This window comes from Megalops cyprinoides, chromosome 1 (genome assembly GCF_013368585.1).
Source record: "Megalops cyprinoides isolate fMegCyp1 chromosome 1, fMegCyp1.pri, whole genome shotgun sequence".
NCBI lineage: Eukaryota > Metazoa > Chordata > Actinopteri > Elopiformes > Megalopidae > Megalops > Megalops cyprinoides.
The window spans coordinates 67538169-67663910 of NC_050583.1; the positions used below are offsets into that span (position 1 = coordinate 67538169).

General features: G+C 43.1%; 5 protein-coding genes across 9 annotated transcripts in view; 2 read left to right on the forward strand and 3 right to left on the reverse strand.

Moving 5' to 3' along the window:
* The first annotated feature begins 12863 nt into the window (after positions 1–12863).
* Positions 12864–98653, forward strand: mark1 (MAP/microtubule affinity-regulating kinase 1). Of its 4 annotated transcripts, XM_036524033.1 has the most exons (19): positions 12864–13319; positions 38879–39082; positions 43621–43674; positions 63783–63806; positions 78294–78342; positions 80827–80892; positions 81847–81917; positions 83665–83721; positions 84389–84625; positions 85463–85582; positions 85938–86037; positions 86354–86466; positions 88782–88935; positions 89633–89811; positions 90767–90864; positions 91139–91300; positions 91751–92008; positions 94954–94998; positions 98020–98653. In XM_036524033.1, exons 1-19 carry the CDS (start codon positions 13269–13271, stop codon positions 98369–98371), a joined length of 2394 nt encoding a protein of 797 aa, XP_036379926.1. In that variant the 5' UTR covers positions 12864–13268; the 3' UTR covers positions 98372–98653. The 4 variants fall into 4 exon arrangements, with proteins under 4 accessions (XP_036379926.1, XP_036379942.1, XP_036379934.1 ...); XM_036524049.1 differs by lacking the exon at positions 94954–94998; XM_036524041.1 differs by lacking the exon at positions 63783–63806.
* A 2278-nt stretch (positions 98654–100931) lies between these two features.
* Positions 100932–102398, forward strand: mrpl57 (mitochondrial ribosomal protein L57). Its single transcript, XM_036549784.1, has 2 exons — positions 100932–101049; positions 101841–102398. The coding sequence occupies exon 2, from the start codon at positions 101865–101867 to the stop codon at positions 102174–102176; it is 312 nt and encodes a 103-aa protein (XP_036405677.1). The 5' UTR covers positions 100932–101049; positions 101841–101864; the 3' UTR covers positions 102177–102398.
* A 679-nt stretch (positions 102399–103077) lies between these two features.
* Positions 103078–110099, reverse strand: LOC118769868 (creatine kinase M-type-like). The gene is made up of 9 exons (XM_036517287.1): positions 110010–110099; positions 109700–109746; positions 108777–108975; positions 106516–106670; positions 105709–105841; positions 105332–105488; positions 104997–105120; positions 103968–104157; positions 103078–103241 (listed from the first exon to the last, which is right to left on the reverse strand). The coding sequence occupies exons 1-9, from the start codon at positions 110023–110025 to the stop codon at positions 103078–103080; spliced, it is 1185 nt and encodes a 394-aa protein (XP_036373180.1). The 5' UTR covers positions 110026–110099.
* A 1434-nt stretch (positions 110100–111533) lies between these two features.
* traf5 (Tnf receptor-associated factor 5) lies at positions 111534–120778 on the reverse strand. Its single transcript, XM_036540839.1, has 11 exons — positions 120687–120778; positions 118213–118450; positions 117561–117618; positions 117178–117279; positions 116671–116835; positions 115979–116056; positions 115599–115673; positions 114870–114962; positions 114548–114679; positions 114017–114188; positions 111534–112681 (listed from the first exon to the last, which is right to left on the reverse strand). Exons 1-11 carry the CDS (start codon positions 120700–120702, stop codon positions 112113–112115), a joined length of 1698 nt encoding a protein of 565 aa, XP_036396732.1. The 5' UTR covers positions 120703–120778; the 3' UTR covers positions 111534–112112.
* A 1678-nt stretch (positions 120779–122456) lies between these two features.
* Positions 122457–125742, reverse strand: part of rcor3 (REST corepressor 3) — a 9877-nt gene continuing 6591 nt past the window's right edge. The window contains exons 11-12 of one of the 2 annotated variants that reach the window (XM_036541464.1): positions 125618–125685; positions 122457–124745 (exon numbers count right to left, since the gene is read on the reverse strand). In XM_036541464.1, coding sequence (XP_036397357.1) covers positions 124407–124745; positions 125618–125685 — 407 coding nt within the window. In that variant the 3' untranslated portion in view covers positions 122457–124406. Of the gene's footprint in view, positions 124746–125440; positions 125686–125742 lie in introns of both variants that reach the window. The other variant, XM_036541455.1, reaches the window with a different exon arrangement.

Below are 125742 nucleotides of genomic sequence, written 5' to 3' on the forward strand. Positions count from 1 at the left end.
AATAATACTGTAATTATCTTCAGCAGCATGAGAAGAAAAGCTCATGCTTATTGAGAAACTCCAACAGCGAAAGCAGAAAGAGCTGCAATATTCCATTTTGGTTTCCCCTGTCAAATGGTATTTTATGTTAAAGGGGCTTAGGTTCTCACACTGTTCCTATATTGTGCAGAATTAATGCTGCCGAATGTGGGGACTGGTGTTGTATAGGACCCTACCACAGCAGCACTAGTTGGCAGGGAAGGGGTGTCAGTGAGGCAGAAATAGGCCACACTGTGAAAGGGGTTGTTCAGCCTCCTTGTCAGCAAATAAATTTCGGTTGAAATAACATCTATGCCCATTTTCGTCTATGTACATACACAAGGACGTTTGGATAGTTAGCATTTGTAAGACTTGGAAAAAAAAATTGTGCTATCTAATATTAGGATGTTTCCCCCATTTGTATTTTTTGAAAAACATACAAATCATCCATATGAAACACTGAGGATGAGGTGGAAATTGAGGATGTCGCATTGTTGGGACTGGATTACTTTCCCGGTAAATATGCCAAGCAACACATAAACATGGTCGCAGTCCGGCTGGACCGTGGGACTATTGCAGCTAAGAAGACACCCAAGTGAAACTTGACTGTGTTTGAGAAGACCACCTCAAGGAAGGGTTTATTTACTTCAATGCGGCAGAGGCTGGTTAATATGGAGTTACTGTCCGGTGCTGTTGCCATGGCTACGCTGGCCTGTTTGTGCTCTGAAGTTTTCCAGCATGTTCATAACTCCCCGGCCAAGTTTTTCAAAAGCAATGGAGCAGCTGCAGCAAGGGCCGATGTTCCCTTGGTGACGGTACTGATTGCCGAGTGGGGTATCTGTGCTCCAGTTACGTCTCCAGCCACAACGAGCTTTTCTACGGCATCGTGGATGGTTAGATCGTTTGCACGAAAAGGGCAGCCCCTGGGAAACAAACAAACAAACAAAAAAAAACCATCCAGTCTCATCCGCAGTGCAGGTTCTCAGCTGTGAGAGTTTGTTGTCTTCAGGGAGTTAACAATTTGCAGAATGCAGTGTTTAGTCCAATGGCACACGTTGTCCTTTTTCCACCATTTGGTTTGCCGTGCAAAAATGTGCGATTACCATAGAACATTCTTTGATTTAATATGATAACTGCACCACACAACTACAGTTTTAATAAATAACATGCTCAAATACAAACAAGAGTTGTCTCATGGGTGAAGGAAACCATGGGTACAATGTTGAGTGGATGTCAAAAGGATCTGTGCGTCTGCTTTTTGAAGGCCATTGATTCAAGTTTGGGTTCAAGCAACATTTGTCCTTAACTTTTAATAACAAATAAATGCAGAAAATTTCTTCACAAGCAGATTGGTGGGTTCAGCAATCATTAAAATGAATGAAAAGGTGCGACTTTATTGAAAAAAGTAATGCTCGCATTTATATGTAAATCAAAGTTGACTGATGTTACTCAAACCTCAAGGTCAGCATACTTTCCCTGGGGTTTGTTAACTAATTCCACTGGACCTTTCCCAGAAAGTTTTTTTATCAAAATGGCACTGTTGATTCGGGTACAATATTGGTCACATGTCAAAAACAGCCCAATGTGCCCTTTAAGATTCCACTAATATACAAATTTCACAGAACCGTTTAGGAAGAGTTTGTTTTTCAGCAGGGCTTTTTGTAAAATAAATAAATAAATAAATAAAAGACTGGCTTAGTATGTTTTATTGAAAGGAAAATGAAAAAGGTGAGAAAATGTAGGCTGGCTGCTTAACTGGCATTTGTTGCAGGAAAATCATGCCCAGATGAAGTAACATATTGCCATTGGCAAATACAAACAAAGTGTTGCCCACCTCACAAAAGATATTTCTTCAACTTGCAAAAGCAAAGGTTATCTTTTTTTTTTTTTTACAATGGAGGACTTAGGTGCTACGTGAGAAGTGTCTTGAGCCATTGCACATACACATATTATTTAGTAATGTCAAATAACCCTGGACTGAAGTCTGTGATCAAAGCCGGTGTAACTTAACATAATATACTTAAACTGTGCACCTTGAAAATGATCCAAACCTGTCATGATCCAAATGATTGTCCTGTACATATATTTATGACTTAACTGCAGTAAAATGTTTTACACACAGAGCATATCAAATAATTATGCAGGTAATACTATGGAGCACACACTGCCCCTCCTTAAAGGAGCTAAGAATTCTGGGTAGAGTGACCTAATAGGTGTTTCAAGTGAGCCAAGCCAGCAGGTCTCTGAGAGGTGGAGGGAAACTCTTTGAGAAAGAGCCAAAAGGAACATGAGGTCGCCATGCCCACACAATCCCAGAATGCTACGGCTGTGGCGCAGCAGAAATAACAACCAAGCCACCATTCCATCTGTTCTATGTTTCCAGTGTTGTACAGCTGCCTGAAATAAGCTGGTCAAGAATCAATCAGTCTTTCTGACAGAAAGAAGTAAACAGTGATTTGCCCTGGTAAAGTCATACTCACATTATTCATTTGCGATGTTTGATTTACAGATGATCTATAAATATAAACATATGTTTACAGAAGTCATCAGGGTCAAGATCTTTGCACAAGGGTGCAACAGAATGTACATGATTCGAATCTTACAAGTTTTAAGTGCAGTGGTAGAATAGTAGAATGCCACCAGAGCCTCTGGTATTGTTCTCCATACCCCATTTCATAGGAAGGGAAAAGTGCCAACAACTTATAGAATGAGAGACATCATCAAATTATTCACCACACAGACCAGAGCCCCGGAAGACAAAGGTAACAAACTTCTGCTGTATTACGTGTGTCCTGTGGAGCCTAGGTGTAGCTAGGGTGAAATGGAAATAGTGCTCTCAATGCAGCAAGGATGTCTGTCAGTCAGTCTACCAACCTGCTTCTAGTAAAACCTTGAATAGCTAAGTGTTACATGTCTTGGGGGTGCTATTCGCATCTCTCCTGCCTCAGGTAGGCACAGAGTTATTTGGTGTAACCGTGCAATGAAAAAACCTTGAGGGCTAATAGGCAAGGCAAACACTGTCAGGCCTATCATATTGAACGCCTCCCCAGCAGTGCGGTAGTGAAACACAAGGGGTAATAGATCCTTCATTGCTTCCGCAGACACATCATTCCCCATAGCATCTGTTCTGTCCTTCCTCAGTTCCCATCAGGCTGAAATCTGGGGATGGATGAGCTGCTTTTCATTTTTTCCAGCTTCTTCAAATCCTGATTCCAGACTAGCTCTTTCTGGAATGGCATGCTGCCCAGGCTAGAGGTTTAGCAGTGTTTTAAGCATTAATTATTTAAGTAGAGGAATGCTGGATAGCTCAGTAATCCAGGGCTTGCTCCTCCCTTATTAAATTCCATTCTTGTCTTGTATATCTTGTCTGAAATATGTTCAGTGTACCAGCCCCCCCCCCCCCCCCCCTTTAAGAAAAGAGGGCAAGCTCTGCCATGTGAGGTATTACAAAGAAAGAGGACAAAACCATACAAAGCAGAGGGGGTGCATCTCTTTGAGGAACAGGTAGCCCAAGATCCTCCTAAGAGGTAAACACCCATTTGCAGAGAGAGAGCAGCAAAAACATGGAAATAATTAATGGTTGGGTTAAAGACATTCCAAGCGTGATTACTGTTTGGGACGAGGAGCACGGCAGAGGAAGAGTGCATGGACGTGCCTTAATTCCTGGCTCGCTTCTGAGCGCTGAAAACACGCTTGTGGCGCCACTGGCAGACTGGGTTCAGCCATTGGTCTGTGTCTGAGTGTGTACCCTGCGGATGTGTTGGAGTGGCTTGCTAGGATGGCACAGAATGTTGGGACAGACCGATGGGCCCGTCTAGCACGGGCAGTGTATTGAACCCGGGGACATACAGAGCTGGCACGGCTCCCAGGAGGGGAAAGGAAGGAGAATCACATCACCTTAGCCGCCCGCTTCCCACCCCTGTCTTCATCTGCCGGCTCCTCATGAGTACCAGAAAACATGCCTGTTCACCAGGAATTACTGGGTGCCACAGAGAAACATGGTATAATATTTAACAGTTTGTCTGCTTTCAACAGTTGAGAAATAAGCTCCACCTCAAATCACATTACGTCACATTATGGCATGCGAACTACATAGTTTGCTACATGTTTTTCAGGACACATGACCAAAAGATGCCAGTTCTCACAGAGTAAGTTGATGTGTATGTTGATGCTGAAATGAAGAAAAGAAAAGAAAAGAAAAGAAAAAAAAATGACATTCCCTTTGCTGCATAGGTGATAGAAGTCTGGCTGAAAATCATCCACCATCAACATACTTGTGTTCTGACGGTGCCATCACGATTTAATGTATGCATTTTGAATTAGTGCCAAGTTTCGCTAAGAGTCTGATATCTGAAACAAAACAATCTCAGTTGCCACTATCCCTATGCAGAACCACTGGACAGTGGAAGATAAGGGCTGTACACTTACAAAGCACAACTGATCTTAGATATAACTCAATGCTAAAAGCTTTTTGTAGGTTTCCTAAGAGAAGGTGCAGGATGTAGATTAATGTCACATGAAGCCCTAATGGTGCAATATGAAAAAAAATCCCCCAAATTTCTTTATACTTCCCTATTTATTATGGAATATGACATTTTTATTGTTTCAGCTTTCACCCATTTCCTTCACAAAGAATGAAATATAAAATATGCACCAGGACATTTTGAAATGAAGGAATCAAATAACAGGAAACTAAACTGAAACTTAGGGGTCTTTTTTTCCCTTAACAGTGAAAACGGGATATTGTGTTATAAGATATTTTTTTTATCAAACATTAGTATTTATATTTTTATTTGAGTGAACAACCTCATCTCCTAACATTTCTATATGTATTGAATGCCTCAAAGCATGAAACATTTAGAGGAACAAGATATAGATATAGATAGATAGATCATTTTTGTTGTATTTTAAATGACAAAATACAATGAAATAAACCCCTCACAGAGGACAATACAGAAATGCCAAAATTTGTTTCACTGTCAAACCGTACCAGTTCATACACAGAACTCCAACAATGCCCTACCCCTTGCCAAAATTCAGAGCAATGTATTTCTTCTTATCAGGCAAATATTTTCTGCACTTATTTCTTTTTTCACTTTCATCAGTGGGTTTCATGGTCTAATCCTGATTAATGAGTTGCTAAAAAACTATTAAAAGTTTCTTCAAAACATTAAACCTGAATAGTGAGACCCAGTTTACTGTGTACTTCTTGTCATGTCCTTGTCATTATGAATTTTCATCATGTATTGTGAAATGAATTTGCCCTGCCAAGCTCTTTGTTATGGACACTGCTGTGAGCACAAACCAAGAGATGTTAAGAGAGAGTTGACAAAGAAAGACATTTATTGAAAGGCAGGGAAGAGGTCATTGTTACATTTCCAATTTCTTTTGTCAGATTCTTAATGATTTAAACCACCTGGAACTAATGTTTCTCATAATTTGATGATGATTTCACCATATATATGAACTGATCAAATGACATTCTCAAATACAGGCTCCTCAAAAATTGGGTGGATATGGCAGAAAACAGCAGACATGTTGTGATACTGCCACCTAGTGTACAATCTTCCACAACAACATCTCCAGTGTTTATTTCTCTCATTCTTTACATGTGCGGTGGTCAGAGTAGGACCAAACGTAAATCATACTATAAACGGCAGTGTTCCTCACTCACACACACTGACTATCTGAGAGAGTACCCCTAGATAATGAGAAAACTAATCAAAGGTTCGAACACCCTCATAACAATGACTGTTCTGTCCTTGCAAACACCATATATAAAAATGGATTGGTGCACTTCTTTAACTTTACATATATTTTTATTGTAACGGACAATTCTATGTGAAGAATGTCATCATTGAGGTGAACATTTCACTTGTCATTGCCTATTGCCCTGCAAAATCTGATTGAAAATCAGTGTACTCTGACACTATATGCATGTCAAAGAAGAATGCACAGCTCAACTTCCCAAGTTACAGATGGTGGTGTACATCCCATAACCACAAAGAACTAAGAGTTGGGCCCTTTTTGAGGTGTCTTGCAGGAATAGCCACATTGAACATGAGGTCTTGCTCATTATAAGCATTAACTTATGTGCCATCTAACCGACTAGTGATAATACTAATGAGCTAACTGCCTTAAAATAAAACTCAATCCAGCCAGCAGCCATGCCACCCTGTATCTCTTTCCTCTCTGATTGCTAAACCTAAGCAGCGTTGAGCTTAATTTGTACTTGGATGGGAGACGTCCCAGGGAAACCCAGGTTGCTGCTAGACGTGGTGTTTATGGTCCAATAAGAGATCGAGCTGAATGCTGACTCTCATGGCATTTGTTGCAAGGACTAAGGGTTTTTAGTACCCTGGCCAATTTTTCAAAGATGCCATCTAATAAGCCCTCAGGTTCATTGACTACATACTTCCCACCCGCAGGGCATTGTAAAAGAGAATTACAAAGACTGTAACAAAGATTAATTAAATAAATAAATAATCAAACGTGACCAGCAAATTGACTGCCAACATGCCGATGATGCACCCGCACATAAGTGTCTAATCTACATCGAGAGTGTTAAGGCTTCTTTGCAGTGAGTTGACAAAATGCCATTGTTATATCAAAAATTACAGAGTGTGTAATTGTTGCCAGTAGAGGTCATACCGCTATCTTACCATTATTGTTACTTGTTTTAATTTAGCACTTCTTAGCTCATGGTCTAAGTGACTCATGGATGGGCCATTTAGAGATCTAGCTAGGTAATAAGGATCTAGCTAGCTAGGTATTGGAAAATCACATTTGCTTGTTTGCTAGCAAGTCAGAGCAAGTCAGTCAGCTACCTTAGCAATGACTTAGCCAGTGACCCCACTGACTGAACACAGAATTAGCGAGATAGCTAGCAAGGTAGATGACCCAGGACTTGGACAGATAGCTAGCTGACTCCAAAATTTCCAATAGGTTTAAATTAGACAAGTTTAACTTATTAGATTTTCTGACAATTTGCACACTGTCATAGTTCCAACTATTAATGTCACTAAGTCATTAAGTCTTCACAAGCTTTGCTTGATTTAAAATGGTTTTTAATTTGATTGCACTCACTCAACCAAATGTACTGCCTCACTATTCATTTCTTCTGATTACACCTTCCTAAGGATCTATATGTTAATAACTACCAAATGTAATTTATGTTTCATCTTCTACCTGGGATGGCCATACATACTTAGATGGCTGCCGGAATGTTACAATGCCATTCATAACAAATGATACTGGGAAGCCACAGAAGGAATTTTTCATTTAAAGAATTAATTCAATTTTTCATTTAGTTTTTAAAAGCAAGAGCTTTATTCTAAATAGCTTCTTGTGATTTTTTTTTAGTAAATATAACATTTTAATTGTTGAAAAATGTAACACAGTGCATCAAAATGTAAAGAACTTTCATTCTCAAAATTTCCCTAAGTCAGGTAAACATGTTTAGCATTATTATACACATATTAATCACATTTTATGGGGCTGGTGGTGTTCCTGCTGCCAGGGGGAGCTGAGGGGAGTGGAGTATTATAGTGTTTCTGGTAGATGAAAGAAGAGCAGAGCAAAGGAGGGGTTTATGGCAGAGGAGGGCCTGTTGCCCTCTGCTCTGACTTGCCTCTAGTCTGTTTGGCTCTCCCTGCTTTCTCCTTGGCTAGGAAGAAGCCATGCCTAAACCAAGGGATGAGGAGGTATGGAGGAGGCAGTGGTGTGGCCTCCAGCAGGCAGAGTAACTGGTGCTGTTGTGGTCAACAAAGCAACAGTTTTAGTCATGCTAGGTCACTGTAAGGACAAGGGCAGTCACCCCACCCAGCCTCGAACCCAGGTCTACAGGGTACCAATCCTGCAGCTTGACCGCAACACCAAAGAGCCAGGCTCATTGATATGGCAGTCAGAGCGCATACTCAACCATAGTGACAGCACTCTGTCACAGTCACACAGTGCTCAACGAGCAGTGGGTGCTTTGCAGGTCCCATAGACCTGCATACCGTACCTCTAGTGTGAAATGGTAGAATACGTTGAGGAACTCCATCTTGGAGACCAACAGGGAGTTCTTGAGGGCACAGAGGTTGCCAGTCATCCTGATAAAGTCAGCTTTTAGAAGCCCACAGAATTCTGAATCCAGAGGCTTCAGGACATGCTAACAATGTTCCCCAGTACATGCCCACTTATGGAGTTGTCTAGCATCATGTACAGCATTCCAAATGTACAGTATCCCTGACATTCATTCCCTCTGTGCATGCCTACAGAGGCTATAAGCTCCTCTTGTCATTTCTTTAACATCTGGGGCGCCTCAGGAGTTGCCATTAACCCTTTCGCGCGTACAGTCACACCGGTGTGATTAGCCGTTTAGCGCATATGCTAAAACTGGTGCGATTAGAACACTAGACTGGAGAAATTCTAGCTAATTTTAGCTTTGAGGAAACAGCGATTTAACTCTAAAAATATATAGCGAATGCTAACTGGAATCTATAAGAAACTTAATAACGCAAATGAAAACATAACGAACCATATAAGGTAACACTGGCGCTACATACCATAACAAATAAGTTACATGCGAAAGGGTTAAAACCAAACCTGCGTTTGCCACGCCTTTCAGTAATTCAGCCAGGTAAATATCCACACTGGTCAAACCTGATAATATGATTAATTTGCCTTAAAACATTAAGGCCTTAAAGTTTCCAGATTAATTGCGAACGAGCGTTAACGCGTTAACCTTGAAAATAAATAAATAATTGCGGTGATGCGGTAATGAGCTCAACCCCGCGGTAGGTATCTCATGACCGCGGTATTGCGGTGATGCGGTTATCGTCACAGCCCTATTGTCCTCTAGGTACCCACAACCTGATGATCCATTACGCACGTGTTGGTTTGCTCATTACTTTGTGTTTGCATACATGACAGTGTTTCCCACAGGCATGAAATATACTTGTGATGGTAGCCGGTGGAAAGGGCCGGCATTATCTGCCCGCACAAAAATGGTCTACTACATGTGACAAACAACAAATACGTGTCACCGTTAACACAATATTTTGATTTATTGAATATTTCTATGAATTTCACATAATATATTTCACAGATCCAACCCCCCAAACCTCCCCTCCATCTACCCACATAGAAAGACTAAGACAAAGTAAAATAATAATAATAATAATAATAATAATAATAAAGAATAAAACACTCTTTAGCGTGTACAAAGATGGCACTGTTTGTCACAGCACTTAATCTTAATCTTTCTTATATTCAGCCAGGACAACTTTGCTGCATGTTGCACAATGGTCAAATTACGTGTGCTGAATACGCTCTTGAGTCTTGTAGCTACCAACGCAGCATAGTTGCTACTTTCTTTCACAGAATTCGAAGCTACTACCGAAGTCAAAGCACAATTAACCTACTTACACATGACTATCGTTTGGGCGTCAGCGCAACGCTCAGCACAGGCTTGACGTGCCGCGTCCTAAATGTAATCACGGAAGCGCTATTTTAAAAAGTAGGGAGCGGGAGAAATAAGGCAAAGACATAACCCCAAGTACTTACTATCTCAACAACTTTGCTGAACATATATTTCAGCAAACAACAGGAAAAAAAACCCTGGCAATTGCTCTGATAGTTCGCCGAAGGAGGAAAAGAGCCCGTAGAACGTGGGTTCACGAAACGTTGCTGTCTCGGGATCTTTGATGTTTAAAATGTTTCGGATGTTTTGCTTTTACCCATAATTTGTTGTTAAACCGTAGACATTCAAATTTGATGACTGAGAGACGCCTTCCAATTGAGCAAACGCTCTTATAAATACATCTTCCAGATCTATCGGCATACATCGCATAGACGTCTCGGGGACGTAGCCTATGTGTGCTTACAGGGATATTAATACAGTAGGTAGTTATCGAGTTTTTTGTAGCACTGTAACGTTAATACTATAAACTCACATTTGGATTTGGCACTTTGACAGAACAACTAAGCTAGCTAGCAGCTAGCTGGCTAGCTAATAAACAGGGGCGTAGCAAGCTTCTGAGTATGCCGGCGATGTCGCTAATAACTATAAATTATTACAGCCGAAACTACAAACCTGGTAGCCCCATCTCGATGATAACTTTGCGCCATGCATCGTTTTTTTTTTTTTTTTTTTTTTTTGGCGAGGTCGTGATACCACTTCGAAGTGCTGTCATACCAGCCTCACAGACACAGTATAGGCTTCTCCAGTTTGTCCTCCATTTTGACTTAGATTGGATCTTTAAATTCAATGTTTAGATTTCGCGCCGCCCATGTTCCAGTACGTTACACTGTAGAATAATTGGTTACACTCGGAAAGGTCAGCGCAGAGCGGTAGAAAATAATCTATCGCAGATGGCGTCGTTCTCTCGGACTGATAAAAAAAAATGCTAATATACCTGGGCGGCCCGCCCAAGTAAAGTCTATGTGTGGGAAACACTGCATGAATTTCTTCGTTATTGTCATTTTGCTGCTATACCAGCTTTCAAGTCTCAGTAATTTTCAAATGCTGAGACAGCAGATTCTATCCAAAGCTGCCTCCACACAATAAATGCTAAATGAAGACCATTTTAATTTTCTTCCTTTGACCTCTGCTTTTCCTTCTTAATGTTCCCACTCCATTACATCACCACAAATGGTCTGACCCCTCTTTTATACATCCACTAATATTTTTCTTAATATTCAGCCAATAGACAAATATTGATTGTGCATGGAAGAGGGTTAGCTTATTAGTACAGCTTCTAACCCTTCAAATCAAAAGATTAATAATACAAATTATGCAGCAATATAACAGGCTCCAAAACATTTTTGAAGTTAAACTTCCTATCGTTTCCGATTTAATAGCATGCCTTGTAACCCATGATTGGTGTCAAGGTGAAGGGAGACCATAACACTCCCGATTTAGGTACATAAGTACATTTTAGGTAGGTAGGTAAGTAAATAGTTGTCCAACTTGTGGGCCGCCTTGACTGATAGCTAGCCAGCCTATTCTATTTTCAGCCAACTGGTTCACTAGCAAATTCATAGGCTATCCATTAGGCTATCCAACAGGCTATTGCTAGCTAATGAAGTTATTTGGTTTGTCTGTCTTCCTTGACACGTTTAAAATAACAAATTAAACTATACATATGACCCATCCAATTACTACACTTAAAGGAAATACCTTTTCAGATGGTAAGATAAAAAGCACATGGCTGAGTTGGGTAGGGTTGCTCTGAAATAGTTCTTATTCACTGTGTACGAGGCAAGGTAATATGTCTCTAATTGTTCAGTGTCACATAACCTGTTTTAGATAACAATCATTTTAATTTATTTTTAAATGTTTCGTGTGTTTGCTGGTACATTACCAACCATTACATTTGAGTACAAAACTGAAATAAAATGAAATAAAATTTAACATTACTTTAGCTACTTTTTCTTCATAAACTAACATTACAGGACAATTGTAGTTACTCATTGATGTTAGAAAAATAACATACAAGAAAATAATTTTACAGGATTGTTCATGTATAACATAATCAATACTAATACTCCTGGCATTGATATTCTGCATAAAAAGCATTCATATGCAGACTGAAATCTGTTAACAAATATTGCCCATATAGTTTTGGTTGATTTCACTCGATATGACACTCCATCATTGTAAACGTTGGAGTCCCCAGTGCATCTGGAGAAGTCCCAGGCACTTTACAAAGCACACCCCAACAGTAAAAACCAGCCCAAAAGTGAGCAGCAAAATAAGGCTGAAACAATGGGTTGAGTTTGATCATTTTATCAACTTTTTTGTTTTGTCCTTGTAAAATGTCCTGTTGTTGATCACTTAATATTTTGACGTTTCTGAAAATATATTAATGAAAAACACTTCTGGTACAATTCATGTTCTGTGCTCAAAACCTCACAAATCCATCATGAGTGACATTTTGTCACTTTTTGAAATGTTACAATCATTCAAATAATAATAATAATAATAATAAAGTTTAAGTTGACATACAAAATGTATGATCGATCGTCATTTCTTGTTGCATCAAGAATAGAAAATAATATGAAAACAATTCTTGTAACTGGTACACAGTTCTGGTTTGAAGGGGTTAACTTAGGCTGACATGTGAAAGAAGCCACAGAGAAAATCGCGAATCGTTTACAATAAGTAGTTCATTATCATTAGTTCATATGTGCGAATTTTAAAAGCCCTTATTACAACAAAACAAAACCCTATTTCAGTCACTAGATGGGGCACTTGACACACGACACATTATTGCGAGGATTAGGACTTAAACGTCTAGCCAGCTAACTATAGCTAGTGCTGTTGGCATAAATCAGATTTCGCAACCAATATCGTAAAACGACAAAAAGAAAAAAAAACGGCGGTAACATGCCTGATTTCTTTGGATGCACCTTACCCAATATTTTAGCTCACTCATTACACATACGCTACAGCTAATAGTACAAACACTAAATATGTGTTTATCTAATCAAACCACCTATCACGTATAGTTAGCAACTATTTGATACATTATCTGACAGAACAGAGGAAAGGATATTTTCACGTTAATGGAAAAGTTTGCTTCCAATCAAACGACGGACGCTCAACACGTTTTTTTGCCATACAATTATTTAGCCAGCTAACTAAGCATACATAAAGTATTCATGAATTGTCAGCTAACGATTAACGTTATGGTAATCGGAAACCCGTTTTCACAAAACGAAAAGTTTAACTATTTGTGTGGGTTTTGTCACAATGTCGGAAGTTCCGACCAGCTGGCAAAAACTGCAGATTCAGTAAATTATATGTAATTAAACACGCCTGACAGGAGAGGGCAAATGGTTCTCTGGAGTGAATCGAGGTTAACTGGCTAGGGGGATGGAGGTAGCTAGTGCTAGCTAACGTCAGCCAGCCAGCTGAGCTCCTGCTGGAAGATGTGACTCCCCCTCTCTCCTGCTCGTTTGCTGTGTGTCCATCAGGGTGGATCAATGCTAGTCTCCCGTTTCATACAAACTCACATTCTCTCTCTGTCCGCCTGCGCTCTCTTTCTGTATACCTAGGGGGCACATCCAGAAGAAAGACCCTCTCACCTGGCTCCTGGGGAGCCTGGAGCTGGATATGCTGTAGTGGGAAAGACTGGCGTTTGGACGGCCGGGCTGAAAATGCCGTTGGAAGTGTAAAAGGTTGATTATTCACATCCTTTCTAGCTGCTCCCTTTCTACGCTGCCAAGCTTGTTGCCTTGCTAAGCGGCCTAAAACACACAAAATGTCGACCAGAACGCCATTGCCCACTGTGAATGAGCGCGACACCGAGAATGTAAGTATTGCAGTTATTTTTATTCTTCCGAAACAAGTCTGTTCTGTTGTTCGCTAATTGTGTCATTCTTGCTAGCTAGCGAGCTAGCTACGTTCGTTGAAAGTGCTGATGTCGACGTTGCAATAATACTGGGAATAGGCATACTTTCAGAATTACACAGCAAGCTAACTAGCTAGCCAACACAAGGAAGGTATCGGATAGTAGCTGCCTAATATTAATATGACCAAGCTAGGTGCAGTACGTTAGCCGTTTCATTGTGGGCTTACAAGCTAACCAGCCAGTTTAGTTCAGAAAATGGGAAATTTACAAAATGATGTTCCTAAAACCTGAATGCCAACTTGCCGGGCAGCTAGCTGGCTAGCAGTATTTAACTAAAGAACTAGCTAGCTAGAAAAGGCAATGCAACTAGTTAGATTGTGCACTGCCATGGTCAGGCAGTGTTCGGTGTCGCTAACGTTAGCTAGCTGATAGTACATCATATCAGATTTGTTGATGCTGTTTTCTTTGGATGCGGTTTAGTCTCGTTAATTAGCTTGCTAGGTAGCCGTATCTCAGAGCTATTTTTACATGGAATATTTAAATGATTGAATTTATAAACGTTTCTTAATTTAGGCACTTGAATTGGCCACCTAATGTGCTAGGTTATAAAGACATTAACGTTAATTAGCTAGCCAGCTATCTCAGTAGCTTGCCTTCCCTCAAGCGGATGACAAGTATGAGTCAACAGTGAGCTGGTTAAAATTATACCGTTAGCCAGCTGGAGCGATATTAGCTAGGTTTGATAAACTTTCTGCCCATTTAGTTTTATTTTTCATTCAGAAGCTAAAATCAACGCCTGATATTGGAGATTAAATTTCTAGGATGGGACGTGTGAAGGAATTCGGCCTGTGCGCGACTGGGCATGATGTCTGTCGCGGTTGGCTTTGTCCTTGCCAGGTTTTCTGGCGTTAACGTTAACATGAAATAACGTTACTCGAGATTATTTATCGTTGGCGTTATGTTGCCAGCATTGAATAATGGCAACACATGAAATCTGGCTTTCAGAATTGTTGTCTGCACGAACGGGCGCTTTAATTAGTATTTTTACTTTAGTTTACAGTGCTTGCGGGGAAATCAGAAATTTAAGTTGGCTAACGTTAGCAGTTGAGCCTGCTAGCGAGCTGCTCCTGAGACCGGTGATGCGTTCACAGCTAGCTAGCCAGTGTTAGCAGAACACTAGCGTCTCTTCGTTATTTTACATTTTCTGTTGTTAAGATATGAAAGTTCCATAATATCGCTGTTGGCATTTGATCAAACAGCACGGCGCTCTGTGTAGCTATGGCATTGATTCAGAGGAGCATGGAAGATGACAATGCACAATATTGAGCCGCCGCAGTTGTACTTCGGCGTGAGACGCAGTGTCCAGATTGTGCTAGGCTGAACACTTAGTCATGCCATTCAGTTTGAAGTGAGAACGCGAGCTTGCGCCTTTTTGGTTAGCTAACTGTAATCACCGAAAATTATATTTTATTTTATTGCTATGATGTAATTCACAGCAATATGACTTGTCACGGCGTCTTCAAACCTGGAGACAGAACAGTTTCACAGATATTCTGTTAACCTAAGAAGAGCAGCACAGTGCATTTAAATGCTCCTCATCAGCACTATAAGGTGTACTGTGTACTTAAGTCATTGTATTTAGCCCGACGTTTTGCAAGTGTTCACACAATACAGATGATTGGCCGTGGAAAATGTTAAAAATTGTGGATCAACTGAAATGTTGCAGGGTACAGAAAATGAAACTTATTACAGGCTGAAATATGAATGGTGTGCTGTATAGTGCATGCCCTAGGTTACCCATAATGTACCTGTGGTGAAATTTGCTGCCTGGAGTTTGATACAGGAATGCATAGAGAAATTCAGCAGAGAACTGAATTGTTACAGGCCTAGTTGGAGGCTCCCTTGGCTGCGTGAGCCGCTGTGACAATATAGTGGTGTTGGAAGTGATGTAAGGTAAGGGTTACATCCCCAAGTGCTGTAACATTTCAAAATGGCCTTTTATCTGCTCTCTGTAAGGTAGTGCATTGCTAACATCAAGGGTTTCACTAATATCACTGACACCAAAATGAAATTTCTGCTGCGTGTGTGTGAAGTTATTGCCCTTTGAAGTCTTGATCAAGCCAAATGACAGGAAAAGAGAGCCATCCTCCCCCCCCCCCCCCCCCCCCCCCCCGTTATTGATAATATATTGTAGTGTTTTACCGAATTGTTCTTTGTCCTTTTGAATAGTTATTTTCCTCTTTTCGTGTCTACAAAGCCATTTTTTTTTGGGGGGGGGTAAATGAAAATGTATTGTTGGTCTCTCATTATTATTATTATTATTATTATTATTATTAATATTAACAGCCTCTACATGGTCTTGGCACCATTGTGATGGTGGAATGTGTCTCATCAGTTTAATCTGGCTGCAGCTTTGGATAATGACGTAACGGTGACCTTTCAGTAATGCCTCCTCGCCTCCTATGTATGCACACTTTAGGCCTACATACAGTCAAGTTTTCCCTGCCACGGCAGTGCAAGATGTGCTTCCAGGTCCGGTGAGGGAGATGTAACTGTGTTCAGGTGTACCATCATTCCTCGGACTAGAGAAAAGCCCATGGCTACACTGTCCATATAATGGCCAGTAATGCCTAACCTAGTATGTCAAGTTCTTCTGTAACAAATGCACTGGAATGTATTGAAGACATGGAAGTCGACAGGCATTGACATAACTAGGTCCCTTCTCTTCTTATCGCTGAGGAAGGAGGGCAAGCTCCCCCCACGATTACTAGTTTACGGCCTCATTACCATATTTAAATGTAGCAAAGTGAATTGTAGGTCAGTGTTTGTACTGCAGAGGCAAATTACTGGAACAGGCATTTAGTATCATCTGTCAAAATCCACAGAATGATTGCTTTGCGGAGTAAATCGGAGAGGGTAGACTTTTTAGTATAACCTGATTAGATTTGAACTAGGATGAAGGCTATGATTCTGTAGGTTGAGCATAGTGCTGAGAAGTGAAAAAATGCACCCATATACATGTTGCATTCTTCGCACAAAAACATAGCCTAATCGTTTTAGCATTAGCGTTCAGGAAAGGTAATTTGAGACAAGAGGAAAAGGTCAGGTGGATACAGAAAAACAGAAAAAAACCCCCAAAACTTCAGGCACCCACATAGCCTTAACTAATCATTGATTTATAGGATATTTATGGCGTGCAGCTTGCCCGTGTGCTCAAAAAGGCTGGTTTAGGGGGACAGTTGGAGTTCTCCTGACCCAGGTTGAAGACCACTGATCCGCACCCTTGTTTTGGACCAATACAGTTACTGGATTTGGTCCTTTTTGAGCAACTGAACTCCGACAGCAGTATGAAAGGACTGTGAAGGGAATGGGACTAGGCAGGCTGGGGGCACAGGCGCACCTGAAACTGAAGACCAGTGCAGACTGCGCCAGCTGCGGGCAACCAGATGGTTAGCTTAGAAAACCGGCCTGGTGTGGCATGCCAGTTGGTGATGAAGGGTTATAGTCCAGAGCCATGTCTTTGTTTCTACATATTGAATCTTGATCTGCCATCAACAACCTTTTTCTTACTTCTGAGCCAATCGGAGAGGAGGAGGGTGTGGCTCCACGACCATTTCTACTTCACTGTAAAGTCAGAATTGTGTTAGATAAGCGCTTTTAGCTTTTACTATGAAAATGAATGGAGGCAACGGCGAGCTGGTGTAAAAATCAGTCCCAAATTTTAAACAGGAGCAAATGATTGGGTTTGTATGTTAAATTCTGTGGTTAATATTTTATTAAATTTGTAATTAACTGTAATTCATGTAAATTTGTAATAACTGTAATAACATCCTGAACCACAATAGCCGTATCCGCTATTCTCATTACATCAGTTGTCTGTAGTGAGTGAAATATTTATTTACTCTGCATTGCCTGCCGTCTCCTGAACTCTAAAGAAAGGTAGTTAGTCTGAGAGAATCACTAGTTTTGGCTGCGTTGGGCCATCAGATTGATGCATTTGAGTGTAGTAAACAGTCTGAGCCTCTTGACCTTGGTAATATGATGCTCAGCCAGTGTCAGTTGGTCTGTGAATGCTATAGGCCGTGTATTGGGTTTTTTTTTTTATCCAGACCTGGGTTAAAGAAATCATTTGAGTGGATTTAAAATGACATTTTTAGATGTATGACATTTTTAGATGGATTTTTGTCTGGCTCTCATATGACTGTAAATTTGAGGAAAAGGTTGTGTTATGTTTTCCATATACCAAATTATGCTCAAGTTGTGTTTGATAGTTTTCCATATAAAGGAGTAACGTTTGAGTATATTTTAAGTGCGTCCTTGAAATCAAATAGACCCAAAAATACTGCCTGTCAGACAGGTCTACTTTTTTATGTACCATAATTTATTTTCAAACATTCCCAGTATTTTCTAAATGTATTTTCAGATACACCCCGGAATTCATACACCGCTTATGTACTAGTGTTTGAAAATACTGCCTTTCAGATACATTTATGATAAGTATAAAAATGATAAGTATGTGACCCAGGTCAGTCTGGAGCACTTGGTGCGAGAAGGACCCATAGGCCTCAGGGAACAGTGGCTATTGGAAAGAAAGAGAAAATGAGCAGGAGGGGTACACTGTAGCTTAGTGTATCTGCGCCCGGGCTTTCACTGATAAAATAATTGCATAACTGCATCCAGGCTGAGAAACTGGAGGCTTTTAAAAGGAAGGGGGGGGAAAAAAAAGAATGTACCTTTCTGGAATGTTGTGTCCTCAGGCGTTGTGTTCATTCTCATGCTTACGAAAGAATGCTCGCTGCCGCTCATAAAAGCGGAGAAGCCGCCCCTGGTTTGCATGTGCATGTCTAGGAATGGAGCTGAACCCACGACGTCATTGAGTAAAGTTCTTAGACGACTGACTTTGCCTGCCTGTGCCATACAGTTTTATTTGTTTAATCGGTTATCTGTTTTAAGGTTTGTGGTCTAAAGTGGCGCACCCCGTTTCAGAGACTTAAACGAATTCTACACTTAATTCAAGCAATAACAGTTCAAAAGTGTATAAAATAATCACTCGTACAAAATCTCAGCAACTGCGTTGTTAGAAGTTGTCTCTTCTTAGCATTTGATCGTTGACCACTTAAGCAGTTTTGACTGAGATGGAAAATTAATGGTGAGAAAGTGCATTTTGCATGGGGCTGCTCTAAAGGCGAAGATAAATGATCCTCATAGTTTTGTGAGCATTGGGAAAGTGTCCCAGGGAGATGCTAAAAAGCTCTTGGGTCTCTTTCGAAAGTTAGGTCATGTATCGGAATTACATAGGTTCTATTTACCTGTTTGGGGAAATACATTCTCTAAATGAATGCAGTATTCATAGCCTGACAGCCCTGTTAAAAATCACTGCTCTTTAGGCAAGTTGCAGCTCATCGTTGATTTAGCGGGGATGATACCAGGTGGTGCTTGTGTGTGTCCGGCTAACAGGCCTGTGCCCAGAGCCAGTTTAAGTTTAAGATGTCCGCTATTGTTTTGGGTCTTAGAGCGTAACAGCCACAGCTGACAAGATTCTGTGTCCTTAGTGCCTTTTCCTTTCCGTTTATTGGTTAGATCACTTGACAGAGGGTAACTCATTTGTTACTGATTAATTTTTGAGTCCCAGGCAACCACCCACCCAGTCAAACAGTTTTCCTGTCCTGTGGTTATAGGTGCAGATGCCTAAGCTTTGGTTGGGTAAGATAGAGACAGTGGCTGGGAGAGTGTACCGACAGGAGCCTGTGGTCCTGTGGGCCCGGGCTGCTGGCACAGTGCACACCCTGAAAAGGCCCAGGCCTGCTGGGCTTCCCTGCCAGAGAGGCAGCCTCAAGGGGAACTACATCATCACCCTGCGACGTGCCTCAGCAACTGTGCTCCACCGCGTGCTTCATTGTTACCAGAGCTCCATGGTAACGCGATGTAAAGCACCCACAGCGAGAGCCAAGGCCAGGCTGTCGCCTCCTGTCAGGGAGAGAGAGGCAAAATCCGAGGTTGGGATAGCCCACACATTGTCTGGAGCAGTTGTGGGAATGTTGCTCTGGATTGACTTAAGCCTGTGAGTCATCGCTTAATGAGCACAGTGAGAGCTGAGTGGAGCAAATCGTTATTCCCCCTTTCCCCGTCTCCCAAGCGTCGTGTCGTGACTGACGGGCCCCGCGACCTGGTATACCACCGCACTGTGACTGTGGGGTTTCAGCTTTACTTAGGGACTGTCTCAAAGCGGAAGGACTGGAGGTATACCAGGTGAAAGATATTTACCCAGTTTCTGTAGCAGCCAAGAGAGTGTTTTGCCCACTTCAGAGAAAATAAACCACTCTCGCATGTCTGTCATTGTCATTTGCTTAAACTGATGTCTGATTTACTGTAATTTACTGAAAAATGGATAGGGTTTCTGCCACAGAGGCTGCCATCATAATTCCATAATTCCGCATAAATGGAAATACAATATGTACATATGTAGACCTCCACACACAAAACCCTGCTTAACATTGAGTCCATCAGAATGATTACCCAGAAATTGTCAAACGTTTTATTTCATTTCAGCATATTCAGATTTTTATTAAATCACATTTACCTTTTAGTCTAGATTCAAAACACTGAAACAAACAATAGAGGAGAGGCTGTACAATTGAATTATTAAATAGATTTCCCTTTTGTTTGTTGTTGTGATTACAGTGAAGACACCAGGAAAGACCTGTTATTAATCAGTGTTTTTGGTTGTGGGGTTGTGATGCAGTGTCTCTAATTTCTAATTCAACCAGTTTGTTATTAACCATCTAGTTTGCAGTTTCTTGATAGAGAGCTGTTGCATGTCACCTTATTGAAGCATGTGGCAGAAGTACATTATTTTGCGAATTTACACTGCTCTTAATAATCTCCTGCCAAGGTAGTCGATTTGGAGATTGCTTATTACTAGCAGGATCACATGTGGGCAGTTTATGTGTAACTGTTCCCCCGCAGAAAGAATGACAGTCAATTCCTAATCTATGTTTTTAATAAGTGCTGATCATAGAGCTGGTAGGAACCGTTTGCCATGCTTTGGCTGGCAAAAGCACTGGCAGCCTTCAGCTGTTAGGACAGATGCGTGGATTACAAAGCCCTTGAAGTGATTTTCCTCAGGACTGGCTCCTGATGCTTCAGTGAGGAGAATCTCAGGTATAACATCAGCAAGCATTGGATCGTGGATTAAGGCCTGCCTTTTTAAGACCTTGGACTCTCTCCGCTTCTTGCACAGGTTCTTAATAGAAGAGATTAAAGTGTAAATTCACTCATTTTTAAACCAAGGTTTAAATGATTGAATGTGTTGGAAAATACCGTGGATGTTGTTTTGATGTCACATCCACAAATGAGCTTGCTGGTGTCTTTTTGCAGGGACCTCTGGAAGACAGGCACATGATAGACCCCAGTGCCTTAACCGTTACTGGGAGAAAGCAGGAGTGCAGGCTAGAGATTTGGCTTTCTTGGTAGCCACTAGATAGCAGCTAGATGGACTACTCTGAATGGGATGTATGATTCATCAGTAGTTGGGTGTCTCCTTTCTTCTCAGAGGATTTCACTTTTTGTTAACTGTCATCTAGCTGTGCTTGCCCCCTGTGGGTTAACCCTGTGCTTTGTCAAAAGTAAGGTTGTATGGTTGTTTCAGGTCTAAAGGATATTTGCGTGCTTTTATCCCTTTGGAGAAGTGCACTGGCTGAATTGCCAGGCAGCTTGGAATACAGCAGCCCCTTGCTCTGTTCGTCCAGCTGTGCTCTTCATATTGTGTTACCATCTCCTAGTATGGTTTACACTTAATGATTCACTCGGATTCACTGAAATAAATCAATAAAGATGAATGTTTTAGGGAACACCAGTAATGTGTCTGGTGGAATCAATTTCTTCGAGCACTGAAATCTGAGTTGGCATTACGGGTTCAGTTCTTGTGACTAAGGTTTGCATTTTCCGTGTTACGGACTGCAGTGGAAATTCTGTTTGTTAATTAGCTCTCCAAAGCAGTAATTGGCAGTTCTGAAGTGGGCAGGATACTCCGCGAGTCTCACTTGCTTCACTGGGTCTTGGAGTGGTGACACACGTGCTTGCAGAGTTGAAACAGAATCGATAAATGCTAACGATTTATATTAAAAAATATCGTCTACCAGCATATTAGTGAAGCTAGATAGTTCAACTTACGCCCGTGTGGGGAATCTGTTGTACAGCTTTCTGTAGGCTACTTCTTACATAAAAATGAGCTCTTTGGGAGCTATGTATGCTGTAGTTAAATTAAACTCAAGTAACAATTCTTAATTTTATGGAGCCATCATCTTGTAACTTTCGCTATCTTCCATGACCATGTTGAATGCCATTCAGCAGGGGGCAGCAGAGGGAATATGGCTCCATGAACAGATAGTGGTACTTGGAAACATACGCCCACATAGAAGTATTTGTTGCATTGTATTTCTGCTTGTGAGTTGGGTCGGGGGTATTAGACTGACTGCAGGGGGCATTAGTTGGGGTGGGTTTTCCTGATAACTTTCTGCTTGGAAAGTGCGTAGGCCTCGCAGAGCCGTCTGGATAAGCTAATTCACACACCCGTCTGTAACGCGCAGTTCTGTTCCTCATTACCACCGCGGAGCGCTCGTCCTGTCCTGTCTCCCGTCTTGCCCCTCCCCGCATGCAGCTCTCCTGGGCTCTCAGTGCCAGCAGCGATGCCAACAGGCCTCAGAGGCTGTGTACCTGCAGCATGTGACTCCTCTGGTTTAGTTGTGGCGTTCTCTAAGACACAATGCCAGAACAACCTACTGTTCACACAGCAGTTCTCGTTTTGCTGACAGACAGTAGGTGCGGGGCATGCGCAGCCGGTCTCGGACCACTGTGCTGAAAATGTTGCTTGGATGCTGTGTGTCCATGCCTGTGTTTTTCCGCTCTCAGCCCGTTTTGAAAGGATTCCACTGGTTTATACGGTCTTCCTGTCAAAATACGCCGTTTCGTGACACAGGACACCAGCGCCTGCCCAGTCCAAAGTGGGGTGTCTAGTATTATGTCTGTGTGTCAGAGCAACGTTATGCCAGCGATACTGCCACACTGGAAAATTTCCAGAGAACAGGAGTGGTATAATCCAAACAGTGCAAGGTAAGTAATACAGCGTGAGGTTAATCGGATTGTGTATGTAAAGCTTGGAAAAGAGTATTCGTGCCTCTGAAATTGGAATTGGGAACCCTGGAGAGGAGTCTTTTTTTCCCTTTTCCATACAGGTACTAGAGTAAATGCCCTATTTCTATTGTTTTTTTTTTTTAATTGGCATTCTCACACATTCTAGCTTTAGTTTTTCTGTTGAAAAATTTCCATTGTTGTATGTACAAAATTATGCAGATTTGCCTGTTTGAGTTGTGCAAAGGCCCAAGGGTGAAATTAAGTTAGTTTGAACATAAGAAGTGGCTAGATTAGCTTTCCTACCTCACAGAGACAGCTTGTTTTAAAATCGTAACTTCCGTTCACAAAGTTACACCAACCAAATCGCCTGAGATTGCTCAGTTTTATGGATTTCACGTCTTCCCGTGCGCATACGGTGCAGAGTAAAACCCCACAGGCCCACGGCTTCTCATTGCCTTTGGTATTAAAAGGGAGCTGTGCATTCTTGCTGGCTGAAGTCATTTTGTGTCTTGACTGAGTGGCAGGTGCTGTACACGACACTCTGGGGGTCATTATCCCGGTGTAACGTGAGCGTTTGGACATTGGTAACCCGACGAGGGCTTTGTGCTCAGGGCGCGGCAGATCGGGCCCGGACTGGAAAAAAGCAGCAGGGGATCGTGGGTAATTGGCAGGAGTGGCAGGGGCGGGCAGCTGCTGCAGCCATTTGTGGGAGGTGGGAACGCGCGTATCCCGGCGTCTGTTCGGCCGCGGCCTGGCCGCCCCCGCCGCAGCGTCAGAGATGCGTTTCAGCAGCGCTGCCGTAGCGCCGAACCGGTTCTGCTTGAAAACGGGAGGAATCCGTTTGCAAGACATGATGGGATTCATTCAGCTTCTGTCTTCCTTGTGGCAGGGAGAGAGGCGAAGACGTAGTTACAACCAAATATTAAGTCATTTGTGTGGGAGGCCTCTGGGGACTGTCAGATAAATAAAGGCGCATGTATTAATTCCACATATTAAAGGGGCAGTGGTGTATCCGTTTTCCTTTTCACTGTGATTTAGCTTCATAAACACTGAACACTTAGTCCAGCCCCTAGGAAGGAAGTGATGCCAAATGGAAGATATTGTTACATCATTATTCAACTCAAGTCCAAGGTTTTTTTTTCTTTTTTCTTGGGTTGGCCAGCTGCGACAAGAGTGGCATCTTTTTCTCTGCGTGATATAAGTGTTTCCATCGCCTTTAGTGGCTGTCAGTTGTCCTGTACTACAAGAAACGACAGCAGCAGTCTTTGTAGTTATAATTTCATCGTTTGAATCTGTTCTACTGCTTTTCAGCTGGCATCGGACAAACTGTCTAATGATGTCCGTCTGAAAGCAGGTTTGATGGATTCTGCTTTTTGGATAGCGCTGAGCTGACCTCAGCCCACTGTAACTCGACACCGGCTATAAACCCCTGCTTACCGTACTCCAATCTCCATTTCCTATTTGTGATAAAAATAGCTCCACATCTACCTTCTTACAGCTACAATGATTGTCTCCTGTGAGTGGACTCGGAGGTCATTTAAAGAAAATGACAATGCATCATGTAATGCAGTGAGATGCATGGTTGAAGCGAACTGTGGTTTTTGATCACAATAGTCAAAACACATATGAAAACTGTTGAAGCTCCATCCGAAGCAAAGGTGCATATGAACGCATCCTTTGATTAGGAGTCAGATTTCACAAAAAGCTGGATTAAGATAGGATGCTTCTGGGAATTAATAACAGCGTGAAATTTAAAGCATTGTTTTGCTCCACAAAAGGCCATGTTACTTGAGTAAAGAACTGAAATGATTAAGCAAAGGTGAATGGTCATTTTTGCAAGTTTTTAAGGAACATATGTAATGTGTATATACAGCCTCTTCCAGTGTCATTGATGTTGTCCGTTTTTGAACTATCAGATGCAGATTAATAATAATATGAACATAACTTTTACAGTGTAAACCTACCTTCTGTTGTGCCTTTGTACAGGTCTCAAGAATACTTTTGGAAAGATATTATTCATCAGTCACTGTATTTTACCACTGTAAAGCTTTGCTACCTTTCTCAGCAGTAATTTGTTACCCCCAAAGTACCAGCATGGGATTTTTGATAACAAATCAAAAACTGGCTTCTCTGTCAGATCCTGTTGGTTTTTTTTTATTCATTTTGCAAATTTTGCCAGCCTATTTATTCTGTCCTGCTCAGCCCATGGTGAGTTCATATGCAGAAGCATTTTGTTTTGCCGGACTAATAAATAGGTGTGGGAGAGAGCCACTTGGAAGACATCCATCACAAAAGCAAACCTAGGGAAAGCAGTTAGTTTATAAATCAGCTCAGCGAGGGCCATTGGTTTGGTGTGTGTGTTTCTTTCAACCAGATACATTTAGCCCTAACCCTGTGGTCATCTTTAAAGTCTTCTGGAATTCTTACATAGCAGGCATAAAACTAGCTAAAAATGAAATACGCATGCTAAGTGATAATTTAAGGTGAACAGCTGATGATATTTCAGATAATAGATGAAGTGGCCTCTTAAGCGGAGATAACAGGGAGCGTTTGTGGAAAGCACTGGCAAACTCAGTAAACAGAGATGCAGGTAAAAGGGGAGAATACTGCACGTCTGGAAACCAGCGGAGTGCAAAGCGTCGGCCGGTGTCTCTCTCGGCCGTTGTTTGCTCCCTTCAGTCCATTAGGGCCCCCTGATTAATGAAACGAAAGACCCGAGCTCACGCCGCGTTAATGCACCTGCGAGAGCAGAGAGCACCGTCCACTCTCACCGTGGCGTTTTGACAGAGAATCTGACTGTCTGCAGGTCCATGAAACCCATCCTCTTGCTTGAGGTTTTTTCAGAGGCTGAACCAAAGGTTTGCTCGAGTCACTTCTCTACAGCCTTGAACCCACAGAAAGTTGCAATTCACCTGAATTGATTGGTAAGTGAAAAGGAAAAAGAAAAGCTCCCAATAAGTTAAGTGCGACGGTAAGAATATTGACTATGTCATAAATGTGAATATGAAGTCAGGATATTGTCACTTTGATTAACTTAAGGTAAATCTTAGGGAAGAAATCTATTACAGATGTGTATTACTGCTGTTATAGCAAGGATCAAAAAAAACTTTAACGTCTTTACACCCGTTGATGAAAACGTTCACGTGAGGGACACCCAAAGCCCGAGGCTCGGCCTGTGCGTGTTGCCCTGTGTGTTGATCAAACTGAAAAGTGAAGGACATGCCAAGATCTCGGTGTCCTCCTAATCACTCTGCTACAAGCTAAATGAGCTGAAATGAGCTAGAATGAGAGAGTGTAAATTGAAGGACAACCTGCTCTTTGACCAGTAGGAGCTATTTGTCTCTCTCTAACTCTCTCTTTCGCTTTCTCCTTTTCTGTCTCTCTGTCTCACCCACACACACACACAAATCTTAGGTTTGAGAACCTGCTGCTTGCAGATCTTTCAACATATTCCTCCTTGTGCTTTTTATTACATTCTTCTCTCACTCGAGTGCCATACTGTTAGGCTCTGAAAAAGCCTGTGCTCACATGGACATGCAAGGATGTTCCATCAGCCCAGAGGTTATTTGGTGCCATTTCACTGGGACTGAGGCTGTAGGTGGAGCTGACAAAGGGCATTCTCCACAGCTGGAACGACTCGATGACTTGATGATCATATACAGTCACCGAGTACGCGGTGCAGTTGTAAATTCCCACACCCACTAAACAAAATGTGATGGCACAAAAGAAAACCAAACCCTGCGTTCTCACTTCTGTGGTGCCTAAGATCAGTGTATTGTGACATACTGTTTAGCTAACATTTATGTGGGGATTACCTGCCATAAGACAAGTTGCAGGTTGCTTGTGCCATAGAATTTTTTTTTTTTTTTTCTCCCATTTCCTTATGCGACACTGTGGCAGTGGTGTTTTTGCAATTTGGGTTAGGAAAGCAAGTGCTTTCAACCTTTGTGGAACGCCGGTGTTCCGGTGAAGCATGGTAGGCAGGCATTTCTGTGTCATTTGGATAGCCCTTCGCCCTCTCAGGTCCTTGGTTCTCGGTCCTATGGTAGAGTCACTCACGTTTAAATTGTCCAGATATGCACGCTAACAGAATGAGGGGTATTACAGACCCTCTGCATAACAAATTGGCCTGAATCTTCTACTTAGATGTGTGGAGTGTGTTACATATTTCAATTTATGCATCTGCCAGAGGGTGTTGCCCCTAAAGTTGTAGGTTTTATGCACATGCACCTGCTGAGCAGGCATTCTTATCCAGAGCAACTTGCACAGTTTATAGTTTATACCACTGGATATTTACTGAGGCAGTTCAGGTTAAGTGCTTTGCCCAAGGGTGCAGCAGCGGTGGCCTACTTGAGAATCACACCAGCAAACTTTCAAGCTTTGGTCTTTATGGCTACACTGCTGCCCTAGTGAATTCTGACTTCTGAGGCCTAGTTTTGAGTATTTTCAATGTTGGCACGGGTCCCTCCTGTAGTCTTTAATACACAACAGCTCAAAATTACAAATAAGTCATGCAAACCCTGTTAAATGAGAAAAGCTGTAAATATTATTTAATATGTGCACAGTCAGCACAAAGGTTGTATAAAAAGTAATCTAAATTCATTTTACATGTAATGTTTTAAATTTAATGATTAGTTTTACTGATGCGTCGTGTTTGTGTTTTTCTTAGCAGAGCGGATGACCTCTGTAGAGGTAGCAAATTGGCTGTATGTCAGCTGTCCAACAGAAATGCCTCATCTTTTAAACAAAGGCGACAGTGTCGCCCTCATGAATTGAAGTCAGGCACACACAGGAAGCTGGAAAATACCATGCCACTGTTCTCATCTTGATTGTTGTCATGTCATGGTAATTACATTCACGTTTGTAAGAGTGGAATCCAGTCCTTGCATTTAGAAAGACTCAGCAAGAGTCTCTCTCTGTTTGTGTTTATAAGCATTTGTCTGCAGGTTCGGAATACAGACGTATTCAAGATTCAACTTAAAAAGCAGCAGTCGTCTACTAGCCTACTTAAGCTTTTCATAGCAAATTTCACAGGGCTTGGGTCTGCAGAGTTTGGAAATACTTGGTTTCTAGTCAATTCATGCAACACCTTGTTTGCCTTGTAAGGACTTTGGTTGTCCAGAAAAGGGGATGTGGAGAGCTAATGGGTGACAAGAGGTAGGTTGCAGGCTTCAGTCCAGCTTTACCTTAAGCTTTTGTCTTTCAGAGGATGTGGTTCCATTATAAGACCTCCAAAAAAGAGCTGTATAACAGGTGTACTTTTGGTGTTCATCAGCTTTGTAAGTGTTTTGATGAATTGTTGAAATTGCATTTGCTGAGTCTTGCTACTACAAAGTGTTTGGATGTGAGGGTCTGTCAACAAAATCTGCCCGACTTTTGAAAATCAACAACTGTTAAGTTGGTTAGGTAACATTATTCTTGCCTTCCACTTCAGGTAATGTTGAAAAATTAGGAAAATTTCAGATTGTAAACATCTTCAAATAAAAATTACCAAGTTGAACTAAGCAACCTAAGATGAATATCTTTGCACTATGGTTTAACCAGATATGATTTTGTGGCTTCAAGGTAGCAGTTAAAGTGGTTTGGTAGAAGAATACAAAAGGACAAGATAACTAGGTAGGTAACCACATCTTAAGCCATTTTCACATATGAACTTTGGGCAATGTCCGGAGAATCAGGTCCGCACATTGTCCAGAGCTGCCCATTCACGTATGTAGTACACAACAGGAAATGGTCTCTGTCAGATGCATTCTCACCTATTGGAAATACTCTGGTTTGGTTTAGGCGGGTGGTGGGGGGGGGGGGTGGCCTCGGTAGAGCGTGCAGGAGGCAGGACATGACGCAAAAAGTACGCTGCAGAAATCGCAGTGGCTGTATTCGAAACCGCCTACTGCATACTGTGTACTGCGTACTACACAAGTATATACTGTATACTGCCTGCTATTTTTCAGTGTAGTACCCAGTATGCAACCATTAATGATTACATTTGTCGTATGTTTCATTGTCGCGTGAAATCACTGTGAATTTCCTTGTGGTATTTTCCAGTTAGACGCCACTTGCATTCTCACGAGTGAAAAGTATTGATGAGTTCACGAAAAGTACTCGCGATTTGAAGTATTTTCAGGTTTTTTCTTTTCAATGTCTTACCTTTCGGTGGTACAGGCACATAATGTGACACGGAGGAGGAGAAGGCGAACATAGCTATTGTACTTTTGGGTAGCCTATAAAAAAATATCACACGTAGCCATCCAAATGGTGCTACCGGTACACATAATTTATTATTAATTATACATTTATTATAACAGGAAGGTAAGTTTTTGTTGTTAGGTGAACTGGTGATCTAACATTACATAGCTATCTCACTATACCTATCACTATTACTTAGCTACAGCTTAGCTAGCTACTAACCAGATAATAAACTACCAACCAACGTGACTAATCTTCGTAAGAGACAAGTTTTGGCAGTGTAGCTATAGCTAACTATCTCTTTAACGATCGTTGGACTCAAAATAGCATGTATTTAGATGTATCCACAATGTCAACGAAAGAGTGGAAAGCAATATACAGGCATGCAGAAAAGGGTACGAAGCATATGTTTGTATTCTTCTGGTTTCACGCATGATAGAAAGATTGAAACGTCATCAACACACCCACACCCACTGTGTACAAAATCATAGCTTTACTTTCTGATACCATAATGCAAAGGTTTCAGGTTTGCCTGACCTGGGGTGAGACTCGTTTGGGAATATGGAACTATGACCCATCTCAATACTGCCAGGTCACTACCCCGCAGCAGTAACGTCATAAAGAATCCCCGCAGATAGATGCACCTGCACATGACTGCATCACGGCATGGCCTGGCTGTCCAGAACGCGGTAAATCAGCAATGACAGAGTGTCGGGAATGGCGCAGGTAAAGGTGGTGTGGCACAGCAAGCATGGCTGCAATCTGAGGGAGCAAAAGAGTGCTGAAAGCACTGTGATCATGAATGGAGGAAGGCTATTGGTGCTAAGATTATTGCTTCTATCCTCCTTCCCTCTCATCGCTGTCATCTATACAGTAGCTACTGTGTTTTTAGCTCCCACGTTTGACTCCCCCAAACTGCCACAGCCTGGACTTGAACCTGTAGACCTCTTGAGTCTAGATGTTTGTTCTGGAGCGAATTTTATAATGGCTCACTGCAATTCTGCAGTGGCCACACACCCGTAACAGGAATTGTAATTGGTCACTGCATGACGGTTGTGTGCTTCTGTGAAGTATTTGCTTTTGTATTTCTCTCCCAGCGCCAGCAAGTAGGTTTATCTACCTCCCATATTTTGCAAACTCATCATTACATGCAGTAATGTACCTAAATCACAACCCAAATTTCACTGGGGATTTTGGGTTTGCTCAAGCATTAGTTTGTTCCCGAAGAAATAACAAAAAAAAAAAACCTAACCATGCTTTTATTGTCAGATCCCTTAATAAATTTCAGCTTTAGGTATTTAGGTATTTGTATGTACATTTGTATATTTGTACATTTAGGTGCATGCAACTACAAATTCTGGATAGGTGTATATTAAATGGTAATTTCTCTTGGAAGTTTTCAGGAGAATAGCTCTCTCTGCAAAGAAAGTGGAGTCTTTCGGCAGCTCCAGTGGCCAGACCAAATCCAAGATCGCCATTGCTGATTGTGGCCAGCTCTAAATGGGCATATCCCCCACCTGTCAAATAAACATTCCTGATCTGAAATTTTGTCTTAACCTTCCCTATCTGTCCTCCCCCCTTCCTTAATTTGGTTTGTTCCTTGTCTGAGCTTGCTGCATTTGTGGCTTGCCATGTTGTTTCCTGTCTCAGTGGATGAGAAGTAGCTCTTTTTCCTTACAGCCCTGCGGTAAAATGGAACTTCACCAGCATCCACTGCCACTGCCACTGCCACTTCCCCTCTACTGTCCATGCGCTCAATGTGGGGGGGGGGCTGCTGCTCCCCAACTGGAAGCGCTCCCAGTGAGAGGGAGGACAGGCGAGGCCTTCAGGGGTTAACCGAGCAGAAGCCAAGCGCGTCACTCTGAAAAGTGTTGCGATATGTGCAACAGCCATTCAGAGACCCCCATGGGTAGAGACGGATTACCGGCCCTCTTTTGTACTGGCAGGATCAGGGGGTGCTGAAAAACGGTTGTGTGAGCGGCCAGAGGTAGCTCACGATCGCAAACCCTTTACAGTTTCCTGCTGTCTTTGCAATGGCCAATTGACAGCAGCGCTCGTGCGACCATGATCCTTGGCCCGTTTTATTACGCTATATGTTTTTTGTTTGTGTATGTGTGTGTGTGAGTGTGTCTGAGAGAGAGAGAGAGATAAATAAAATGTTTGCTTTACTGTTGCCACGGAGTGTAGGCCCCACTTCCCAGTCAGAGGGAGATTTCAAAGCCTTTCGCTTTCTCTGTTCTCCGAAGGTAACCACTGTGCACAAAAGATTTGAATCTTGACTGGAACATATGGGAAATTAAGGCCGTGTCTATATTTGCCTTTGCCAGGGACACAGCTAAGAGATAAATTCACATTGTGCTTGTGACTGGGTGAGTTCACAAAGGTTTTCCCACTTCTGTGTTGTTGCAGTTTTCGAGTGCACATATTTAGTTTATCAGGTTAGTAATTCTGTCTTCACAGAATGTCTCATTTCCAGTGCTCTCTTATTAATATATTCAAGTGTGTATTTTTTTTTAATGACGGTACAGGTTCTTGTATTTTTTATTTTATTTTATTTTTTTGCTCAAAAGAGAGATTTAAACCTGTATAAGATGAGATATTTATCCCACACAATTTGAATTTGAAGTGCTACTCGTGTAACAGGAAGTACCACAGAGATTGTGCTTTAAGTTACAAAGCAAAAAACTTCTCTCGGCAAGGCAGCTACGGGGACGTCCTTAAAGTCAAATCACAGCGAGAGGCGCGGCTATGTGTGTTTTTAGGTTGTGTGAACGGCCCGGGGCCCGCCGGCGCTGCGAGAGCGCTGCATATTTAATGCAGCGGAGCTCTGCTGTCCTTCATTCCAGCCTTGTGAGAACTGGGTCACCTCCACGGGCCCCTGCAAGCTGGAGCACCATTACATGTGCAGTGTAGTAATTTATTCACACACATCTGAGCACCACTGCACTGCACTCTTTTCGATAACACTCGAACTCCCGCTTCCCCCAACTTGCCCAAGGAGAGGGAGGGAAATCAGCCGGCCTCCACCTTGGTGGTGATTAGAGGCCTTAAAAGACTGTGTTGTTTGGCATATGTTGCTCTTAGTGATTGTCTTCAGTTTGTCCTTATGCATGCACCGAGTTTGTGAGTGAAACGGTGTGAAGAATTGTTGGGGGAGGAAAAACTGGGTTTTCATTCAGTTATGCTGTCCTTCGTAAGTCAGTCTCTTGTACAGTAGGTGTCGACGGGGCCTCCAGCAGTCATTGTGGGAAAATTCCAGAAGAGCGGGAACTCTGTGTTGAGTTTGCTTCTGAAACGCTGCACAAACAATGTGTTCGTGTAGTAGCGTGTGGAGAAAGTTAAGAACACAGGTGACTTACATGGTCGAATAAACCAACGTCACCCCTGCGAAACTGCTGGACCATTTAATTATATCACATCCTCATGTTTTCGTAATGTTGTGAGTGGTAGAATTGGATATCCTCGAGCTATATTTTTCTCCATGTTACATTCTTAAAGGTCTGAGAACTACCCGAGTGAATGTGATGCAAGTAAGGTGCAAGCCAAGGGGGTCAAAATTACATCACTGATGACATCATTTGATTTTTTTTTTATCTGAGGTGATGCCTCTGAATTAGGCAAGTGGCGCAGTCCAAAACAGCACACTGCTGCAATTATTTAATGTTGATGAATGCGGTAAATAAATCCAAGTCTTGAGAAAGTAAATCAACATGAAGAAATCAAAGTGGGGGTGGGGCGGGGGGGGGGGGGGGGGGGGGGGGGTACCAGGCATGAGTTTTTGGAGACATTGTTTCCAAATGTGTATTGTTTTCTCTGTGTGAAATAAAGGGATATAGGGGTGCCAAAAGGAACAAATTCAGTCGGGATGAAATTTAGACACAAGAGTCCTCCTTAGACACTCTGCACGTGTTGTGATAAGAAAACGGTTAAAACCAAGAATGGAAGGTGGGCGGCCTGAAAGTGGGAGAGACGTGCCAAAAGCTTAATCCAACACTTTTAAAAAGTGTTTAAAAAGAAAACGACACTTTCTTTTCTGAGAACATGCTGGACCTGGAACGGGACCAGAAGGAAGCTTCGTTCTCTGACAGCCAGACTTTCCCTTGTATGGAACCCTCTATTGCTCCATTAAATCAAATATATTCAAAGCACGTCTGTTTCCATCATCGTACCTATGGAGTCTAGCACAGGTAACGTCTGAGTTTAATTTTACATGGCGAGATGTTTGCCGAGTTAAATATCGATGAAAATTCCTCAGATCGCCAAACTGTATTGCGTACCACTTTCCAGTTGTGTCGTACTGATGTCTGAGTCGTTCTTCCTTTTTCTTCTGCTTCCTTTTCTTATTCATTTTCTTATTATACTTTTATTCCCTTAAAGGGCTGGACTGTTTACCCAGAATTACCGTTTATTTACTGAATTTTGGAAGCCTTGAAGAAAGAAGCGGTAGCCATCCGTCATTTGAACAGACGAAGAAATGCATTGCGGATTGTAGATCATTATTACAAAGAGCGCTGCATCGCTCAGTGTAACCACTACTGCAATAATCGTGTAATTCAGTCTGATATTCATAGATGGCTGCCTTCCTGCTCACACTGACTTACCAGCCCCGCCCATTTCTGGCGTGCACCCTCTCTGCCTTTGGCTTGTGCATTCAAAGCAGACTGTGCACTGAACTAAAAATGTACAGAGCTACAATTTGTACAGTAAGTACAATGTACTCGACAGAAGTATGTTACTAAAATTTCTCCCCAGTAAATGCTAGCTGATCACTTTAAAAATGGCAACAAGGGAGCACGGGGGGAGATGCAAACTGGATGAATTTGACATTGCAACTCCGTGTCAGCATTCAGAAACATAGATCGTACCACTTAAAAGTCGTAATGTTAACACTTAAGAGTCAGTAGCAGTACGTTTTCTTTGGGTTCCATTGGTTTTTTTTTCTTATTTTAGATTGATGGTTCATAAATGAGTTTCAGTTATTAAAGTCTGGTCTGTAATACTTTAATGTAAGTCCATAACATTCATTTACAATTATACCAAAATGTTACATTTTATGTCTTAACGTTTGCATTATTTTAAGAGAAATGGCTGGCTCAGATCAATTCACGTCTTATATTTTGTTGAAATTCTATATTTGTATCCTACTTCAAAAGGAAAGAACCCTGTTTCTGTTATTTTTGTTCGAGGATGAAACAAGAGTGCCCCTCCCCGGGATGTGCGCTGACAGCTCAGAGAGCATGTGCTGAGGTAGCACACCGCATCACCACCCTGCTGCCCCATTGTGGATGAATTAAAGCCTACTGAGTTACGACTGTAAATCTGCTCTGAGTCTGTCATCTCACAAGTAAATTATCAGTGTTCTGTTGACCTCTGCTCACTAGCAACTAATGTGTTAGTAGTCTAGCTTGATCCTCCTTTGGCTCAAAGCCATGGTGTCTCTCTCTCTCTCTCTCTCTCTCTCTCACTTTTTTTTCTGTCTCTGTTTCTCTCCCTCTCCCATTGTTTCCAAATGCAAGCTGTATTTCATCCAGTGAGAGTGTTTACAACAGGAGTTTGTAGGCTCCCGTGTTTGTTTTATCATTACACTGATTTACGTCTGTGCCCCTTTCATGATTATACGACCTTCCTGTTTGAACAGGAGGTTTATTTTCTTCATGGGGCATTTCCATTTCTGTAAATCGCGGAGTAACAGCCCACATCTGGCAGTGTACTAAGGGCAAACAAGCAGGGGGGGTCTTAATGCCGTGACCAGCAGCCACTTCCAGTATCGGATTTTCATTTTAATTCGCAAACGCTCTGGTTTTCAGTCTGGAAGCAGTGCGCTTTTCTTTAACCACTTAGCTTTTTAATCGCTGATTTGCCAATTAAGATGACACCGCATCAGAGTAACGGCACACCACTCGAACTCAGTGCTTTGTAAATTATTCCTAGCATTGGCCTCTCCTCTGTCTAAAATGAGAAGAAATCTACTTATTTTGATAACCATTCATTGTCGTTCTGCACCCGCTTCCCCATGAGAAACAGAAGAAATTTGTTCAGTCACCATACGAAGCATCTCACTGATTAGTCTTACTCGGCAGCGACCTTCAGAAGTATTTTCTTTAACTGCCGAAGGAAAGCTGTTATAACAGTAAACAAGCCTATGCTTTGTTTCTTGCAGCTGCGGTAAAGGTATGGAAAGGTTGTACGTTTGTACGTTGTAAGGTTGTAAGTTCAGGGAACTGCTGGTTGGCAGTTAAAGCATTCAGGATGACTTCTGATGATTCCGTGAACAGTCGCCCCCTGTTAATTTAATTGTGCTTTATGTACAGTGAAAATTAGTCATTTGTGTTCTATCTAGCAGTATGTTTTAGTTACAGCTCAAACTTAGTGGCCCGGTCCACTATCCATAATTAATGCGGCAGTGTAGCATAGTGGTTAAGGAGCAGGACTTGTAACCGAAAGGTTACCAGGTCGATCCCCGCTGGGACACTGCTGCTGTACCCTTGGGCAAGGTACTTAACCCACAGTTGCCTCAGTAAATATCCAGCTGTATAAATGGATAACATTGTAAAGAACTGTAACCTATGTAAGTCGCTTTGGATAAAAGCGTCTGCCAAATGAATAAATGTAAATGTAAATGTAATGCCTTCTCGCCCTTATTGTCAGCCTGTCTGTGGACATCTAGCACACATTATTTTACCTTTCCTTGAACATGTGCATAGGGGGCAAGTATCCTGCCCTTGGTGCTACACGCCATGCAGAGGTTTAAGCGCACAAGGGCCCACGTTCTGTGACTGGCCAGCATTGAAGGTCTGCTTCAGGACGCTTCGCTAGCTGGGACAGGACAACCACTCTGTCTGGCTTTACAGCTGCGCGCCTGGAAGTGGCTGTAACAGTAGGGCACGTTTTCTGTAGCTCATCCTGGCTTTGTACTGCTTGTCCATCAACCCTCAGTCAGTGAACGTTAAATTAAAGCATAAATCTTCTCCGAGAGGATCGGAGAAGCTGCTTAAATGGCCGGCCTCTGAAGCCGTGCCACCTCCCCTGGGAGACCGCTAGCTACGTGCTGCTGCTGCCGAAGCCACCTCTTAAAGGAGGAGTACCCCTCTCTGCCTCTCCATTTTGCTTTCCCTCTCTGTCTCTCTTTCTCTCTGTCATGTTTGGTCTCCCCCTTTGACATAGGCAAGGTGTGAATTGCAGCTGTTAGCTTGCCGTCACATGTCCTGTGATTTTCTTCGGATAACATTAAAGGCCTTTTGTGTGTCATGATGAGTCAGAGCCACGTGGTTGTGTTCAGATGTAGCCATCCATGTGCATAAGGGACACAAATAATCAAAAACTGCACCATTTACTCAATTTTAAAGTTCAAATCCTGTGCATTTAATACACAAAATTCATAGTAATTTGAATTCAGTTCAAAATGTAATTGTCCCGTAACTGTTTTGCTATAATAATAATAATAATAATGAATATTATTCATTTCCTCAGGAGCTCTTACTTCCTTTTACTTTCTTACCTTGACATTCATGTTTTTTTTCTTCACTCAGTGAAGATATTTAGTGGATATGGGAATGGATATTTTGTGTGTGTGTGTGTGTGTGTGTGTGTGTGTGTGTGTGTGTGTAAAAGAATGTAATCTTGTGTTATATGTAATTCCCCATTGGTGGAAATGCAGGTAGTTGCTGCAGGTAGTTTCATGCCATTTATTTTGATGTGAAAAATATATTCTGTTTTTGATGTCGTGGTTTACATTTACATTTACATTTATTCATTTAGCAGACGCTTTTATCCAAAGCCACTTACATAGGTTACAGTTCAGTTTGACTACAGTACGGTTTGATCTCATTGTCGTAAAGGTTAGAACATGACATGTCATTGCGTGTTCTTTCTTACCTTGACATTCATGTTTTTTCCTGAAAAATTAATTTAGTAAAAGGAACCACGTTTTGCACATCTTTTTTTTTAATTAATTATTATTATTTATTATTAACAAAAACAAAGTCCCATAATGATCCCTTACTACGATCACCTCAGTTGCATGGTCCGTCACGCCAAATGATTCGTCCTTTGAAGAATTACCTTGTAAATGCTTTAAAGGATTGATGCCCGAAACAGCCATTACTACAGTAAAAGATAATGCTGTTCTGCAATTCTGTAACATGTTGCTGCTTCCTTGTGGGGCTGTTATGTCCTTCAGAAACCAACCTTATGTTTTAGTCAGTAGCAGCTGAAGTGAAAGGGATCAGAAATTGGTGTCTTTTTTTGAGGTATCAGTTTGAGTGAGAGCACAGTGCTTTGCACCGCAGTAGCTTTCTTGTCCGTAACAGTTATGCATGTTGTAGCAATTTAGTTTTTGCAGAGAATTGAGGTTTGGTCAAACTGATGTGAATGCTCGTAAAATTGATCCGACACAGACATGAAGGGAGGAAGCCGGAAGACCGGCCATTGATCTGGGTGCGGTTTTCCAAGTATTTTATTTTTGTGGGTGTAATCTGTTCTTAAATGTGTACCATTTTCTTTTTAACAAGGTTATATTAGTACCTCCTCTTACCAGAGCCCCTAAGAATTCATCAATTCTTAGGCAAAGAATTAGTTCCAAAAAACAATACCAGCACAAGTGTAGGTATTGTTTTTTTGGAACTAAGATGAATAGCACTGCCTACAGGGATATTTGACAAATGGAAATCTGTGTGAAAGTTTTTGTAAGGTACTGGATGAAAGAAGTTGATTACAGTGTAGAAGGTGATTATTATAGATTGGCAACACTCATAAAGCTAACGAAAAGAAAGCTAGCATAGCCACACCTGTGATTTTGCTGGGTGATGCTGCACTTACTTGCCAGTGACTCAGTGTCATGAAGCAAAGTTCTCAAAAAAAAAAACAGGAGTCTGTCAGGACATGTTGTCAGGGTACTGTGGTTCACCAGCTGAGTAGAGTAGTGTCATAAATAGCGTTTTCTGTCCCCCTGTGAAATGTATTGCCGATATATGGTAAAATATTAACTGTGAAATTTAGAGAAATGCCTCAGTGTGTCCCGAACAAGGCTGAAGTCACTGTATCGCTGAACATCATTAAATAGCTTTACTCTTGACTTAAGTTTCAAAAATTTTAGTCCAAGAACAGTATAGCAATGTGCTCAGTTCATGTCCAGTTAAGTTAACAAAAAATGTTTCTTTTGTCTCATGTTTTAAAAAATTTCTTAGTATTATCAAAAGTGTTTAAGAGTAAAGTGACTCAGTGAAGATATTTAGTGGATATGGAAATGGATATTTTAATATATTCTGTTTTTGATGTCGTGGTTTACATTTACATTTACATTTATTCATTTAGCAGACGCTTTTATCCAAAGCGACTTACATAGGTTACAGTTCAGTTTGACTACAGTACGGTTTGATCTCATTGTCGTAAAGGTTAGAACATGACATGTCATCAGGAAGCAGCCCCCAAGCATGATGCAGTAGTCCTGTTCATCTCTACTTGGCTCATCCCAGCATTAGCATCAGGTGACCTTTCCCCAAAGCTGCTGCTGTTAATGGGATCATACAAACCTTAAGCCGCCGCCTCCTCCATCTTAGCATGTCTGGACGTGCTTGTTTAAAAAGGGCTTTTCCTGGACAGCAGACAGGCAGTACTGCAGGATAAGAGTTCACCAGGGGCGAAAGTAGAGCCCTAGACAGACGAAGTCCTTGCTTGAGAGCACCGGAGAGTTAGGGTACGTCTTGACGTCTTCCTCGCAGTCAGTTTGAGACCAAGTCGCAGATTATCATGACCTAAGCATCATTACAGTGTCAGATAACGGAACCCGATTCTCATTTACATTTATTCATTTGGCAGACACTTTTATCCAAAGCGACTTACATAGGTTACAGTTCTTTACAATGTTATCCATTTATACAGCTGGATATTTACTGAGGCAACTGTGGGTTAAGTACCTTGCCCAAGGGTACAGCAGCAGTGTCCCAGTGGGGATTGAACCGGCAACCTTTCGGTTACGAGTCCTGCTCCTTAACCACTATGCTACACTGCCGTATCAGTGGTGTTGCAAACAGTGTGTGTGTTAACTCCGCCGCTCGCTGCTCATCGCAGTCGCGGGATTGTGTTTCCGGGGTTTTCGTGTAGTTAGGTTTCAGGCTGCGGCGTCGCTCGCGGCCCGCTGGCGTCACCCGCCACGGCGCGAGAGAACGTTGCCCCCCCTCACCCCCCGTGTCACTCTCTTGCAGCACACGTCCCTCGACGGCTACCACGAGCCCCATGTCCCGCCGTCCAAATCCAGCAGCCGGCAGAGCCTGCCGCGCTGCCGCAACTCGGTGGCCTCCACCACGGACGAGTCTCCGCACGTTGGGAACTACCGCCTCCTCAAGACCATCGGCAAGGGCAACTTCGCCAAAGTCAAGCTGGCCCGGCACGTGCTCACGGGGCGAGAGGTGAGAGCTCCGGGCCTTCCCACCCTGCACTTGCACCGCCGCGCTTCACACGCCTGCGTTACTGCCGACATGATACATGCTCGAAAAAGCATCCAGACACTTGCACTCAAAACGGAAACGGTGATCAGAGCTGTCTACTGTGGCACATACAAGATCCCTCAATAAACACTGAACCACCATCCCGATTATAGAGCACGCTTGGCATCGGTTGTGCTTCTCAGTAAATTCTAGGACGAAAACATTTTTTTGTGATTTGTTTCCGAAGTTGGTGTATGTCTGTTTAGAGGCATGTTATGCTATGCGTTACATGCCGCTAAATGCATGTTATGCGTTTTCGTCATCATTAGCATAGACAGACTAGAAACGTATTCTGCGTTGGATTTGCAAGAGCGCAGCAGAGACAGTCAGGGGGACCTGACGCTGGACCTGGAGGATAGCTGGCTAACGTTTTTTCAAAGCTCTCTGTGAATGGCTGACTCTCAGATTCGGGAAGAGGGATTATATTGGTTTCATCCTGGACAACAGCAGTTGAATCAGGTGATGGCGCGCATAGGCAGAACAAAAACCTGCTGAACTGCGAAATTCCGCCGCTTGGATTATGATCTGCACAGTACTCTAAACCCGCATTTTCACCCACACGCCAGTTACCAAAACCCTACAAGTAGTAGCAGGTCAGATGGCGGTGCCTGCTTCCATTGCTCTTCCACTGAGTGTAATTTTGCAATGAGCCCAAGTGTCATTGTTTTGTTTTGTTCTTTTTCCCCTTTCTGCCTGTGGAGAGGTGATCTCTGTTGTGACTTTGTCACAAGGCCTCCATTTCGTGGGAGAGAGGAGCTCTAAGGCGCTGGTACTGGGCTCACTGTCAGTGCCCCGTTTCACACCATAGGATATGAACAGTCTTAACTGCCCCCAACAGAAACTGCCCCAACAGAAACAAAAACTGGCATAAACCGTATGTATTTCACACATTTGCCAGACTTTTTTTTGCACTGTTTGTCGCTCTGGACGATTTTACAGTGCCGTTCCCTTAATGCTCTGGTCCAGCCCGCCGCTCTCTCATGCGGACCCTGGTGAAATGAGTCTGAATGAGTGCGTTTCCTTTTTTGCAACAAATCAATCGGAAGCGTTCACGAGACCGTGACGGAGGTTGGATGCTGTACAGGGAGAAAGGACAGTCCTTTATTTTTTCCTGTGAGCGTTTCAGAGCCTTCGCTAGCTCCTGAGACTCCCTGTCGGCCCAGATTATGTCAGGGTTTCAAAGGATGCCACACAGTTGTGGCGAATCACTCTCTCTGTTGTTCTTTAAGTAAAAGACTGCTGGCCTCAAGGGGACGTGGTCTGGCTACAGATCGGAATTTACGATTGGTCCCAGTTAACCTAAATGGTCGGCTGTTTGTGCTTTCTCGTCAGAACGCCCAAACAGCACTTCATACACTCAGAATACTCTTGTTTTCAGAATGTTGTCAGGCTCTTTTTTGGTTTTGGCGTGCTGGCATTTAACAGTAAGAGTGAGATTGCCAGTGATGTATTATGAGTAGGACCGTGGTGTTCCGTATTATTTACAATAACGCCAACGCGCCATAACGGGCGACCGAGCCGAAGAGTGGCGGGACCCCAAGTGGAGCACAGGGACAAAAGCCTGTATTAGCGTTTGGCTCTTTCGTTCCAAATGCGAGGAAAAGCGGAGCCGGCTTCGTCGCGAATGGTGCAGGCTGCTGAAGGCTCAGTCCCCGGCCCGTGTGACCGCGCCGGGGCATGGAGAGATGCGGGCCTGATTCAGAGCCAGCCAGCCGGAACGGGATAGGCTTCCTTACAGCGGGGGGGCCGAGCCTCTAGCTCTACAACACCACCCCTGAGAGTCGGCAAGTCCCCCACATTAAGGCTCCACCTCTAAGAGCCGCATCACTCTCCCGTGGATGTTTGCCTCGGGATAGCTTCTCAGCAGTGAGAAGACGGCTGTGATGCACGCGTGCTGTGGGGCACGGTCGTGAGAGCAGCAGCGTGACGCTAGAATGTTCTCCCGCTCCCAGAGAGCTTCTCAATTATTTACACTGATGCACGCGCTGATGCACCTAGCCCAACATCTGCCAAATGGCCATTATGTAACATAACAGGCTGGCTCTCTGGTGCTGCATGGAGATTTTGGTGGGATTCAAATGCGGGAGCAGCAATTTAGACGCAGAGCGGTGAGGTTTGAACCGTCCTCCTACCCTCCGCTTCGTGTCCAGCGGACACACGCTGCTTACAGCGTGACGTGGAGGTGCCCGTGTGGACAGGGAGATTCCAGCAACCGCCGGCGGTGACCACTGCGCTGTAACAGACCACAGTGCGAGAACTTGTCGGAAGGTTCAGGAGTGTTCTTTAACTCCGGCAGGCTGCCAGCGTGCAGATAATGGTGCGAAAACCCCCTGTGCTGCATCAGGCGGCACTTTGGTGCTGAAGCTCCAGCGGCAGCCCAGACCTGGGCTGAAATTCAGCATAACCGCATCATAATTTGTTTAAATTCTTTATTTTTAACTGCATAACTTTCTTTGCCACTAAATGCATACTAAATGCAATAAATGCATTTCGAGAGCAAGGGCAGATGCAGCATGGTCAGACTGAATTCCGGGCTTTTGTGGCGTATGGTCTGTTGTACCTTTGCTCTTCAGTAACGGCCGTCACCTACAGCAGTGCAGTTGGTCCCTTCGGTGATGTACAGCGTCATGCTGCTTGCAGGGATTCACGGCATGCGCGGGAGGCTTACATAACGAATCACAAAGAGGCCGCTCCAGCAGTAAGCACTCGTCAAATTCAATAAATTCTGATCAGACGCAAGTGAGCCACCTCCTCTTCACACGAGTGGAAGAAGGAAAAAAGGCCTATCGCTACTTCCTCTCTGAGCACATCTCTCTCTCTCTCTCTCTCTTTCCTTCACTCCCTCTCTCTCTCTCTCTCTCTCTAGCTGTCCATCTTGCTGTGTCTATCCCTCTTTCTGTCTTTACCTCTCTTTTTTCTCTCTCCCCCTCTTCAAATACACTCCCTTCCTCTCCCTCTCTCTCCTTCTCTCTCCCTCTCTCTCCTTCTCACTCCCTCTCTCTCTCTCTCTCTCTCTCTCTCACTCCCTCTCTCTACCTGTCCATCTTGCTCTCTCTATCTCTCTCTCTCTGTCTTTACCTCTCTTTTTTTTCTCTCTCTCCCTCTTCAAATACACTCCCTTCCTCTCTCTCTCTCTCTCTCTCTCTCTCTCTCTCTCTCTCTCTCTCTCTCTCTCTCTCTCTGTCTCTCTCTCTCTCTCTCTCTCTCTCTCTCTCGGAAGGTCAATCTCAAAAGCTGTGGGCTGACACACAAGACGCTTCTTGCGTGGCCGCGCAACACTGTGGAAAAACCCAATAAAGGGCACCGCGCTCCATCCATTACCCCTCACCCCCCCCCCCCACACTCCTCCAGCCACCATTTTCATTCAACGATACGAAATGAACGGAACGAGCGCAGGCCAGGCCTCCCTCTCCCTCACGTTTCTCTGGTGAAGACGATCTCTGATTGGACAGCTGTCAGAGGGAAGGCGGTAAAGGACAGCGCGCCTGTCTGCGCTGGGTGCGCTTGGGACGGCGCAGATCGAAATCCGCTGAGAATCTTTCCCTTGAATCTTCGCCTTGGCGTTGTTCCGCACATCTCTTGAATACAAAAAAAAACTAGTAGATCTTTAAACCGTTTCTAATAGGATCTTGTCCAAGCTTGCAACGCGTTAGTTCTCTGCAAAAAAAAAGTATTTGAAAATCAAGTATATAAAAACTGTACTGAAACTAGAAGCGTTCGTAAATTGTTGGATTACCTCCAGTCGCGAATGTTCAGTGCTAATGACATTGATCAAGGTGCGGAAAGACTCTTTTGACGGGGGAAAAAGTGGCATTTAAAGTGCAGCCTCAGCCATTAGCAGCTGCTGCATCTTTAATATCACTACGCCAGCTCTTCTTACCGCTCAGCAGATCATTACCCCTCCCGGATGTGTCCGTAGCAAAAGCACTTTGTTTACCGGACTGGATTCTGTGCTTCGTCGTTCGTCTTGTCGAACGCTCTGTTGTTGTTTTTGCTCATTCTGTATGAGACGTGTAATAATCTGTAACAGCGTTCTGCTCCTGTACGGCGTATACAGAAGTGATGTTCGTTCAGCATTATTAGAAAAACTGCTTGGTCAGACCCTGAGCTTGGATAGATTTACCTCAGATGGATAGATTTACGGTCAGATTTGTCCGGTCTCGAATTACTAACGCAGTTCTGCCAGCCCTTATTGGGCCAGTGGTTTTGTGCATCCCTGCAGTGACAGACCGATCCCCAAGAACTGTTTGTGCTTGCATGGAATTTATCATCCCATCTCGGTCTTCCCATTATTTTTAATCACCATCTCTTTCCTCAGGCTTACGCCAGCATAAATGAAGATTTAATTCATACTATGACATGTTTGAGGTCACCATTCGAGAAACTTGAGAAAGCAGGGCTCTGTTATCTTGATTTGATTGGTCAGACGCCTTTATTTGTGATTTTTCTCTACCTTCTAGGTCGCCGTGAAGATAATTGACAAAACACAGCTGAACCCTACTAGTTTACAAAAGGTAAGGACTCACTCTCTCACCCTGCTTTTTCCGATGTGCAGCACGGTCCTGCTATATTGGGACTGGTGTTTTGCAGCACTCGGCTTTTATTAAAACGATCTTTTGTTTGAATGAAAAATCGGCGTTAGTTGTGAGCAGCACCGCTGTGGCTCCCTGACACGAGAGCTCCTTCCACTTGGTGGTTCGCAGAGGTACCAGCAGCTTTGTCTGTGTCTGATATGAATCTTAACTGCTACCTCAACCTCCAAGCCCACGGTACTACACCACAGAGTCTTCATACTAAGTACACCTACAGCAGGTCAATTTCTGTGCCTTCCTGTAGTAATTGTAGTTACATGTATAGTAGTTACAATTTAATTATTGTTTAAGCCCCCCCCCCCCCCCCCCCCAAAAGGCCAACTTTTGTCTTCACGTGATTCTCACAAAAGGAAAAGCCTAAGACTGTGATAAGCGTGTTTACCGTCTAGAAACAGCGTGTATTTTATTTCCCTATCATTTTAATAATTTTTCCAGTATCGTCCGTGTCTAAAGTAAAAATATGTTCGTCTTTGTCGTTCTTCATTTTGTGCTTTGGTTTTGTTTGTCATCACTAAAGTCTTATCAAAGAAAAAAAAGAAGATAATCTTCATCAGAACCAGCCTCCTGAGAAGAATACTGTGCCAGAATTATTTCCCATTAAGTTATACTTGTGTTGCAAATCAATTCAGAAGTGCATTGTAAGTTACACTTCCCAGCTCACATTTCTAAAATTGTCTTAGTACGTAGTTACATAAGCTCACTCATCTCATTGATATTCTCCCTGCCATCAGTACAGGTGACAGTTCTCTGAAAACCAGCCTAAAGATTTTCACTGAATACGAGCATTTTCTCACAGACAGTTGACCGCTTGCTGTATACAGAATAGCTTGTTCTACGGGGTAAGTGAGGTTATTTTGGGACAAGCCTGCCTCCTAGCAGTTTAGGGACTTCACATGTGCAATGAACAGCAGACGTGTACAGTTACTGTCATTTTCTGTAATGCAATACAGTAAGTGGCTATTAATGATGACCTCATAATGAGTGAGGGAGATCACTTGAGGCTTGAATCCCCCTTACGCATCTGACCTCCGTGATGATAGGAAAAAAATCATATTTATTCATATTCATATTCATATTTTATGTGGTTTACATATGTTTTAGCTGCCAAGCAGGCAGTTTCTATGAAGGATCTTTGCCAGCCTTTATTATAATCACCGTATTTGCAGCAGTACTTAGGTCATTACAGCTCCCTGTGTTGTTAGGCCTTTTGATATTAAATGTGATAAGCCCTAACCAGACTCTTTCCAGTCTAGATGATTTCAGCTCCTCTCAGCCTAGATGGCAGACATTTCCTAGACGTTGTAAGTGTAGCGCTCTCTTGCCCTTCGATACCTGCAAAGAGCAGCGTCCTGGGTTCGTGCATTCAGACTAGCGACCAACCCGTAGCTGTGTAATGCACTTATTTGCCTTACCGACAGTTGTGGGGGACCTCCCAGTTGCGCAGTAGATAATGCCCTTAAAACTGCTTGAAAAGGATGAACATCATTCACACATCACACATTTCTAGTACGCACCATAACCGATTTAGTAAAGCCCAACGATTGGTATTGATATCACGCAATAAGAGATGGGGGGGGGGAAACATAACTACACTCAGTTTGCAAAGAGGCAATCCCTCAATAAAATGGGGCGGTACTTGGAACTTATGCTAACAATTCTTTCGACACGTCCCGGGTTAATTTTTCATGCAATGGAGCAACCAATGGGCTGGCCAGCTAGCTAGTAAACTGAAGTAATTCATGGTTTCGATTCAACTCACCAATAAACCTGATACATCAACTGTGTGCATACACAATCAATTAGTTCCCCTTAACACAAACATTATACTACATAATGGGCCCATATTATAAGAAAATAACATACAAATGCCAGCCATCGAATAAATGAAAATAAAAATTAACCCAAGTTGCAGGCCTGGAAGTTCTTTACCTTTCAGTGCACTTTGGTTGGTCCTCCTGCTCACACGAAATGAATCCATCGCTCTAGTGAGACGCAAGTGTAGTTTATTTACCCACAATCCTTGGATACCTCCATCTCTGGTGCACGGTGACCGCATTCCACTCACGTAGCGACACGCTGCTCCCTGGTAGCGGGAGGAACTGCGAGCGTTGTCCTGGTAGCTCGTGACGATATCCGGGGATGTCTCTTCCCGTGTGCGGCGCTTGCGGCTCTGCAGCGCTAACCTGCAGCGCTAACTCTCTCACACAGCGCTCGCCTGCAAGCCACTCTTCCACTTCCCGAGTGCGTTTCTACAACACGCTCTAGTATAACAACCCCCGGAATCACCTTTTCGTTTTAAACACGCGCAAGTAGTCGGGTGGACTACTAGCCACTACAAGAAAACAAAAAACTTAACACAAAACCGCAAGCTTCTCCCTCGTGTCTCGCTCCCTCCTCTTTCAGCTACCCCCCCCCCCAGATACAATCGAGCACCCAGTAAGGAGCAAACCTTAAAAACCAATTATAAGCGAGACAATTTTAATCAAGGTTGCGTGGCTCTGCCTCTTGGCAATGATGTAGCTTTCACACAAACTATCCCACATAGCCTTCTACCCCCCCCCCCCCCCCCCCCCCTTTCACTTCTCTCTTAATGGAGCAAGGTGACAAATATGCTGAAACTATATTTACATATATGTTTCCCCCATTACTCCTATACTATCCCGCTAAGCAGCTAAGTGGGGCTCTAAAGACCAACGTGTGACTATGGCAAATTGCCTTATCCTATTGTTAACCCAGGTTACATAAGGATTATGATAATTGAACCTATTTCTCGTCTTACGTATGATCTACAGCTATGTATTTAATTGGACATTTATAACACTGCATTGGCTTGTGGCTCCCTGTTAAGAACACCATTAGTGACGCATTAGGTGCCCAGGAGACCGATAGCAAAATTGGTAGCAGAGTTCCGAGAGGTGCCCACCCAGCTCATTTTCAGTATGGCGCTCTGTTCACTCAACGTGGAGAGTTTGATTGCCTTTCTCTCTAAAACAGTGGGGAACACGCTCCCAAGTCCTCGGTGGCGCAGCGCAATCGAGTATAATCACACGTTAGAAAAAGCGCTTCAGTTCTGTGCGGCAGTTGCAGGGGGGGGGGGGGGCGGTTCCTCGGCCTCCCCGCCGGCCGTTTCACGGAGGCCGCGTCGCTCGTGCCATCCGTCGTCCCGAGCAGCGTTCCGGCTCTTCCCGTGCCGCGGTGTTCCATCACCAGTGGTTGCAGCATTTTTAGCTTTGAACTTTGAATGTGGCCTGTTATATTGTAAAACGAAACAGGACCGGGAAACCACAGGGCACATTTCGTTTCTAGTTTTTCACTTACGGTTTTTGTGGTCGGAAAAGCCAGAAATATCCCAGCTAGCCCATCAATTACTAGGCCTGCTCGTCATAGTGCATTTGAGGGAAGGAATTTCGCTTGTTGCACAATTAATCATACGGTCGGTTCTCCGGCTGAACTGCACGCTTCCCGTAGCACAGTGGACTTGGGTTTGGAGGCTGGAATGAAGTTACTCTTGCAGCACTGCCATTGCATGTCTGTTTGCAGTTTATTTTTCTCTTCTCAACATACAGAAAGCCCTCTTCGGCATTGCAGCGTTACAGATTTATGTAAATGGCGTTTGTATGATTGAAATGGTTGACTGTCGTACATCCTGGTGGCTGTTTAGCGAGGACATGTGGTTCCATGAGAGTACATTTTGTGAAAGGATTGAGCCATACAAACCCATGGTATTCCTCATGTCAAATATAATGACATTATTACATTATTATTATTATTGTCATTTAAGAGATGCTTTTATCCAGAGTGACTTACATACAGTATGTTACAATTTTTACATGTTATCCATTTATACAGCTGGTTATTTACTGAGGCAGTTGTATTCAAGATTCAAGATTCTTTATTGCCATGTGTAACAAGTACAATGGAATGCTTACTCACTCCTGCAGTATCACTCCTAAACATAAATTCTAAACTTCTAAACATAAATTCTAAATTCTGAAAATGTCAATGTAGGTTAGGGAGCTTGCTCAAGGGTACAGCCGCAATACCCCAGCGGGGAATCAAACCAATCGAACATTTTGGTTACAAACACTGCACCTTACAACTATGCTACACCGTCGCCCCCAACATAGCTTGTTTTCCTGATGTTTAATTTCTTAGTATTTTGACGTTGATGTTGATATTTGGAGAGATTGTGTTTGGAAGGATTGAATTAAATCGGCCAGAGAACATTTGCTCTTGACAGACTGCTGGAATCTTTCTTCTTTTGTTAAATGCGCAACATTGAAATCGATTGAGGATGGAGAGCTACAGTACAGAGTACGATAGGTTGAATGTATTTCTGATTATTTCCCCAAAAGATTTACGAGGCTTTTTATGGGGATTCATTCCCTTTTTAAATGGAGAAAAAAAAAACACCTCTGGACAAAAAGGAAGTGTGGCACGGAACTACCAGCGCTGACAAGCTCCATCCAGCCAGTGGTCAGCACTAATAAAGAAATTTCAGTGTTTTCATAGTGCAGCACATCTCAGATGTGGAGCGTGTAGAGTGTTCACTTTTGGGATACTTTTATATGAAACTTAATTGGATTGTTAATTACTAGAAGAGCAAGGCTGCCAGTGGTTATGGATTGCACAGCACCTTTAGGGACTGCAGAGACACCCCTGCCTCATTACCTTCATCTTTCTTAAGCTCCAACAATTCGGTGTTCACGTGCAGCAAGTTGTTACGTGTCATCACCCGCTGCTTCTGTGAAAAGCTTCAGAGAAGTGAAATTGTGCCTCTGCCGAGTAATATCGAGCAGAATCTGCCCAGAGGTCCCCTTGTGAAGTGCCACCACCAGGTTGTGTACCAAGAGTCAACAGTGCGTGTTTGTGTAGCTGTGTAGCCGTGCGATTTCACAGCCTGAACAGCTGATGCACACGTGCACGCACGCACGCACACTCACTCCCTTGCGCATGCACGATCGCGGTCGCACTCTCACACCCACGCATCTCCATTCTCAGATTCACTCGCTTGCAAGCGCGAAGACACCCTCACGCACGGTCACACACACTCGCCCTGCGCTGCCTTCACATATCCGCGTACCCACGCACGCACACACACACACACACACACACACACACACACACACGCACAATCTCTGTCTCTCTCCTGTACTGCTGTTCCCAAACTTGCTGCTACACGAACACACACACATCCGCTTCTGCGGTGTCCTCATGCTCACACTGGTGGGGCGGCCTGCTTATGAAGCCTGCCCTTGAAACCGGAGCTCAGCATGTGCTCCGGGCTCCGGGCTCCGGGCTCCGGGCTCCGGGCTCCAGAAAAGAAAGCACTTAGGGGTGTGAACGGCTCCACATGGACTCTGCACCAGCTTGTTTCTGTTTGCCGTATATGGCCCTCTGTTGGCCCTGGCCACACGGTTTCCCTGAGTTATCTTCTCAGATTTTATTAATCTCCCATCCCTCATGCCATCAAATGCTTAAGAGGTGTAGGAGTTCTGCTTTTCTGACCACGGTCAGTTAATGTCCACCCTTACTTTCGAGTGACAGCTCTCTTTTAAAAGGCTCCCAGATTTATTGCATCATTGCTTGCGGCAAACGGCGGAGAATTCACAATATTACGTTCCCGGAGGAGACATCCCTCGAGCAAATGAGCTTTGGCACATTGGTCCCCCGAATCTGTAGATAGGCCGAACTTATAACACCAGGAAGCCTACGCCGTGCTGTACTGCTTCCTTATTTCTGTGCCCGGTCTTTTGGGGAGAAGCACCGTCACTGAAACTCCCAGCATCTCCTCATCCTCTGCTTCTGGTTGAGTGTCAGGTGCCTACAGTTCTGAGGATGATGTGTGGGAGGGAGGCCCCAGGAATCTGCTGAAGGCACTCAACATGGCTCTGTTAAAAATGTCAGGTAAAAAGTGTTTAGTAGGACATCCCAGTGATGTAAAAATCCCTATAGGACTTGTTGTCTTGCCATGTTCTAACTTCACGCTTTCCCTTTTGTTCTGGAAAACCAAAAACATATTTCAAGATGTGATGAAATGTATGCATTGGATTATAAATGTAAGATGAACGTTTTTTATAAAAACATCCATGTTCCTTGTGTTAAAATCTGTAGTCTGCCTTTACATGTCTCATATCACATTTCCATTCACCGTCTTGTGAACTCTACTCTGCAGCGTATGAGTAGAGTGTGCACCAACCAGCAAGTACTGATCTTTGAAGTTTAAATTGTTATGCTTTTGGTTTCTTAGCATTTATCTGAATTTTTAAAGTTAGGAGCGGGCAGTCAGAAAACCCATGCAGACAGTACTTCTCATGTAGGACACAGTGCATGTCTCTTACATTTAACACATTCAGTCCCTGCTATGCCTCCTCCATAACCAGGGAAATGAGCAGTTTGTGGTGGGCTTCCAAAGCCTTTGGCTCCAGTTACTTGAAATGAAGGAATAATAATAACATTATGTGTTCTGTTACAGTAATAACAATCACATTACATTACTGGTAATCCATGTACAGACAAGGCTACCAGAACTTCTGTGCCTATAGTGAATCAATGGGAGTTAATTTCAGGCTTTTGGTTCAGAAATGGCGCATTTAACTGGGCAAAAAGTGCACTTCAGTCAGGCTTATTTGTCCGAAATTGATTTCAGGTTTACAATAAGTATAAAGTGCAATCATGTGAGATGCTCACCACATGTATTTTCCACTGTCATTTACAGCAGAGTTGTATTTGCCCAAGCAGGCTTCAAGGGAGTATGTGCTTTCCATGTGATCCAAGCGTGAATTCACATCATGTTTATCCATCGTGTAAAAAGTAAAAAGTGACCTTTTGCTTTTGTCGCTGTCGTTTACAATGTTCCCAGGATGGATTCCGGAATGCCGTGGAATTTAAAAAAGTGAATTCCAGTCATGGAAAATCGGGGAGTTCACCATGCAAAGCATTACTATAACATTACCAAGAATTTTGCTGTGACCCTTTTTATACAGCCTTGAATTTAAACGGTAGTTTTAAAACTTGTCCAGTTGTGATGAGTTCCAACTTGTATTACCTGTAAAAAGGAGGACTGAGATAAGGGAACCAGCCCAATCAATCCTGACCTCATCTCTCGAGGAAAAAAAAAAAAAAAAGCCACGGATCAGGCAGCCAAAATATTGGAGCTGGTGGCAATGAGGGCCTGGAGTCTCCACTGAGAGAACAGGGTGGAAATGCGGATAAAGGCTTAAAAAAAAAATGTTCATTTCCCGATGCCAACTCCCTGGTGTACTTCACGGATGCAGCTCCCATAACATCCTAATGGGATTAGCATTGCGGCAAGTTGTAGTTATAATACTAAATTTAAACCCAACATCAGTAATTTCACCCACAGTTTTCGTGCCTATTTGTAATGGGGAAACCCATCAGTCTGACTGACTTAAAATACAGTTGTGGGATTTATTTGGCTAATGCTTTTGATATTCACAGGAACCCATTTTGTTGTTATGGGCTGGTAGGTTTTTAAAGAGGCAGTCTAGGCAAAGCCCTTTGCTCAAGCGTACCGCGGCTGTGAGCTGCCTGGGATATGATCGCAGGGTTAACAGGTCAGATACTCCTGCCAGCTGCTGCCTGTCCAGAGCACAGTTCCCCTCTCCCGTGGCTGTTATCATAGGTTTCTCAGCAGGAGGAGTGATGGAGCGGGACAGTGTGCTGCATGCAGGCAAAGGCTAGGGCGGCAGTGTAGCATAGTGGTTAAGGAGCAGGACTCGTAAACGAAAGGTTGCCGGTTCGATCCCCAATGGGACACTGCTGCTGTACCCTTGGGCAAGGTACTTAACCCACAATTGCCTCCGTAAACATCCAGCTGTATAAATGGATAACATTGTAAAGAACTGTAACCTATGTAAGTCGCTTTGGATAAAAGCGTCTGCTAAATGAATAAATGAATAAATGTAAATGTAAAGGCCTCTCTGTGGTGGGGGGGGGGGGGGGGGGGGGGGGACCTTGCCCGTGTGTCGCTGTCCTGCCAAGAGGCCACCCCCTAGGAGACTGGCTGCTGCAGCTCACCATGACCTGCTCCCCCACACTGCCCCATCCCTGCTGCGGGGGGGTCGCGGAAAGCCCGTTAGACCACAGTGCTGCCAGCTCTGTGCACAGCAGTATGGATGCTTTTACTCCCTCAGAACCTTCCCTGTCTTTAGCTTTCGGTAAAGAAGAGCCGCTGTCACACCAGCCACACCTCTGTTTGCATCATTCAAGGCCCCCCAATTCTGTGTGCAACGTAGTGGTTAAGGAGTGTTGGTTGCCCCTCACCTTGGTGAATTCCAGGCCGTCCTAAACCTCAGCGGTGCCGCAGACAGCCCTGCGTTCGTAGGTGAGCTGAGCTCTGGTGTCGCTCCCCTCCTTTACCCTCTCTGACAAGGTGATTGATGACATAACTCTCCATCAGCCCAACGAGCCAGAGCATCCGATCCCGCGACCCTCCCCCCAACCCCATTACCTCCTCTCCAAATTGCTCAACCCTCCGCGAGGGAAAATCCCTGGCAGTTTTCCTCTAACAGCCACATCATTTCATTGTGAGGTCTCGGGGCAATTCTGCAAGCCCCGCTTCGAAAAACAATTCCCGTCCTCGCACTCTCAGAGTAATCATGAAAGATTAAAGGCAACAATTTGGTTTTTAACTTTGTTTTGAGAAATTACTGTCAGGGTGAAATGCTATATTGCAGCGCAGGCAAGATCTCTGTTTTAGACCTCACTTTAATACTGTAGATGGCTTACTAATGTGTTGAACATTTTCTCTCCAACATGAGGTGAAAAGGTAATGAAAACTTCCACGATTCGGTCAGAGCAAGCCCGCATGGGAACATGATAATTGAGGCAGCGCTGAACGTGAGAAAGCGAGATAGATTGAGAACTGTGGGGTGCTGTGAAGCCCCTTTCATGTCTAGAAAGCCACCTTATAGCAAGTGCCGATGCCCCATATTCATCCTGTGGACACTGTTTTCAGGAGACTCTACCAGTAAGCCAGCCCTGTGCTCGAGTGGCACCTTTCACATGGCATTGTGCCAAACTGCCCTGCACTGTGACAGGAATAGGACATGGCATAACGTTATGTGCATATTCGGTACTTTCTACACGACTGTTTTCCCACTGTAGCCAGACAACATCGGAGCTGTTCATTTCCTACATCAGTGTCAAAAGGTGACAGGGTCAGCACAGATGATAAACGGCCTCTCACTGCCTTAAATTCCCTCTTTGTCCCTGCGTCCTTTCGTTTTTCCTCACGAGGCAGAGATGCTGTGGGGGAGAACCTTATGGAAACTGTTCAGTAAGGCACCCGAGTAACACAACACACTGAGTAAGACTTTGGGCCCAAACAAAGAGAGAGGGGGGGGCGGGGGCTCACTTGCGCCATCTGCTATTAGATTAGATATATTTACATTTGCCGATTAGCAGATGATCTTATCTAGGGCTACTTAGCTTGCCATTTTTACTGTTATCCATTTATACAGCTGGATATTTGTTGAGGCAACTTGGATTAAATATCTTGCCCAAGAGTACAGCACTGGTCCATCTGGGAATCAAACCAGCCGTCTTCTGGGTTGAGCACTCCAAACCACTACACCACACTTCCACTGGGAAATAGAAAATGCTCCAAAGCGTTATACCAGCATATTCCTATTGTTGCGTGAGTGGCTACAGACACAGATGAGAGGAATCATGGAAGTTACGAAACATTGGTGTCATTTCTGATGTGCCCCTCCGTTTTAGCACATTATTGCCGTGTCGATTGCCTGCAAGAGCTGGCTGGGTTGCAGCAGCTGACATAACATGACAACGTTTCTCTTTAGAAATAAACGTCCTCCTGCTCCGCACTGCAAACTGCAGCACCGTCATCTTTCATAACCGCCATTCCCAGGCTTGTGACTAATTCGGCAGCAGACGTGTTCAGAGAGTTGCCACCGGGTGAAGACCGCTGTGAGACAAATGCAGCACTTTTGGCTACAGCGGCTGTTCATACCGAAAGGCTATACCAGCCGCACGCTAGCATTATCTGTGAAGAGACTGGATAGACAGCGCCAGTCAGTCTTTCCCCAGTTATTCTGCTTATTCAAGGGAAGATTCATTTCAGCATAGTCTGAACTATGAGCGGCGAGCCCACCGCGGATACTCTTTGTAGAAAAACACAAACACTGGAGCCAGTACACATTCTGAAGTGACTCATTTGTGAAATGTACTTGATTATGTCATTTTGGAAATATTTAAACTGGTGATAGCCCAACTGCGCAATCAAATTCTTTTTTTTTTTTTTTTTTTTTTTTTACTAGACCTGTCCCCCCACATTCAAATATTGAAGTGCAGACTCATTGTTAAACATTTTTAAACGATGTATATTACACCAGAACCATTGTCTCTTTGAAAGTACTGCACTTACGTATAAATACATATTAAAGGAGGTTCGAAGAGCCCAGGGAAGCTAGAACTTTGAAGTAGACACATTATGAAAAAGAGCTTTATGACAGATTAATATTTGCCAGCTTTCATTTGTGTAGCAATATATTAAACCAAATGCAGCTACCCAGATCATAGCTCAACATGACTGTCTTTGGAGAGAGTAAGCACATTTTCCAAGTTATTGTGGAGCGACAGCATCATGCTTGAATGCCCAGTGCAAAAGAGCAGAGGGGATGCAGGTCATTTCCCAAATCACATGGCTTTATAGTATATTTACATCTGTTTAGTGTAACAGCACTTGCATACTATAAGGAAGTATACTCTGGAAGTTGAGGATATAAGGAAGTAGACAGTCCACATTGTTAGGAACTTACATCCTGGCCTCTGTCTAAGACCTGCACACTGTATAAAAAGGGTCACTTTTTCATATTATACACCAACTGTGTGTCTTATTGTTCTATCAGGGATCAATGAATCTATCTTGATACATAACATTAGAATCTCATCTGAACAAGTAATTTTTTTTTAAATGGCAGTTTCACGGATGAAACGTCACTGAGTGTGGTTCTTGTAGAATGGATGACATGAGATGGCCCTGGGTCACTCTGATTTCCTGGAGCATTGTGGGAAGGCTTCCTTGGCGACTAAGCGTTACCCATATGAGCGCGCCTTTCTGGCCAGTGATAATGCAGGAGCTTGTGGGGGTTACCATGGCAGCCAACCCCTCAAACGTGAATTTTAACTATTTCAGTCAGTGCCAGAGTCTGCTCTTCTGTGTTGTGGCTGGTTATCATGTTACAGTTAAGTCTTAACAAATAAAATAATGAATTACCGATTTAAAAAACCATGTGTAATATACACACATTCCGTTCAGTATTTTCAAAATTTCATCACAGATGAGTCTTGAGTGATATTTCTCATATTTGTTGGTGGACTCTGTTGTTATGATGAAATTGCCCAGTGTAATTGGTATGTATTGATTAATGAGCATATAACAGAACCAGACAGAACACATTATTAATAATAGAACCAATTTGCTCATTAAAGAGAAGTTGAATGGCTTTAACTCATAGCAAGGCAGCAGGCCCTGTGACTGCTGTAATCTCTTTGGTAATCAATACTGCTAAACCCATTTACCAGCTCAGTGTTGTTCCTGATGGTCTCTGGGCGGTTTAAGCAGAGCAGTTATTTAGGGGAGCTTGCACTCACGCTGATAGTCATTTTATGGTGCATTTATTTAGCATGCACACAAGTTAATTACAAATTTGCAGGGAGTAGAATCAATGTACTAAGCAGTATGTTATGACTATTAGAAATCAGTTGTATTTGACTTGTTTGAAATCTGTTCTTGAAAACGGGGGCACGTTCATTATCTCAAATGCTTTTTTTTGGGAATGGCATTTCACAGGATCTGGTCCTGTGTTCAAGGCACCATTTCTTTTTATGACCTGCCATTTTTAACTGACTAAAATGTATATCTATGACATTCAGTATGCAGAAGAGCTAGGCGAAGGAGGAGGGCAAGATGGCCGATCAGTACAGAACAAAAAGAAGCTTAGCAGTCTAATAAACAGGCAGTCAGCTTCCGTCTTCTGCTGTATAGTCAGCGCAGATGGACCTGAAACCAAGATGGATGAATTCAGTCAGTACTACATGTGGCAACCCTGTGAGACCTTACCCTCGAATTCCTTGTATATACCGCTCTTTTTGCCAAAAATGCAAAGTAGCTGGCTAGCTACGGTCAATGTCTGTGCCTCCACAATTATTAAAAGAATGTGTCACATATGTTTGTAATGGTAAATACTGTAGTTTATAATGCTTAGCTGTGTCTCCCCCTCAGACTGACTTGCTTGTGCCTGTAATTGCATTAGTCGGGTTCCAGCAGTGGAAGTCTTGCACTCACAGATCAACATGACTCCTCCGCCACTCCGGAACGGTAATTAAAGCTAATCCCGTTCAGCTGTCTCAGTTGTATTGGCAACGGTTAGCACGAGAAAAACCTTGTTCCTCATTAGAGTGTATTTGGGAAAACGTGGTCAAGGAGCCCCCGAAGGTTTTGGACAGATTGCAGGAGCCAGCGCATGTGAGAAAGTGGTCACCGGTCACAAAGGGGGTGGTCAAGAGGGAAGTGTGCCTCGCCTTCGGTGGAGTTGATCATAAAACGTAAATGCGATTGGCTCAGTGGCAGTGCTATTGAATGCTCCACTGATAATTGCTGTTCATTTATTTATGTGCCCATTCACTTGGATAAAACTGTCAGCATGCCCTGACATTGATGTGATGAGAAGACATGAATAAAGCTATCTGCAGTCCACTGAATCAATACCAATCTTGTATTGTGTGCCCCCGTCTCAGTATTTCAAAATTCATCCCGCATTCCTACATTTAAACCCAAGCCAGAAGTTCAGCTTAGTTCCACGTTTTTTCCCCCCTCTTGTACTGAAGCCACTGTGGACAGGATCCAGATTTTGATTTAAGTTCTTCGAATAAGATTTAGTCTGCAGCACATTGACCAGGCCATTCCTAAAAGCAGCAGTCATTTCCTGCAGTCGCTGTCCTATCGTGATCCATAAAAAAGCAGGCACCAACAGCCATCCAACAGTAGTTCTTGGTCCACAGAGACCAGGACACATATACTGCTAATGGCACAGTGCCGCTTTGTAGCTGCTATAGTGTTGAAGTTGTGGTGTTCTTGAAGATTCACGCACAGCCTGAATTTTTCCAGCGTAGGCTGTGCTTACAATCACTCCCCTAAAAAATGCTTTTAGATTCCTTCCTTCCTTCACCCTCCCTGTGTCTAGGTTTGGATATTAATTGTTGGAATATCAGCTTGGTTGCTTTGTCTGCCTGTTGCTAGGAAAAGGATTGCTGTGGGGGTTGAAAGTAAAAAGTGGAAGTTTTTCCCCACTCGAAATTACAGTTATGAGGTCACACGATTTTTTTTTTTTTTATCGGTAAGAATTTTATCTGTCATCTGTGGCATGTCTACACAAAGACACCACCTGATTAAGTCAAATGTTATCAAAGCTTTCTGTACAGCAGCTCTGATTGCTCAGAAGAAACTGCTTTCATCCATTATGGAAGCTCTCATTACAATTCTTCCTTTTCAACAGTTAGTTACAGATGTCTTAAGGTAGGAGCCTTTGTATGACATTGCATCAGTATCAGTGGCATTTTTGTGATATCTTCTATCATTACAAATGTGGTTTAAAATCGGTGCTGCTCTGTTTCAGCCTCGGGGTTTCGAGTCTTGATTCAGTTAATTGCATCAGAGTCTGGATCACATTTCACGAACTCGGTATCGTCACCCGGCTGGATTGATAGCTGTCTACTATCTGTTTCACAGCAAAGGGTACACGTAATAAAGGTCTGTCATGTTCAGTGGCAGTTGGTGAAACCGTGTGAAACCACAATCCCTTAGTCCTTCCATTTTGCTGAGAGGGAAAGACAAACATAAAATGATGAGGAATCTTTATCTAACGTGAGCACTTATGGGAGATAGTATTACATTGGGTAGAGCTTCAGTGAGGTAATGTCACGTATGGAGCAACGCAGTTTCTTGAGCCTGTACTCGATGCGCATGCGACAGGCTTCTGTAGGCCTCAGAGATGAATCTTGGTGAGTGAGCTGCCATTCAGTGCTCTAGAGCATTACTGTGACGATCAGTGCAAGTTACAGCACTGTCGACGTGGCATGATATTTTGCTTTGCAAATGCTGTTATCCAGAGTGACTTGCATAGCTCATATGTTTACATGTTATCCATTTACACAGCTAGGTATTTTGTGAGGAAATTCAGGTTAAGTACCTTGCCCAAGGGTACAACTGCAGTACCCAAGGTAGGAATCAAGCGCGCAAACTCAGGGTTACGAGCCCTGCTATATAACCACTAACCACATGCTGCTGCTCTCTCTCCTGTTGCTTTAACTTTATTCTGTATTAGCAGTGATGGTTGATGCTGCTACCCAGTTGAAGTCAGTCACAGAACAGCAGCATATTCCATAACATGCTATCGATTTACCCATAGTCAGTTGAAGCCTTTGTCCATCTGACACTCTGATACGCCAGAGGCAATCCAAAAAACAATATCTAGTTCATGGGTTGTCACGCCTCATTGCTTCATATTGGCTGATGTCATAGGGACACCGTTGAGGAAAAAAAGGGATAACAGGCTTAAAGGTCGGGGGGGGGGCTTCGGTGAGCAGGGTTTACGCTGACAGAGATGTGAATTCTAAAGACAATAATGGGATATCTTGGAACGCCCACTTCGATAACAGACTCTGAGCAAACAGCAGAACAAACCAAGAGCTGTCCCAGAGCTGTTCCTTTTTGAAAGCGGAAACACTTGCGCAAGAATGAGATTTATTTGTGTCCCTGGTAAAAGCATTTGCACAGAGCCTGACTGGAAGATTAATTGAAAGTTTCTCTATGACCATATTCTCCTCATTCTTAAATGAGCAGAACCAATATGAGAATGCCTGTACCAGCCAAAGAGAGAAGTCGGGAGCTCTTTTCCAACATTCGTTTTGGACAAATACTTCTATGGAGCTGTCATTTGTCACAACAAACACTGTAACTATGGTCGCTGCAGACAGAATGTATTATGTATCTTATACCAAAAGCTTTGGGGGAGAGACGTATTGCTCTCCCAACAGGGAAAAGAATACTTTCTTTCCCTGTCCTGGAATTTAAACTGCGTACTGTCTCATGCTTTGTGATTTTTTTTAAGAAGTTTTAATGATGCCATCAGGATTCTCCATTACAGGAAACAAAACGTTGGAGAGAGAGGGTTCAGGCATTTAATTTTTTTTTATGGAGTTCAGCTTCTCTGATGCTATGTTCTAGACTGATTGGTGGAAAGTAGTTGTTTGAAACTGTAAGCATTGTCCTTGACAACAGTGTTTTTTAAACAGTGAACATAATAATAAAACATAATAATGTTGATTATTATTTTGTCACCCTGGATTTGCCCCAGGTAAGACTGGCATTGGTTTCTCGGCTTCCGGTGGCACAGATCTGTTGCATATTTGGAAGAGCTGTTCGCTTGAATGACGTTGATTATTTGCCAGATGTTGGCTTTAAAGTACATTTGAATATTGTTGATTTGTCTGTCAGTCAGCACATCATATGAATGCGGATGCTATCAGTCTTAGCTGTACAGTCAACCCAGTGACTGGTGTCCGTTTTTTTTCTGTGATATTTTGTAGCCACGTGCCAGGTAATTCTGAGATTGGCTGCTGTGTCCATCTCGCATATTACAGAATGGAGTAATTGAAGAGGGTTTGTGAGTAGTGGGATGCTGACCAATCGGAGCCTTTGAGATGACCGCGCAACCTGTTCAGTCATCACTTAACCTAAAGTTGCTTGTCTTTGGTGTGTGTGTTTCACAGCCATTCCAGCTCACAATACAGTTAGATTTCCCTAGTTTCTCTCACGATCAATACAATGCCTCTGATCTCTCCATGTTGATACACTGATGAGGCAGCAAAGCAAATCCATTGAGCTTACCACTGTGCCTGCTCGCGCTTACATTGTGCCGATTAATGAATAATTTGCTGTCTGTAAATATATCACTGAATTAAACTTTGATGAATTCTGAACAAGGAAGGAGTGGTCAAATAATATTATCATTGTATATAGTGGCACAGTAGTCCACCATTTTGTAAAATGTGTCTTTCACTCAGTCGTCATACAGTTCTTATGGTTGTTTGTAATGACAGTGTTAATTTATGAATGGCTGTTTTGAGACTGGGACAGTAGGGGCAGTGAGCCCTTGCAGGGCAGCGTTGCATGTCGAATGTGGCCACATATTGAAGCAATTAAACCCCAGGCCCCCGAATCCAACAAAACGTACGTTAACAGAGAGCTTGCAGCCCCGAGGCTGACGCTTTACCTCATGCGTTGCCGCTGCCCTTGTTGTTGTTGCTGCTGTTGGAGCTCGGGGCTGGCTCTCAGGATGAATGACGTCGAGGTCTTGGACGGGAGGCGGAGCCTGGATGGAAGGGGGGGGCGGTGGGGAGCCGGGGGTCTGACAGAAGGATAGGTCGCGTCTCCAGAACACCACCTGAGAATCTACCACAGGAAGTGCAACACTTGTCAGTGTCAGCCAGGAATGCTGTTGTGGTCGATTTTAGAAATATCTTGCTAAAAATAGATGCCAGCTCCCTCCCGTTCCCTGCTCGGTGCGTGACTCCAGAGTGCCGAGCCAAAAAGACTTTTTTTTTTTTTTTTTTTTCCCCAGGAAAAATTCTGTCCTGGTCTCAGACTTCATTCCTTCGTCTCACATGCAGCTAGACTCGCTAAGAAAGAAGTGGCAGAGATTGGAAGAGGAAAGCGTGATGTTCCGCGTTCACTAAGAGCCTCCTCACCATGCGTGAACGCTGTGTGAGCATCCAGTGAGCCTGGCAAGGATTTGGAACAATATCTGTGGGAGTATGGCTCACATATATAATGAAATGTCTCCCCCAGCAATGAATTTCTTTAAGGTGTGAGCTTGAACCACGGTTTGATGAGAATTCCAGTCTGCCATGATGGAATTCAATCTCTCGCATTTGACACAATGGGGTATTTTGTAGTGGTAAAAAGCACTTTCTCATCTGTTTATTAGGCAGTTTAACCTACAGCGGTAGGTTACAGTATTCATGTTTTGCTTATTACTGGAACCATTACAGCTGGCTTTTTTATTGGAACAGTTTAGGTGAAATACCATCCACTTTCGTTACAAGTTCTCAAGCCCACCTGGGATTTAGGACCAGGTCAGGTGTCCATTGATCTTCCTCCTCATGCTCAGAGCACAAACCAAAGTCCTTGTGTTACAAACCTATAGAAATGGTAACTGTCTAAAGAAAGTGTATATTCATTCCAGAATGTTTCTGCACATCATTCTGGTGTGTTTGAATTGTCTGTAATTCTTTGATTTTTCACCTGGTCTTAAAGACATTTTGTCATGACCATATGCATGTAGTCCTCAAATTCAGCTCTGGAAAAGTTAATATCAGGATTAAATTCACGCATCGTAATTGTAATCCCAGACTGGAGTCACAGACCAGTTCAGCCATGTGTTTAATGTGAAGGGAAGGCTGTTGAGTAGAGATGGGACAATAAATCGATATTCAGTATATCGCGATCCAAAGATATTACGATCCATTTTGTAAGTCAGAAAATGATATCGCGATATTTGCTACTTCTTTCGCACGTAACTTATTTTATGCTATGTAGCGCGCGTGTTACGTTACATGATTCGTTATTTTTTCATTAGCGTTATTAAGCTTCTCATAGTTTTCATGCTATATTTTTTAATGTTAAATCGCTGTTTCCTCAAAACTAGAATTGGCTAGAATTTTTCCAATCTCGTGTCCTAATCGCACCGGTTTTAGCATACGCGCTAAACGGCTAATCACACCGGTGTGACTGTACGCGTGAGGAGGAGGCTGGTGGAGAGGGAGAGCCAACGAGAGGTCCCGATTCAGACACAACTGATAATGAGAGTGCAGATGTAGGCAGGGAGAGACCGACTGAGCCAGTGAAGGAGAAAAAGTACTACTTTCAACCACAATGGCTAACGCAGTACCCGTGGTTGCGGTACGAGGGGAATTCGCAGTTTTAACTGGCTGAACAGTATTTATACAGATCAGAGAAAAGATAGTTGGAGAGATAGCAGTGCACAGGAGTTTTAGAAAGAGTGGTTTGAGAGGGGGAAGAAGGTAATGTGGAGTAAAGAAAAGTGGAGATCTGGAGATCGGTGCGCAAAAGAACGAGATAAAACGGAGGGGACCGGCCAGTCTGCAATAGACCGTTGGACCGGCTCCACTATCCTACCCAAACAACAAAACAAAACTAGAAAATAAACTCGACAAAAAATGCACCACCGTCCCACGAACTTTACACATAAAGCTGCACTTGTACACTTAGTGAGAAAACAACTCAGTTCGCACAATATACCACGCTGCTACTCACTCAAATTCCCCGACGACTGTGCTTGCCGCCATAGACGTTTAAATTACCTGAGGTGCACACCTTTGTGCACCCGTGACCCTGACGTCACGTGACCCATAACCCCCTACTTCCGTGCACCCTTTACCTGACGTCACGTGGCGTACCCGTAACAGTGTGGAGTAGGCCGGTGTGATCTGGCACCGGCAGGATGGGGGAGGAGATGAATCATCACTTCTGATGCTTCAGCGTGAGCACAAAGAGCGCTGTTGTGTGAAATCAAGCGCCATTATTACTGGCATCAGGCCCGCCAGCACACACTTCACAGAAATGTAAGGTTCCCTGTGTTTTTTCACCACATACTCGACTGTAAATCTGTATTGGAGAAAGGCACACACACATGCTGAATTTAACACGGCAGGACATAATGTTCTCTGACAATGAGTTCTCAAAACAAACAGCTCTCAGATGGGAATCTGTTGGGACTGAATTAACAATTTTGCGGAATTAAGTCGTACTTAAATGTTGATGTGAAAACGACATGATGAAATATTTGCGTCACCCAGACATGCCTTAAAGTTAGCGGGCTTGTGTTTCTTACGCACAGCCTGTACTGTGAGGGACTGTGTTTATGTTGGAAAGGACTTGCTTTTTTTTTTTAGAGGGAAATGTCATATATATATATATATATATATATATCATAAATGAGCAAAAGAAAATAAAAACAAAGTATCCCCCATCGTAATGTAACAATTTAATTTGTACAGTTTGGCCCTGACTGTAGCGGCATGCATTTTTGTTTTACTGTTACCGCTGCTATATAATCAGTAATCTGCAGCATGTGTGCCATCAAATGTTTCATGAATACAATTCCCCCTCATTGATCAGACTCTTAACCAGACCCATCTTGTCTTAATTAGACCTTGGGAAACCCAAAGGGTTAGCTGTGATAACTCGCCCTCATGCTATACAAATGAGCGTTTAACAGCAGTACCTCATTGGAAGATCAGGCGGGAGATTGCACTATTACGCACGTCGCAGCCGCCAGTGTCTGCGGGGTCCCGTTCCAGCCGGGCCCTTAATCACCCGACTCAGTTCAGCCAAGCGCTGCCTTGGTTGAACCAGTTCAGCTGACCTCCCCGGGTCTCGTGCCGCTGGATCTAAAAAAACGAGAAGGAAAGGAAAGGAGCACGCCGGAGAGGCTGATGGCCCCTGCAGATCCGGAGCCGAGCGGCTCTGATTCAGGCCGCGCGGAGTGCTCCGGCCCTGTGAGAGCGCCCTCCGCGCTGACCTTTTATGGCACATTTGATGCTCTGCTGCCCTTCCATTTTTAATCAGTCTTTTCAAGCTGCACCCCTATCCCATTTTTGAAAGCGCAATGCCGTGACCCACATTATATTAAAAAGAAAGAAAAAGAAAAAAAACAGATATGGTTAGATTTTCTTGAAATGCAATCGTTTTGAAATGCAAAACACGGTGTAGGTCCGTTAATTTTCAAAATCCAAAGGACTGTCAGTCTGGTTCACTAGGAGATTCAGAGATGGCTCTGTAATGTAAGAAACTGCTCTGCCCTTTTGCCTTGTTTCATATTGTGGTGGATGCTGTTGCAGGAGTGTTTGCCTGTATTTAGTGTTACTTTTTTCCTCTCTCTCTACTCTCTCTGTTCCTTTAGTTTCACATCTTGCATTCTAAGCAGGTAGGTGACCTTTCACCCTTTTTTAAAGTAGTAAATATCATCTTTTCTTTACCTCATCTGAAAGAGATGGTGTGTGTCTAGACATTCTGTTCATTTTTGGATGTCTATATATTGTGTGTGTGTGACGGAGGACCACTGGGCAATTCTAAGCATGGGCATTTGGCTGTTCTCTTCCATTCATGTATTATGTTAGATACAAATAGCAGAGGTTCTTTATGTTATGGTTTGTGGATATATATGTAAAATACCAGGCAAGGAGATGATTTCACTCTTTGTATTAATTTTTGTTTCCATAAATAATCATGGGCTCATAATTACACTCCATTGCAGTGTAGAAGGACCCCTTATGAAATGACATTTGACTGGAAACCATTATTTCAAATTCACTGCCATGTAATTGCAGTTATTACACGGTTATTTAAATACTGCAAAAGGAACATATCTTTAACAGCGTTCAGAGCCATGGGAGGAGCTCTCCCACTGGTGGCAAAGAGATGAGTCTTTTGAAATCTGTTGTGTTTGCGTGGATAGGTGTACAGTTATGAGGTAAGTTAAGGCTTCTCACCCCTTATATCCCTGTAGTGTCATACATTTGGGCTACACTGGCCTCAGAACCACAGAGAGTTTGGGTCACAACATGGGGAGACCTGACACATACCATCCACCAAGACAAAGCATTCAACCTGCATTTTTTTAATCAGTGCAGCATATCCCTAAATTTGCTAGAGACTCCTTCTATAGCACAGGGATATCTCTGGAAATCCATACTCTCCCTCGCCAAACTCCACATTGATAGTGAGAAATTGTTAGCTGCCGGTCACTGAGGGGGAAAGTGGATTGGACAGGATCCCTGTCCTCTGGACAGACGCCACAGAGGTGACACAGTGAGGTGCTACACCCTTCATGGCAGCAATCACAGAATTCGTTTCATACAGCACCTCCTACAGCACATGCTTGGAATTACCTTGTCAGTTATTGAGGGCGGCAAGGGCCCTCAATAAAGCCGATCGTGTTTTTTTACAACTCATATTAAAAAAAAAAGCCTGACTTAATGGTTCCATTTGTGGATTTTTATTATTATTCTTTTCGTGGAATTTTTTTGTGGGGTTTTGGTGTTATTCTATTCTATTTTGTGGGGTTTTGGTGTTATCCCCCCCCCCCCCCCCCCCCAGTTTCAGCTTGATATCTGTATCAGCGCCTTTGGCTAATGACAGCGGCTACAACAAGAGAGGAAGCGCACTGAGCCTCTTTGCAGGACCCCAGACTGGAGCCGGACGGGCAGATCTGGCAGCTCCTAAAGTGTGACCTGCCTGGGCTTTCCGAGCTTTAATTCTATGAATGACAGAATGCCTCACAGGCGACAGCAGTTCTAATGGCAGCAGTTCTGCCTCTCTTGTGCCTGTCACTTCATGTCAGCCAGCCGGGCATCAGACTAGCCAGAGGCCGCCGGGAGCCCAGTTCAGAAGAGAGGAGGGGACCAGCTGCTTACTGTACACGGCCGAGCTCATTGAGAAAGTCCGCCTGCCTGTGTGTTTCGGGGCCGCCGCTACCATAAAGGGAGTCTTGTGGAAACGTCCTCTGTTGAAGACCTTACTGTGAGCGAGTGCTGTGAACCAGCATGTGACATCATAGCTTACGCTGACATGTTTTACCATCTCTGGGACAGTTTTGCCTTTGTGAAGAGGCTCCAGTGGAAAGTGCTAAAGTGTGTGTGTGTGTGTGTGTGTGTGTGTGTGTGTGTGTGTGTGTGTGGTGTTGTTGTTGTTGTGTGTGAGTCTGTTTTTCTTGTATGTGTTTGCCATAGTGATCAGGTGACCAGCAACAGCCAGTGTGACCGTGCACACGCACGCACGCACACGCACACACACACACACACACACACACACTCCTGCCTCACAACCAATCAGCGCTGACACGCCAGCAAGATCTCCCAGCTGTCAGACAATGACGCGTGTCCCCGCCACGGGCCGCCCCGTTCACAGGCGTGGGTGGTGGGGGGGGGGGCCGGGGGGGGCTGTTATTTATAGCAGGGATCTGAGACGGCAGTGCAGCAGGAGAGTGTCAGTTCATTTCTCCTAAGAATAGCGCTGGTGTTCCATCAGCACAGGGATGCAGCGCGACACCCTGCATCACGCCCTCCTGCTGGGGTTTCCTGCACCCCGAGCAGGACAGACTGGAGGGAGAGGAGGAGAGTCTGCACTCTCCAGACACCCCAGATCTGCCTCATCATGTTGAGCATTAGGGCTTTTGGATCATCCTTCTCAACCTTACAAATAGAGAACAAATAGTCAACCAGGCAAAATAAGTGCATCATTTACCCTTGTGATATATGAAGGAGCCTTCCATTAACAGTCAGTCAGCACAGGTCACATTATTCGCTTTGAAGGATTTCGTATTTTTCGTCTAAAAGACATTGAGGGTACAGTGCTATCACATCCGGCGTTGCAGTGGATGACGTTGCTTATGTTTTAAGGCTTAAAGACGCCTCCCGCGATGACCCAGAGATAATTTAACGCCACACTTTAATGGGGTCCCCTCTCTGTGATCCTCACGCTTTAATATGTTACCCTCTCTGCGATGGCGTAGCAAATAATTGAGAGCAATCCATAAGGAGGCATTGAGGTTTCATTCCTGGAGTGGAGCTGGGACTTGATGTATGTGGTGTGATGAAAGCAATGCGAAAAAGATCCTTTGATTCATTTGTGCCACAAAAGAAGAGGAATGAATGCTATGCTAAATGCACATTTCATTTTGAATATTAGCACATTTGATAATATACCCTGCTGGATCGATGCATTAATGTCACCAAACCCATAGTGCACTGTGCCTCAGCTAGTTCCCTGTTTCTGTATGGAAATTACTGCCTGCCATGTGTGCTTGCAAATGAGTATTTTGTGGAATATGCTGTAATATTACGTATATTTTAAAATTCACTCTGCAGTGTCAGGAAAAAAAAAAATCACATGTAAGAGCCCTTGAAATTCATTATGTATATTAAGTATATTTTCACATATTCAAATACATATTAAATACATTTTTCTCAGTTTACCATATATTCACGCACATATACATTGTCAGGTTGTATGTAAGTCACACTCCACTGTAGTGTACGTAACATGACATGTTCACTTAAGCACAGACCATAGCATATACTGTAATTATTAAGCTGATTAAAAATTAAACACACGTTTAAGAGAGCTTTACATTTTGACATATGACAAGGTTTATAGGTTAAGACATTCAAGAGTGATATTGGCCAGATGCACATTTACTAAAAGGAATTAAATGCTGCTGACATTTAAAAAATGTACAAGCTGCTTAATAATTTAATTAAGTGGCCGTTACAATTAACCACAAAGACTGAAATTTTAATAGATCTGAAAAGCCTTTACAATAAAGATAAACTGAATTAAATTTGCTGTGTGCCTTATATGCGATAAATGAAAGCCTCCTTGGCTGCTGTAACCTAGTGCATCAAACGCTTGCAAGCTGAAAGACAGCACAGCATTGCGCCGGGAATCGCAAGACTAAGCCGCAGCTCGGACTGCACAGACAGTGTTATTTGATAGGCTTGGATCAAAGTAAGGAGACTGCAGGTCTGTGAAGTATCGCCTTAAACAATAGTTACGTAATGCAACCGTTTTGTCTGAAAATGGCTGAGTTACGTAAACGGGGGTCGGATATTGCCCAGCATATTAAGTGACAGAGCCAAACGGGCGTACTTGCAGGCAGTTTGCGGTCGATTCGGTTTGAGCGACCTTTAGTACACCTAGGCATAAAAGAGAGTGCAGTGGGTGCAGTCGTGTCGCATTTGCCGGGGTATACAGGCTTTATCTGTTGTCTTTATTCTCGCCTCAGTTTCATGCGAGCAGATGCTAGCACGGGTTCAGGGGTGGCTGGTGGAAGGCACCGGGTTTTATCTAACAGCTTACGCTAGGACTCAACAGAACACCCTCTGCAGTTTGAACGAGCTACATCCACCTGTTTCACCCACACTCAGAACAAATAAACAGGTGAACAGGTAAACAGATGTGTGATTTTTTTTTTTTTTTTTTATGCCCAACTGACCAAAAGCTCTTTGGACGCTTACCGTACCTCTCAGTGGGCAAAGAAACGCACGTCCTCGGCGCAGCCGCAACGTCGTCTCCCCAGAAACCGAAAATATAAGCTAATCGACCTGCCAGTTGGAGCTCCCCGTCAAACCAAGGCTCTGTACAATTAAGACGTCAGGGTGAGCTAGGGAGTGGACATCCTCGGCGGGCCTGCGTGGTGGCAGGGATTCATCAGGCGCAGCCGATTCTTAAGATGTATTTTGCAAGGCTCCTCAAGGATATCTCACAATCTTAATGATCCTCATAAATCATTCTGTTCCGCTGCGGCATCTTCTACTGCACTTTGTATGTGGCGGTTAAGGTTTTTCGTTCCCAGACTGTTCCTTGCACTGGAATGATTTTGACAGGTATCGTCACGTTTAATCTAGTATAATCTGTTGTTATGCGCTTTCTCATTCCCAAGAGGTTACACTGATCATCTTTGTTGGCTGTGTACAAGTGTGGCTTGCATTAAGGGTGCACCAATCACTGGAATCCGAATCGGCCGATACCGATCACAGGGTGGGTGGGGGGTGACGGGGATCTTCCATTGAAAGTGTTCTATTTATTGTTTAAAGAATCGTCCTCAGTGTCCTTTAAGAGGGCCTGCTTAGTGAGAGAATCAAACAGGAGCGGCACCGATTCAGCACAGAAAGGGATATAAGTGTTATGGGAATGTGATAAAAAAAAATAAGTTAGTATGACAAGAGACCAGAAAGATCCAGAAGCATCTTCCAACTACCATTTTCTTCCTCATAAAGTACCTTTTGGGAAACCTCAGTGTAAATTACCCTCACACCTTTCTGAATAAGTAGTCCCATGCCGTGTGTCAGCTTTGCCAGTCTGTAATTCTGGTAACATTGATCATTCCCCCCTCCTCTGAAAGTGCTGAACTGCCTCCCGCCAGTAGTCTCCCAGGGCAATGAAATGGCAGACTCCTCAGCCAGCCCGGCTGCTTTATTTATGTTGGTGCCCTCATGTACCTGTCTGCAAGGGGACATGAACATCTTGAGAATCAGCTGCTCGCAGTTCCATCTTATTTCCTTTTTTGTTCTACCCTTGTTATTGATACTGTACAGCTTCATCAGGAGAACCAGGATAAAAATTAAGCCGTTTGCACATGTGGCATACGCCCCATCGTGAGTTTTTCATAATATAGAAGCACTAGACACTGTTACTGCATGAACTTCATATGTCTTATCATAAGCATCAGTCTTACCAGAAAATCATATATCGTAGACCTTTATTTCATTCTGGTTTCTTTTTCATACATGCTGGACTTTGGCCTGTCTTGTATGGCTGCGTGGCTGGCTCATTAGAGAGAGCGTGCGCTCTCCGACGGGTGTCAGGCCTGGTCTGAGGCAGTGACTAGGTGTGAGAGTAACCTGCAGAGAGGCCATCTGCCAACTGGTGTGCAGAATACATCAGCTCGCACAGAGACCAGGAGGGCACCGCCTGCAGCTTGTTAGCTCTCTCGTCAGAACCAGACAGGCCCAGCTTCATAATGCAGAAAACGACAAGTCCGGTGTGAGGCAGGAACGGCAACAGTCTTCTCCATTTCTACATTACAATGTCAAATCAAGACATTATTAGACAAGATTTCTGTCACAGATTCAACCGGAACCTCCCCTAACCCCCCCCCCCATTGGTGATCTGGTCTCGCTGATGCCATCACACGTCATTAGGCTGATCTGAATCATTCTCAGTTTTTTTGACTTGTGAATTTCATGTCAGTTCAGTTCTTGTATAACTCATCAAGTGCTTTTCATTTATATGCACGTAGATGAAGTTTAAAATGAGTATTAAAACATTGTGATTTACATTTGTCACGTTTTAAAAAATTATATAGTCTTATATACAGTAAATGTTAATGAGTCTAAACTAAGGAAAATGGGATATTGAATAGAACTGTCAGTAGTCATAAGGCAGTTTTGAAGGGAATTGTGGGTGCATAGGAAAGCCTACACCATAACGGGGGTATGTGTTTGATTTGAAAGTAGGGGGACACTTTTGGAAGAATAAACAAACCTCAAGGAATCATTTGTCACTGTGTAGTGTTTTTGAAATTTTATGCCACCTTGAGAAGACATTTTAAAAGCATACACATGGATTTCACCTGTAGACCTCCTACTTTCTCTTAGCCCCAACTCTTCTTTCTCTCTCTCTCTCTCTCTCTCTCTCTCAACCTTGCCTCTTTCTCCTCTCCCTCCTCCTCCAGAGTTGACTCGTGGTGATGAGTTGTGATGACTGACATTAATGGCAAATTTAAATAAAGATGGAGGCAATGATGGAGGGTAACAAAAATAAGGGAGAGCAATAGTAATACTAATTTTGGTGATCAAGGCTATGTGCTAAATGAAGACCTTTTTCCATTTGTAATATTGGGACAAAGTGAAGTGTGGAAGACGGGCAGAGCCAGCTAAAGCCCTCCTGTCTGGGGTTGAACCCAGCCATGTCATTAGCTGACGATGGCCAGTGGCCCACAGCACTGAAACCCTCTGCGGTTAGGGGTGGGTATGTCAGCAGGGTTCCCCTGTCTGTTTGCTGTGGTGCCCTGTGACGGCTTGTGAGGTGCTTCTGAAGGCCTTCAGTGACATCAGCAGAGATCTTCCAATCAGTATGTGCCCAGAGGTGCACTGTGGTATTTGCAGTGTGAAAAATGCATTCGTAGCACTATCGATGGCAGTTGCCTCACTTCAGCACTCCTATGCAAGTGTGGTCCTATTGTAACTCCCTCTTTGCTTATCTTCCTGCTTGTGCCATCAGACTCCTACAACTAATCCAGAATGGAGCTGCATGACTTGTCTACAATCTCCGTAAACATAATCAACACCCCTCCTAACCTCAGTGTCCTGTTACGCTTGCATCAAGTTCAAAACCTTGGTGTTGGCATAGAGGACATTGAATGGGACAGCCCTCTTATACCTACAGTTTGTCTTCAAACCGTATGTGTTACCCAGACCCATATACCCTCCATGCAACCATGGGGCAACTGAGTCCCATCCCAGAGGGGTCGCTCTTCTCGGACGTAATGCCTGTCCGTCTTGGTCCCTCAGTGGAGGAATGAACTTCCAATGGGGGTCAGGACAGCGGAATCACTGGCCATCTTCCAGTGCAGAGTGAAGACTCACCTCTTCAGACTGCATCTCGGTTCTGCCTCAGTCCCCACTCCCTAACACCAGCTTCTTGTATCAATAGTATTACTTGCTCTTTATTTTATGTGTAGTAGTATAGCAAAGTGTTTTGGATTCTGAGATTTAGTGACTGTGATGTATAGTAGTGTGTGTACTTTGCCTCCCTTACTTTCTAGGCTTTCTAGTCAGGTTAGCACTAGGGCTCAACCGATTATCGGCCTGGCCGATTGTCAGATCCGATATTCAGCATTTTTACGATTATCAGCATCGTGATTTCCGATTGCCGATAAAATTAACTAATTTAAAAATGTGCTACTTTGGCTGTGATGCAGCCGGCTCTCTCTGTCTCTGTGGTCTCGAGCAATGTCCCGCCTTCAGCACTGTCTGATTGGTTACACGTCACGAGTAATAGTCTGTCAACACTGAAGGCTACTGTGCCACAGACGGGCACAGAGGAACGCATTTGCAGACTGGAGCAGCTGCAGTGAGCCCGTGGAGCTGTGTTTCGAAGGTAACGCAGTAGATATTGCCGAAGTTGCAATAAACATCACAATCCTCTACGCTGAGGTTGCAAAAAACACCACAATCTTATGATCTATTTCTATGATGACAAGCATGCCCAGTTTCCCAGTTACACTGAAAATGCCTGAATAATGCACTTTGTTGCAGTGATATACAGTTAACTATAACAAGATAATAGAGTTTATTTATGAAGCGATAGCCATATCTTTGAGTAACGCTGGTGCCAGTGCAACTGGAATTTATTTTAGCTGCCATTTTGCGAACGTCACATTACTCACCCGTATGAGTTGGTGTGTTTACATGTTATAGGTAGCCGATGGTCATAATAACGTAAGCTAATGTTGAGTCTCGTAGAGCTAACTGGAATGCGATAGAGAACGTCAACAAGTTCATTTGTTGATCCATAATTTAGCCAGCTGACTAGCAAAAAAATTGATTGGCTGTAACGTTATTTCTTGCACGTCACTTACCAGGGCCGGTCATACTCTCTTTTTTTATATACCAAATACCATCCAGTTAGTAGAAAATGTGAAAGTTTTCTTGTTTCTGACAGTTGACGGGCTGTACAGCACTTGTGTAAAGCTGCTTATTGTGCAGAAAAGTAATTAAATCAGATTTACTCCACTTGGTCTGAACACCAAGTAATTTTAGGTGACTTTGCAAAATTAAAAGTGCATGAAGACTCATCAGGACTGTGTTTGTTGTTGCCAGATTTCAACCTAATCTTAGCGTTATGCCGTTTGGCTTTTGGGCAAGTGGGGCTTACATAAGGAAAGGAAATTGTTGTTGATAAAGAGATTGGATTATAGTGTGTGCAGATAACTCTGTAATCGTAATACTGGGTGAGCCATGATTTTACCAAACCCCCCCTCACCCACCCCCCTCCATTAGAGATCAGTGTGGCTCAACTCATACCATTATTTCCCCAGGTAAACCTAAACCTTTTGGCAATCGTAGTAAAATAAATTGCTTCCACATCTTGCAGAGTAACTACTGTGCATGCTCATGTTGGGGTCAGAGATCATTCTTGTCATTTATTACTGGCATGGGTTCGATATATAGAACTGTTGTGGTGTGAGGGTGTGGTATTTTTTCAGTAGCAAGTATTAATGTATTTCTAATTGTAATCATTGTCCTAAGCATAAAACCACAGGGAAACGAATATAGGAAAAAAGATAATTGTGCGGTCTGCATATATTGAATTTCACTTCACTTTCATGATGCAAAATATGGTTAGTTCATCACAACAACATGACAGGCTGTACAAATGCATTATTTTTAAAGAGTCCACTCCCACAGATACCGTTGTAATAACAAAGGCCTATTAAAATAGCTGTGTGCCTTGTTACCCATAAAAGAGGCAGTATGTCCAGTCATTAAGGTGTGTGTCTGTGTGACCATTTCACAGCAGATGATTATGTGCGTTAGGCCTAGATGAAGAGTTGAATGAGTTAGGCCTAGATGAAGAGTTGAATGAGCCAGAGGAGTGAACTTGCAGTTTCACCTCATATCTCATATCTAGCTGAACTGCAACATATCCATGTACCTTGAAAATCCCACCTCTCAATTGTTACATTATGCGCTTCTTTTTTATGCTGCTCAGTGTTAGCTTTAGAACTTCAGAATGTTCACTTTTTGACCAAAAAAAAAAAAAAAAGGTTTTGTACGTTAGGCTCATTGAATTATTGGGAGGAAAACTAATGGGAAGTAAAAATAAATGTTTAAAAATCACTTGGAGATTGGTAACTTTAATGGCAGATATAGTCAAATTAATGTCATCCTAATCAATGTTTGAACGCATATCATAAATAGTGCTACTATGAAATTACGAACAAAATGAAAATGAACTATGAAAATGAACAAAAAGGTTAAAGCTGAATCCGTGCACTGGATTGCTCAAAAGTGTGTGACAGTAGATGCTCAGGAATGGGCTCCATCGGTCTGTCAGTTTTATCCTTTATGATTTACACAAAAAACCACGCCTCCCAATTCAGCCTACTAGAAGCCATAATTATGCATTTGTATGCACTAATCCTGTGATTTAGATGTGCATTTGCTTCAAATAGCCACAGGTATGATGCCAGAAACTGCATATGGGACAAAGTGGAATTTGTTTGATTTTCATGTTTTTTTTGTTTTACACAATGACATTCAATTTTTAAACGGTCCATTTCCCATATAATCCTCTGTGAAGCAGGATGATCCAGTCAATTATAAATTGGTCCCTTAAACCAATCGCATGCCATCATTAGCTTGGACGTCCAGTTCTGGGCCGCACACATTAGAGTCCAGTTGTCTGGTTATTAAAGTGAGCTCCCAAGTGTCTCTGCTGCGGTTGATCATAAATGCCGGTCAGTGACGGAGGTGCAAGAAGGGCACACTGAATCAGAAGCTGCGACTAGAAGCAGGAGGACTTGAGGGAAGCTCTCTGTGTGGTTCACAAAGCCTGTACAAGACACACCTTTTCACTTTTCTCATATTGCTTCATAGAACTAGCTGTGCAGATCAGCAATTCACAACTGACAGAGTTCCTTTAAGAAGAATTTGCTATACCGTACGGTGCGTCTACAGTGTCACATACCAAGAGCATTGTTGTGTGACGCAAGTGAAAATAGCAGCTCAGGTGACACTGTTACAGGTCTGTGGAGTAATGCAGAGGCCACCCGTGGTACCCTCACGACCCGCAAAATGTAACGGATAGCGCTATAAAACCTAACACTTGGCTCAGTAGTTCTGGGGCAGTTTATATAACAGAAACTGTTTTAACTTTGTAATATTGTTAAATGCTCTGCTATCTCACAGACAGAATACCAGTAAGGACAATTGCCATTTCAGAACAGGTTGTCAGACAAACTCAGTCAGCCTATCGTAACGGAAGTTCTGATATTGCGCGTTATAACAGGGTCCCAACTCCTTCAAATATTTAATTTTTTTTCTTAACTTTGATAATTGAATGGAAGTTGTCAAAAAATCAAAAACTTCAAAATTAGCCTCTGTAGGATTATTATTATTAGTAGTAGTAGTAGTAGTAGTGGTAGTAGTATCAATTCAATTGGTCTCAACGACAGTCAGAGCTAACATTGTTCTGAAGCAAGAGGTTTGGAATATAATGTATGTTAAACACTTGCTTTTTAGGAAGTTAGCTAGTTAGTTTATTCAAGGGGTGTATTCAGTGGCTGCCATATTTCAATTTATTTAGGTAGTTTTCTAATATCTAGGATTAACTGATGTAATGAACATCAAATGTGTTTCTGTGATTATTTACTGTATATTTTTTACTTTACCATGATCATTTCTGATCATTTTCATATTTGTTGATATTTTCCAGGGAATGTTAGCTAGCTAGCTAAATTAATTTTTCTCTAATTCTTACATTTGCTAGCTTGCCAAATCATATCAGTAAGACTGCTGAATCTAGCCTTGATTAGCCACTTAGCTACCTTGATGTTTTTCACCCTACTCATTCTGTTTCTGACAATAGACTAGAAACATCAAATTATGTTCAAAGTATTTTCTGTTTCTATATAAATAATGACCAACAAAGTTATTTGTGTATATTTGTGTTTATTTATGTTCTGTTTATATCTAAAGAATCAACAGTTGTCTTTCATATGTTTTGTGTTTGTTTGTTTGAATTTTTAAACCCTGTTCCCTTCTTTTTAAATGTATTTAGCAACATAGCCATATCTGGTCCACTAACTATATAGCCTCATACGCTAGCCAACATTTACCTTGCCCCACTTAGGCTTGTTTATATCATGATACATTTAGTGACAGACTCAGGCAGCTGCACATGGGAGACTGAGTTTAGGTAGGATAGGATGGTTGAGTTAAGAAAGCATAACAGCATTACAATGAACATATGCTTCTACAGTACTGATTTTTGAAATACCCTATTCCTAACTTGAGAGGATGGCTTCAGAAGATGGAATTTTACTGTGATAAGAATTCAGTTGTATTTCTTTGGAGAGGACTGCATCTCCTGTTATGAAATTTGATTGATTTCCATAACATTCAGAGCTGAAATCCTTATGAATGACTCACTGTGGCTATTTTTATTGGATTTTAATTAAATTAAAGTCTGTTTATCAAACTGGTATTGCTTTGGTTTTGTGCTGCTTGCTTAACACTCCAAAGTCCTACTGCTCTAGTCCAAGCAGTGTACATTTCAAGTATTGTGCTACTACTGCTACTTAAAATTCACACCTCCTACACATATTGTGAAGGCTGAAGTGAACTGATTTTTTTTTTTTAAGTCAGGATGCCTTACTAAGTAAATGCAAAGGCAGAAGATGTTGTAGTTTTGTTTAAATTAACAACAACAGATGTCTTATAGAAGAAATTTAATATGAATATGTGTTATTATTATTGCTCTGTTGCAAGGATTCATATGCATGTTTTTGTAGTTTATTTTTCACCTTGCATTGTCATATTAGGAATGTGCATCATAGGATTTTTCATAGCTGATATTTCATAGTCAGAATAATTAATCAACAACATATACTACACTACAAGTATTCATCTTGGCAAATAGCAGATGCAAGAAATAACCCATCCTGCTTTCCTGCCTTCCTGCCAATCTTTACTGATTCAGCATGGGGTCAAGGCAGCCAGATAGGGTTTTTATGGTGAAAGAAACATTTGAATATTAGCTACCTGAACAGTCAATCAAAGTTGCATTCTTCATGTTTGAATCATCGAATAATCAGCTAATCAGTCTCACCCTTTGTTCTGATTTGGACTGTAATTTACAAGGAGTTGTAGGCCAACTCTACTGTAATAATTTCATGAATGGTTGACAGCTGAAATGAGTGGTAGTATTAGTATTCAGATACTCCTGACAAGATCATAGAAGGCATTGCAGTACAGCAAGCACATTCTGTGTTTTAAGGCCCTCTACTTCTGAATAATTCACCACTCCACTGATTAATAATCTTGTCGTGGAAATAATCCTCATGTTTACATGCAAAAAAGGGAGGCAGTTTATCAGTATTTTCTCTCATCCCCGGATTTGAGGGCAGTACTACAAGTGTTTCTTTCTGGTGTCAGAAACTTTACCTGGTCTTAAAAGCATTAAAGTTAAAACTCCCATAGAGATTAAAGTCTGGAGGGGTTCCAGATGAGCCTCTCCTGAATTACAATCCCCTGGTGTACTGTACGAATCGGAGCATCATGCTGTTGTAAGCTCTTGCAACAACACTTTGCAACACTCATTAAATGAAGTCCCCAGCAGCCTGGCTTTGCTCCAGCAGTGTTATTTTGGTTGAAGATCTGCACTGAATACCTGCATAAATTAAACATCACAGCTGCTGTATCTTCTGCAAGAGTACGATACCATGGTCACACTTCAGTTCATTGAAGGATTAATAATGAGACACAAGTCACAATCTAATATGTCTAATTTCTTGGCTTTTTCTGAACTGGAACTTTTGGTTCAGTATTTCTTAATGGCTATACACACATAATGTATGTGTATAAAATCTACCTGAGTTCAGTATTTTAAAAGCATGGATGTATATGTATACCTAATGCTACTTTGCCTTGCGCATGCTTCAAAATCTGTTTTGTTTTTTGTAGCTGTGCTAATTGCTGAGACAGAAGGACAGGCAAGCCAAGGCTTGAAAAAGCAAGGAGCAAAGGGCATATATGTTGTTACGCTGGTTGTTTGCATTTTAAGTCACACCTTTTCTTCTGTCCGCCGAGGACAGGAGAAGAGGTGTTGTTTCCCCCCTCTGTCCCTTTTTGAAAAGTGAGAAGTGCTAAGAGCAGGAAGGTGTGTCGGGAGGAAACCTCGGAGGCGGGCGATGTCCCCGGTGCCTGAGGGGTGCCAAAACGCCAGGAGCCTTGTAACACTGCCCCTTATCTGTGTGCTGCAGGAGTTAGAGCCTGGGTCCGTGGAGACGGCAATCCGTCGGAGAGATTCAAGCCACCCCATCACCCCCCCTTTTGGGCTAGCGCTAATCCCGATGCGCCCGATTCAAATGTCACCGGAGCGTTTCCTCTTTGTTGCTGCCCTGTCCCCCGCTCTTTTCAGCTGACTCGGCTGCAGCGTGAGTTGGGCACGCAGCCGGCGCGGTGGCACAAAGAGCCCGTGGCCCAGTCTTGTAGTGTCACGCCGTGAAAGAGGTCATCGGCTGCCATGGCAAGCAGGCAGGTTCCTTTTCTGGGAGCCTTGAGGGGCTAAGGCACAATTTTACATTTACATTTACATTTATTCATTTAGCAGACGCTTTTATCCAAAGCCACTTACATAGGTTACAGTTCTTTACAATGTTATCCATTTATACAGCTGGATATTTACTGAGGCAACTGTGGGTTAAGTACCTTGCCCAAGGGTACAGCCGCAGTGTCCTAGCGGGGATCGAACCGGCAACCTTTCGGTTACGAGTCCTGCTCCTTAACCACTATTCTACACTGCCGCCACAATGGACCAGCAACAGCTTGCAATTTGATGGCCTTTTCGCTGCTTGGTGAAGGAAAACGGGAAAGCATAGCGGAACGCCCTGCTTTGCGGTTGCCGTTTCTTTAGCCAGGTGGGCACTGTACATCTTTGAGAAGTGCATCAGATCTCAGTGTGTGCAAAATGAAAAATTGCGTTCCTGTCCCATCTGAGCCCATTACAGACAGGAGAAGTAATACCAAGGCACACAACGTAAAAGCCTCTCTGATGCACTGACCTGATTTCTTCAGTGAGTGTTTTTGCATCATTAACGATGTCTTATCTTTTCTTATCTCAACAGCTCTTCCGCGAAGTCAGGATAATGAAGATCTTGAATCACCCGAATATCGGTAGGCCCAAGACAATTATCTCTCCGTATCTTCCCAATTTAGTGTCCCTGTTTTTATTTATTTATTTATTTTAAGGTTTTCCCATTCCCGGTGCTGCTTTAGAAGAAAAAGTTGAAGGTTTATCGAAGGAATCAGATTGCCTCTCTCGCTCTGTCACGCACGGCCCGTGCGCAGTGCAACAAAGTGCCTTCATTACAGAAATGATCTGGGTGCTGGAATTTAGCAGATGTGTGAAGGAGCTTCAGTCCCCGGTCCCAAGTCCCAGCCTTTGCTTGCTTTCCGCAATATAAGGCCGGCTCTGTCCCTCCAGCGTTGAAATGCAGCTCTGTTGCGAGGCCCATCCCGCATGCGGGGACTGAAGTACCCTTATAAACCATCATGGGGAAAAAGCTGCAGGATGATGGCACCATTAAGAGCAAGGAGGAAAAGATTTTTAACCTCACTCCTGATTTATTCCCCCCCCCCCATCAACTGAAGCGGAACCTGTCCCGCCCGCCAGGTCTGTGGGGCACTTTCTGTGGCGGCCTCCTCTGTTTTCAGTTCCTCACGCAAACCTTTCATTTTTGGGGTTGGATCAGCTATTAGGGGGAAATTAGTGCAGGTGCCCGTGAGCTCATGTTGCTCTGGGGTTTTTTTTTTAATCACTTCCAGAAACCTAGTCATCGTCAGGATTGTGTCACTCACTCAGAGCGCAGTGCCCCCTACCTCTGTCCAACTTCCCATTAAGAGTCTGTTTACACCCTGAAAGTCACATCTCATTTTGAGCAATTTCAGTTTAGCCCTTAAGAATGAAAAGCAACTGTAGTTCCCTGCAGTGTGGTGTAGCGGTAAGGAGCAGGGCTCATAACCAAAAGGTTGCTGGTTTGATTCCCCACTAAGGCACTGCTGTTGTACCCTTGGGCAAGGTACTTAACCCACAGTTGCCTCATTAAATATCTAGCTGTATAAATGGGTAAAATTGCAACCTACTGTATGTAAGTCGCTCTGGATAAGAGCGTCTGCTAAATGACAATAATGTATTGTAATATAAAGTAATTTTAATGATTCCGTTTAATCATTTTTGTTATTTTATGGGGACTCCTCAGTGTTCACCTAGCTCTCCACTTTACCCTAGTGTCAATGTTTCATCTCTCTTTTGTGGTATTCATTTTTCCAGTATCTGTGTTGTAGACATACAACCAGATGCATTGGCAGTATGTACATATGTAGATACAGCAGTCAGCTCTGGGAGGGATGCAGATTTTTACCTCCTTCTGTTTAATGCAGATGTGAGTGTAATGTCAATGCCTAACTGTACAGCACAATACATGAGCATGTCATAGGCCCAAGGCAGTGCTTGTCCCAGATATCTTTACTTATATTACACCATAAGTCATGAGCTGAAACTGTGTGACTCTTATCTTTGCACTTTGTCAAAAGAAAAGGAAAGCATATGCCTCTGATTGATAGCGATTCACTTTTTTTCTGTCGCTTTGGGAGCCCTTCAGTCTGAAAAGCTGATACCATCTCTATACTCATAGTGAAAATAAAAAAAGGAGTCGCCGATTTGATCTGTGCGTTTTCCTCTTGGAATTGGAAGCCTTAACAGTTGACCGAGGTCAGCGTACCTCCAGTCCCGATGTCCCACTGTCTTTTGTGGCTAATGAAATGGGGCGCTCCTCTGCTATTCAAGTAGCAGGGCATTGCAGGCATAGCCCTTAGCACTCCCTGGTGTTTAGTTCCAGGATCCTGCAGATGGATGGCTATCAATCTTAGTCCACGCAACAGTGTGGATCGGGTACAGCACTACATTCAAATCGCCAAATGCCTTTCTGAAAATGATTAAACGTGTCGTAATTATATCTAATCGGAGCTTGAATTTAATTTAGGATTTATGGGGGGGGGAAAAAAGTCAAGTATTGGAAGAGGAATTCTTTGGAGAGTGTTTAGTCAGAGCCGTGGCTCTTTGTCGATGGCCCATACCAGGATGTTTTGTAGATGATTGGTGCTTTCATTCAGACATTGTGCTGGGGTTTTATTGCCTTACAAAACAACCCTAGATGTTACTTATAACATTCAGTTTCTTCATTTGCAGTTAACCTCTCTGATTGTCTTCGTGAGTTAAGTAGGTTAATGACAGTGTAACAGATAATTAACTATTAATTAAATGACTGCAGTGCAGTGGTGGCTGGTGAGCTGCAGATAGGGGAGACAGGGAAATTATCGTCATTTCGTATTCAGAAACCAGTCAAGGGTAATTGTTTTTCACAATGAGCAAACATTCTAATTCACATATAAACAGCACAGTAAAATTGAAAGTGCTTACAGATACCCTCAACGATGAGAGAGTACCCTGGAATTTGAGTAAAAATAATCCCGATATACCACATTACTGAAATACAGTAATCGTCAGATATAGCATTGTGTGTCACTGTAACTCATTTCTGATTTGTTTTTTTTTTCCCCTGGTGCTTTAACATTTACTCCTCTCCTCTCTTCCCACAGTTAAATTATTTGAAGTTATTGAAACGGAGAAGACACTTTATTTAATAATGGAGTACGCCAGTGGAGGTAAGTGCAAAAATGAAGTTACAAACGCAAATCCTTGTCTGTGACTGTTATGACAGCCTCAAGTGACACACGCTACCCCCCGCCTGCCCTCCAAAATAAGTGAAGCGAAGGAAATTTGTGAGCAAATAATTGCCATCGCTGACAAACATCATCTACAGGAGTCGCTCAGACGAGCGTCGGAATTCCGTGTCCCCGGTCTGGTGAATTTACGTTTCCTATTTTTTCCCACATTTCCATGCTTTCAACCGGTCTAACGCTATGAGACGCGGGCCGGAAAGGTCTGCTGATGGGGAACACCTTTCTCGCAGGAGGGGGGCCCTGAACCGTGATGCGCTGCGGGGCGCTGGAACGGGGCCCTCCCTCGCTTAACTCCCCGCTCCTTATTTACGCTGTTGATAAAAAAGACCAGTCGGGCTGTTGGCTGCCTTTGTTAAACTGGGCCTGTAAATCTCCACAGCCCTCCATCACTTCACTCTGAGCTATACTGGTGACTATATTATTTACTGTATACAGGTGACTGTTATCTCGACATCTTGAAGGGATGATAAAGGGAAAGGGCAGCCATAACATGCCCAAATTCAGCTGTCTTTCCCTGAATTTGCTGCCTCAAGTAGGGAAAGGGACTCGGGTGCAAGTTATGTCCCAGCGTTAACCACAGTGGTGCCTGCCCCTGATCCCAAGGGTTGCAGAAATGCCACAAGCAGCATCTGACTGAAACCTAGAGCCATAGGCTACTACAGCTCCCAGACAAACAAGGGCTCCAGTTAAGTCCTTTATGCTTGAGTTGGACCGCAGACCCGAAGCCCTTGAACCTCCAGTGGCCAGCTGCACTTTAGATGGAATCCCAAATCAAAGCGTAGCCGCTCACTCCGATTTGGCCCAGAGTATGTGTCTTTTGCTTTGTCTTCACGCGTGCGGTCCCATTAAAGATGCCGGCGATGTTGTTGCTTCCAGGCGAAGTCTTTGACTACTTAGTTGCACATGGGAGGATGAAAGAGAAGGAGGCGAGAGCGAAGTTTCGACAGGTGAGTCCAGCATCCCCTCCCAGTGAGCGCGCGCACACACACACACACACACACACACACACGGTTCAGAGCAGCTCTGCGTTTATCACTGTGGAGTCTTAACCATGCGCCTGACATTCCTGTTATGGTCCCTGTGTGCAGTCTGTCATCAATCTCTGCTCCAGCAGGAGACACATGTCCAGGAATTAGATGACACAGATGGGGGACAGCTGTTTGTATTACGTGCTCCAAATACAAATTTATCACCAGCCTTCAGGTGATAAATTTAACCTGAGGACCGGACAGACACAGCTTTGTATTCATTGTACATAGAAGGATATATGCACCTTGATCAACGGATTTAGAAGAAGCTTACCTTTTGCACTGTACCAAGGTTGTCAGTGAAATACATTATTGAAAATTTACCTCAGCTGTGAAGCTGTCTGTGTTTGGGTTTTGTGTGCGTGTCCTTTTTTTGGCTGGTTCGTGTGTGTGTGTGTGTGTGTGTGTGTGTGTGTGCGTGCGTGTGTGTTCGTGCGTGCTTGCATGTGTTTTTCATACCAATTTCAAAGTTCTACATTCCATACAATGCCTTCTTTATGAATTATTTTATTGGGCCATCAGGTCATAACATAAAGACTAGTGGCTACGGAAGCTGCGGATTACCTGTACAAAACTGTAACCTGTGCTCCACACGCACACCAGCGGACGGGTCAGTGTACAACAGAAGGCTCTCGCTCACTGACTGAAACGCCACCCTTGAGCTCTACCTGCTGACATCTAGTGACGGCAGACAGTACAGCACTGCATTTCCAAATGCCTTTGTTGAAAATGTTGAGTCATATCCGAATAGCGGAGCTTTATGAATGAAGAGGGGCTCTCTTTGTGTGTTATCTCAGGGGACTGATTAGGCCTGTATTAACCCCCCCCCCTTGCTGGAGGTCATTAATTGCCATCAATTACGCCTCCGTTAGAGCAGCATTAGCTCCATTATCACAGCACATGAGGTGCCCTCCTCAGTGATTCATTTGAAATGTCGTTTAGTTCAGATGACATGAGGCTTCAAGCAGTATTTGTTTGCTGGTTCGCAGGAGGCAGTCGGGGATAATTAAAGGGCCCTAATTCGCAAATAAACTGGGCGTATGGACGGCAGGCAGGTGGCTGTAATTCGGGCGGCGTGTGGTGTCCCGCTGTCTCGCGCGTCAGTCAGGCCCGTGGCCGCCCCACAGCGGGCTACAGCGGGAGGCCGTGGGTGAAGCTCGCGTGTTCAGACAGCGCTGCCTGCACTTCGGCCTCCGAAAATAAGAGCCGCTCCCACCGCGCAGCTGTCAGAACAGTGAAAGCGTCCCCCGGGGGGGCCACAGGCTTACCCAGCCAGCCCCAGAAATTCCTGTTTCATAACAGCGTCTTTGCGTCGCCTCGACATTACAGCAAGTGTCATGAGAGCATTTATGTGTCTGCGTAGAAGCCGTTTCCTCAGGTATACAGAGAGAAGATGAGGCAAATTGCCTCGGGTAATAAATGCCTCCCACTCGCCCACCACTCTCACACAGCGTTCCTGAAACATTAATGGAACATTTTCACATAGCTACAACATTGCAGCAACGTTGTGCGAACATTCTTCGTAGGCCCTATTTTTTTGCACTACACAGATGCTGGTGCATATTACCTCAGGTGTGAAAAAGCAACGGAAAATTCGATGGACTGTGGAATCGGTGAAAAGGAGAGCCTTTGCCAGTTACATGCATCGTTGCCGTTTGTCTTTCAGATTGTCTCTGCAGTGCAATATTGCCATCAGAAGCGGATCGTGCACAGGGATCTCAAGGTGAGATGCTCCCTGTCCCCCCCCGTGCAGATTTCGTTCCTCAGTTCATTGCAATCTGATCCGTATTAAATACGTTGCGTTTTAATGATGTATTTTCACCTAAGATATGTTTTCTGGGGTACGCAAGGAAACCGGGCAGAGATTTTCGTTGCTGTATTGCACTTATGTCACTTTGTAAGTCGCACAGAATAAGTGCGTCTGCTACATCACATGACATTACTAATAATAACAGCTCTGCGCCCTTGTGTGGGAGTCAGGTCTTTTTCAGCGCTGCTGAAAGAGGCAGAGGAGCTCTTATGTAGACTTCAGCGTATCGAACGGTGAAAGTTCAGGTTGGTGAGAATGGTTCATTCTGTGGCTGTTCTCAGCTGACAGCCTCGGTTCAGCGTGCATCTTCCCCAGATCTTTTTAGCATGTAATCTGGGAGGGTGTTGCATTTCAGTTACGGTTGTGTTGATCATCTAAAAAAAAAAAAAAAAAAACGGTAGCTTTTTGTTTGCTCTAACCGATGTGGGAAAACAAGGATTCATGAGAGCCGCGTCCGTTTCAGGGGTTCCCCTAGCCTCACTCCCCCCGTCACCATGACCAACCGCAGCGGCGTCACGGGGATTTCAGAGCCGGCAGGTTTTACCGTTGCTTCACTGCGATGTGTCTCCCCACCACTCAGGCGGAAAACCTGCTCCTGGACGCCGACATGAACATCAAGATCGCCGACTTTGGCTTCAGCAACGAGTTCACGATCGGGAGCAAGCTGGACACCTTCTGCGGCAGCCCGCCCTACGCCGCGCCCGAGCTCTTCCAGGGGAAGAAGTACGATGGGCCCGAGGTGGACGTCTGGAGCCTGGGGGTCATCCTCTACACGCTGGTCAGCGGCTCGCTCCCTTTTGATGGCCAAAACCTAAAGGTAACCTCCTCAGTTACCGAAAGCTAACTCTCAGTTCTAATAGATAGACCTCTCATTGGATTTTGATTAGGAGCAAAGGCGATGTCTTCTTTTTACTTCCAAGTCACAAAGATACATATCGGATTGTTAAGTCTTGTAGTGTGTTTATTTTTTCTTCCCAAGTTTGTTTATTATTTTCACAAACAATTGCAGCAAAAAATAAACGATAAAAGCAGTTGTGTGTTACGGTATTACAGTGCTGTTTTCTTTATTATTTTTTTTGTTACCTACTTGACTTGTTGAAAATGTTGTCTTTCCTGGCATTCCTAAGCTTTATGAATTGAATAAGAAGCTTTGGTTTATTTCAGAGGACTATATTTTAACACCACTCTAGGATTATGATTTTAAACATACAAACATCATTTCATCCCATTTCATGCCTAACTTCCATGCATACACATTATGTTTCTGTTTCCTTATGATAAAATACTGATAGGTGTTGGTCAGTTATGAAGTATTCTTTGCCAAATCCTTTGTATTGTATTGTTGTGTGGAATCTGAAAATGTACATAACACAAGGTTTTCATATATATCAACATGTTCCCGGTGTGGTTTGAGACCAAATAGTCCATCCGTATAGCATTGGCATGACAAAAGCAACATGCTGTTATCAACATTCAGAGACTACGTTTTCTCAGCGGTCCAAACCCTTCAAGTCTAGGTGTCAGCCATTAACTCGTTAACCTATGTAACCTTTTATAATAACACACAGGTAATATCCGTTTCATAAAGCTACCGCTTTGCTGAAGGGAGAATGAAACAAGCTTGCCTATGTCATGTATTTGTCTTGCTACGCAGGAGTTGAGAGAGAGGGTTCTGCGTGGGAAGTACCGTATCCCTTTCTACATGTCCACAGACTGTGAAAACTTGCTGAAGAAACTCTTGGTTCTGAACCCTTGCAAACGAGGCAGTTTGGAGGTAAGCCCCCCAACACACATGTCCTTTGAGCCAGCAACTTAAGAATTGGGGCAGGTTCCGTCCTCCCAAGATGTTCGCTTTCTCCTTTTGCACACTGAGGTCAAATTTAAAATGGCCAGATTTTTATTTGGATACAGCATATTAACACAGTTGCAAAATGACCCTCACAGACTCCGAAATGAAACCGTTGAAGAATAGCTTTATGCAGCTGTGATCGCAGCGTATTAGAAGTCTTGTTTTTGTGTCTGGTTTTGCAAAGACCAGAGCTGCATTTTGAAAACGGACCACTTTGTCCTGCTGACCATCTCACTCTGCGCAATTGTAATGGTGTCTGTGCCTCTGCCCTGCTTCACAGCAAATAATGAAAGACCGGTGGATGAACGTGGGCCACGAGGAAGAGGAGCTGAAGCCGTACATTGAACCGGAGCCAGATTTTAATGACACCAAAAGGATAGGTCAGTGTCCTTGGCCTGAAGCAGCCATCGCCGTCGCGCGCGTCACAGAGAGCCCTGTTTTCCTCAGAGAGCCATTGTTTTCTGGCAGTCTTTGACAAATCGCGCACTCCTTGTCTCCCTGCATGGCTGATGGATTGGTTCAAACACAATAGTTGAAATGCTTGAGATCTGAGAACGTCCTGTGGGTGTGGGTCGACGTCATTCACGGCTGAAGATGCAGTTTCCACCCATACAGATCGTTCCGGTAGCTGGCTGCGTTCGCGCTGTGTCAGTATTGCCCTTTCGTCACCGCCGCCTCTGTTTTTCCGACCTGCAGATCTGATGGTGACGATGGGGTTCCCGAAAGACGAGATCACGGAGTCGTTAGTGGGACAGAAGTACGACGAGGTCATGGCCACGTACCTCCTGCTGGGACGGAAACCTCCCGAGGTAAGTCCAAGAACCAAGCCATCCCACGGAAGGGCAAATCCCCACCATACCAGCTGCATGCATCCTAAGTGTAGCACTAGCAACTACTGTCGGTTTCACCACATTACTAAGGCCGCCTTCCTTAACTGAATAAAATGAATAAAATAAATAATATCCTTTTTAATTAGCTCAAATTAAGTACAAGGTGTAAATTCCTTAAGTAGAGAGCTGTCAGACTGGCTGCGTGCCACAGAGGGGTAGCTGGCTGGTGGACAAAGCTGACTTCCTTTCAGGCAGACACAGCTATGCAGCATTGTTGCTCCTGTGAAATGGTACAGTAGCTGGCTGTTGTGGTTGTAACTGATGGAGACAGCTCACTGAGATGGGTTCCATGATTAGAGGCTGAGCAGCATGCTGGCTATCCAGAGCTCTGCAGGGACTTTCCCCAAGTGCCGGTGGCAGAATACGGCGGGAGAACCAAGCAGGCTGTCATCAACGGGATCCCACAGGCCCCATCCCTCTGGACTGAATTCCCTTTTTGTGCCCGTGGACATTTTGAGTCGTCTTGCTTGCTCTGCCGAAATCCTCCAAAGGTGGTGGCCAACCGGAGTGTTAAAAGCAGCATTGCACAGTAGTTCTGCTTACAGCCTCAATGCTCAATGCAGGAGTGCTCTCTGTGACCCTGGGATGCAAGCCAGCATATCTTTCCTCATTACAGAGCTCCATTAGAGACAAAGGCCAGGTTGAAACTGTTAAAACTGAGGTAAATGACAATCTTATCAAGCATATAGCAGTATAATGCAAAGCATAATTGGGCATTTCCCATAACCGCAAAAAAAGCAACCTTTTTTTCACTCTGTGTAGCAGGCATAGTATTAGAACCTGCTCGTATTCTACTTGCGTGTGTGGACATAACACAGGAAGGGAGTAATCCTCAGGTGGACCAGCCCCCCTGCTCCCACACTGTTGCACTGATGCCAGTGAACATCCTGGCAATACTGGCGTGAGCTGCCCCGCCTTGCCAGGAGCCTGTTTTGTCGTTCTTCAGTGATGGCTGTATTTGAGATGGGACGGGTCAAGCGACGGGGCACCTGGCACTAGGGCGCCTGTAGTGTGTGACTGACCCGTTCTTCAGTCTGGCCCCTGTTCCCTGTCCCAGGAGCGCATGTGCCGCGCCCGAGCCCACAGACGCACCCCTAAAGGACCAGGCCTGTCCTGCCAACAGCCCATGAGACTATAAGAGCTCTGTTACTTGGATAGTTCATTGCATTGCTGTAATAGAGGTTTTAGGACATGCATATTGTCATGTGATGGGCATATTGTCATGTGATAGTGGACATGTGTAACATATTCTTGCTGTATGAGCTTCATACACCGAGTTAGCCTTTCGGTCATTATCGACCCCACAAAATAAACTGTGACATTTGAGGTACTAAATAAATAATTGATTTTTATCCTGCAGTAGTGGAAACATGGATGGCTAAGAATATGAGGCGGCAGATCTGATCGGTTAGCACGCCTGTAGACGTAAATGGATTGATTCAGGCTCACAGCGCCCTCACAGAGCGGTCACATGGCCCCACTCAGAAAAGAAGTAGCATGTTTCCTCCCAACAGCACATTCACAAACCCCCAAATGCACAGCTGCCACTGCGGGACAGATCTCCCCTCACAATGTCCCACTGTTCTCGCCCCTCTAATTTGATGGCGGCTTGGCGCGGAGTTTGACGAAATTCCCCTCGATTCTCCACACTCCCGGTTCACTCTGACCTATCGGCCGTCGCGAGGCGAAAAGACTGCGGACTGACTAGGCTTAGCAGCGAGATGATCCAAACGGCAAACATATGCTGTCCCCCGTCAATGTGATCGGGAGGGAAAACGCCCACGTGCACAGCTCAACGGGGGCTCGTGCTGCTCCCCCGGCAGATCAGCAAGTCACACAGCAAGGCTCAGAGCCGCTTTGCCAGGTTGTGCTTTTAGAAATTTGTTAGGATTCAAGTGGAAAGGGGGGCATTCGCTCCTATAGCAATTAAAACCAAATCTGATTGGGGCTTGGAATTTTCAAGTTATCTGAAAAAGGTCAATAAGCATTTGTATGTGCCTCTAGGGTTTGTCTGATTGGATGTACCAAGCACACATGTCAGTAGGCTTTAGGTCAATTCTTGGGTGTTTAGTGTGTGGAAGCAAATACTTTCGCTGAGTTTTATTTTGTCATAGGACCACCATAGGCACCCAGTAAGCGTTGGTTGAGTTACTCACTCCCCTAAAGGCGAGCTTATTATCATCCATGACTCGGTTGTTTCTGATAGCTTTTTTTATTATTATTTACGTCGACAGTTTGAAGGGAGCGAGTCTCTCTCCAGCAGCAACCTGTGTCAAAGGTCGCGACCCAGCAGCGACCTCAACAACAGTTCCACACAGTCCCCAGCCCACTCCAAGGTCCAGCGCAGCATATCGGCCAACCAGAAGCAGCGGCGGTTCAGCGATCACGGTAGGTAAATTAGCATGCGCGATTTCCATCGCCGAGTATGTGCCTGTGCTCCTACACTCTAGCGCCTCCTTCTGGCCGGCTGACTCATCTAGCAGGTTTGCGAGCAAGCTCTGAAAGAGAAGCACCTGAGTGCATGTGGTTGGTGTTGCTTCTCTGTGTTACTGTTTGCCTGTGATCTACCTTTACTTAATTTTTTTTTTTTCTTCAGAAACCAGAAAAAGGAGGTTGAGATGATTAATGGCTGGTGATTTCAGCAGTCAGAGATATGAACACACTGCATCTATTTTAGTAACATGCGTCAAAGTCATCAAATAAAATCATTCAAAACACATCTGCTTCATTCACCAGAGCAGCATAGATTCTTTATTGTGTAGTTTTTTATTTCATTATTTGAAATTAGATGGGTGAATCAGAACATACATTCAGCTGATGCTAATCATGTAAAGATGCTGATGACATCACAATAGACCCTGTCATCCCAGAAGCCCCTGCTGTAATTATTTTCATTAGCAAGCAGCCCAGTGAGGGAGTGGTGTTATTTTCCCTGGCCTACGCCGTGGGAAATCCCCCGTGTTGAGTAATTGGAGAGGGGCTGCGCTGGGAATATGCTGTGTTAATGGGATTGTGCGGTGCTGGGGTCTCCCGCTGTGTGCTTGAAACGGGACGGGATGAACTGACGAGGCCTCTGGTCCCGCAGTGGCGCCTAGCATCCCGCCGGCGGTGTCCTACACCAAGCGGGCCCAGGCCAACAGCGTGGAGAGCGAGAAGAAGGAAGACTGGGATGCCTCCCGCAAGCTGGGCACCTCCAGCTCCAAGGAGATGCCCGCCTCCCCGCTGGCAGCTCAGGAGAGGAAGAGGTCCTCCACTGTGCAGGGGGTAAGAGGCGGCAGCCTGGAGACCCCACTGCAGGGCCAGCGCACGCTCTTACCCACATGCATCTACACACACACACACACACACACACACACACACACACACACACACATACACATACACACACACACATATACACACACACATATACACACACATACACACACACACACACACATACACAAACAGGCAAACACACATACACACAAACAGGCAAACACACATACACACGCATACAAATGTATTTGAGTAAGTTGACTCGTAGTACACTGTAAACAGTAGACACTGTTTAAGTGTCTTCCCGGGAGTTGAAAAGACACCAAAATTGTAGCAGCACACGCATCTTATGCTTCTGTTCCCCGTGCCCCTGGGGTACCACTCTGGGAGTGAAACACAAGGCCATGACTAATTTAGAAAATATCTTCTTTATTTACTTTTTTACATTTTACAAGTCTGTGTGCCTGTCAGTTGGTCCAGTACAAACACAGCAAGCCAGTCTGATAACTTTCTTGTAAAACCAACTTTGTAAACCATAGCTATTTATTTAGAAAAGGCTTTAGGCAGTACTGCTGTTAGTGTCTTGTTGCAAATGAGGCCAGAATTGCATTTTAATGGGGAGCCTTTCAACAGCTCTGCGATGTGAAATGTTTCCAAGAATGGCATCTGCTTTCACTGGAAGCAAAGTTACAACAAACAGAATTAATAAACGGCAGAAGAATTGTTGACGGAGGAGATTTTTGATGACTCTTGAAGTGAAACTTTCAGCTAACCTTTTAGTACAACCTTCTCTTCACCTTCAGTCTCTGTAATTGTGACAGTAAAAGTGAAACGCGATAGTGAAGCATTGTCCGGTCGGCGGATTATTGCACGCGCTAGTTTACAGTCCGAGTCGTGACTGGTGCGACGGGGGTTTGGTGGAAGCTGCTGGCGCGACTGTCTCCTGTGTGTGTCCCCACAGAGCAGCACGGGGACCGGAATGACCCGGAGGAACACGTACGTGTGCGAGCGCTCCAGCACAGAGCGCTACTCCGCCATCCCCAACGGCAAGGACAGCAGGTAAAAGCGTCTCCCAGAGGAGCACGCCACGTGCCGGCCCCGCGCCGACGTGGAACGCCCACACTCCCTCGCTCTGTAAAGGCGGCATCAGTCTGGCCATCAGGCTTCTTTCACTCCTGGACCGACTATTAAAGTTCTATGCATGGTATACTCGTTTTATTGACGTAGTGTTCATTTTATGCGCATTGCTTTGTGTTGAATTTTGGTTTCTTCTTCCCTGCTTTGTCCCCCCCCCCCCCCCCCCCCTTCCTGTACCCCGTCCCTCCCTCCCCAGTTTAACGGAGATGTCCGCCTCCGCCGGCGGGACGTCCCCCTCTCCGGGTGCCTCCGCAGCAGCCTCCACCCGGCCTCGGCACGTCAAGTCCATGTCCGCCTCGGGCCACCCCGGCAAAGCCACGCTCCCGCCCATCGAGGACAACAGCGAGTACAGGCCAGGGTGCGTGAGGGCGCAGCCGGGGGTCCGCCACCGCGGCGGGTTACCGTTGCCAACTCAGCCAGTACATCACGCAGTGCGACAGTTGCCTGACTAAACACGATGAAAACGATGTCCATTTCCTGGCCTCTGCCAGCTCACTGCTTTTCCTAAGGGTTGCCATGCCCCACTTTGCCCTAATGAGTGATCGTGAACTGCACTGTGCAATATGCCACACTCTTTATCTGTTCTTCGCATATTTCTGAAGGCAAAGGACCAATTGAAAATCCTCTCAAAGCAAATGAACTTATAAGAACACGTAACAATTGACTAAATATTGTTTCACAATGTGGAGTGCCCCTGCCTGTCCCCCATATGTGAACACCACCCCGGCGTCAGTTAATCTCGTCAACCCCACTGTTGTGCTGTGTTAACCTCCCCTGCCTGTCCCCCCCCCCCCCCCCCCCCCCGCAGCTCCACGCCCCGGGCGCCGGCCGCCTCACCCTCCGCCCACAGCATCAGCAGCACCACGCCCGACCGAAACCGCTTCCCGCGCGGCAGCTCCAGCCGCAGCACCTTCCACGGCGCCCAGCTCCGCGACCGCCGCAGCGCCACCTACAACGGGCCGCCCGCCTCGCCCACGCTGTCCCACGACACGGCCGCCCTCGCCCAGGCGCGCCGCGGCACCTCCACCGGCATCATCAGCAAGATCACCTCCAAGTTCGTGCGCAGGTCAGCGACCCGTCCGCGCGCGCGCGCCGCTGGTGTCCGACACAGCGCTCCCTCACCGCACTCTCACTCCCACTCCTCCTCTCAGCCGCAGCGCTCTCCGGACAAACACTGGGCCCATTCAGCTTGTGTCTGACTTGCTTGGAGTCTGACAAGACTCCTCAAGAAAGTATGTTTTGTCGAAGGTCATTTTCTTACACTGCTGTAAACACAGAACAGGCTTTTCTGTAAATTCTTTTTACATTCCGTTGGTTTATAATTGGTGCTGACCTTTTCGTTAAACACAAAAATTATTTTCAGTCACAAATACGGTATGTGTTAAAGATCATTATTAGGTGAACAACCGGCCATTATCATTAGAACACCCATAGTCGTCCTTTAAAGGAAAAAAAACGGCAGCCTTTCCGTTTCATTCAGCACATTTGCAGATACACAGTGCTTTCAGATATATAGTTAACCTATTTAAATATAGCTTAAGCAGTATGCTTTCAGAGCGAGAAAATGAGAATTGACACTATGGCTGCAGTTTTCTGTACCGTGCTGTTTGTGCAGTAAAATGGCACACCCTCAGGCATGCAGCAAAACGGCAATACAATCCGGGATGGAGTCCCGGCAACGCCGATATCATTGCAGTCAATAAATAAATAGAGAGCTGCAGAAGGACACCCCAGGGTCACTCTGATTCCCAGCAGCAGCAGACCCTTGGGGCCACTGTTATTGAAGGCATCTCACCTGTCCTGGGCCGCACACGTATTGAACCAGCGGTGGCGTGACTCTCTCGATAAGACCCGTATCCAGGAGACGCAGTGCTGAGTATACAGTATCATTGACCAATCGTCTGTAATTCAAGGGCAGACTGTAAAACAAGCCTGATTTTTATCAGCCCCAGTGCACTGGGTGCTGTCAGCCCAAAGGATAGAAGTTACTGTCTCATGGTCATAGAAAATATCTTATTTTGCTGTCTTCCTGCCGGCATCCTTTAGTGGATCTCAGCTGTCTTTGTAATTTAGTGAAATGTAAGGCCAGAAACTGTCAGGAACATCATCCGTCAGATTAAGCGTCTTCTGTGATGTACAGGGATCTGCGATCTTGGTATGTGGAGCAGCGTAATCTCTGCCACCTCTTCCACGTACACAGTAGGACAGATCCTAGGTCAAAAGGACACTGGCAGCATATGTTCTGAATTGATCGTCTTTTCACACTTTTTTCTTTTTTTTTTTTTTGCCTCCTTCACAAACACCTGACTGATTTATTTTCTTCTGTTATAGAACTCTATCTTTCAGGGCATCCAAGAGGTAGGACTACAGTATGCTGAGTTCTTGCCCACACCCCCACCCGTCTCCCTCCCCCTTGGCTGAATGACATGCGCCCGCACCCCTGACTCCTTGGGTGTCGTCTGATTTATTCTGCCCTTACCCGAAATGTGACACGACCCAGCTCCTGCCACATAAAAGCACCCCCTCGCTCCCCATCTGTCTGAATCGCACGGTTCCCAGACTGACAACAAACACCCCACACCACACTTTTTGCACCACAGTGTCTTAAACGTCCAGCACCGCTGCTGTGTTTTCCTGTGTTTCCCCGGCTGGGCGTCGTGTTGGTGCGTACTCGTGTGTGTCAGCGTTGTCGCAAACCTACGTCTCTTCTCCCACGCGGACAGTCTTGTTTTGCGCAATAGCATGCGGTCCTTGAGACTTTCCGTAAATATTGCTGCAGGTGAGAATTGCTTTTGTTAGGTCAGAGGAAACCCCTACATTTTAGATACATTTGGTCAAGCAGTTGTTCAGAGCCATGCAGTTAGGCAAAGTAGATGAATTAACCCCAGATCGGAATGGTATGACCCACGAGAGAAAGTTCTTACACAGCGGTCTTTTACTGCACACATCACCATAGTAATCCTTTGGCACCCTGCAGTCTTCTCTTGGTAGTAAAGAGGAAGTAGTCGATATTTCAGTGCCTTACTCCAGCAGTCCTGAAGTCCTCCAGAAACAAAGATTATTATTTATATTGATTTTAATGAAAAGAATACATTTCTTTCTATTTCTATTCAGCCTATTTAAATGTTACCCCTGTCACAGGTACTAATCCATTTTTTGTAAACAGTATATGTTGCCTTTGCAAGTGCCTTTATGGCCTGATGCACCATGAGGTGGATTGTGTATAGGCTTTCGTCTCCAGTCACCGAGCAGAAGGACTGAGTCAAGTGTTAAACACCTTTTAAGTCAAAAAATCATGCAAATTATGCTAAGACAGCTAGTAAGATGATTGTGTCAACTTTGCTTTTTGCAGGAACGGTGTGGCATGGCCATGCATTAGCACTATAGGCAGAACAATTGGATATTTAGGGTCTGTCTTGAATTCCACATAATTTGAGCAGTTTGCACTAGTTTAATCATATAGTCATTTAGCAACTGTTGACAATGTACAGTTTGATACAATTTAATGGAGCATGAATGAAATTCATGTCTATATGTCAATTATGAAGGTATATCAGGCTTGCAGTTGAATGCATGTGTCTGCAAATGTTTTCAATGTGTTTGTTCTGTCTTATAAGTATTGGTGTGTTTACATCTGCAACAACAGTTCGTGGTGTTTCACAAGCAGCGTTTTTGGTTTTGTGCCACACTACCCTCTCTTTAAGTGTTCATGTATGGCATAGCCCTCTGTGTGATCGGAAAACAGCTGCAGACCACATGAGAATGTTGTTTTGTTTGGTATGTTCCACGTTCTCTAATGAAGGAGTCCTGGTATTAAATGGAAAAAAAAACAAAAAAAAAAACAACCTGATGTCCGTCATCTCGGCAACAACGATACCAGGTTTCTTTTAGGAAGCCTTTGATTGCTGCGCTCGTGCAGCCGCAGCCACCCTGGCCCCCCCTTTTGTCTGTGTCAGTGTGTGGTCCCTGCCTTGCCCTGACACTCAACTCTGTGCTCTGATTGCTTCCGAGGGCCCCGAGCGAAGGCGAGGCCAGTGGCAGGACAGACGCCCCAAGGTGAGACGGCAACCTGGAGAGTGAGGTTGCTCCATAAGCATTTCCCCCCCCCTTCCAAAAAGAGGCATTTCACCATATCGCATCACATGTCACCTGGGGCTTGACACTACATGCTTTAGTGTGAAGGAATGCATATGCCAAGTTGTAGTGATGGGGACAGAGCGTAGGGTAGATTACTCACTTCCTGCGTCACTGGCTTTAGTGTTCCAGTGTTTGGTAGTTCCATGGCAGGGGTTTCACCCAGCTGTACTAAGGTTCTTCATTCTCATTGACTTCTCTTTGAATATCAGTTTGGTTATTATGCCGTAAGCCGGCCCGCAAGGCTTTGCAGGTGAACAGGTTTTCGGTTGTATGGGAAACAGTGCTTGAAAACAACTTATCTGGGTAGGCTGTCAATTCGACTCTACAGCCGTGGCTTTCTCCCTGGCTGGGGGGGTCACAGTGTTTCAGGGGCAGTGAAGTTTTTGTTTTCCACTTTAGCTGTGGTGCATGCACGAGTGAGACGCTTTCCTGCCCTTGCAGGGAGCATAGGCAGCAGCCTCATTGGTTGCGGATTCATGCTGACGTCATTGTAAAGGTGCCTCCATACGCAGTGACATTTTATATGGCTGTTTCATTATGAGATCATTTTCCAAGTACCCTTTCATTTTTCCTCTCAAATCACATTTAATTGCCATAATACAACATGCATAATCACTCTGTTTGTGCTTGTACTTGTTGATTTATTGATTCTTTTTTTTTTTATTTGATTTGTGGGGATTGGGGAGTTCTGGCATTTGTTTTGTGGGTGTTGTTTGCTCTTTGTATAACAGAAATGCATTATTTTACTTTTGAAGAAACTGAAATGGATGCATTTAGTGCCCAAAGGTTATGTTTAATTAATGTCTTCTAAATGAGTCACCACAGTATCTGTTATCATACCATATGTCATCTCTCACAGGAAAGTCCTTCTTGTTTTCTTTTTTTTCCATCATACTTTGGTGTTTTTAGATAGGATTTCAAATGTATAGGCAATGTTCAGTAAGATCCATAACGTAAAGCAATGAGCAGTGATTACACTTATATTTCTGTATTCATCATAGATACTCATAATAATAATTAAATGTAGATGTAAATGTAGACAAGGAGCTACGAAAACATGTCCAGGATTGAATTGTTGAAAGGTACAGATCAGGGGAGGGTTAGTAAAAGATATCAAATGCCTTAAATATATCATGGAAGATATAGTAAGAACCATAGTGTGGGGTGGAGTGGCAAAATGGAAGCCACTTCTCACAAAGAACAACAACCAGTTACATCTGAATTATGCAAAAAGACAGTCTGGATCTCCTGTTGTCATGTGTGGTTGTGTTGCGGTGTGACAAGACTGAGGTTCAGGAATCCGTCAGATGTGTATATATATTATAGAACAGTAATGAACTTTCAAAGACAGACTGGATGTAGATTTATTGTTGACTTGTAGAGAAATGTGACTCTTCAGAATGTTCTTAAAATGCTAATGAAATTAGTAGTACAGCTATTAGTTTTAATAAGTATAACCTTAAAGTATAAAATGATCCAGTGCATACATTGTACACAGTGCAGGATTTTTTTTATTTGCTGTTTAATCAGGGGTATGATTCTAAATCTAATATATTGAACAGATATGGGCATGATATTATTTAACTGTACTCTATTTAAAATTCAATGCACATTACTAGCATAATGTTGTTTATAGTCAATGTCCATTGCAGGGAGACGTTTTTTAGCCTGGCACTGCTCATTTCCACAATTGTATGTACAGTACGGTCATACCACCATCTGGTGAAGCAGCAGTTCCCCATAAGATAAGACTCAGTCTCTGCACACTGTGGTGCAGTGTGGTATGGATTCAGTACAGCTCTGTACAGTGTAGTAGAGAATTGTCTGTGTTCTGTGCCTCGTAGTCTTTGTATTGTGATTGGATTTGGATTGTGGATTTGGATTGTGATCTGATTGTGGATTGTAGTGGTTATTCATATTTTGTGCATTTGTTCGTCTGCATTGTCAGCTTTTGATTTTAGTATTATCTTGTGCAGTTTAATGGACATTAGATTGATCATGTTTAGTTGATGTAACATGGTGCTGGGAGTTTATAACTCACTTTTAAATAACATCAGCTGCTGCAGAATGATGTTTTTAAGACAAATATGCTTCTGCATAACCCCTCTGATTTAAGAATATGGATGCTTTAGCTAAGGATGAGATCACAACTAGTTGTGGTGATGGACTACCTTTTTGTACTATAAATTTAAAAGTTATAGAAAAAAGTTACTTTCATCCTGTCCATGACCTAGGCAAGGGTAAGCACTGAATCAGTCAGGCAGTACACCAGCCTGCTATTTATGTGCTCAGCCATCAAACCACAGATCTGTTGTAAATATATTTCATTGTTATGCATTCACGCAAATACTTCTTGTAATACTGTAATGGTGCTGAAAGTTAGCCCTACATTAGAAACTCCAGCTTCCCTTTCCACAGCTATTTTCAAAGTTTGATCCCTATTAGACAAAATGTGAAATTCTTTTTTTTTTTGGAAGATTTTCAATGTTAAATAGAACTCCAGATTTTACATGGCAGTATTAGATTTGATGGGTTGCTTGTAATACATATCATAAACATGATGTACAAACATGAATGTGTGTGTTAATTCTGATGTGTACCATTTGGATTCTGTCAAGCTAAACTAAACACTTCACAAGCAAGAGTTGCAGAAATGTGTTTCTCTCCTTACAAGTTATAGAAAATGGCCTTGGCCCTATTGCAATATTCGGTAGAATTGTTTGTCATTTCGGGTTCAGGAATGGAGACCACTAACACTGACAACTGGAAATGAAGATTTCTGTACAAAATGAGCGTGCTGTGTACCTCACTTAGAAATCACCAGTAATCGCGCCTTACCACGCTGTTCAGTTTGTCCTCCTAGCTTTTAGCTGTTATAGCCTGCACCGTGGGTTCTGTGATGGTGACGTCTCTCTCCCCTGCCCCGCTTTTTCCTCCCAGGAGCACCTCTGGTGAGCCCAAGGAGCCCAAAGAGGAGAGCAAGGACTCCAAGCCCCGGTCGCTGCGCTTCACCTGGAGCATGAAGACCACCAGCTCCATGGAGCCCGGGGACATGATGCGCGAGATCCGCAAGGTGCTGGACGCCAACAACTGCGACTACGAGCAGCGCGAGCGCTTCCTGCTCTTCTGCGTCCACGGCGACGCCCGGCAGGACAACCTGGTCCAGTGGGAGATGGAGGTGTGCAAGCTGCCCCGCCTCTCGCTCAACGGCGTGCGCTTCAAGAGGATATCGGGCACCTCCATCGCCTTCAAGAACATTGCATCCAAAGTCGCCAACGAGCTGAAGCTGTGAAGAACGGCAGGGGAAGAGGAGAAAAAAGTGAAAAACCGAGAAAACGGAACAAACGAAAAAGACTTTTGTTGATGGGATCAGGGTAGATTCACAGGTGGTGTAAAGTGTTCACCATATCGAATGTACTGGTACTTGAGGTTACTGCTGTATTATTTGGCCAGTTGGGGACAAAATAATGGAAATCCCCCCCCCCCCCCCCCCCCTTCAATCCTCTTGCCTCCGTAACCATTTCACCAATTCAACATAAGTGATTAAAACTGACCCTCATTGCAATAAGGTTGAAACTTTCTTATTACTGATCTGCAAAATTCAATTCCGTATGCTGAACTACCATTAAGACAGAAAACAAAGAAAGTAACTTTTTCACATGTACAGGTAAATATGTAGAGCGTTTCGTTGAGTTTTCTGTTCATAGAAGTTGTATAATACAAGAATCTTATAGCAAAACATCTACAGGTATTGTATAGTTGTCTTGATTTCTGTACAGAAAATGTATGTTAAATGTCTCATATTGTAATTTTTGAGTTTGAAGTTCTTTCCTTATATTATTGACGTCTTTTAGATTGTTTACCTCCACTCTGTGAAGTTTTTATTTTCTTTTTTTATGAATAAATGTTTTAAGCTTATTTTTACTTGCAGATGGAACACATTCTTTTTTTTTTCCTTGTTACAGTTTGACTCACAGAGTTGTCACAATATCAGAGGGATATTCAATTACAGTATATCAGAGGCAAACAACTTGCATCACAGTACACTGGCTTCATATCTGCTGCTTCATTGCATTTTATTACTTTTTTCCTTTGCCTGAAAACAAAAATAGCGACTAGCATCACATATATTGTAGCTTTGCTGTTGGAAACACGATGGCGACATGCGCATATTTTGTTTTTCCGTTGACTGGATATTGTGACAGTTCTGCTGTGGTTGCACCACCTGTTGTGGATCATGTTGTGTGAGCATCATCCTGGGAAAGTGATGTTCGGCATTGACAAAAGGACCACCATTGATTTCTGCAGCCATTTCCTGGCTGTTTTGACTTCATCCATGGCTTCTTCTGTAATAATAGCTCTTGAATCACCTAAACGTGACAGTTACTTGTCCCAGTTTTGCTTGTTTGTGCTGAATATTTTTTAGCAAATTTATTGTATTTATTCCACCACATTATGCCTGTAATGTGCTGCTTTGTAATTTTGAGGCATTCACCTGTACGAAGAAAAAATAGGATTTTTATTTTTTATTTTATTTAGGTTTTCCCCTTTGTAATTAGTGATTATAAAAAGTATGTAAAACCACTAGTACTGGTACATTTATACTTGTTATTTTGTACTGAATTAACCATCAGGTTAACTGTGCAATGGTAGTCCATGTTGTATTACTGTAATACTGGCATATGGTCCCCATCCGCACATTAATGTGTGACAATTAGGAACACCGTGCAGACCTTTTTCATTTAAAAGAGAAACAACTGTCTGAAAAAGAGAAAAGGTTAAAAAGCTGTGATAATCTCTGGAACTATTATGAAAGTTTAAGAGTCATCTGTACTGCCTTCCTTCAGTGGCATTATGGGAAACCTTGGAGGACTGTGTACGCTGTGTTGTTGTGTGCTATGATGTTGATTCCTCCCTGTGATGGTACTGCTCCAGAGTGAACGTTCATTTCGTTGCCTTAGCTGATTATGACGCTCAGAATCAAAGTGAGGTTAAAGAAAATGCAACACCCCCTCTATTTGCCCAAGTGTTCATTCAAGGAAAGTTCAAGAGTCATCTTGATTCAGTCTCACTGGTGCACAATATTAAAACTTACTTGAAAGGAGTCTCAAACAAAATGTCTTGCGTCTTTATTTCCTTTATTTGATGTAGACTTGCAAACGGGGAGAAGGGTTCAGAACTTCCCTCACCAGATATATTTGGGGAATAAAACTGGAATTATATGACCAGAGGACAGTGGGTTCAGATCTTGGATGGGTCAGTGTTTGTACCCACAGATTAAGTTTATTATGCTGTGATTTATTTAAAAGCCAGTTCTATCAATGTACATATGACCAGAATGTATTTTCTGTCAGTGAAGATGAAAGGGCCTGAGTTTAGCAAATAATCCCATTCTAAACTGCTTGGCACAGGTTAAGAAACCGTGACACCTAAGAAGTCTCAACTCTGTTCATACTATTAGATCAGGATGACCGCCTTCAGAGTACAATCAAGTGAGTTATGTAATTGGAATGTAGTTATGCCCATTCTAAGGTTTTCCTCGCTATAGTAATAGAAATGTTTTGCTGTGGGTGAAACTTCAAGGCATACGCCTGTTCATGCAGGCTTGTACGTTTTCGATTGGCCTTACGATGCAACAGGGATCTTTTAACGATAAGTTTAACGGGGGTAGCTGCGGCTTAGCCTTAATAATAAAATTACTAAGCGAACTAAATTGGCAAAGAATTTTAATCTCTTGTCAAAGCATTGCTAAATTCGGTCTCACATTCACACGTCGGAAATCAAACGCGTTTCACTTCGAGGGCTCGTTTGGTTCGGATTGGACACTCTTCTTAGCCGTAGTTTACGCATAACGGAAACAGGTCGGAGGCCATTCACTGGAAATGTGTAAAATGTGGTGGTAGTTCGCGATATCGCAGTTCTGAAAGGATCGAAACGATTTTTTAAACTCTGCCACAAGCAACAAAACAGGTAAAAGTGCCAGCTATCTGTTGTATATCATGATCACCTCTCTCGTATTTCTTTCAGTGCGCAGCTAGCAAGTTAACGTTGTATTGCTTCTGTCAACGACGAAGGTCAAGGTAGCTAACTAGCCAGCTAAAGTAAACGTTAGCTAACTGCAACGCACTGTGTAGTGTTAGCAAATTAAGGTTAGACTGCCTAGCCTGTCATTATATAGTAAATCAAGCTACCTTACAAGCATAAACGTATTGTCTAGTTTGTAATGACACTACTGCAGTTAAAATAAGACTAGCCTGCATGACTTTCTTCAGAGTTTCTGTATAATGCGAAAATTTGCTGATCGCTAGTCAATGGTATCGGTTATGTTTAGCTAAATATGCGTTAGCTAGTTTTAATACGATGACTATGAGCATGGTGTTATAATTATATAGACTATATATTATCTTTCGATGTGCATGACAATACCCTCAAAACAGATGTTTATATATGTTGAAATGATAGAGTGACTATGAAGTTGAAGTGCAGACTGTCAGCTTTGAGGGTATCTTCATCCATATCGACGTACGTTCTCTGTCTAGAAAGTGTTACATGGTAGCTAGTCGATTACAGAATTGGGCGTATTTTATGCTCCCAACATTTAAGACGATTTCTGACTTTAATCCTGCCGACTCCTGCTATCCACCATACTTCCAGAATGTATATTTATTTTAGTGTGTTGCCTGAGACTATATTTGAATTAGTTGACTTTTTCATTCGCCAGTTGCACATTGGTTTAACTTGGAAGTGATTTCACTTGTCAGATTCAAAGTAAGCGAGGCGCCACAATGTTCCTGACGCTTGCCTTGCTGAGGAAAGGGATCCCGGGGAAGCAGTGGATCGGGAAGTACCGTCGGCCGCGGCCTGTCACCTGGCAGATGAAGCGCAACATTCTGCTGCGTCTGGAGAGGGAAGCGGAGAACGAGTACTGGATAAGCCGGCCTTACATGAGCCGCGAGCAGGAGAGGGGTCACGCCGCGGAGCGCCGCCTGCAGAACTGGCTGGACTTTAAACACGCCAAAGCCTCCAAGTTTCCCGAACACAAATACATCACGGATCACCTCAGCCACCTCAATACCACCAAGACATGGGCCAGCTAAGGCCACTCGGTTGCACTCGCGGAAGAGGGCATCTCCGCGTAAACGGTCGCACCAGTAATGCGGACTTGAGTACGGCTGAATTTCGATTGGGGTTTTCATTCAGAACTTGGAAGTGCCTGAGTGCCTTCAAGAGATTGCCGGAAACCTCTGGTGTCAAATGTCCACTGTATCGTTTGTTACTATGTTAGTCCGACTGTATACATCTGAAAGCCCTTAGTGTGTGTTGTATGTAGATACACTATTAATTAGCTAACTAATAAAGGTTTGGTTTAAAGTAATACGTCTTTGGTTTTATTTGGTTGCCTGGTGATGCCAGGCAGAACACTTGCCTCAGTAACAACTAACATCTTGATGTCAAATTTTGTTTACTGTTTATCTTTAACTGCAAAATATGGACATACATACCAATTTCAGTATCCTGAATAGAATCTGGTATTTAGGATTGCTCAAACACTTATTATATGTGCATGTTGGAACTTATTTTATTACCTATTACAGTGTAGCAGATGTTAAATTCCACACAATGACACTGGCAATAGTAGTGACTGATACAGTGTGTCTATGGAGAATACTGATCACGTTTCAACTGTCATAGCCTGTTAACACTTTAGCATTGTGGTTTCTTGAAAATGCTAGTTCTCTAGTCATTTGGTGATACATTTACTTTAATATACAGACACATATCAAGTAGGACAATTAGCATTTTAGGATTTCATTGGTTGGCTTCACTGACCATTGGTGTCCACTGGAGGTCCACAGCTGCTCTTCTTTCTACCTGGGATTTTAATGATTTTGCATGAACTTGAATCAACTTGAATGTCCCAAATATTCATCAGCTGATGTTTGAGGCATCCATAAACCCCGTGGGATTATGGATGTCCAGGACCACGAGTGGACACCTCTACTTCTGAGCGGGGACCAGGTGATCGATGCTCCCGTCCGGCTCCTGCAGTTTCTTCTCCATCACAATCAGCAGCTTGACACCATCCACCAGCAGTTGCATCAGCTCCACTTCAGTGAATCCAATGGTTGGTATATTGTAAACTTTATACACCCCACTGGACTCTACAGAGAAGTAAGAGAAACAGCATTAAATAAAATATTTAGTTCAGGGCTCTGGCAAGGTCATTGGGCCTGTATATACTTTAATGCAAATGATAATGGAAGACATTTACATTTTTACATTTACATTTATACTTTTTGGCAGATGCTTCTATCCAAAGAGACTTACAAGTGAGGTACAATACAACACAAGCGAAAAACCATACAGGCTGTACAATATTAGAAGTACTGCATGACCGGGTTTCAAAGGGCGCCAGGTTAGGTACAAACTAGCAGGTAAAGCTAACGAATGCATTAAACCATTACTTTTTATAATTTTATTTTATAGTTTAGTAGGAAACAGTTTTGAGTCATGAGAAGTTCCTTTAGGGGGTAGTGTTTCAGGTGCTCAAGTGAGAGCGGAAGAGCTGTGTCTTCAGATGTTTCTTGAAGACAGAAAGGGACTCAGCAGAACAAATGAAGACTTAGTTACAGCAGTTAGACAACAAAGCTCAATGGTACTGCACATACTTTGATGTACATTTGGATGCCTGAGAATATACGGGATTGCCGTGCATGTAATTGTTGTAATAATGCAGGTGGTCATACGTAAGTTTAAGGTATGACTAGTGAAATACCTGGAATTCAATAACCTGCTAGCGATGATTCATCGATTCATTAAAAAATGGGTTTTTCCCATGGAAATAACAGCTGAACCTTAACAATGTGAGCTTGAATATCCTGCAGTACCAGTGCTTTCCATGCAGAGGCGCAGTCTCTCCAGAATGTTGTCCAGGCGCTTGTGCTGGGACAAACGCTGCAACCTCACCCGGATGTTGGCCCTCAGTCCCGTTCCTACATCTCCTGGAGAGCTTACCACCCAACCAAGGTGATCCTTCCATACAAATGGATGTCTCATCTTTTTGTACAGCTCCTCCAGCTGGGAATTTCAAACAAACACAGTCAGTAAGTTTCTACCAAAGTCAGCTCTCAGTAAAGTGCTGGTGCTAATGCAAATGCAAATCATTACCTAAAACATTACCTCCCCTCATTTAAAACAATCAGAGGTAATGAAATACATTAAAGAATGCATATCTAACACCTGTATGGTACCTTTCTTCACGCCTGCTCTGCTTCCTGCCTTCCAGTGTATACACTATATGGACAAAAGTATTTGGACGCCTGACCATTACATTGTAATGACATTGTATTCAAATACATATACTTTAATATGGAGCTGGTCCCCCTTTTGCAGCTATGACAGCTTCCACTCTTCTTGGAAGGCTTTCCACAAGATTTTGGAGTGTTTTTGTGGGAATTTGTGCCCATTCATTCTGTAGAACATTTATGAGGTCAGGCACTGATGTTGGATGAGAAGGCCTGGCTCAGAATCTCCGTTCCAGTTCATCCCAAAGGTGCTCGATGGGGTTGAGGTCAAGTCAAGTTCTTCCACACCGAACTCATCAAACCATGTCTTTATAGTGCTTGCTTTGTTCACTGGGGCACAGTCATGTTGGATTAGAAAAGGTCCTTCCCCAAACTGTTGCCACAAAGTTGGAAGCATAGCATTGTCCAAAATGTCTTGGTATGCTGAAGCATTAGGATTGCCCTTCACTGGAGATAAGGGGCCTAGCCCAAACCCTGAAAAACAGATGTGGCCAAATACTTGTGTGTGTGTGTGTGTGTGTGTGTGTGTGTGTGTGTGTATACACATATTCAGGAAGAGAGGCTTCAGTATATACACATAAACTGAGTATAAATCACTTGTTTTAAACTCACTTTAAGCACGTTGACGCAGGCACGCTCAAAGGCTTCCTTTATGTTAGAGTCGGTCTGCTTGGACACCAGTTGGAGGTGGTCTTCGATATTAATCCACACCATTAGATTCCCATCCTTGCTGACCCTGTGGAATGCACATACAATTCATCACAGTCAGAGCTGTAGTACATTGTGGTGGAGTGCAAATATATGGCTTAGCCAGAGCACCCAGCAAAACGAAAGCTAACGATGACTGTTATGTGCGATAAGCACGGTTCATCTCCGGCATGGAATTTCCCTTTAACAGGCTTTGTCTTGGAAGTTGTGGGTCTGCTGTTTAAAGGGACGGAACTGACCACAATGCACGGGCGTCGGGCCAATCCCTTGCCACTCCGTTCTTGATCATGAGGGCAGACGGGATCTGTGCTGTCAGAACCTCTCCCAGATTGCCTTGTGTCTTTTCCTCCAGGGAGTACAGACAGCCTGGGAATTCTTCTCCCAACTGACTGAGGGCTGAAATGTGTTGGTATTTTAGTCTTTGGTAGGCTGGTAGATGACAAGCAGTTGGGCTCTACACACTTATGTTCTATCCCAGACATCCAGCACCACTTGCAGCTCTTTCTACGATGATGTTGAGATTTAAACTCACTTTTGTGGATAAGGACATGTGTTTAGCAGTTAATTGGGTACAATAACAGAATTAAGGCTCTGTTTTAATGGAGGGGTGCAGTACCTTTTTTGGCCAGTGAGAAGAGTCTTCTGCGCTCGCCTCTGCTGCAGTGTGTGGGGAAGGAGAAGTCTTCCACGCTGCGGCTAATGCATACTTCACAGCTTTCCACATACATGCTGTCAAAGTCATCCCCGCCCTACATACACACACACATGCACACACACACACACAGATTCACAAACCACTGCTGCCGTCATGAAACTCTGACCTTGTATCTAGGGTCACATCTAGTGGAACAGTCTACACTCTGGTACTGGAAACATACTGTAATGACGTTTTAATCATTTCTGCCATCTAGCTCTCCGAGGCCACTCATTATTTCATTCCTGTTCTAGTTTCTCAGCCATGTGACTCATGTGAGAATTAGTTTGTGCGTGGGACGGGGGTAACACAGCGTCAAACCTTTGCAGGTGTCAACCACACACTCGGTGCTGTTAAAGCTATACAACTGTCATTTGTCAAGACCTGAGTCTGATGCCTGGACATAATTTGGTTAAACAGTCTATACTGTGTATTTTCACAAGCCAAAATCTGGCTTTTGTTTCAGACATTGCACACTAAGGTATCTTGCTCTAAGGTGTGGCTTGTTTTATTAAAGTCGGAGAAAGGGCCATAACCAGAATATAATTTTCACATTTTGAATAGTGTGAATTCGAAGTGTCAAGGATGAGAAAAACAACAGAAATATAAACGACTGATATTACGTAAGGAGAATTTTTTTCATGTTTTCATTTTTAGTAATACATGTTTTTTTTTTTTTTGAGATTCCTGTGAATAAGAGCCTTTATGTAACAAGGCCCTTCCCCTCACCTTCACGTTGTTGAAGTTGAAGTCGCTGTTTTGGAAATTGGTTATCTTGTAGCCCTGGTAAGCCTCGATGATGCGGTCGAAGAAGTCGCAGAACAGGATGTAAGACTGAGCGTCCCCTGCCACGCAGCCTACCTTCACTGGCCCCGAGGGCTGGCCTAAACAGGCAATGTTTAACGCCGTCAGCAGTCAGCAGGTTTCATTCATTCAGACTGTATGAGCAGTTTAAAAATGGGAAGCACTACCTCGTCACAATTGCTTTAAATACAAATGACTCCCAGCGAGCGAATGACGTTCAATAATTCTGTTGCTTTTTTATGCCGCAAGCTTCCAACTGTGTCTTTCACTATCACCCTCTTGAGAAAATCAAACTGTACTTCAGTCAGTTTTGTTTGGGTGGGGGCAGGAGGAGGGAGCCAAAGAAGAGTTTTCCGTCAAATATCTGATTGTCGGTAGAATTCTGCCTTCCATTCACAGTTGTGCTGCTAGGGAGGGGGGAGGGGGTTGTATGACAATTTTAAACATGATGCAACTTCCCTTGCCTCTGGGGCAGTAGGTATTCCCCTGCAACTGACACTGTTTTCAACCCAGCATAGTAGTAGGCGGCCTTTGTTGCTGAGTACAGCACAGAATGAACTGTGACTCTGAGCCATGCCTGCTTGTGACTGCTTGGGCTCTCTTCCCCTCCTTTTAACATAACAGGTTATTGAGTAATATTGCGAAGTGCATTTCAATTCAGTTGATCCAAAGCTGGCTAAATACTCACCAAACAGCCTCCATCCTGCAGTTCCAATTGTAGTCAGTAAAAATAATTATGGGATTTTATGAGTGAACTAGTTGGCTGGTATTGTTTCAGTTGATGTGGTGGGTATGTTGCCATCGTCTGAAATGGGTGAATGCAGCGATTGCTGTATCTGCGCTGTAGTTGAAGGATTTTCGGCCTGAATAAACAACAGAAGGCTCATTTGTAAGCAGTATTCTCAGTGGGACGGAGGGTGCTGAATGTGCGGCAGTGTGGAAAAAAAAAGAGTGGGCGTGTGGATGTGCGCGGCACATTTGGCAGGACAGAGGCCTTCAGTTGCAGACTGGCATCCTTTCCACGCGAGCCAATCAGAGGGCATCATTGATCACTTCAGTGTGGAGAGAGTGTGCCTCTGGCTGAGTGTCTGCAAGGGACGTAAGCCCGGCTTACTGTTTTGCACATGCTTTATGCCCCATCGGCATGTCTGCGCTTTCAAATGACAGCAGTGGCGATTGTTTTGGGTCAGCTCATCATTATGTTCCCATCTTGCTCCCAACATGCGGAACAGTGGCTGGTGCTGCCCTGGCCCCTCGTCAACAGGCAGTTAATGTAACTGTTTGCCGCGTTTCACACCGCGTCAGAAAGGCATTGTCTGAGAGACACCTGGGCGCATGGAAAGCCCCCATGTTAACACGTGATTTATTCCTACGCATCAGACAAAGCTCAGCCTGCTGTTCAATTCACAGTCAGAGTCATGTGTCTGAAACCTATACAGCTGAACTTATTTTGTCATTGGTTTGAATTTCCAATTTATCAGTTATATCTGCAGCGCGAAGGTGGCCAAATGAAGCATAAAACCTTTTGACCATAATAATGCATTCAGTGAAATAACAGTTTGGTCACATATATCTGCTTTAGCAAATGTTCAGTCCCATTGTACATTTGAAATTTAAAAATGTAAAAAAAATGAAGGCTGTCTGATGATTCATTTTTAAAATGAGTTTAAAAATGAAAAAAAAACTTGAATGGTATGAATGGAGTGAATGGTAATTATTTAATTTGATAGTGATTCTTGATTAAAATGACATGAAGAGATATTACTGCTGTAATTATTAGAAAAAATTGTAATAGTAGTGAAATTAAATAAAATATGGTGTGAAAAGGGTGTTGCAAATACAAAGCCGATTGTATCCTTGAATTAGCGTTCTGTTTGTGTTAAATGCTGAGAACATTGAACCAAAACATTTTCACAAAAAGTTAATTTTGGTACGGGTAATGTTCATAACATTTTGTTTTTGTGGTTTGGGGAGATTTTAGACCCACAGACACACTTTTTTGTTTTCTCTCTGTAATCATTAACTGCACATTTCCAAGCAAACTGGTAGAGAGGGAAATTTGAGAGTCATATCCCAATCACTGTGAAAAGTGGTTCAATGTCACATCTGTCCATGATGTATTCTTATTTTAGCAAATCAGTAATCTCCATCATACATCTCATTGCATCGCACCACGTTGGCCCTACCTGGATCTTCGAGGCCTGGTCTTATGACATCATCGAAGATAACTCCAGCCTCAGTGGCTCTGTTGAATTGCCGTGTGTACATGTTGAGAGTTAGTATTTTGCCCATGCAGGTGTAGTTCCTTTCAAGATTGGGGAACTCTTCTTTCGGGGATAGCCTCTTCAGGTTGAACAAAGACATGGGGTCTTTGGGAAGGAAGCTCTAGAATTGACAGCATGAGGTTTTAGTGGAGAGAAAACTGACACATGCATTTATACATATACATATACATATACATATACATATACATATACATATACGAGAGAACTAGACAGCATAGACAACAAGTCGACAGGCATTTAAAGGCATCTGCTTTAGCCACTCGTGTGTCCATGGATATTTGCCTAACGCAAGGTCGTCTCATAATGTTGCTGTGACCTTTAAATGCTCCTTCTGTTTTCTTTCAGAACTTGGATGCAGTATAATACACTGTAATACATTTTTTCTTAGATTTTTTAAAAGTTACTAATCTGCTACTGTGTTCTTCATGAAAGGGCAGGTTTGAGCTCAAACCAATGGTTCCTCTTAAAAATGAGCTGCTCATGTTGCTGTACTTGGAAAGGTGGCTTTTATTAACATGTACCCTGGTCTTGGAACATGCAACAAATGCATGATTGACAGCTCTCCAACTGTGGGATGTACCTCTTTTAACTGATAACAACCTCTGCAATGTTTGTCAGCTTGTATTTAATGTCTCTTGCGTTATAAATGTTTGTGTGGTTTTTTCCCTGTTGTAAATTGTTTCTGAGTGTATGTCTATATTTCTGCCTCTGGGCTGGTTCTGGACTTACTGGAAAAATAAGAGATGAATAAAACAATAATAAAATACTACCTTTTCATCAGGATATAGTGTGTACATTTCATGTTTTGTTATTAAAAGTCATACCTCTAGAACAGGCCTGTATTTTGCTTCCAATGGGTATTCAACGGGACCTGGAAGAGATGCTGGACTTTAGGAGGAAATGGAGTCCCGTGTCACCATGCAGTTTATTTTCACTCATTCACAAATGCATGAAAGTAAATGCGTCCGAAGTGGAACTCCTGGAACCCTTCTATTAGATGGCACCTGACTGAAACTGCAAGTGAAAACTGAGATATTCAGAGGAAAATGAATTGTCACTTTAGGAAGCAACAGGTGTATGTTTCATTTTACATGCAAGAACATGCTGGGCACGAAAAAAAGGGGGCTGACTTACGTGTAGCCTTCCACATCTCGCCGATGGAAAATGCAACTTTGGCGTCGAAAAGGACAGAGCTCGAGGAGGGCGCAGAGGTTGTACAGTGACAATGTGCCTCAATGCTGAACAAATGAGACAATAATAGCTGCTGATATCTCTTGTCATCTGAGGACGCGCTGCCTGTCACCCACCTGACACAGGACAATACTGAGATACTCGAGGATCATCAGTGTCAAGTTACATGGCTATTTTTAAAGTCACATCTATCTTTAAAGCTCTAAGTACAGTGGGACTAAATGAGAGGCCAAGCTGATGATGGCCAATGAATAGTTTGAGTGCTAAACATTACAGCATTGTGCATGATGGTTCACAATGACGCTTCTGCATATTTAACTTCAATGTTCCTATTCAGTGTAATCAAGGTATTCAAAGCATGTTCACTTGAGTGTCGAGTCACATGCGCATATTTATACTAGTATAAACTTGTCGGCTTGGATTATTTCTATCGCTCACGATGCCACGAGTAATAGGGTTTATTCTAATGTGACAACAGAACAGCTGCATGCCGACAGACTAAAGCTATCTGTGCTATGTAGTGCAACTGCTTTACTGAGTCTTCTCGGGTTAAGGTGTAAGACACACTGTGTTAGATCTGAGTGTTTCATTTCGAACACTGATATGTTATGTTCATCAAACAGAAGAAGCAAGGTCAGTAACCATAAACTAGTAATCCAGAAAGTGTTATATAAACATGTGACATTTTCTAACTTTTTAGGGTTCATTTAAAGCATTTAGAAATTTAAGATTTTAAACAAAATGAATAATTACAAGAGCTACAGAAAGCAAACAACTCTGCCAAAGCATAAATGGAACAAATGTTAAAGCCGTCATAAATAGCCTTTATTACATTATAATAGCAGTGGTATAAAAATAAAATTTCAATTTTAAGATACATTTGAAATGTTTCAGTTACTAATAAACTTCCATTGCATGTTTTACTGTATAGGTTGTTGAGCTGTCTGACAAGTAAATGTGAGGTTTTCAAACTTACAGATGCTGAAAAAAAATCTTTGTCATATCAATGATATTAAATTAAAACAAGTGCTGATTCAGTCTGGGCAGTGTCTGCTGGTTACACAATAAACACACATCTACAAAGGTTACACTCTATTAAGACATGTTTATATAGAGCTGAAACATTAGAATAATATAGGTATTCCGGGTTGTTGAAAAACAAGTGAAAGCATCCATTTAAAGGAACCAGACGTTTATGGACCTTGTAAACACCATGTATATGTGTATAGTTCAAATAGTCACCTAAATGCATTTCTTAGGTTTAATTTTCAAGCAATTATTTGCTTTTTTTCCAGAGAATCTATTAATTTCAAACTCCAATGGAATATAGACTGTTTTGTTACTGAGTTTAAGAATTGATTCTATTCAGATACAACCCTTGGTACCCTTGACTCACAAATGGAGAACAGGAAATAGATGAGGAAAAAGTTACTCATTTGATGTCCTACATTTATTTAACCCCTCAGTAACATCCTGTTGATTGGAAATAACTCTGGTTAGTTGCCTCCCACAGAATAGTTTCAGTTGCTATTTTTAAATGTTTCAATGATCATATAAACTGAGAATTCCACATACAAGAGGACAAAAATAGTATCCCTTCAGTCCTATACCATGCAAGCAACTGTTAACTTGTGAAGTAAAATGTACCTACATTTTTAAGAAACAGAAAAGGAGGGTTTTTAGTTTTGACCAGGTAAGCGCTGGAATGAACTATATAGTGGCTAGGCAGGTCACAAAATGCTAAAGCATTTACAAAACACGGACCAATTTTCAAAAAGCATTTATACAAATGTAACTGACCATGCTAGTTGGTACTAAAGAAAAATTTATTTTTCTGTGTACGTTATCATCTATGAGATGTCATATATCATCTGAAATTGTGTGTGGAATGCATTAAAATGTATCGCAATAATATTACTTGCTTATGTCATCTCCTTATATCCAAACAAAACATAGCATTTGTGTACATCTGAAAATAAAGTATATGTACTACAAATAATTTATGCCCATGCTTGACTTTCAGACTTCCTGGTTTAGTGTGAAAGACTACAAGTCTTCTATGCCAGTTGTGTCCACTTTGATTTTGATGAAAAGCGTGTCATCCTTCACAAAGGCAGCATTCTTAGGGGTCTCCAGGTCAGCATGGGAGATGAAGCAGGGGAAACCTGTGGCTTTATTCATCTCAGATGTGGGTCTGTGGAAGCTGTCGCTGGTGAGGTCGGGCTTGAAGGAGCCTGTGCTGTCGTTGCGGGCACCACTCTGGTCCAGCACGGTGAGGGTCACTGACTGCTGGAAGGGCCACCGCAGAAGAGAGTCGAAGTCACCCCTCATTAAGACCACGTAAATGGAGAGATGGGTGCCTCGCCCTTGCCCATCCCCATTCAGGTAGGCCCGGGCACATAGCTTGTAGCCACTGCGGCCGGTATAGAAGGGCACGCTGATCAAAAATGGGGTCACCTCCTTCTTCTTCTTCTGGTACTCCCGGATCTTCCAGATGAGCTTGCCGTTGTATGAGGTGGACTCCAGTTCCTGGAAGCGCTCGTCGTTACGCTGGAGTTGGTCCACGTGGATGTTGAGTAGCCGAGTATGACGCATGTAATTGTCTTCCAGCACACCTGCAAAGGAAGGGATAAAAACCTGCCAGGGTGACCATCAGGTGAACATCACACACACCTCTATGTTTTTGTCTAATTCTAATACAGAGCATATAGGTAGTTTAATTATGAGAACCACCCGTTAGTGGTCTGCAGTTTGATTCTTTTTACTGAACCAAATTGTGTTGTTCAGTTCCATATGGAGACCATTCAGTTCCTCCTGTATACTCGGTTCCTCTGTTCTATGACATGACTATGCAGTATGTGCCATTCATCTGACTCTTTCAGTAGGTGTGTTTCACTCTCCAACCACAGAGTGACTTTGTGACATGCAGATATTATGCTGATATTGTGGATGCTAAAAATAGTCATTACAATTATACATAATATAAATAACAGAGAGGTGGGTGCCTCACCCTTGCCCATCCACATTTTTATACATAATTGATTATACTGCTAAAAGTAAGTATAATTATAGGGTGTACTAAGTAGATACATGTAAGAAAACATTGTAAATATAATTTTTTATAAATATTGTAAATATAAATTACTATATAATTTGGAACAATTAAAAATTAATTTTCATGACATTCATGACATTACATTGCAGTGATTTAGCTTTGTTTTTATAGCTTTTTATAGCTATAATATATATGTAAATTGTTTTATAGCTAATGCCTTGCATCAGACTCACACAGCGTAGTCACTGGGTGCTAGAAGCAGTCTGTTGAAAGGAACTGTATCGTAGCTGACTCAAATCTGTATTTTCCATTCACTGCACTGATTCAATGTACTGAGTTCTTTAGATTCATTCAGTGTTTGAGATTTTATCATCAGTGACTCTGTGGGCATTACAGTTCTGACACACTGCCTAGATGAAGCCCACCCCGCTGTAACATTTTCCTACATTATGCTAATCATTTTCAATTTTGTGGTTTTATACTTACTTGTGTAGGGGCTTTCCTTAATGGAGACACAAAGAAACAAGTCTTTTGGAGACAACAGACCTTTTCTGATGGCAGGTATGTCATCCACTAAGATATGGGTTGGCAAGATGTACAGTACCCCATATCTACCCCATACAACGTATCTATACAGCCCAAAGAAGTGGATTCTTTTTGGGATTTCCTGCAGAAAAATGACTACATTGTCACCAAGCTAATTTTTTTTGTCACTAGCTAATTTTATTTTCACTATATTAGCTCATCAGACAGCCTGACAGTAAGCATTTCCACTCACCTAAAAGGAGAGAAAGGATGAAAAATCTCAAAACAGGGTTCCCATACTTAACTACGCAGCCAATTCAAGGATTTTCCAAAGTATTTCAGTGTCTGTGCGGGGGAGCCTCTGACTCACCAAGTCGCTCCTTCAGGCCCTCGATGACAGACACCTGCTGCCTCAGTGTCTCCAGTGAGCTCTTGAGCTGGACCAGCTCTGTGCGGGCAGAGTCCTGGCCTAATGCCCGCGTCAGCTGCTGCAGCTGGAGTTGGACAGTAGAGACGCGGTCCTTCTGCTCCTCCAGGGACCTCTGCCACAGGTTAAGAAACATCAACACCCAAAATGAAGCGCCTTCATCAGTGAACGCAACAGCTTCAGCTGTCACAAAGTGAAAGCACACAAGACATATTTGGTGAGACTCTGTGTCTATCTCCACACAATTTGATTAACATTTTAATAACACAATGTGTTATTCAACATATGAATGTGATACGTCAATGTATGATGTTGTTCTTAGGGAACTGACTTGATAATCAGATGTTTTCAGTTAGAATCCTAAGGTGGAGCAGTTATAGGATCTCTTCACAATGTCCCCTATGCTATGGGTGGGCTGATTGGCTTCATCTATATAATCAAAGACAAACAACTGGTGTAATTCAAGGCTCATACCTGCACAGCAGAAAGCATGTGGTCACTCTTGGTCACCTGCTGTACCAAGGGCTGGACCTCCCTCTCCAGGCTGCTGGTCCTCTCCTGGAGCTCCTGGTGCTTCAGTAGCAGGCTCTGCTGGAGGCCATCAATCTACACGGAAACAGTACTCTGTGACTACACTGATTCATGGACCTTGAAGATGTCCAGCTTTTCACCGCCACAAAGCATGAAATGTTACATTTGGCATTGCCCTTCAGGTAGGCCAGAGCGGCAGTTTCCTGCTTCAACTCTTTGCAAGGGTGATCTTTACTTTGGTCCCTCATGCTGGGTAGTATTGTACCTGTTTCTCCAACTTGGTATTGTTCTCCAAAACAAGTAAGAGATGGTCATTCAAGGCAGCATCCTCATGGACCTGAACCTTCACCCGCTTCTCCTACTTAAAGAGAAGAAGCAATTCTTAAACTTTTGCACAAATATGTAGAGACAATGCTACACAGCAAATGTTCAGTAAATGAGTGAGTTCTGAAAAAATATATTCAAATATCATGTCTAAAAATGACAAATGTGTTAACATATACATACAAGTCACATCTATCATATTGGGTGTGACTAAGTCTGGCCAGGGACCTACAGCGATGTCATCACTGCATACATCTACAGCCCATGCCTTGTGACATTAATGACTGAATGCAGTGAAAGATTTTTCAGCCTGATTGTGAGTGTGGACTTGCACCTAGGGCAACAGATATTTTGCAAGATGCAAGATATAAAAGGCAAAAACACAGGATTAAAACAAGTGTACCTTGTAAAAGATTTGGACCTCGATCTGATCCTACAATAAACCAGCCTGTCCTATAGCACATGTTTGTACTGTATGTAGTGATCTTTTAAATTTCCATTGAATGACTGAAGGAGGTGTGAAGACTTTCTTGAAATAATGACATCATAACTCTCAGTGGGCCCTAGGAATGCCAGCTCAGACGTTTAAGCTGAATTGTCTGTGCAGAGCTAGTACTTCCAGATTCCAGATTCAGAGCAATAAATGAGAGGGTTTGTTACATGAACCAACCCTGACAGAGCAGCCGTATTTCTTGTAAACACAGTCCGTCTCCACCTCAGGACACTCATTGAAATGGCCTTTCAGCTGCAGGGTCAAATGCAGCAAAGGAAAGATATGATTAGAAGGACAGAAAAAATCATTCTGCTGTCAGAAATGCAAGATGTAGATTGTGGCTGGTAGAGAGAAATGGCAATGATGTCATACTTTGGAGATGGTAATGACATGCTCAGCTTACTTACATCTCACACATAAAACTGTTAAAGCCCTATCACAGACAAGCTCAACAATTTTACGTTACATAGTAAAACTAGACAAAGATGTGACATTCAGTTCAGAGAAATCGTCATTTCAGTCAATGTAATGAATGGAGAGTGAATGCTAAGACTTACCTTATGTCTTTTTATCATCTGGGTGCATTTGTTGGGGCATGGGACTATAACCTCAGGGCAGATGGTGTTTTCGTGATCCTATAATTTATAACAATTTCATTAAACATTGACATACATATAAGGATTCAGAGAAGGAAAATAATGCGATTAAAGTAGAGTAAAAAGTAAAAAAGACAAACAGGATGCTAGCATACATATCAAAAGAGTACTGATCAAAGGAGGCTATATTTACGCTGTATTACATCTTTTTCAGACCACATTTGGAGTACTGTGTCCAGTTTTGGTCATCACACTAGAAGGACACAGACCCTCTCAAAAAAGGAGCAACCAGACTGGCTCCAGGTATCAAACATCAGTTAGGAGGAGAGCCTCAAGACAATTAATCTTTTCAGTCTAGAGAGAAGGACAGTCAGGGGAGATTTGACTGAAGTATTTAATTACCTAAAAGAGATAAATAAATTAACTATGTTAAGATTATTTTAATTTTATATGTGTGTGTGTGTGTGTATATATATATATATATATATATAATGATCACTAAAATGATGAGCCGAGCTGGGCTGAGTGGCTTGGTTCTCATCATTGAATTTCTGGAGTTCTTGTGTCAATTCTTGTGTCAAAGTGCCATTGGGTTCTTGTTAATAAAAGTGATATTTCTTTGCTGTGGCACACTGTACTGGACCATGTCTCACCTTGATCTGGATAAGCATGTAATGTCTTTTGCAGTGAGGGCACGGCTCCATGCGGTAGACACAGATGCTCTCAGTATGCTCCTTCAGGTCCTTGCGGTACATGACCTCGGTGCAGCCAGGGTTGGAGCACTGCAAAGACTCATACAAACAAGTCTTCAGATGCTCCTGGGAGATAAAGAGAGAGTTTGAAATCTAAAAATTCTCTACAGGTTAATGTACTGAAGCCATGGCAGTGACGGAAATTGTTAACCAAAACCACAAAACGAAAACAGAAGTCATGCCCTATTAGACAGGAATAAAAGCATGCAGGTGTCATGCATGACAAAGAGAGGCAGAGCAAGACAGAGACATGGAGTGTGTGTGTGTGTGTGTATTCATATTCTGAAGTTACTGACTATATGTAATGTGTATGGATGTATCTTTATCAGTATGCTTGTAGATTATTTATTGTTTATGTATTTTCTCTTGTAAACAAATATGGAAGCTTATTATGGAGGCTGTGTTTACCTGCAAACGGCATAAAGGCACTGTATAGGAACAATTTGGAGAGTTGGTGCAGTATATTTCTAAATTCAGTATTTCCCTTTTACAGCAGTTATCCTGAAAAACCTGAACAGAAAAGCCAAACTGTTATTAAACATTAGCATGAATAAAGTGTCCTTGCTGTCTAATTCCATTACATGCATAATACTGTATGTCAGCTAGCATGTGAGTTACATCGGGAATTTCAGTCCTCAAGACAAAACAGACTGCCTAACCTTCTGGTTCTAAATGTTTACTCATTTTAATGTAGTCTGGCACATTGCCTCTAAGCAGAACTGCAGTATAAGATAAACTTTATTCAAGAAGTTGTCACACACCAGCACTAACTGTTTTAATCAAATACTCACCTCATTAGACTTTATCAAAGCATTGTCTATGGGGCACTTTGAAACTGAGCTGTTTTCCCTGGAAGGCAAATACAGTCATATCAAAAACACTAAAGACAGTCTTTGTCTTTTTGTGGAGCATTCACGGGAAATAAAGTCTTTCATCCTCTACCTAGTGGAAGTCAGACTCACAGAGATTTCAGTCTCCTTTCAGCATTATTTACCATTATTACCTGTGTTTTTACACAGAATCAGAAACTAAGCTCAGGGCCTGGAATTCAATGCAAGCAAGTTTTTTAAAAATATTTTTTCAACCTTTACACATTATTTAGAAATTCAGTGACAACCAAATTCATTATGTTGTGTATGAAAATAAAAAGCATCAATTGCATAACAATTTTATCAGTCTAGTTTGTGTGAAATTAAAAAGGGAGAATTTAGTTAGATGTACCAAGCATTTATAAATCCACTATTTATACATTTACTTGATGCCTGCTTGACACTCTACGTCCATGTGAACACTTTTTTTTCCAGAAAACTACTGTCAAGCCCTAATACAATATCTCTCTGATAAAATCCTCCTGCATGTATCTTATTGCAGAGTTTTAAAGACCGTCTACAAAGCACCTTTTAAGGACAAAGTAAGGAGACGTTGTCCTCCTTGCTCACTTACAGAAAGGCTCTGATACACTGGTAGCAGAAGATGTGTCCGCAGCCTGTCTGATGGGGGTTCAGGACTACCCGGCCACAGCTGGGGCACACGTACTGGTCCTCCAGCTTGTGCACAAACTTCAGGGACCGGGACATGAGGAAAGTGTCTATCTCCAGTGACCCAGCAGTGCCCGAGTTCTGTCGGGAAAAGCCTCCTGCTCTGACTCCATTGCTTGCAATCTCCTCAGTGGCCATGGGACCTGGAATTGCAGGGAGAAGGGAGATGGCAAGCTGGAGACTGGATGCTGGACTGCTGCCTCTATGCTTACACCCCGCCACTGAGGATTTCACAGAAAGAGTGGGAATCACTGCAAGGTTCTGGATAAAAATTCCGCATGCCAGTCAAACCGTTCTTCAGCAGGAGCTCCCAAATTCTCACATTCTTCTTTTTTTTTGCTTAGCAGATGCTCTTATCCAGAGAGATGCTGATGCTTAGAGATGCTCTTATCCAGAACAATCCCGAGTGAGTGATTTTTATAAGCTATCCATTCATACGGCTGGATATTCTCTGAGGGTTAGGGTTAGGGCTAGGGTTAGGTCGAGTACCATGCCCAAATCACAACAGCAGTGGCCCGCCTGGGAACCAAACCTGCAATCTATTATGGGTTACAAGCCCTGCTATTTAACCACTACAACACATTGCTGCCTGTTAGTCTGCCTGCAGTATCAGATGTGAACTAGCCAGCTATGCACATGATTCAGCTTTCCCATTCTTTTCAGCGTATCCACACATCTGACATCTGTGAATCACTCATTTTGCATTCACTATAATATGCTTCTTTTGATGAGGAGTCTGTATAAACAAACTGAGGAATTCTTTGAGAATTATCAAAGTGAGAAACACTGTAGTCCAGGGGTGATGAAAGCCATCCTTAAAGCGCCCCCTCACAAAAAGATTTGGAAAGAAACCTCCATGAAAAGGATGCCAGTAGAACTGGTTCTCACATCCCCAGTGAAAATCTAATCGACACCCAATAGCACAACCTGAACAACGCCACATTTTTGCGCTAACCACTCACCATGCGGAGCAGTAAGGGAAATGAATCATGCACACAAGAGGGGCACACATTTCATAACACATGCACTATATGCAATAATAACACATTAATACAGTGATGAAATGTGCACATATGCCCTTCTAGACTATGACATCTGATTTTTCCTTTTCTTTGAGTCAAACTGGAAAAGATGTTAGTCAAAGCTTCAGCACCAATAACAACTGCACATTATTTCAACATTTACAGATAACTTGACACAAAGATCAAATAATGTGAATTGTACTTTCACTTCGCCATTAACTAAAATCTGTACATACATTTCAACTTATATTTTGACCCCCATGTTTGAAAAGCAACAAACAAGAACATAACTTGAAATACATTGAAAGCTGCAATTGCTGTGTAATGGCTGAAAGGTTTCATGCTGCTAAAAACATGAGAAATCCCCTTCAGGCAAGGCGAAACCAACAGCCTACCAAGCGCTTTGAGCTGCGTAGCTTTCTTCGTCTATTTTAAACTACTTGGGCGTTATTACACGTATGTCTTTGTAGTTGTACTGCAATTTGAATGTTGAAGTTGAATGCAATGATTTCACTCTGTAGTAGTTTAAGTGAAACTTTTCCCACTAATCCAAGGGCAACAAACCTCTGCAAAAATTTTAGTAAATTAAGCTTGGACTAAATAATGAGGTAGAAGTTTTAAAGGCGATGCACGCTTAACCTATACATTTACGATTCTAAAAGCGTGATAGACGAACACTGCATGTCGCATACACTGCATTCAAGCTACAATATAATGTACTATACAAGCACACGCCCATATATTCATCTTGCTGACCTGAGTGTTGATTTATATCCTACTATACGTTTTAGTATGGTATACTTCACCAATATTTATGTTATAAAAATATTTATATAACTGATGTAGGCTATGGAATGCATTGAGATATTAGTAATAGGTCATATTATTGCAATGATGTTGGTGCTCTATTATACATATCAACCTACATACAACACATTTAAACTTCATTTTATGTTTTACAAGATCCTATTTTCACAAAATTTAGGTAAATTGGCGAGACAACAGTTTTTACATTACCGTTGATGATTTTTTTTCCTTTATATTTATGGTGCAGTATTTTTTCCAGAATATACTTCCAAGCTGCTAGCCCGACTGCATTACTAGAGGTACACTAGCTAGCTACGCATGTCATGGGGAATCCCCGTCGAAGTAAGGGTATCCAGAAATACGATATTTTTTAATCACGCATTTTCAATTGAAAATGATATGATTCTTTTGATAAGTATCATGTGTAACCATGACTGTTACTATTTCTAATGGGGATTTAAAAATAGCATTCTGACATTTAATCGAAAAAAACTACTTTCGGTTTTCATTTAGTACATAGCCTAACATTTAATACGAAAATGCTACTCACCAGTGTAGTACAACATGCGTACCTTGTCGTATCCTAAGGGATTATATTGATGTAGTCTGTTGTTGCTTCAAACGAATTTCCTGTTCAGCACATCTCCCCATCGATTTCAGTATGTGCATAATATGGCGAAGCTGATACTTTTATACTGTGCAGTGTGTTGGCTTGGCCCACCGCCAGTATTTATAGGAGCGGAAAATAAAAAAGGAAGTCAAGAACGCTCAAGGGAAATATTAATGTATACGAACCATTCTTGAAATGGCCATCGGACTTGCACTTTTAATCGTGCACTTATAAGACTGGCAGTGTAATGGAACGTTTTCATTATTCATGCACATAATTTCATTCGATTTCGCCTTTTTAAATAATTGGTAACTCAGTGACCTGGACACCCGCATGCTATTGGCTTCAGTATTAACTTCAGTAAAAATGATTTGTACAGTTCTCAAGATACATCTAATCTTTGCCGAAAATAACCCACACTACACATAACTAGGTCAAAAGAGTTCTATTTTGGGCTTCAGGGATGACATATTAAGATTTCAGGTGTGCATATAAAATTAGGGAACCTTAAAGAAACTCGTGTGAAACGCAACAATGCAAACATACAGCTGACCTCGGATACATTATCCCGCTTTCGTTCTCTCGACGACAGAAAAGAAACGTATCTACTTCCATTATCATTTTGTTGCTGCTCGCAGGAAGTAGATAATGTCCTGCGCTTTAGGTGGACTGATTTGTTCTAGTGATCACAACGAAAGGATGTTGCTTGTTCCAGTCAAGGTGCAATGTACCGCCATCTAGTGAACATGGCTTGAGCGTGACATGAGCATCGTAAAAAATTTACATTTTCTGATTAAGGAAAAATTCGTACAAAATATTGGGAAAATATTTTATGACAGTGTTGATTGACGGAAATAATATTAATGACCTAACAAGTCAGACACATGTCCTTATTCTCGAGAAATCAATGCATTAAAAGAGAACATACCTCTGAAATTAGCTACTGTACTTCACTGTATTGCCAGTCTAACGCATTAGGTTACATTTAATCAAACCAGAGAATTACCTGTCATAAGGATAAGGAAACTAACGGTCTAACTTCTATGCAAAACATATGTCCGTAAATGAACGACACATCTGGCCATCGATCAGTCTCAGTGACAGACTGAGCACGACCGCACCAGATGCCCCTGCACAACGCTTTACATTAACCCAACCATCCAACGCTGGCGTCACGTTAGTTAGGAAGAGTTGAGTATCCCAGAGCCCTTACAGGTTCTGCTACAAAAGTTCTGTTTAAGGCGGTTCATTACAGTGTCTCCAGCTGGGTCAGGGAAATTTCTTTTGCATAACTGATAAAAAGAATTGTATTGCAGTGATGGTAGATGTAATGTATTTAACATATTAAGGAAAATAACACAACAAACTACTGACTTTCTATTTTTAATGACAACTAGCATGTGAAAACAGACCCATATATATATAATAAGCAGTAAACCATTACAGTCTCTACATGCAGGCTTACAAGTTTAGGAAATAAAAAAATTATACCTGGTAACTAACAGAACTGTAAATGGAGTGTACTTCTACTAGCTATATATATACAGTTACATACACTGACATTACATTTTGAGGTTTCAAAGCTTGTGTGCTCTTTACTGGAGGAAAGAATATGTTGCTTGAAAAGAAGCACCTAAAACTGTGTAAAAGGTATTAAAGAAAATTATGTAACCAAGAATTTTACATACAGCATTTTTACAAATAACAACAACCACAGTTACAAACTAGCATTTTTGTTTCAAGTCTTTAAATTCCAATATCTATACTAGACATGCCATAAAACCTTCAGATTAACCTATGGCACTAATCGAGGCAAAATTATGTATCTTTGAGGACCTATGTCAATTAACATTATATAGAATTTTTAGAGCAAAGGAGATGAAAAAGATCCTCCTACCTAAAATAATTAGGTAACGAATGGAGTCCAGCTGTTTTAAGTGCTATTTCTAACAGTTTTGTATATGCTTTAGAAAGTGTTTATTTCAATTATTCAGTCCATGTAAAAAGGAACAAAGTTACAAAAGGAATACAAATAAACTGGCCACTGATGTACTTCAAGCAGACATTTGTATGTAACTCTGGAGGAGAGGAACATGGCTATGATTTTAAGTTAGCTGTAAGTGGAATAACATTCTAAACCCAACAAGCACACACAAACGAAGAGTAAATCAGATGCTACATTTGGAAATTACTGAAGACATAAAACAATTACACAAAAATGCTACTTCTATAAGCAAGGCTTGGTTTATAATAAACAATGACTTGAAGAAGAAAAAAACAAGGCTACACATGATACAAAGATGAAAAGCTCACATTAAAGCAAAACATCAACAGCAAGCCAATGGATATAGAGTTGAATGTCGCACAGTTATCTTTAAGGCAAGATGGTAAGTAGTGTTAAGGTCCTAGTGACCTGCATGTTGATGGACAAGAACATACTCGTTTCCACAGAATGGAAACAAATAATTAGTTGCTGTACTTCAGTATACTGAAGTTATCATTCGACCAGTTTAAATTCTTCTTACAAGTGTAGTTTTGGAGAGCCCAGAAATGACTCCCTTGCACTGGTCACCGACTCTTCACGTATGTTAACTGATACATGTTAGTCTCTGTGGATACAAGATCTCAATTGTTAGACATGAATTCCAAATATTACAGAAACAGAAATGCTATTTGCAACTTCCAAAACAACTTTCTAACTTAATCAACCTATGGCCCTACTTCAAACCTACAGGGAAGTGAGATTCTTCTGTAAGTATGATACTCCACTATAAAAGAAAAATAATCCTTAATGAAATATTCAGACCAGTACTCTGCAACACGTTTTTCTTCAAATGACTCTAATACACAGATGACAAAAGGCATAGCAGCTGATCTGACACTTCACAGTTCTATTACCAACATAGATTATCCTATTTTCCAGTTTGAAATTCATATAATTGGGTTACATCTCATTCCATACATGTACAAGAAAAAAGTGAAGATAGAAACAAACTTCTGGATACTTAAGAGCACTTTTATGGTGGTGTTTTGTCTACACACACGCAAAATTAGTAAGGAGTCCATAGCACCAAGTACAAAAATAAATAACTGCTTATATACACAAGAGAACAATTTCTCTGTTAAAGAAATTAGCACTTCTCTGAGCTGTCGCAAATGAAATAAAATACAGCACATCCCTTGATTTTAAGTAGCTTATAGCTTAAATCTTATCGCAATTCAACTTAGTAGTGTTTTTGCAACATTCTTTTGGCAACTAATGTCAATTAAGAAGAGATATTTTTCCTGTAAACAGGGTGTCACAGGATAATATCAACTGTTATTAATAACTGTTAAATCAACAAATTACTGATTATAAAGACTGAGATACTTAAGGATCAATTAACTATTAAAAACCTCTAAAATAAATAAGACAACTAAAATAAAAATGTATTTTGCCAACATATACATAATATTAACTCCACAATGAGCCGAGACCTTCCTAAAACATAGAAACTCTCTAGTCAGGTAAGTGTCACACCGTACAGCAAGCACTGCAGGAAGCGTCTCTGACGTTCCATCAGCAGAAAAACAGAAAAACGAATCTTGTTCCTTTAAAAAGAAGAAATAATCCCCGCCCCCCCCCAACGTTCCATTTTCCCCGGCGCGTGCTGCACGCACTCAGTGCAGTGAGGAGGAAGGCGCCTCAGCCTGGATGCCTATCAGCGTGGGTGGCTGCTGGCCACTGACGGAGGGCATGGCGGGCCGCGGGTTAAGACGGGGGGGCATGGGGTTGGAGGGCCGGATGAGGGGCGGCGGCTGGTTGAGGGCGGGCCGCGGCTGCAGGAAGCGAGCCTGCTGCTGGAGTGGCGGTGGCTGCCTGTGGAGGGCGGGGGTGGCGGGGAGGGACGGCCGCAGCAGAGGGGGCGGCTGATTCAGGGAGGCCGCACTGGCTGCAGGAGCCTGGGCCGCCAAGGCCTGGGCCACGGGAGACGGGCCTGACGCTGGGGTCACCTGGCCCTAGAGAAGAGAGAGGGTCGCTTTGGATTTGTGTGCTTCAGCAGCAGGGAACAGACATTCTGAAAAAGCAATCTGAGTTTTGTATCATGCAATGGTTTATCATTGCGTTTCACACAAGCAGAGGGAAAACAGACTTGCAAAGCCTGTTAGACAATCGAAAAAGAATACTGATTAATTATTTAGGTAGTCTTATAGCTGTTCTCTAACACATTTTGCTTTTGGGAAAATGTAATGGTCTCACCGTAGCTGTAATATACTACACATAGTGTGAAGATGGTAAATACAGACCATTTCACCACTAAATGCCACAGGCAAACTTTATTTGCCATCATTCTCTTATTGTATACATTACAGATGAAGCAGACTAAAGCTAATATCAGCTAAGACTAACCCTGCATTTTTTCTTAAAAGGCAGGCAAAAAGTCTTAGGAAAGAGATCCAGAGATGTAGATTATGCTTTGCAAAAAAGCAGCCAAATACATGAGAACAGCAAATCACACCACGTAACCAGAAACAGGAATGGTAACACTGCATATTGTGCTGGTACCTTTAGTGTCGTATCGACACTCTGAACAACACACTGCACACACTGCTGCTTCACAATACAGAGAAGTCACTGAGGATTTCTAAGGAAGCTAATCACAAGGGTTTTTTTTTTTTTTTTCTTTTTAAGGGAAAGAGGAACGCTCCACCACCTCCTCCTCCTCTTCGTCGGTACTCTTCCCTGACGGAGTGTTGGAACTGTTCTTCCCCTCCTCCCCTGAGGTAGCAGTGTCACCGTTGGGGGCCCGTGTTCCCTGCTCTGCCTCCCACTCCTGCAGCACCTCCTCCAAGTTAAAGCGACGACGGTAGTTCACAAAGAAGTTTTTTACCTGACCTACAGTCTTATTACCGATAACGTCGGCAATAGCTTGGAAGTCTCTCCCATACTTCCGGACACCTGGGGAAGAGAGCAGGTAGCGCCATAACACAATACACAACTAACGTCTTCAACAGG

What these genes read in the sequence shown, in the direction of transcription:
- mark1 (XM_036524033.1), top strand. Translation starts at nt 13,269, where the DNA reads ATGTCGACCAGAACGCCATTGCCCACTGTGAATGAGCGCGACACCGAG. An exon ending in GGTCCTCCACTGTGCAGGGG is followed by an intron (nt 89,812 to 90,766) that starts GTAAGAGGCGGC and finishes GTGTCCCCACAG; the next exon opens with AGCAGCACGGGGACCGGAAT. An exon ending in AACAGCGAGTACAGGCCAGG is followed by an intron (nt 91,301 to 91,750) that starts GTGCGTGAGGGC and finishes CCCCCCCCGCAG; the next exon opens with CTCCACGCCCCGGGCGCCGG.
- mrpl57 (XM_036549784.1), top strand. Translation starts at nt 101,865, where the DNA reads ATGTTCCTGACGCTTGCCTTGCTGAGGAAAGGGATCCCGGGGAAGCAG.
- LOC118769868 (XM_036517287.1), bottom strand. An exon ending in CCCGACGCCCGTGCATTGTG is followed by an intron (nt 105,121 to 105,331) that starts GTCAGTTCCGTC and finishes TGCATTCCACAG; the next exon opens with GGTCAGCAAGGATGGGAATC. An exon ending in CCTGCGTCAACGTGCTTAAA is followed by an intron (nt 104,158 to 104,996) that starts GTGAGTTTAAAA and finishes TGAAATTCCCAG; the next exon opens with CTGGAGGAGCTGTACAAAAA.
- traf5 (XM_036540839.1), bottom strand. An exon ending in CAGTGTATCAGAGCCTTTCT is followed by an intron (nt 117,619 to 118,212) that starts GTAAGTGAGCAA and finishes TTTGCCTTCCAG; the next exon opens with GGAAAACAGCTCAGTTTCAA. An exon ending in AGATGATAAAAAGACATAAG is followed by an intron (nt 115,674 to 115,978) that starts GTAAGTCTTAGC and finishes TTGACCCTGCAG; the next exon opens with CTGAAAGGCCATTTCAATGA.